General features: G+C 38.1%; 1 protein-coding gene across 3 annotated transcripts; it reads left to right on the top strand.

Annotated features, from left to right (window-relative positions):
• Positions 1 to 34,957: 34,957 nt before the first annotated feature.
• RNF17 (ring finger protein 17) lies at positions 34,958 to 141,504 on the top strand. Of its 3 annotated transcripts, none has more exons than XM_058276356.1 (37): positions 34,958 to 35,075; positions 37,667 to 37,761; positions 41,238 to 41,332; positions 44,068 to 44,179; positions 45,067 to 45,147; positions 47,682 to 47,782; positions 49,406 to 49,577; positions 50,731 to 50,807; positions 51,762 to 51,836; positions 60,978 to 61,282; positions 63,137 to 63,226; positions 64,764 to 64,913; positions 66,199 to 66,388; positions 67,449 to 67,614; positions 69,763 to 69,953; positions 70,611 to 70,749; positions 73,006 to 73,159; positions 77,933 to 78,048; positions 79,034 to 79,154; positions 82,182 to 82,302; positions 93,587 to 93,814; positions 94,447 to 94,597; positions 94,755 to 94,873; positions 110,644 to 110,734; positions 111,729 to 111,844; positions 113,446 to 113,735; positions 116,696 to 116,859; positions 118,745 to 118,864; positions 120,567 to 120,647; positions 122,736 to 122,861; positions 124,440 to 124,496; positions 124,969 to 125,085; positions 131,876 to 132,044; positions 135,533 to 135,668; positions 138,741 to 138,930; positions 140,749 to 140,848; positions 141,330 to 141,504. In XM_058276356.1, exons 1-36 carry the CDS (start codon positions 34,997 to 34,999, stop codon positions 140,845 to 140,847), a joined length of 4,884 nt encoding a protein of 1,627 aa, XP_058132339.1. In that variant the 5' UTR covers positions 34,958 to 34,996; the 3' UTR covers position 140,848; positions 141,330 to 141,504. The 3 variants fall into 3 exon arrangements, with proteins under 3 accessions (XP_058132339.1, XP_058132338.1, XP_058132341.1); XM_058276355.1 differs by having other exon boundaries at positions 34,958 to 35,162; XM_058276358.1 differs by lacking the exon at positions 63,137 to 63,226 and having other exon boundaries at positions 34,958 to 35,162.
• Positions 141,505 to 144,179: the final 2,675 nt, after the last annotated feature.

The following is a 144,179-nucleotide window of genomic DNA, read 5'->3' as shown; positions in this document are numbered from 1 at the left end:
AGCATTCCCCCTAAGATCAGGAACAAGAAAAGGATATCTGGGGAAGCAGGCTTGGCCCAGTGGTTAGGGCGTCCGTCTACCGCATGGGAGGTCTGTGGTTCAAACCCCGGGCCTCCTTGACCCATGTGGAGCTGGCCCACACGCAGTGCTGATGCACACAAGGAGTGCTGTGCCATGCAGGGGTGTCCCCCGCGTAGGGGAGCCCCCACGTGCAAGGAGTGTGCCCCATAAGGAGAGCTGCCCAGCGCGGAAGGAAGTTCAGCCTGCCCAGGAATGGTGCCGCACACACGGAGAGCTGACGCAAGGAGATGACGTGACAAAAAGAAACACAGATTCTCATGCCGCTAACAGCAACAGAAAAGGACAAAGAAGAACACGCAGCAAGTAGACACAGAGAACAGACAACTGCGGGGTGCGGGGGGGAAATAAATAAATAAATAAATCTTTTAAAAAAAGAAAAAAGAAAAGGATGTCTGCTTTCATCACTGCCATACAACATCACACTACAAGTTCTAGCCAGAACAATAAAGCAAGAAAAAGAAATAAGGGGATCCACATTGGAAAAGAAGAAGTAAAACTATCCTTCTGCACAGATCACGTGATCCTGTAAAAAGAAAATCCCAAGGAATCTACAAAAAGCCTATTGATCTGATAAATGAATTCAGCAAAGTTGGAGGGTATAAGATCAACACAAAATCCAAGGAAGTTTCTATATACCATCAATGAATTATACAAAAAGAATACCAAGAAAAAGCAACTAAAAGAATAAAATATCTAGGAATAAATTTCATCAAGGATGTAAAGAAATTGTATAAGGCTACTTCAACTCACTACCAGAAAAAATAAAGACTATCAAAAAGGTTATTCTGTGCTCATGAACTGGATGACAATACTATGAAGATGTCAATACCACCCAAAGAAACATACAGATTCAGTCTCTAAAAAAAATTCAATCTTTCAAAAACATGTTCCTGGGAAAACTGGATATCCACATGCAAAAGAATGAAAGTGGACCCCTCCCTTACAAAATGGATCCACTACCTAAATATAAGAGCTAAAATTATATAGCTTTTAGATGAAAACATAAGGAAATATCAGGACCTTGTACTAGGTAATGGATTTTTAGACTTTACACCAAAGCATGAGCAATAAAAGAAAAAATGGATAAATGGCACTTCATCAAAATTAAAAACTTTTGTGTACCAAAGGATATTATTAAGAAAGTGAAAAAACAACCAATGGAATAGGAGAAAATATTTGGAAACCATATATCTGATAATGGTTTTTATCCAGACTACATAAAGAACTGCTACAACTCAACAACAAAAAGACAAACAACCCAGTTTTTAAAAATGGACCAGAGACATGAATATACATTTCTCCAAAGAAAGTATACAAACAGCCAATAACTACACCAAAAGATACTCAACATCATTAGTCATTAGGGAAATGTTGCTCAAAACCACAAGATACCACTTCACACCCACTAGAATAGCTGTTATTTAAACAATGGAAAATAAGTGTTGTAAGGATGCATAGAAATAGGAATCATCATGCATTGTTTGTGGGAAAGTAAAATGGTGCAGCTGCTAGAGGAAACAGTTTAGCAGTTCCTCAAAAAGTTAAACATAGAGCTATCATATGACCTGGCAATTCCACTTCTAGGCATATACCCCAAAGATTTGAAAGCAAGGACTCCAATCAATACTTGAATGTGAGTGTTCCTTGTCGGAGTCGCGGCCCGAAGGGTATCGGGAATGAAAGACAAAGAGAGATTGGGATCAGGGGATCTGAGAGCATCGAAACCTCAAGCTCATCAGACAACTTTATTGATTACAAGGGGGTCTTATATACCCCCAGTGTACGTGCAAAGAAGCAGGTATAGGTAGCCTACGTGCCACTACACACAAACACCAGCCTACGTGACATTAAGGAGCAACACGTACTAACTACCAGCATTACCCATAGTGTAAGGAATTTCAAAAAATCTTATCTCAAGGTACAAAGTCTAAGTGTTCTATTCATTACAAAAGTTATGTGCTCATCTTTTCTTTCAGCCTTTAACAGCTTCAACCCATTTGCCGGGAATTCCCAATCACCGCATTCCTTAGGTTGCAAGCGTAGCCATGGAGACAGCACGTCTCTCCTTTAGAGGCCACTGTGCCTCAGTTTCCAACAGTTCCTAACAGCATTATTCACAATAGTGAAAAGGTAAAAGCAGCCTAAGTGACTATCAACATATGAATGGATAAACCAATGTGGTATCAACATGTAAAGGAATATTATTTAGCTATAAAAAAAGAATGAAGTTCTGATACATGCTACAACATGGATGAACTTCCAAAACATGATTAGTGAAATAAGCCAGACACAAAAGGACAAATACTGCAAGATTCTACTTATACGAATAAAAGAGGCAAATTCCTAGAGACAGAAAGTAGATCAGGTTACTGGGCCTTAAAGTAGGCAAGGCTGAGGAGGAATGGGAAGTTATTGCTTAATTGGCACAGTGTCTGATTTGGTGACAGAAAGTTTTGGTAATGGATGTTGGTGATGACAGTTCAACATTGTGAATATGATTAATACCACTGAATTGAATATTTGAAAGTAGTTAAAATGAAATTTTTATGTGATATACATGTTACCACAGTAAAAATTTTAAAATAAACAAATGAAAGAAATTTGTAGTTTCTATTTGGGACACCAAAAATACTTTGGTAATGGATGGTGGTGATGGTAGCAGTATATTGCAAACATAATTAACAGCACTGAAATACATATATGAATATGGTTAAGAGGGAAAGTGTTAAATTGTATATAGGGAGGAAGGAAGGGGCCTTAAATCGGAAACACGGAAAAACCTACATTCAGAAGGTGGGAGGAAAGGGAAGAGCACTGAACCTAGAATTTGCCATTTTGTTTGCACTGAAAAGTATCCTGGGCTTTGAAGTCAGATGCAGCTAGGTTTGAAGAGTCTCTGCCATTTGTTTAACATTTCTGAGTCTTCAATTTGTCATCTCTATAATAGGGAGAATAATACCTACCTCACAGACATTAAGAGAACTGTCAAGCACCATGCCTCATTAGGCACCCAACAGCTTTTAGTCCCCACCCTTTTATTTACTATAAGCCGGCAGATGTGGATCTTTTTCCTAATTTCTCCATTAACACTCACATATACCCGCATAAATAATATAGAAGTCATATCATACATGTTTTGTTTTGTTTTTAGGAGGTACCAGAGAATGAATTCGGAACCTCATACATGGGAAGCAGTCCGTCAGCCACTGAGTTACACCCACTCCCCTCATGCACACATTTTTATGCAACCTTTTTTTCTTTTTGGTCTGCTTCCCCTCCTCACTTTCCTCAACCTGCATCATCCCCACCCCAAGTAATCTATATTAACAACTTGGTGTGCAGCCTTCCTCACATTATCTCCATGCTCTTATAATCATAAAGAAATAGAAGTTCCAGGGGTAGTAATAATGCAAATTAACTTGAAAGCACTAAGAATGAAGTAAAAATTAACTATGCAAATAAATTAAAAGTATTTTCTTTTGCATTCACCTAGTTTTGTCTTTGAGTAAAGCATACCACAGACTGCCCCCATTCATTCTTTCAAGAGGATGTGGAAGATGGAAACAATCCAGGTGTCCATCAACCTAAGAATGGATAAACAAAGTGAATATACACGATGGAGTATTATGCAGCTGTAGGAAGAAATGAAGTGAAGCACATGACAACATGGATGAACCTGGAGGACATTTTGTTGAGTGAAGCAAGCCAGACACAAAATGACAAATACTGTATGATTGTGTTATTATGAACTAAATACATTATGTAAACCCACAGAGTTAATAATTAGAATAGAGGTTCAACAGAAAATAGAATGAGCATAGAGAATGGAAAGCTGAGAGTTAATCCATGCAGAATTGGAAAAAAATTATAAATATTTGGAAATGAATAGAAATGGTGAGAATATATCATGGTGTTTGAGACTAGCAGAGCTACTATGTAGGTATGACAGTGGTTGAAAGGGAAAGTCTAAGGATAAGTATATTACCAGAAAGAAAGCTAAAAAATGTAACATGGGACTGTATAAAATAGTGAATATGAAATATGAATATGGATAATATTGCTTATATAAGATTGTTTTTACAAAATGTAGATACAAATAAACTAGAGAGATGGAAACAGAATAGAGCTATGTGTGGCAGGGGAAGCACAGAGAGATTGAGAAGTGACACATTTTTTGTCTGTTTTTTGGTTTTTATTATTATTAATGGAATAATGAAAATGCTCTTTAATGATTGAAATAATAAATACACAACTATGTGATTATTCCAAATACCATTGATTTTATACTGCAGATGGATTTATGCTTTATTAACATGTATCAACAAAATTGATTTGTTATAAAAAAAGAAGAGTCTATGAAACAGAGTAGTAGGGATAGTGTCTTCTAGTTCTTTCAGATTCTTTTTTTTTTAAGATTTAGTTTATTTATTTATTTATTTCTCCCTACCTCTTGTTGTTTGCACTTGCTGTGTGCTTTGTCTTTAGAAGGTACCAGGAACTGAACCTGGGACTCTAATATGGGATGGAGGTGCCTAATCGCTTGAGCCACCTCCATTCCCTGCTTTGTTGTGTTTCTCATTATGTTTTTTATTCTTGTGTCTCCTGTTGCATCATCTTGTTACATCTTGCCACACCTGCCTGTCATGTCAGCTCGCTGTCTTGCTCTCTAGGAGGCACCAGGGACCGCTGCTCCTTGCTTTGTTGTGTCTCTTGTTGCATCATCTTGTTGTGTCAGCTTGCTGAGCCTGCCTGTCACGCCAGGTCACTGTCTTCTTTAGGAGGCACCAGAACCAAACCATGGACCTCCCATGTGGTAGGCAGGAGCTCAGTCGCCTGAGTCACATCCACTTCCCCTTTTAGATTCTTTACGGAACTTAGTATAGTCTTGGACAAAGAATTGGCTCTCAATCAAAAGAAAAGCTATGTCAGGCTGGTGTAGCCATATGACTGGTACATTTATAAGTGGTCACTAATGGCAATTATAGTATGTAGTTTGTGCACATAGAGACACAATCCCTCACCTCTTCAATCTCAAACTTCATTAAAGAGTCATCTCCCTTCCTGCTTCTGCATCCCTGCCCTAAATTCCTTGAGCTCTGACTTTTTTCTCCACTGAGACTACTCTCACCAGGTCTGGTAGCCTCTTCTCATCCTCATCACCCTTGACCTCTTGGCAAAATTTCGCCTCATAGTTTAGAAATTCGCTTCCTTAAGGAAATCTCCCTGACTGAGGTGGGAGAGAGGCAATACTGATGTCGTCGAACATCTGTAACATCTGTAACACATACCTGGGAGTTAGACTAGCATAAGGAAAGACAGTTTATAATAATGGTAACCTATGTGGGGCCTGGAGTCAGATTAATTGGGTTCTGTCAAAGCCCATCAGCCAAAGCCTACCCGGAACACACCTGCCATCAAACAAAATTGTTTATCTAACTTACTGCTTCAAGGGAGAGAACACACCAAGAAAAGCATGGGGCTTTTAATAAGACGGAGATGGCAGGAGGGGGCTTATTATAGGATCTGGCTTTGCCAGGAGATTCTAAGAAGTTTCTAAGGAAGCAAGAGCCAGCTTTGGATTGGGTGTCATCAGAAAGAGGGCAATTTGGTGAGTATCTTGGTCTTGTTTCCAACCAGTTCCACCCTAGTCACAGAGTGGACTTGTTGAGTGTTATTTATAGTCTATGAAAATTGTTCATATTCAGAAGGGAACATTATGGTCTGGTTGCCAGCTGTCAGAGCTGCTTCTTCCTCAGTTTGAATTATTGCTCTCCACTTACTAGCTGTGAAAGGTTTGTACAAATGACTTTATCTCTCTTTGGTCCAGTTTTTTCATCTGTAAAATGGTAATAATAATACTATCCTACCTATTTGAACTGTTATAAGAATTCAAGGAGTTAATACACTTAAAGTGCTAAGTATAGTGCACCACACATAGCAAGCTTTTGATAAAGCTTAGTTACTATTATCTACATCATTCTCATTATGACCATTATCACAACTTTCCACTAGCTTAGGGATGACTTTCCTAGAGCAGAGGCAGTATTTTTTTCAATTCACCTCTCTCAAGAAGGTGCTAAAAAAGCAGTGTTGATTGAGACCTTTAATTTTAAAAAAGACCTTAATCAGCCTTGATAAAAAAGCTCCATTACAGATTCAGTGCAATCTTGAAGCAGTGGGAAGAATATCCAGAGAGGCTTTTCTGCCCTCTGGAAACTTCCTGCCCCTTCGTAAAGCACCAGTCTTCCCAAATTAAATATCATTTGAACCTGATAAGAACAAAAAGCATTAATTCAAATCACTGCAGACTGCTAATCAACTGAAAACGTCCTGGGACCTTCTGAATTAAGAGGGTGATCGTATAACTTATTGCCTAAACTGGGGCACTTTTGAAAATGACAGAAGATACTATTAATAATTACACCAGTATGAGAGGAATGTCTTTGGCCAGCCAAGATGTCTGGGGATCCTGTGGATTAGATAGTGTGACCTGGTAGAAAAAGCATAGGTGTGGGAGCCAGGACTCCCTTTCCAAACCTATCCCTGGACAACTCATCTAACCACTCTGTACCTTAGTTTCCTCTAACATAAGACAGGGATGATAACAAACTCCTTTCATCTCACAAGGATGACTTAAGGACAAAAAAGCACGTAAAAGAACCTTGGAGAGGTAAAAGTCTCCAGACTTTCAGTCTCTAGATTTATTTAAGCCATACCTCATCAAACGTGGGAGGACATGTTTTTAAGATTATTACGTATTATCCATAGAAGTTCTAAGAATCTGGCCTCTTAATAAATTTCTGGGAAAAAAAATGAATTATGCTCCTAACCAGCAAACTCTGTCCTCCTCAGCTGACAGAGTAGAATAAGGAGGGAGCTGTCGGGTGTTCTCAGAAGAAAGGTGCCTCCCCTACCCATCACCTATGAAGCAGCTTCCGGGAAGGGGATCCCAGCAAGCTGCTCAAATCTCCAGACTATCGCAGGACATCTGGGTCCTGAATGTGTGCCTGTGTGGCTCCAAAAAGTGGTAAGATTTTACCACCTAAAAGTCAGGAGGTAACAGAACAAATTTATATTGTCTCCCCCTTGTAATTTATCTGGATTCTCCAGAAGGGAGCAGCCAATCCATTCGTATATCAAAAAGCAGTAACTGGCCATTTCACATAGTGCATTATTTGAAAGGAGGTGTTGTAGCCACCCTAGAAATGTGGGAGGAGTCTCACCAAAAAATGGGTCAGATATCAAAACTGCACACACACCCACCAAGAAGGTATGAAAAGATTTATTAGTCAAATATAGAGGTCTTCTTGGGAGATAGGGCAGATCCCAAGCAGATCTGAAAGTGGCTTGAGAAAGAAGGGATTTTCATGTTGCTTAGGGTGGGGCCAGGCTGAGGGATCCAAAGAAAGAAGGACCAGGCTTTGTAGGTTTGTCTAGATGTGGGGGCAGAAGGGAAGAATGAGGAGTGAAGCTTAAAAGCTGCCAGCGGTTAAACATCAAAAACTGGAGTCAGATTCTTTATTACAGAGGGCATGTTTGAGTCAAGTCAGCTCAGTAGGAAAAGGTGGGCAAGCATAAAGAAACGGTGCAGAAAACTGACACAGTTAGAGAACCCCTATAATGTGCTGAGAACTGTGCTAGGCACTCACTGTAGTGATTTATTTGTGTATATTATTTGCAGACATTTTTCTAAGCAGTTCTATATGTGTCAACTCATTTAATTCTCACAGCAACCCTAACAGGTGGGTACTATTGCTATCATCCCATTTTACACATGGGAAAGACAAGGCATAGAGATTAAGTTGCCTAGGCATATACAGTTTAGCTTTAAGTAGCATAGCCAGGAATCAAACCCAATCAATCTGACTCCAAAGTCTGCACTTTTAGTCACCATGTGATACTGTCTCATAAATGCGAGGTTAGTCAATGCCTATGAAATCCAAAGACATTTCAGTCTCTTCCACTCCAAGAACACTTCTGATGATAGTTCTGGCTGTTTGAGGTTGTGTGTACCCCAGAAAAACTTGTTCTTAGTCTAGTCCATTCCTGTGGATGTGAACCCACTACAGATAGGACCTTTTGATGAGGCTACTTCAGTTAAGGTGTGACCCATGTCATTCAGGATGGCTCTTAATCCTAATTACGGGAGTCTTTTATAAGAGAATTAAATTCAGACAGAGAGAAAGCCATGGAAGCAAGAAACGGAAAGCAATGAAACTTAGAAGAGAAAGGAGAGACCAGGAGATGTCACTGTTTGCCTTGCCATGACACAGAGAAGCCAAGGATCATTTGCAGCTAGTTTTGGGGAAGAAAGCTTTGCCTTGGTGATCATCTTGATGATGACTTGATTTAGACGGTTTTCCAGCCTCAAAACCATGAGTAAATAAATTCCCATTGTTTAACCTGACCCATTTCATGGTAGTTGCTTTCAGCAACCTAGGAAACCAAAACAATGGTTTTCATGTATTAACATGATTAAAAAAAGAAGAACATGAATAGTCTCACAACATTTTTTAATATTCAATTTTATTTTACAACATCAGTGGGAACTAAATGAGGAAACAGGTTGTCTATTACGTTTCCATTTTGTAGGAGGAAAATTATGGATCTGACAAGTTAGGTCTAGCTCACAAGGCCATGAAATCAGACCTTTCCATAATTTCTCTTTATTTCACCTGGACCAACCTCTGGAAGGTAGTTTCAGGTTCAACCAAAGAGCAGTGCCGGCTAAACTGGACTTAATAGAGTGTTAATTTTCCAAGTCTCATAGGTACAATTTGAATGCTAATGCAGTCCAGTCATAGTACTTAGGAAACAAATTCCAATGAGAAGTCTGCTACAGTTTCCACAACACTATTCATTTTCACAAGTATGTGCTGTCCCTGGCCACAACCCCAGATTCTTTCCATTCATTAACATCTCCAGGAACAGGGGAGGCCAAATGTCACTTAAAAACAAAATCAATATCTCATATTTTGTTAACAGTTGACTGTTTCCAAAGCCCTTTCACATTTGATCCAAATAAGAAACCTGAGAAATCATCTGGCATTTTATGGATGAAGAGAATGAATCTCAGATTGATTTCCTTCGAATCATACTGATATTGGTGACAGAATTGAGTTTATCTGACTCCTGGTACAGGGTCTTTTTACGACTCCAGTGAACATCTCACTCAATATTCTTTAAAGACAGAGAGACTAAATCAGAAACTCCGAGCAGGTTGGAGTTGCTGAAATTCCATCAATGTTCATATCCTCCCTGGATGCTTCTAGTGCCAGGCTGGTGGAGTACTCTGCATTATCTCATTAACTGGGCAGTTCTGTGAGGTAGGGGTATCATGATCCCCATTTTGCAGATGAGGAAACAGGCTCAGAGAGGTAACAACTTGCCCCATGGTCACACTGCTTAATAAGTGTCCAGAGAGCAATGTTTGTCCAGCCCTAAGCCTTCCTACTCTGCTGCACTGCAACTTGGCACTTATGCCTCTCTCTCTTCTACCTCTCCTTGGTAAGCCATTTCCCGGGGAGGAGAGACCCAAGCTACGAGGATCTCCTTATCTTGGAGCAAAAAGAAAAACTGAAACTCCTCTACCCATTGCCAACAACTGCTATCCACGGCATAAAAGAGAGAAAAAGCAATTGGGTCATGTCATTGCGCTGCTTAATAAAAGCATGGTCTTAGCATGGTCTACGGGGCTCTACATGGTCTGACCTTTGCCCAGTTTCATTTCACACCACTATCATCCCCCTCACTCACTAACTTCCAGAACCCACCACTCAACAGAACGAGGGTCAACATCATACCGTAAGGAGAACATATGGGATGTTATATTATGGTGGCCATCTTTAGAAAAATGCAATCTGCCTCAAAAAGCAAAACTAAACCATATGAAACAAAGACCAGTAGAAGAGAGAGAATAGCTGAGCGCTACAACAGATGGTGCAGATCTGAAAAGAGTGCTTAGTGCTGGTGAGATTTACCACCTGGGATCAGTGCTGACGGGAAGGGTTAGAAGGAGGCATTGGGTCCAATGTCCACATAGAAGAGGTGGCATTGGATTGGGAAAAGTGGACATGGTGGACGATGGGTATGGGGAAAGGCAGGAAGAGATGAGAGGTGGAGGCGTCTTTGGGACATGGAGCTGTCCTGGATGGTGCTTCAGAGGTAATCACCGGACATTGTAAATCCTCACAGGGCCCACTGGATGGAATGGAGGAGAGTATGGGCCATGATGTGGATCATTGACTATGAGGTGCAGAGGTACCCAAAGAGGTACTTACCAAATCCAATGGATGTGTCATGATGATGGGAACGAGTGTTGTTGGGGGGGGAGAGGGGGGGTGGGGGGTGGGGCTGAATGGGACCTCACATATATATTTTTAATGTAATATTATTACAAAGTCAATAAAAAAAAAAAAAGAAGGAGGCATTGGGGATTTGAGAGCAGCTGTATGTATAAAGCTAGTGGTGCAATATGATATGTAATGTAGTTTTCACTAAAATGAGATAGGCTAGTGAATATAGGAATGGATGTACTGGTTCCCAGAAAACTTCTGTTAATTTAGATGTGAGTTTTATTTGCCTTTTAAGATGAAAACTGAGGCAATAGAAGGAAATAAGAGAGCCTTTGAGAGGGAAAGAAACCCTGAGAATTAAATTCCCATTATGGGGAAACAGATGTTTCTGTTTCCCACCTATCACATGGTAGGTTCCCAGAGCTTCCTAAAGAAGACAGCAAGCTGGCACAATGGGCACACGTGGCAAGCTGATGTAACAAGCTGGTACAATAAGAGATACAAGAAGAAAAACATAATGAGAGACACTACAAAGCAGAGAATGGAGGTGGCTTAAGGGATTAGGTGCCTCCCTCCCACATCGGAGGTCCCAGGTTCCATTCCTGGTGCCTCCTAAAGAAATAAGGAAGATGAATAGACATGGCAAGTGCAAACAACAAGGGGGGATATAAATAAATTAAATAAATCTTTTTTTAAAAAATGTATTAAAAAAATTTCCATTGTGAGAATAATGATCATTTTGTGACTCAGGCTACTCTGGCCCCTCTCTGCCCCACTCCTCCATAATTCTCAAATACCCATTTACTACAGTGAGCTTCAGTGTTCCTTCACTTATTTCTTCATCTTCTTCCCGAGGCCAGCATCAAAATATATGCCATCTCTGTTAGAATCATAGCCAGGGTTCATGAACTGAATTTAATGGCATGTCTGATTAGAGTATGAAGGTAAGGGTGACAGAACAAAGAAAGACAGCAATCAAATGCCACAAAGGGGCAGTGGGTTACCAGAAAGCTCACTCTGCTTCCTAAGCTTTGCACTGAAGTGTTTTAGCCTTCTAAAACACTGGAGGTGAGAGGTGAGAAGTCTTCCTGCCAAGAGGAAATGGACAGTCAACGCTGGGAAAGGTCGAGAGGAGAGAGCTGCAGGGGTGAACCTTCCTGGTTCCCCTGGCCACGTGCCTCATGAACTGCTTTTGAGCCAATGCCAGCAGGCTAGGCTAACAAGCATTTGCAAACAATGACTGCTGTGGAATTATCTCATGGCAGGCTGTATTTTTCTATTGAAAGTCCACCACAAGTATAATTCCCTTCCTCTGTCTCACAAGAGCATGGAGGCACAGCCAGATGCAGAGTCCTGTGTTTTGACTGACCTGTGTAAGGTCTATTTTTTACTTTTCCCCTTTGGGACTTACTCATCATAATAACTTACTTCAATGAAAACAAACAAAATTACTGTGGACATAGGTATTATTGCTCCCTCAATGTCTACCTCTTTATGTCAAAAAAATACCTGGCATAGATAGTAGTGAACTTATGGTCTTAGAACAGAAGGAACCAGAAAAATGTATGTAAACCATTGGAGAGTTAGAAGATGAAACCTCAACTGGGTAAGGCAATATTTCTGTAAGTGTGGTACTAAGGTCAATTACATCGATCACCAGAACAATAGGGACCATTCCTGAGTGTCATTCCAGATGCCCTGAATCAGAACCTCTAAGGCTTGGCCCTGGGATTCTGCCTTTCCATAACATCTCCAAAGGATTCTTAAGCACAGAGAAGTCAGAGAACCACCAGTTAACCTGTGTCTCCTAAGTTTATCCTAGAGGTATCTGGAACTCTGCTACTTACTGCCCACACCTAGCTCAGGAGGGGGGGGAACCACTTGTCCTTGCCCCCATCCTGCCCCTGATATGGCTCCCTCATCTGACTGCTCATTGTTTTTGCTTGTTGTTTTTACTCATTGTTTGCACTCACTCTCTACTCGTTTTTTTGGTGTATGGGGTTGTTTTTGTTTTTTTGTTTTTGTTTTTTTTTGCCTGTTGTCTGCTCATTTGTTTTGCTCATAGTCTGTTTTGTCTTTAGGAGGCACCAGGAACTGAACCTGGGACCTCCCATGTGGGAGACAGGTGCTCAACCACTTGGGCCACATCTTCTCCCTGCTTGCTTTGTTTTTGCTCAGTGTCTGCTCGCTGTTTGTTTGTCTTCTTTAGTAGGCACCAGAAATCGACCTGGGGCCTCCCATGTGGGAGGCAGACACCCAACTATTTGAGCCACATCCGCTCCCTGCCCTAATTTTTGACAGATGCAAGGAGAAAATTCTCCCAGTTAATGAATTGTGAAAGCTATAGGTGAGGACTGGAGTGCTGGACAGTGAGTTTAAGTGTTCCTTCGCTTATTTCTTCATCTTCTTCCTGAGGTCAGCATCAAAATATATGCTGAAGAGAGCATGAGAGGTGCCCTGGATGGGTGCTAAAAACAGCTGCTCTATGGGGAGGCCCACCAGAGGTACATTTCCTCAGGCACTGCAGGTCTCTTTTAGGACCTCAGAGCTCTCCTAGGGGCTATTTCTGAAGAAGGGACACTGCAGCCCCTAATTCTTCATAACAGCAAGGTTGAAGTTTGCTGATCTTTACAAAAGACCCCTGTGGGGACCCAGGCCCCCTCCCTAAGGTCTCAGTACATAGTCTGTGACATAGGTATAAGTTAAAGGTTGACTACCCTCCCCAGAGGGGAGAAAATACATAGATGGTATCATAAACTATAATCTTCCCAAAGCAGTAAGCAGCCTTGATAAATGGGCTTCCTATGGGCATAGTGAAAACATCACCAAACCCCATGTGCACCATCTCAGGACCCATGCAGGAACTCTGTTCTCATACCTATGGAATGTCCTTGCGCTGAGACCCCTTATATCACCCCTCATTTACCCATCTCTTTGCAGAGCGCTAACTTCATTCATTCTTTGACTGGCTGCCATCAGAAGTCTCTCCTGCTTCTAAGTCTCAATAAAGCTTATGCCTGACTAAATGCCAGGTGTGTTCTTTGGTCTCACAGACTCACCAACTTGTGCCCTTCAGGAGTTGGGTTGTAACAACCCCCAAACTAGCCTGAAACAGCAAAGGCATCTCAATTTATTCAACATTTCATGTTCCTGCAGTTCATCTCTGTTATTTCCAGAGTAGAAATTTCTGGAATCGAACATGGAAATTAGTGTAGTAAAGCGCAGGAGCATGGTCTGGAAATCTGTACACCAAGGTTCTAGTTCTACCCCAAGAAATTCAGAGTGGTTCTCAACCTCGGCTTCCTTCTCCTGACTGAAGAGCTGAATTTGGCAATTTCTGAAGGTCCCTTCCTGCTCCAGTGCCCCAGAATCTCTAAGAAAGCTGCCAGGGTCACTCCCTGAAAGAGTTGGTATTCTGGCTCCTCCACAAGGTGAATGGAAAGCAGCTCATACCTTTCCAGTGCACGCCTCTTAGAGTAGTGCTTAAGAACAGAAAGGTTGGAGGCAAAGTAGCAAAGGACCACCAAAAACTAACCAAGGAACCAAACGGAAAATGTTGTTTTGTGTGAGTCTGGCGCCATCTGCTGTATTTTGATACTATATCAGGCTGTTGTTGCATTCTCTGTACCGCCATCTTATGGTTACGTTCCTAAACTGTTATTGAGCACGTGTATGTTGTAATTACCACCTGATACTTCAAGTCTAGACGAAAAATTGTAAATCCATGGTTTTAAAACAAAAGCAGAATCACAGCTAAAATAGACCTATTTCAATTTTTGAAAGACTAATAAAATATCACTGTGGAATATATCATCTATGTAAAGGCATACGTTGTTTTATTGTGCTTTGCAGATACTGCATTTTTTTTACAAATTGAAGGTTTGTGGCAACCCTGCTTCAAGCATCTCTATCAGCATCATTTTTCAAATGGTATGTGCTCACTTCGTGTCTCTGTGACACATTTTGGTAATTCTCACAATATTTCCAATATTTTCATTATTATTGTATCTGTTATGGTGATCTGTGATCTGTTGTCTTCGATATTATTATTGTCATTGTTATGGAGCTTCATGAACTGCACCTACATAAAGTGGCGAATTAAATCGATAAGTGTTACGTTTGTTCTGACTGCTCTACTGACTGGCTGTTCCCCCATCTCTCCCTCTCTTCAGGCCTCCCTATTCCCTGAGCCACAAATATAATGAAAATAGTCCAATTAATAACCCTATAATGGCCTGTGAGTGTTCAAATGAAAGGTGTCTTTAAGTTGAACCTAATATTCACTGACCATTCCAAAAATCCTAGGGCCCTTAAGAATTACATTAAATCTACTCTGCCTATGCTCCATAAACGGAAGAACAAAGTCTAGATGATAGCAAATCTCTTTACATCATTTATTGAATACTTTAAGTCCACTGCTGAGACCTACTGCTCAGAATAAAAAGATTCCTTTTAAAATACTACTGCTCAAGAGAACCAGCAAGATGGCAGCAGAGTAAGGAGCTCCTAAAGTCAGCTCCTGCTACAGGGCAGTTAGTAAACACCCAGAGCTCTCTGGAGCTGGCTGAAGCACCTGTTTGGGGGCTCCAGGAGACCAGAAGAGAATCCTGCAACATACTTGAAGGAATGGAAGGAGGAGACTGCCCATCTGCAGAGAAGACTCATAAGTAGAGTGCTCCACACTCTAGAGGCTGGTGTCCATCCTCCACTGAAGGCACAAGCCACCTTGGGAGCTGTTCCATGGCTGAAATTGAAAGTTCCGCTTCCCAAAAATGGGGGAAAAAGAGACAGTTGGGCACCAACTTCAGCTACTTATGAGTAACTTCAGCAGGCTAAAGTATAACCCTGAGAACAGCTAAAGTTTGAACCTGTCCAAGCCAGAAAGAGACCAGTAGCCACCATCTTAACTCCATGCCTGGCACTTTGGGGAGGCAGGTGAGACTGAAAATCACAGTGTTGGTAAGACCAGTTTCTTTCCATCCAGATAAGATTGCAGCTCTAGCATAAGCCCCAACCCCACCTCCAGCAGGGAGGTAGCTGGGGGGACCTGCACCGGCCACTCTGGGAACTTACTGGCCAAGCTGCAGAGGCTGGTGATCATCCTGCTTTGGCAGAAAAAGCTGCCCCAGGAGCTATTCTGTGGCTGGAATTTGAAGCTCCATTTCCCAAAAACAGGGAGGAGGAGATAGTTGGCCACAGATTTCAGCTGTTGATTGGTGGATTCGGCTGGCTAGATTATAACCCTAAGAACAGCTAAAGTTTGAACTTGTCAATGTCAGAAGGAGGCTGGTGGCCACCATTTTGAATCCACCGCCAGCCTGAGGGGAAGCTGGGGTGACCGAAAATCACAGTCATGGCAGAAACCAGTTTCTTTCACCCAGATCAGCCTGCAGCCCTAGCCTAGGTGTCAGCCCCACCTCTGGCACGGAGGAGGCCAGTGGGCCCTGAGCCAGCCTATCCAGGTATCTGCAGGTACATTTGGCTGGCACAGACTAAATAATCAGAACTCTATCGGGGCAACGACAGTCATCTTGAACCCGCACTGCATAGATTGCTGCCCATACCTGCAGCTCCATCCCTGCCCCAGGCAGGGGAGAAAGAGGCATGAAGCTTCATCAGTCTCTCTGGGCAACTATAGTCTAGGCCTGCACAACTTGGATTATTCCACACAGCTATGACTACCCCAGGCAAAGGAGAAAGTTGGGAGAAGCTTCATTGGTCCCTGGGGTAATGAGGGCAGCTTAAGCCTCCACAGCTTATAGCACTAACTACATCCTTGGTTCCTACTGCAAAACCAGCAAGGGAGAAATGGCAGGAAGCCCTAAACTAAAGAGAAAAACTGCACCCAGAATAAATACTCTACTAAGCTAGGTGCCAAGACACCAACAAAAAACTGCAATCCACACCAAGAAATGGGAAGATATGGCCCAATTAGAGAAAGAAGATATGCCTCCAGATGATATAAAAAAGTTGAGACAACTAATCATAGATGTTCAAACAAACCTCCTTAATAAATTCAATGAGATGGTTAAAGAGATTAATGATATTAAGAAGATATTGGATGAGCACAAAGAAGAATATGAAAGCATATATAGAAAAATAGCAGATCTTATGGGAATGAAAGGCACAATAAGTGAAATTTTAAAAAACGTTGGAATTGTATAATAGATTTGAGGAGGTAGAAGAAAGGATTGGTGAGCTTGAAGAAATGGCCTCTGAAAGTGAACATACAAAAGAACAGATGAAGAAAAGAGTGGAAAAAATTGAACAAGGTTTCAGGGAATTAAACAGCAAAAGATGAGCGAACATACATGTCATGGGTGTCCCAGAAGGGGAAGAGAAGGGAAAAGGGGCAGAAGGAATATTTGAAGAAATAATGGTAGTATATTTCCCAGCCATATTGAAGGACTTAGATATCCATGTCCAAGAAACATGACGTACTCCCATCAAAAAAAAATCTGAATAGACCAACTCCAAGACACATGCTAATCAGAATGTCAAATGCCAAAGACAAAGAGAGAATTCTGAGAACAGCAAGAGAAAAGCAATGCATAACATGAAAGGGATACCCAATAAGATTAAAGGCTGATTTCTCACCAAAACCATGAATTCAAGAAGACAGTGGTGTGATATATTCAAGATGCTACAAGAGAAAAACTTTGAGCCAAGAATCTTATATCCAGCAAGGTTGTCTTTCAAAAATGAGGGTGAGTTTAGAATATTCACAGATAAACAGAAACTGAGAGAATTTCTAACCAAGAGAACAGATTTTCAGGAAATTCTAAAGGGTGTACTAGAGCCTGAAAAAAAAGAAAGAAGAGAAAGGCCTAGAAGAGCATCTAGAAATGAAGATTATATCAATAAAAGTAACTAAAAGTGTCAAAAGAATGGTGAAAATAAAATATGACAGATAAAAATCAAACAGTCAGGAATAAACTTAACCAATGATGTAAAGCCCTTGTATTCAGAAAGCTGCAACTCAATGTTCAAAGAAATCAAAAAAGACCTAAATAACTGGAAGAACATTCCATGCTAAGGCCTGGAAGACTAAATATCATTAAGCGTATAGAGTTCAACAGATAGAGCATCCACCTACCATACAGGAGGCCCAAGGATTCGATACCGAGGGCCTCCTGGCTCGTGTGGTGAACTGGCCCATGCACAGTGCTGCTGTGCACAAGGATTGCCGGTCGACGCAGGGATGCCCCAATGTAAGAGTGCCCCCCACTCAAGGAGTGGCCCCTATGCAAGGAGAGCCGCCCCGCACAAAACCACAGCCCACCCAGGACTGGTGCCATACACAGAGAGAGCTGATACAGCAAGATGACACAGGGAAAGCTGACTTGGCCCAATGGATAGGGTGTCCACCTACCACATGGGAGGTCCATCGTTCAAATTCTGGGCTTCCTTGACCCATGTGGAGCTGGCCCATGTGCAGTGCTAATGAGCGCCCTGTCACGCAGGGGTGTCCCCCGTGTAGGGGAGCCCCACGCACAAAGAATGCGCCCCATAAGGAGAGCCGCCCAGTGCAAAAGAAAATGCAGCCTGCCCAAGAATGTGGCCACATACACAGAGAGTTGACATAGCAAGATGATGCAACAAAAAGAAACACAGATTCCCAGTGCCACTGATAAGGATAGAAGTGGTCACAGAAGAACACACAGTGAATGGACATAGAGAGCAAACAACTGGGGGGCAGGGGTGGGGAAGGGGAGAGAAATAAATAAATAAAATAAATAAATCTTTAAAAAAAAAGAGAGAGAGACACAGATCCCCATTGCTGCCTGATGAGAATACAAGCAGACACACAGCAAATGGACACAGAGAGCAGACAATTGGGGGGGTGGGGGAATAAATAAATAAATCTCCTAAAAAATTAAAAAATAAATATCATTAAAATGTCAATTCTAGGAAAACAGATGTGGCTCAACCAATTGGGCTCCTGTCTACCATATAGGAGATCCAGGGTTCAGTGCCCAGGGCCTCCTGGTGAGGGCAAGCTGGCCCATGTGGAGTGCTGGCCCACTTGGGAATGCAGCCCCATGCAGGAGTGCCTCCCTGCGTGGGAATGTCACAATGCACAGGAAAGCCGCCCCACACAGGAGTGCTGGCCAACACAGAGAGCTGGCACAGCAAGATGACACAACAAGAGACACAGAGGAGAGAAAATAAGAAGACGTAGCAGAACTAGGGAGCTGAGGTGACACAAGAGAGTAATTGCCTCTCTCCTACTCTAGAAGATCCCAGGATCAGATCCTAGAGCCACCTAATGAGAATACAAGTAGACACAGAATAACACCCAGTGAACAGATACAGAGAGCAGACAATGGGGGGAACGGGGCAGGGGGAAATGGGAGGGGGTGGAGAAATAAATAAAATAAATCTTTTAAAAAAAGAGATGTCAATTCTACTCAAATTTATATACAGATCTAATGCAATACCAATAAAAAGTCCACCAGCATTTTTTTAATTGAAAACATGATTAACAAATTTATTTGGAAGGGTAAGTTGTCCTGAATAGCCAGAAACATCTTAAAAAGGAAAAGCAAACTCTCTTCTCAAGACTTTAAATTATATTACCTAGCTATAGTTGTAAAAACAGCATGGTACTGGCATAAAGGCAGACACAGAGACCAATGGAACCAAATTGATGGTTCAGAAACAGACCCTCACATGTATGGCCAAGTGATTCTTTTATTAGTTTGTCAAACCCACACAGCTTGGGCAGAACAGTCCATTCAACAAAGGCATTGAAAGAACTGGATATCCATAGCCTAAAGAAGGAAAGAGGATCTCTATCTCACATCTTATCCAAAAATTAACTCAAAATGGATCAAAAACCTAAAAATAAAAGCAAGAACCATAAAACTTCTAGGAGAAATTTTAGGAAAATATCTTCAAGAACTGGTGGTAGGTGGTGGATTCTTCAAGGAGATAAGAAGAGGACTGAGATGGACTACTGATGTTTAATGTATGTAGCAGTTTTAATTAGCTTTACTGTGAAAGCGTAGAAATGTACAGAGTGGATGGTAACACCTAGGAACTAGTTTACAAATGGGGATGTGGCTAAAAATGGTAGTCTAGGGATGTAAACACCAATTAACAGAATGCTAGAGAATAATCTAGGAACAGAATAGCATAAACCAAGAGGTGAGTGAGAATTGTGGTTGATATTACAAATGCAAGAGTGTCCTTTGTTAGAGCAAATGTACATCACTATTGCAGGGTGGTGGGAATGTGGAGAAGCACAGGAAAGATATACCTGGAGTGACCTATACACTGTCATTGCAGTAATAATATAATATTCTTGCATCTATATCGAAGATGTACTGTGTTTATAACAGGGCAGTGTGGACAATGTGTGCCAAATGTACACTATGGACATGGTAACAATCAGATGATATTATTTGTAACAAATGTTCTACCACAGTGTGGTGTGTTGATAGAGGGGTGTTGTTTGGGAATTCCGCACAAGTGCATGATTGTTTTATAAGTTTACAACTTCTGTCATAAAAAATATATTTAAAAAATAATAATAGGGTGGGTTGGGGAAAAATACACAAAATATAAGATAAGGACTATAATTAGTAGTAAGATTTTGACAACATTCTTTCATAATTTGTAACAAACATCTCATCACAATGCAAGGTGTTGGTGGAGGGTTGATGTATGGGATCCCTGTATGATGTTATGCATGTTTGCTTTGTAAGTTCACAACTTTTACTATACACTTATTATTTATGTATGTTCATATATAAATGGTATAAATAATAATAGGGGAGTTGGGGGAAATACTTTGGTTAGTAGGAATATTTTGACAATGCTCTTTAATCATTAGTTATAAAGGTTTAAAAACAATGCAAGGTATTAGTGGTAGGGTGAGGTGCGAGATCCTGTATGATGTTATATATGCTTGCTTTGTTAAGTTCACAACTATTGCTACACACTTATTGCTTATGTATGTTTACGATGAGTGATATACTTCAATATATATACTACTGCTCATTGACAATGTACCTGAACACCCAAGAACTCTAAAGGAGATATATAAGTAGATGAATGTTGTTTTCATGCCTGATAACACATCATCCATTCTGCAGCCCATGGGTCAAGGAATCATTTTGACTTTCAAGTCTTTGTAGGTAAGAAGCACGTTTCATCAGGCTGTAATTACAGTGATTCCTCAACAGCTCTGAGCAAAGTCAATTGAAAACCTTTTGGAAAAGATTCACCATTCTAGATTGCATTAATGACATTTGTGATTCATGGAAGAAGGTTAAAATATCAACATTAACAGGACTTTGTAAGAAGTTGATTCCAGCCCTCATGGATGACTTTGAGCAGTTCAAGACATCAGTGGAAGAAGTAACTGCAGATGTGGAAATAGCAAGAGAACTAGAATTAGAGGTGGAGCCTGAATTGCAGCAATCACATGATGAAACCTGATCAGATACAAAGATGCTTCTTATGGAGGTACAAAGAAAGTGATTTCTAGAGATGGAATCTACTCCTGGGGTAGATGCTGCGAACATTGTTGAAATGACAACAAAGGATTTAGAATATTACATACACTTAATTGATAAAGCAGCAGCTGGGTATGAGGGGATTGACTACAAATTTTGAAAGAAGTTCTACTGTGGGTAAAATGCTATCCAAATAGCATTGCATGCTACAGAGAAATCTTTCATGAAAGGGAGAGTCAATTGATATGGAAAACTTCATTGTTCTCCTCTTTTAAGAAATTGCCACAACCTTCAGCAACCACCACCCTGATCAGTCAGCAGCCATCCACATCAAGGCAAGAACCTCCACCAGCAAAGAAACTACAACTTGCTGAAGGCTCAGATGATGGATAGCAATTTTTTAGCAATAAAATATTTTTAATTAAGGTATGTACATTGGGTTTTTTTAGATATAATGCTATTGTACACTTTGGAGACTAGAGTACAATGTAAACCTAACTCTTATATGCACTGGTTTGATGGTTAGGCTAATGTGTGAACTTGGCTGGGTAATTGTGCCCATTTGTTTGGTCAAGCAAGCACTAGGCTAATTGTAATATAAGGACATTTATGAAGAATTTTATAAAACATCATACTATTTACAAATATCTCCTGTTGATTCTGTTTCCCTAGAGAACCCTGACTAATACAGTTTGGTACCAGGAGTGGTTCTTGAGGAAGAAAATCTTAAACATGGGATTTCTGAAGTGATTCTGGTAATTTTTCAATTGGCTCTCTAATTGGACTCAAGTTTATAATAACTCCCTTTCCAATAATGAGGAGGCCACTAACAGTCCATGGAGTGAGTTGTCAATGGAGCTACACAAAATATCATCACTGGATCCCCCTACTTCCACACTTATAAGAGGCAAAGATCTAGGTGGGAGTGTTTTTAACACCTTAACAGAGTTTTGTGGAGTCAAAAGATGCAATGATGTTGGCTGGTTCCTCCTAGATACTCTGGATATAGTTACAAAAGAAAGAGATGAGCTAAAGGCTTCAAATTTGCAACTTAAACACCACATGAATGATGTGAAAGTTTCTATGTGCACTCAGAAAGAAAATCCTGTTTCCTGCAGCCACAGGCTTGAGATCTCTGAAAACCAGACTCAGACTCTCATTGTACTAGTAGCAGAGTTACAAAGGAAACTAAAATCTCAACCCCTCAGGGTGTCTGCTGTTAAAGCAAAGGCATTGACTGAAAAGGAGTGGAACCCTGAGGATTGGGATGGAGACATATAGGATGATGATGGTATCAGTAGGAACATTCAAACCCTAAATTCTGCTAAGATTTTGCCAGATAAACCTGTGATGGCCTGCCTTGTGGAGACCACACTTTGTCAACCTTGTATCGCACCCAATCTCCAGCCTGGTCCAGGGAGTCTGGACCTCCTCCTGGCCCTGAAGCTGGTACCAGACACACTTCAGCATGCACTGTCAACCTCCACCCTGCCCTGAGGAATCTGCCTTCCAACACCTGCCTCAAGAAATTAATCCTGTCTCTCCAGATGAAAATGCAAGGGAATGCCCTGAGGTCAGTAGCTTGCAAGGCATTTCTAATCCTTCTCCTAACCCACCCCCACAGCCCCTCTTCACTTCAAGATCTTTTACCAGACTAAAATCACAAGTCCCCAAAGGCAAAATACAAACTGTGACCCATGAGGAAGTATGCTATACTGTAAAAGAAGTGCATGAGTTTTCCAACTTATATAGACAGAAATCAGGGAAATATGAGTGGGAATGGATACTAAGGGTATGGGATAATCGTGGAAGGAATAAAAAGTTGGATCAGGCTGAATTTATTGATATTGTTAGAAAGAACTCTTCTGGACGAAAATAAGGCTCACCCGATTGTGGAGAAGAAAAGAATTTATTCTCAATTTTGCAAGAAGGGGCGCGCAACGAGGAAACGTGGCTGGTGCCCCAAACAAAGAAAAATGACACAATCTATACCCTTAAGCTTAGCACGCAAGCCCTTCCTCTGTTTCTCTATAGATTGGATACTTCAGAGGTTACAGCCTATCCGAGAAGATCTAACTTTCCCACACAAAAGTTTGTGATTAACCACTTCCCCCATCACATTCCAACCATTTTAGTTTTTACCTGCTCCCCTTTGTCAAATAAGGAATGGAATTTAGTGCTGATTTGGTATTGACTTAGCTCTTTCTTGGGCATCTTTTGTATTGCCTATTGGACTGGCTTAAACTGGTTTCCTTTGTTGCTGTTTAACCCGGGAGTGGGAGACTGAGGCAGCACGCTGCTAGGTTACATTAGTCAATATTTTCTTCCTTTATGTGAAAACTGAACTAATCTTTGTTTCTTACAATATGGACCCACTAAGCAGAAATTCTGGATTCAGTGTTATAGCTTGAGGGATTAGAAAGGGCTCTAACAGTTTGTTCGGGTGGCTGACTGAAACATGGACCAAAAGATGGCCTAGCATGTCTGAGGTTGAGATGCCCTATTTGCTGGTATACAGTAAGAGAGGGAATTCAAAGGCTTAGAGAGATTGGAATGCTAGAGTGGATTTACCATTTAAGACCTGCCCCCTCACCCCAGAATGTCCAGAGGACACAACTTTAACCAGGACTGCGAAGAATAAATGTGTAAAACTAACACTATGAGCTAACTCCTGAAGAGCTCTGTCATTGCTTTTCTCTTAGTCCAGATATTACTGTAGGGAGGGCTGTAATGGAATTAGAATCCTTAAACATTACGGGGAGATTGGATGTTGGGCTGGTAAGTCAAGTATCAGCAGTTAATGCCAAAGACAAAGTGGGTGTGGAAAGGCAGGCTCCAAACAGCAATCAAAATAGCTTGAGTCCCATAGAGTTATGGTTTTTAGATGTCAGAGTGAGACAACTGGAACACGGAGAATCAGTGGTTGCAGGCAAGGATTTATTGGGAAGCTCTCCCAGTGGAGGGGGTCTGAAGAATAAACTTTACCTGCCTCTGGCATAGGCAGTTATGAATTTATACAGTACATCTATAGGTGGGATCATGCTTAGTCAGTGGGAGTGGGCTGGCTTGGGTAAGATCCAAGGACCCATAGGGATTGCTAGGGGGTGGTGGGCTAGGGGTAGTGAATTCTAGGTATATAGGAGGGGTTGGTGGTGTCATGTGGCTTCTTTGTCTATTCTTGTGAGGAAATGAACTGGACATCCAGGCTCTGGATGGGGGGGGGGGGGCTGTTCATGGGATGTGGCTCATTTTGAGTAAATGGCTGGTCACCCTTCCACAATAGGGCAGGTTAATAATAAACTTACAACTTCTGCAGTCATGGCTGTTATTAGGGTTGGGGGCTAGGGATGGGGCCTAGTCCTGTCAATGGTGTTGGCTAATAGATCATGGGATATCTAGAAGTCTACTAAATTTCTTCTGGAACTTTATAAGCCGAAGAGTTTGAGGTCGAGTGAACAAAACCTTAATCTGAATTGCAAACACAGAGAATCATAATCCCTCAATCAATTCCCAGACTTGAGTTTACAGATACAGAGCCCCCTGAATGAGGAGGCCAGATCCTCTTGGGGAAGGATCCTGTTAAACTGCCAAAAATTTATACTGTTAATCTTTCTCCCAGCTTTCCCCAAGGAGAACTACAATTTTAACCACAGTAATTGTGCCCTGGGGAAAAGGAAATGATCAGCTATTTTGGGTATTATTAGACACTGGCTCAGAAGCGACATTAATTCCAGGAGACCCAAAATGTCACTGTGGCCCACCAGTCAGAGTAGAGGTTTATGGCAGTCAGGTGATGGATGGAATTTTAACTCAGGTCTGACTCATAGTGGGTCCAATGGGTCCCCAGACCCATTCTGTGGTTATTTCTCCAGTTCCAGAATGCATAATTGGAATAAACATACTCAGTGACTGGCAAAATTCTTACACTGGATCCCTGACTTGTGGAGTGAGGGCTATTAAGGTAGGAAAGGCCAAATGGAAGTCACTAGAACTGCCCCTGCCTAGTAAAATAGTAAATCAAAAGCAATATCAGATTCCTGGAGGGAACGCAGAGATCACTGCCACCATCAAAGATATGAAGGATGAAGTGGTGGTGATTCTGACCACATCCTCATTCAACTCTCGTATTTGTCCTGTGCAGAAAACTGATGGATATTGGAGGATGACAGTAGATTATCATAAACTTAATCAGGTGATGATTCCAATTGAAGGTGCTGTCCAGATATAGTATCATTGCTTGAGCAAATCAACACATCCTGTGGTAACTTGTATGCAGCTATTGATCTGCCAAATGCTTTTTCTCAATTGCCATTAGTAAGGACCACCAGAAACACTTTGCTTTCAGCTGGCAAGGCCAGCAGTATACCTTCACTGTCCTGCTTTAGGGGTATATCGACTTTCAAGTCCTATGTCATAATATTGTCTGCAGGGACCTTGATTGTCTCTCCTTCCACAAGACATCACACTGTTCCATTATATTGATGATATCATGTTGATAGGCCCTAGCAAGTAAGAAGTAGCAAAGACCCTAGAATAATTGGTAAGGCATTTGTGTGAGAGAGGATGGCAAATAAATCCAACAAAAATACAGGGGCCTTCCAATGCTGTGGGGCATGGCGAGATAGCCCATCTAAAGTGAAGGATAAGCTATTGCATCTGGCCCCTCCTACAACCAAAAAGAGACACAACACTTAGTTGGTCTCTTTGGATTTTGGAGACAACACATTTCTCATTTGGGTGTGCTACTCTAGCCCATTTACCAAGTGACCCAAAAAGCTGCTAGTTTTGATTAGAGACTGGAATAAGAGGAGGCTTTGTGACAGGTTCAGACAGCTATACAAGCTGCACTACCACTTGGGCCATAGCATCCAGCAGATCCAATGGTGCTGGAAGTTTCAGTGGCAAATAGAGATGCTGTCTAGAGCCTTTGGCAGGCCCCTATAGGAGAATCACAGTGCAGGCCCATAGGATTTTGGAGCAAAGTCCTGCCATCTTCTGCAGATAACTACTCTCCTTTTGACTTGAAAAACAGCTTTTGGCCTGCTGCTGGCCTTAGAAGAGACTGAATGCTTACGTGGGCCATCAAGTTACCACGAGACCTGAGTAGCCTTTCAGGAGCTGGGTATTGTCTGACTCACCAAACCAAAGTTGGGTGTGCACAGCAGCACTCCATAATTAAGTGGAAGTCATATATATGAGAGAGGGCTCAAGTGGGTCCTGAAGGCACAAGTAAGTTACATGAGAAAGTAACCCAAATGCCTGTGGTCACCACCACTGCCATGTTACCTTCTCTCTCCCAGCCCAGAGATCCTGCCCATCCAAATCAGTGGGCTTTTATGCTTCCATTGCACCCCACTTTCCCCACTCTTAAACAAAATACTACCACCAAGAAAGCTAAAATTTAAAATCATAGGGTAGGTAATGAACCTTATGGAAAATAATGAATAAAATGAATATTTATCTTGGGGAAAGATTTCTTAAACAATACATAAAATCAAAAATCTTAAGAATATTGATAAATCAATCACATTAAAATAACATACCTATGACAAATAAAGATATCATAAACAAAGTACAAAAAACAAATTCCAGGAAAGCGGCTGTGGCTAAATCAGCTGGGCTCCTGTCTACCATATGGGAGGCCCTGGGTTCACATCCCAGGACCTTCTTGTAAAGGCATGCTGGCCTGCGTGCCACAGAGAGCTAAGGCTGCAAGATGACACAACAAAGGGAGACAGGCAGACACAGGAAAACGCTACTAATCCAAGCATTTGCAGAGAGGCTCAGATGCTGCTGGTAGGAGTGAAATTCAGTACAACCACTTTAGAAAGTAGCAATCTGTGGTAAAGTAGAAGTTACACATGCCTTCAACTGGATAATTCCTTCCCTAGGTATATATTCTAAAAAATAATTCTTAAATTTATTTGTTCATCTACCCTTTAAAATAATTTTTTTAGGAGATACTGGGAAGTGAACCCAGGAGCTGGTACATACAAAGCAACCACGGAGCTACACCTGCTCCTAAAAGAATCTTTAAAAGCTATGCACCTAAGTGAAAGAAGCAAGCCATGGGAAGTGGATGTGGATCAAGCGACTGGGCTCCTGTCTACCATATGGGAGGTCCAGGGTTTGATTCCTGGGGCCTCCTGGTGAAGGCAAGCTGGCCCATGCGGCAAGCTGGCCCACACAGAGTGCCACTCCATGTGGCAACCCAGCCTGAGTGGAGAGCTGGCGCGGAACAAAATAGACACAGGAGAGAGAATAAGAGATGCAGCAGACCAGGGAGCTGAGGTGGTGCAAGAGATTGAGCACTTCTCTCCCACTCTGGAAGATCCCAGGATTATTTCCAGTGCTCTCTAAAGAGAAGAGAAGCAGACACAGAAGAATGCACTGCAAACAACAGTGGGGGCGGGGGAATAAATAAAAAATCTTAAAAAAAAGTCAGTCACAAGAGACCACACATTGTATGATTCCATTAATATGAAATGTACAGTAAACAAATCTTTAGAGACATAGGGTAGATTCATGGTTTCCTAGGACTGACAAGATTGGGGGGAAATGGAGACTGTCAGTGAATGAATACAGGCTTTCTTTTTGGGGTGATGAAAATGTTCTAAAACTGATGGCAGTGATGGCTGCACAACTCTGTGAATATACTAAAAACCACTGAATTGTATACTTTAAATTGATGATTTGTATTGTATGTGAATTGTATATCAATAAAGCTGTAAAAAAAAAAGCTACACACTTCCTTGCATTTTCTAGTTAAATCTAAAATTTCTTACAAGTATCTATGAGTTCATTTTTTGCTATTGGAGATAGAAAGATAAATGAAATAAAATAAGGATTCACTGTAACTAGAATTAATATTTCATAAGATGATTTGTATTTTCAATTTTTATTAAATAATGTACACTGAATTTGTAAAAAAAATCACATAATTTTTAGATAGGTTTTAGCCAATGAATATGTGCATGAATAATTTAATATAATCAATTTCTAGATCCTTAACTCCCTTTGAAATCTTTCCTACTATCAATTTACCTTAGAAATCTAAGCTATCTGTCCATCAGTAGGAAAATGTATAAATTATGGCACAGTCATGAAATGGAATGCTATTCAATGGTTAATATGACTGAACTAAAGCTGCATATGTAAGTACAGAAATATAAAAAATATGTGAAAATCAAGTTACAACAATATGTATAGTGTGTAATTTATACAAAGTTCAAAAACATGTGAAATAAGATTGTGGGAAGATGGCAACGGCCTAACAGGCAGAACTGAATGCTCTCACAAAAACAACAATGAAAAAGCCAAAAAGGGATCAGTTTTGGGGGTCAGCAGACTAGGACAGTGCTACACAACATCCAGGAGGGCGAGGGACAGAGAGAGACAAAGAAGCCTGAAAACACAAACATGAGTTTCCAAGCCTGGTGGCAGCAGGTAAGGGCTTCCCTCCCTGATCCCCAAGATATTAAGATGGGGTAAAACCCTGAACTCACTGTAGCTGACTCAGAGGGGAACAGACATCTTCCTCCCTGTCAGCTGTTTCAAGGGAAAAGGGAGGGGAGGTCAGGGTGATTTTCTTCAGTGAATTTGGCTGGCAGAGACCACTGTGAATCTCCAATCCAGAGATTCAACACAGGAACACTGGCAAGCTGAGACTGAAACACCTCCATGGAAAGGTGCACTGACTAATGTCATCTGCTGGCCAGTGTGAAAACTGCATGAACAAAAATTGCTCTCTATTCAATCCCTGGGAGAAAATCTGCTGCCCACTAGTGAATCCCTGGCCCGGAAAAAAACCCTCCCCCTCTCCCTTCCCTGCTATTTTTGCTGTTTGTTTGATCTTCTGTATCTATTTCTCTTTTTGTCTTATCTTCTCACTTTTTCTCCTCTAGGATTCCCTGAGATTTGATCCTGGGGGCTCTGATGTGGAGAGAGGGTCTCTATCACCTGCGCCACCTCAGTTTCTGGTTTCTGCTGCATTTCACCTTGACTCTCCCCTTTTTCTCTCTTTTGTTGCATCATCACCTTGCTGCATGACTCACTTGCATGGGCACTGGCTCACTGCATGGGCACTCAACTCACCATGTGGGCACTGGCTCACTGAGCAGGCACGCTTTCTCTTTTTCTTTTACAAGGAGGCCCCAGGGATCAAACCCGGGTCCTCCCATATGGCAGGTGGAAGCCCTATCACTTGAGTCACATCTGCTTCCCATCTGGCCCGATTTTGAAAACTTAAGCTGGGCAGTTTTAAAGACTGAAAATAAGTTGAGCCAAATATCAAAGAAGAGCTGTGGGAAAAATAAAACAATAGGCAAGAGAGAGAAATTAGCCATCAGAGAAAATACATCAACATATTCAGATACCTAGACATCAGTAAAAAAGTTACAAGTCATACTAGGAAACAGGAAGAGATGGCCCAGCCAAAAGAACAAACCAAATATCCTGAAGGGATACAGGATTTAATACAAAATTAATCAGTGATAATCACACAAATTTCCTAAATCCCTTCAAAGAATTTATAGAAAATATGACTAAAGAAATAAAAGATATTAAGAAGATATTGAGTTTCAAGGGACTGAATGACAATGCAAAACACACAAACATTTGCATTATTGGTGTCCCAGCAGAAAAGAATGGAAAAGGGGCAGAAAGAATATTTGAGGAAATATGAGCAAAAACTTCCCAACACTTATGAAGGACATAAATATCAATATCCAAGAAGAACAATACACCTCAAACAGAATAAATCCGAATAGACCTACCTGGAGACACCTAATAGTCAGAATGACAAATATCAGAGATGAAGAGAGAATTCTGAGAGCAAGAGAAAAGCAAAGCATCACATATAAGGGAAACACAATAAGATTAAGTGCCAACCTCTCATCAGAAACCACGGAGGAGAGAAGAAAGTGGAATGATGTATTTAAGGTACTGAAAGAGAAAAACTTCCAGCCAAGAACTCCGTATCCAGCAAAGCTGGCCTTCAAAAATGAGGGTCAAAGTTCAAAGTCTTCACAGACAAACAAAAACTGATAGAATATGTTGCCAAAAGACCAGATTTGCAAGAGATACTAAAGGGTGTGCTGCAGCCTGAAAGGAAAAAACAAGGGTGAGAGATGTGGAGAAGAGTTTAGAAATGAAGATTATTAGGGTAAACTAAAATATGAGAAGACATACAATAGAACAATATGACAACAGAGAGCCAAAAGACAAAATGGATGAAACAATTCAAAGTTTTCAAGTAGCCCTTTACATCTATCCAATGAACCCTGAAATATAGAAAGAAGACCTTTCTTGGACAAGAACACTCCAGGAGCAGCAGAAGGTAGCAAACAAAATTAAAAAGAGTAAATTGTCAGCAGAAGTAACAGATTTCTCACCAATGTCAATTCCTGACATGATTTTATGACTTTGTAAGTGATGAGTTTGTTGCTGTTTGTGCAGCTATTGCTGAGAAACAGAAGGCGGCTTCAACAAATAAAACAATGGTTACTGTGTTTACCTCTGGGACTGTAGAGACTAAAAGTGGGAAGGCAGATGATGCTCTAACACCAGATGGCTCTGTTTTTGTCAAAGCCCACTGAAGGAAAATGCAGAGCATGAATTATTTGAATCTGTCTTTTTTGATCATCATTTCAAGTTTTAGGCATAGGAACATTTATTCTGGAGAAGCAGGGCAAAACTACCATTTGTAAGATAAGTTTTTCAGATTAAGTCTAAATGGCAGCATTATTGTATAGTGTTTGGACTATGCTTTGATAAATTATGGTTTATACTTAAGATCAGAATTGTGAGCAAAATGTTTTTGATGTATAAATTTAATTTAATCCAAATATATGGATGGATACATTTTAAAGACACAACTTGAAAAGCCATTCTTTTTTTCCCCTCCCCTCTCCCTCTCCCCCCTCCTGCTGTTTTTGTTGTCTGTGGCCATTCACTGTGTGATCTTCTGCATTTATTTCTCTCTCTCCCTCTCTTTTTTTTCCTTCTCTACTTGTCTTTCTCCTCTAGGATTCACCAGGACTTGATTCTGGGGACCTCTAATGTGGAGCAAGGTTCCCTGTCAATTGTGCCACCTCAGTTCTTGGTCTCTGCTGTGCTTCACCTTGACTGTCCCCTTTGTCTCTCTTTTTGTTGTGTCATCATTTTGCTGCATGACTCACTTGCTGTGGGCACTGGCTCACTGTGTGGGCACCTGCACAGGAACTCAGCTTGCCATGCAGGCACTTGGCTTGCCACCCAGGCACTTGTGTGAGCACTCAGCTCACTGTGCAGGCACTGGCTCACCACAGGGGCACTGGCTTGCCACACAGGCACCCACGTGGGCACTCAGCTTGCTGCATGAGTACTCAGCTCGCCGCATGAGCACTCAGCTCACCATGCAGGCATGCTTTCTCTTCTTATTTTTCACCAGGAGGCTCCAGGGATTGAACCCAGATCCTACCATATGGTAGATGGAGGCCTTATCACTTGAGCCACATCCAATTCCCTGAAAACCCATTCTTTTTTTTTAAGTGTTTAATTTTATTTTAATCACTGAGAATTTTTTTTTCTCTCCCCTTCACCCCACCCCAGTTGTCTGTTCTCTTTGCTGCGTGTTCTTCTTTATGTCCACGTCTGTTGTCATCGGTGGCACGGAAATCTGTGTTTCTTTTTGTTGCGTCATCTTGCCGTGTAAGCTCTCCATGTGTGTGGCACCATTTCTGGGCAGACTGCACTTTCTTTTTCACTGGGCAGCTCTCCTTACAGGGCGCACTCCTTGCGCGTGAGGCTCCCCTACATGGGGGACACCCCTGCGTGGCAGGGCACTCTTTGCGTGCATCAGCACTGTGCATGGGCCAGCTCCACACGGGTCAAGAAGGTCCGGGGTTTGAACCACAGACTTCCCATGTGGTAGATGGATGCCCTAACCACTGCGCCAAGTCCACTTCCCTGAAAACCCATTCCTGAATAGCAAATAACTTGGTCAGTGTTATTAAAATGCCAACTCATTGACTTTTGTTTTAGGATAAAGGAAATAAGGGATTGCTTTCTCTCTTATAAATATACTGCTGTTACTATTCACTGTTTTCCTTGCTTCTATAGAGTATGTTTGTCACAAGATTGACATGTTTTCAGTATTCATTTTGAATCAAAGTTTTGGTTTTGTTATATGCAGAATCTTTGAAAGTCCAGCCAAAAATGCATGCAAATGCGAATATTCTGAAGTTTCTCTTAATTTTGATTTGTGCTTCAGATTTCTGCTTTAAAGAAGTTAGTTTAACCATGGTAGTTGCCTCCTTCAGTATTTGTTAGTTGTGTGAAGTACTATAAATGTCATAATGATAGTTTTCTTTTTTTAGATTATTACTGTAGGTAGGTTAATCCTTACCACAAGTGATTCATTTTTTAAATGTGCATTTTTTTTAAGGAGTGGCTTTTATAGAGACATGATAATAAATTGTACTGCTACATTTTTTAAAAATAGGGGATGATGTAAGAGAGGGAGGGGGGGAATATGAGAATCCCTCATATTTACAATGCAACTTTTCAATAATCTAAAATCTCTTTTTTTAAAAGTTTATTGTTTTGGGAAGTGGCTATAGCTCATATCAGTTGGGCTCCCATCTACCATATGGGAGGTCCTGGGTTCTGGGTTCCAGGTGGTCCTGGGTTCATGTTCCAGGGTTCATGTGAAGGCAGGCTCGACCACACGCTGCTGAAAGCCGCTGCCCATGAGTGCTGCAGAGTACCGCCAGCCCACAAGCACCATGGAGAGCCGACTCAGCAAGGTGATGCAACAAAAAAAGGGAGACAAGTAACACAGAAGAGTGTGCAGCGAATGGACACAGAGCAGACAACAAGCAAGCTGCAAGGGAGGGGGAATAAATAAAATTTAAAAAAATACAGACACACAGAAGAACGCACAGTGAATGGACAAAGAGAGCAGACAGCAAGCAAGCTGCAGGGGGGGATAAAAAAAGTTTATTGTATTAAAAAATATGCAAAACACTACTATATAACATGCATGAGAATGATAAACACCAAATTTAGGATTACTTTGGTTACTTTGGGAAAGAAGGGACAGAAATGAGGATAGGGAGGAGTACACAAGTTTTTACCTGGTTCTGTAATGGTTTATTATTTTTCAATCTGAAGAAAATATAATTGGAAAAGTGGTAGGTGAGGTATATGGGTTTTTAATATATTATTTCCAATGTTTTCTTTATGCTTTAAATATTAATTTTTTTAAATGGAGTTAAGGGAGTCCTTCCCCTAGTATTTTTTTTTTTTTACTAAAATATAACTTTCTTGAGGGGAGGGAGAATGTTATGCTCATCTTTGCATCCAGTGTTTGAAATAGATATTTATCAGGGAAAAAGTTAAGAAAATATAATAAAAAAGCAATGGGTAAGGGGACAAATTTTCCTTCTAGTTCTGCCACCAACCTGCAGTGTGGCTTTGTGAAAGTCACTTCAGCTGAGACTCAGGTTTCTTCTCTGTGACATAAATGGATTGATCTGGATGTAGACTTTAAAACCCCCTCTAGTTCTAAATTCTAAGGTTCCCCTACAATTCTATTAACTTCACTCAAGGACTTGTTAAGTGATGACCTTAACATGGACATGGCAACAATTATTTCAAATCTTGACCATTCCCTACCCAGAAATAAAGCCACTAACAACTTATAATTTATTTCTCCCCCACAAATCTCCAAACACAAATAAAAACTCACTATAGTATCCATTTGAAAATTTCCCCCAAATTTAAGACACCATCACCAGATTGAGCAAATTTACATACAAGTCTGGTTTCTGTTATGTGGGAATATTGGCTTGGTTCCACTATGGAGTAGTGATAGAAATGACTGGAAGGGTAGAATGGGCATGGATTAAGCAATTTGTACATTTTCCTGAAGACAAGTATAAAGATTGTTGAGCAGGAGTAAGTCTTTGAAAAGAAAACTTCTGTTTCTATTTCAAAAAACATGTAGAGGAACGAAGAGAAAATAAGGAATATGTACAGCCTTTTATTCTTAGCAGTAGAAGGCATCCTTGCCAGGCTCTTCCTTCGCATTACACCTGCCATTTAGTAGCCAAATTACCTTTACCCTTTACTCAGGAAACTTAACCCACACTACTGCTTAAAGGGTAAAGTCCAAACTCCTTAGCCCAACATTCAAGACTTCGCAAAATCTGGCCTCAACGTACCTCTCCAAAAAGTTCATTTTAAGGAAACCAACATTCTAGACAAATGGTTTATATATTAAATTTTGAAGAGACCACTTTATCTTCCCAACTATGTTCCCTTGTTTATGCTGCCGTATTTTTTCCCTGGGATGACCCATTTCCTCTGTTTAGGCTTAAAAATCCTACCTGGGTTTTAAAGTCTAGCGCAAACCCTATAGAAAATCTTTTCATACCACTGTAGACCATACTGACTTCATCTCTTAAGTACACAACTCTTACTGTCTCTACCACTCCTCTGGCACTTAACACAAGCTACCTTAGCAGATGTTATCTTTTTTGTTAGCACACTCTAAAGGGGAACCAAACAGTTTGTAAAAGTTTAGCCCTCCCAACAGCTCCCCAGCACAGGGCCCTGCATATCCTCACGCTCAACAACGTTTTAATAATGGTGATCGTCCCTTAGGGTGAAATCAATTGACTTTCCCTAAAGGTGGCTAACGGTTGGCTTCTCCACTAAAGCTTGACACAGGTGTAGGGCTGAAAGCGTTGATACAACGAGGGATGGTAATCACATCAGTATAAAGAACTGTTTGCTATTTGTGAAGTCCGCTACGACCTATATGGTAACACACGAAATTAGAACTTGAGCTGGTTAGGTGTGCTTCCGGTAATAACGCCTTGAAAAATAAGTGGCCTTCCACTCCACCACCGCCTCGAGCAAAGTACGCCACAACAAGACCTGAAACACCCTGAAACTCCAGAACGCTTCGCCGGAAGACGACAGACTGAGAGGGCGGGCTTTAGTCACTTTGTCCACTGATTGGTTCTGCAGAACCACTCTCCTGCGCTGATTGGTTCCTGTAGAGAGGGACGCCAGGCAGCACGCGGTTTACCTGCCTCAGCATCAAAGGGCCGTGCCATGGCGGCGGCAGACGCTTCAACGACTCGGCTCCCTCTCTCTTCCTGTCGGCATATGGGGAGGACGAGCCAGCCCTGGTGTGCTGCCAAGATACAGTGCACCCGATGTGGGAAAAGTGTGCCTAAAGCCTCCGGTGAGGAACCCCGAAGTGTCCACCCACGCCTGGGCGTGAGGCAGGGCGTGAAAGGCAGGGAGACGGGCCTGCGAATGGAGCTGCGAGGTGAAGTGAGCGGATGGGTGTGGACGGGCTGGTAGTTGTAAGGCGGGGCAAAACATAAGCCGTGGTGAGCCCCCACACTACCCTCAGAGGGCCAGGGGGCCGCTCCGACGTGGTCCGAGGGCGGCTGCCCTCTTTCCCCGCCCCTCCCAGCCGTTAGGACGAGGCCGCAGGCTGCCCTGGTCCACTCTAAGCGGGCCGCGTGTGGTTCTCGCCCGCGCCGCCCCGCGAGTCTTCCCCGGGCTGGGTTCATGGAAGAGTAGTAGAAGTTTAGCCAGTTACCTTATGCTGAAGAAGCAATGAAACTGGTTTTCTTGCGTAGTTACTGTTAGTAGGAGTAACAAGTACACCACTGTGAAATGTTCCTGAATTAATAAACAGTAGTGTGGGTTTTTGTTTTTATTGTGGTAAGAGACATAAAATTTCCTGCTTTAACCATTTTTAACTGTACAATCAGGTGGCCTTAATTACATTCACAATGTTGACCTACCGTCACCACCAGGCATTCCCAATACTTTTTTCATCACTCCGGACAGAAACTCCAAGCAGTAACTACCATCTCCCCCTCACCCCAGACCCTAGCAAACTGTAATTTGCTTTGTCTCAATGAATCCGCTTATTCTAGATATTTCATATAAGTGGAATCCTGCAGTGTTTGTATTTTTTTAAAAGATTTATTTATTTCTCTCGCCTTCCACCCCCACCCGGGTTGTCTGTTCTGTGTCTGTTTGCTGCGCCGTCTTTGTCGGCTTCTGTTGTTGTCAGCGGCACTGGAATCTGCGTTTCTTTTTGTTGTGTCATCTTGTTGTGTCAGCTCTCTGTGTGTGTGGTGCCATTCCTGGGCAGGCTATGCTTTCTTTCATGCTGGGTGACTCTCCTTACGCATGGGGCTCCCCTACGCAGGGGACACCCCTGCATGTCACGGCACTCCTTGGCCGCATCAGCACTGCGCGTGGGCCAGCTCCACACGGGTCAAGGAGGCCCGGGGTTTGAACCGCGGACCTCCCATGTGGTAGACGGACGCCCTAACCACTGGGCCAAGTCCACTGCCAATGTTTGTATTTTTGTGCCTGACTTCTTCTACTCAGCGTTTTCATTTAAAAGTAAAAAATTTGCATCCCCAATTTGGCTTAAAATACTGTTTAGAAATTAGTCCATTCCTATTATGCATCTAGTGTTGGTCTGTCTGTATACATCAAGGTAGAAAATACACTGCTCTATCTTAGGCTATGCTCAAGTGAAGGCAGGTTCAATCTATTTTAACGTAATTTAAAATAATAGGTTCGAGTGCTGTGTCTCACAGGAGGTTGAGGTGTTTAAGTTCAACTACTGAAACCACAGAAAAGCCTTATTATAGCCCAGTGTGATGTAACTGTTTCAAGTATTAGTTTCCTTCTTTTTGGTGTTTTTTTAACTACTGCTATTACATACAAATCTCCATTGTTTGAATGAAATAAATATTTCAAAATAAAGTTCTAGAACACAGCCTTTTAAGAGGAGTGGTTCTTCCAAGCATTTGTGTACAATGCTTAGAAATAACCAGTTGGAAAGCTGTGTATGCATATAGAATTCTGAAAGCTGTAATGCAGGACAAGTTATTTTTATTTTTACAATATTGGAAATTTTATAAAGATTAAATAGAATAGTTTTTATTTCTTTGAGACCATTATATTTGAAATTTAAAGAGCTTTAAAATTTAGCCTGGTTGTAAGTAAGTTTGCTGTTTCAGTTGGCTAGAAAAAATTTTAAGCATTTTAAAATCAAATTAATGCATAATAACTCAGCATGAACTCTAAAATTTTTTGCTGGTGAGAGATGACCCATTTTTCCCTTTTCTTTTATGAGTTTTCATGCAAAATATCTTTTAAAATGACAGCACTTTGAAGTTACTTAAAACAAATATGCTTATTATGATAAACTTCAGATTCTACCTAGAGCATTAAAATCTTGATATTAGGTTTTCAATCAAGGATATGATATTTCCTTTTTAAATGCTAGGTTTGTGAAAATTATTGGGGTGTGTGTGTGTGTAGCATTTGGCTTCTTTCCTGTAAGAGAAGATCTTGCCAATGTCTTAATTCATTAAAAGAGAGGAGTCTTGTCAGTGTCTCATATGTTGACCCTCCTTGACTCCTTCACAGGACTGTAAGCATGGTTAAATAGGAGGAACACTGGATCAAGTAAAATATGTCAAATGAAATATGTCAAAGCACTTTGTATGATTATAAGATTTGACAGTTTCAAAGTATTATAGGTACTATATAACAATCTTTTTAATGCAAGCAATATTACACTGTTCTGCCTGTTTTTCTCCCTCTGTCTGACCTGTACAGTTTCCCCAAATTCTGTTTAATAACTCATCCATTTCTAACTAAACACGTTATCTTTTCCTATACTGTAGCACTCCCTTTAAATTTCCCCTCTCATCAGTACTGTCCATTCAACATTAACAAACTATGGAACTTAAACCGTGGAATGTTTAATTCACAATGAAATTTCACCAACAGGTCACCACCATGAATTTCAGTGTGGGCATGCTTTTTGTGATTTGTGCTTATTAATAACTGAGGAACACAGCACAATTATATGCCCTGATTGTGAGGTAAGTCTTATTTTTTTAATACTACATGCATTGTAGTTTAGTGTTGAAGTTTAGATAAGTAAAACATACTTCTAGTTAGAAACTAAGCAAAGAAACCTAACAAAATATAAAGCTTTTGCCATCTATTTTGTAATTGTTCAAAGTGATCCAGGAAAAGAAAGGTTAAAGTCATACATTTGTCAAGGCCTGACTCTTTGGAGACCTCTTTGGAAAACTGCAAACTAAAAATTAACTCTTCTCTTCACAGACCTTTTTTCTTTTTCTCATCTGATTTTTTAAATTGTTATTTTAATGAAATATTATTTTTACAACTCTTCTCCCCTTTTCCTCACCAATACTATAAAAGTAAATTTTGAACCCCCCCTTCCTGTCGCTCTTCAACCTCAGTGTATCATCAAATTCAGGTAAGTAGAGATGCCATGGTATAAAAATGAGAAAAAAACAGTATGACCTTATCTTAACTTGATTATACCACTAAGACAGGTACCGGGGGTTAGAAATTGTGTTGGCCTCCGCTGCGGCACTGCAGGCGGGTCACTGCAGGCGAGTCGCTGCCGGGGATCGGGCCTACGCCACGGCCGGACCGGGGCGGCAGCGGGCGGCTCAAGGCTTGGGGGACGCGCGGTTCGATGGAAGAAGAACCACGGAGACGAGGTCTATGCGCAGGTCTGATTTTATTCGGGAAGTACATGGGGTTTTATAGTGTCATGGAGGCGGGGAGGTTGTGGGAGGGGCATGTCCGCGGGGCAGCTGAGGATTGGCTGCAGAGGCAAGGGCGGACCTGCGGTTTATGACGTAAGCCATTGATGGCAGAGGGGGTTGTTTCCGAGGTTGTGCCGGGGCGGATACGGGATGAGGGCGGTTGGAATGAGGCGGGGAGAACAGTGATCGGCTGGGAGGGGGAAGATAACAGTGGCTGGGAGGAGGGGCGGAGGGAGGCAGCAGCATAAGCTGCTGCCGAGAAGGGCCATAATACAGCGAAAAGCAGGGTGGGAGCAGGGGACAAAATTGAATATATCTTTTGGGGTACACAATTCAACCCACAACACAAGCCAAAAGGAATAAACTAGGAATATAGAAATTAAGGTTTTAGGCCAAAATATTTTTGCCAGGGGAGAGGGGCTTAAAAATAACATTTGGTCCAATGTAATTTGTTGAAAGTAACCCTTTTTCCTTAAACTAAAAATACTTGGCTCACTTTGACACATACTTTAAACCTTAAAAGAACACCCTCTTCCCCACCAAAGATGTGTATTTTACAAAAATGGGAGACCATAGCATTTAGTAGTCTGCTTTTTTGACCTATTTTCACAGAAGTCTCCTGAATTACTTTTTTTCATGTTTTTAAAAATATTTTTCCAATAGCATTTATGCAACCTAAAATTTCTTTTTAAGCCACATGCAAATACCTAATTCAGTGCTGTTAGTTATATTCACAGTGTTGTGCTATCATCACCACCATCCATTACCAAAATTTTTCCATTACCCCAAATAGAAACTGTATAATTAAGCTTAATGTTGCCTTCTGTACCCCGACCCCAGCCCTTGGTAACCTTTATTCTAGTTTCCGACACTGAATTTTCTTACTCTAATTTTATCAGTGAGATCATAAAATATTTGTCCTTTTGTGCCTGGCTTATTTTACTCAACATGATTATCTTTAATGTTTTCATACATCCCGCATTACTTTAATGGCTGCATTAAAAGCCATTGTAAGGAAGTACTATTAATTTTCTTAACCATTGCTTTACTGATAGCCATTATAGTATTACAAATTTTTTCACTGTATATATCTTCGCATAGTTTGTCAAACCTACCCCATCCTAGCACTCAAAAAAAAAAAAAATCAAGTGGAGTTTGGATTTGTCATGTACTTTTTAAATATTTGGCAATTTTATGGGCAAAAAAAATGAATTTTTCATTGTTTTAAACTGCAGTTCCCTGACTAGTGACATTGCGTATCATCCCATGTTTTGGAGACTCTTCCAAAGATCCTTTCAGATCCTTCATATATTTTCCTTTTGATTGTCTTTTTCCTTACTTGTAAGAGTTCTTCATGTGATAGTCATATTAATCTTATGTGTACTGTAAATATTTTCTGCCAGTTCTGTCACTGTTGATTTTATTATATTTATCCATTCAGAAACATTTCTTAATTATTTTCCTCCTCCTACATGGCATCTGGTTTTTCTTTTTCTTTTTTTTAAAGATTTTTATTTATTTATTTAATCCCCCCGCGGTTGTCTGTTCTCTGTATCTATTTTGCTGCATCTCGTTTCTTTGTCCGCTTCTGTTGTCGTCAGCGGCAGGGGAAGTGTGGGCGGCGCCATTCCTGGGCAGGCTGCACTTTCTTTCGCACTGGGCGGCTCTCCTTACTGGTGTACTCCTTGCGCGTGGGGCTCCCCTACGTGGGGGACACCCCTGCGTGGGGGGGCACTCCTTGCGCACATCAGCACTGCGCATGGGCCAGCTCCACACGGGTCAAGGAGGCCCGGGGCTCGAACCGAGGGCCTCCCATGTGGTAGACGAATGCCCTAACCACCGGGCCAAGTCCGTTTCCCTGGTTTTTCTCTTTTATTAGGAAGACCTCCCCATCTCAAAGTTATATATATGTTAAAATATTCTGTTTTCTAATACTTAGGTTTTTTTTAAAAAGGTATATATTTAATCCTTCCATAATATGTTTTATACAGTGTGTGGCTGGTGTATAACTTTATTCTTCAGAATAATTAGCTGACTTTCCCACATGATTTATTGAAGCCTTTCTCCATTTAATTGGAATGGCACTTGTATTCTGTATTAAGATTCCACATATATGTGGGTCTCTTTCAAGGCTCTGTTCTTCTAATTTATTATGCCAGTACCACAGCATTTTAATTTCATTAGCTTTTAATAATCTTACTGTCTGGTGGGTTAAGTCTACTGAATGATACTTTAAAACCTTTACCTGTTGTACAATATATTTTTCCATATAACTTTAGAATTATAATATTTTTTATTAGATGTAGTGATATTTTAGGATATTGAATCTTCCTTTCCATGAGCCTGACATGATTCTCTTTTTATTCAGTTCTTGTTTTATGTCCTCTAATATATATTTTTTTAGTTTTTTAACTTGTACCTTATCTTTTCCTTGTTAGATTTATTCTTAATTATTTTAGATTATGAATGTATCTAAAGATATCATTGTAAAAATGTTATAGATAATAAAGTATTGTTGCAAGCATTTCATTTAAAATTGTGGTGGAGTGAAGTGTTTTGATTAATGTTCTGTTTATTTAATAGTTGCCAAATTACCAATTTCTTCCAAAAATTAAAATAAGGTAAGAACATAATATAAGAACAGTTTCCTCTATGTTGTAAAGAAGATTTCAGTATCTTTAAAGTTAACAACTTTTTCTATAAATGGGCACACTTACATAGTTGCTTGGATTCTGGATAAATAGAATTTATTGAATGACTTTCTTTGTCCTAAGGTTGCTACAATTGTAAATACAAGACAAGGAGCATACTACCCAATAGAGGAATGTATTGAAGAAGATTCTTTTATGGAAAAACCGCAGCCTAAAAAGTAAGTTCTTTGTGCACTTAATTTAGTGTGAAAGCTCAACATATTTTTGGAAAAAATTACTTAGATCTATTGATAAAATGTCATTCTGAGGTCTGTGTTTATAGCCCATTATTTATAGAAAGGTATTAAAGTTTATAATTTGTCTTCGCTGTTACCAAAATTGTAGAAATTGAACTCTTAAAAAGCAGCATTAGTTTTTCCTCATTTAAGGTGAAAAAACAATACAAGGATTACCACACCAAGATGAGAAAAGCAAGAATACCAATACTAGCAAAAGTTAATACTGTCAGATGAGAGGAAGGGGTGGAGAAAAAGATATCTTATTTGCTGATTCTTAATAGCAAGAACAGCAATAGTGGAAGATTTTTGGAAAAGTTGATTTGGGAGTGTTCTAAAAGAAAGGGTAATAATTTGGGGATTGTTTGTTTTCCATTCTCCATCAGATTTTTGCATGTATGTATTGATAAATGCTCCTTTTGAATGAGTAGTGCAGATTTTTTTAACATACCACAGCTAAAGTGGTATATTATTACTTTTTATCAAACTTTTTATCTGTCTCGCCCTGCCAGTTTATAAAACCCCTCTAAGAGTATGGACCACATTTTACTCTTCTCTCTATCCCCAGTATTTCATGTAGAGTAAGCATACAGAGTTTGACTTGGTAACTTTTTAGGTATTAAAGAACCTTTTATCAGTGCCCCATTGGTTTATTGGGGTTCTGCTCAGAGATTATATTTATGTATAACTTTTCACTTTTTAAAGCATACTTTACTTAATATGGTGGTTTATTATGTGGGATATAAAAGAAACAGCGGACCCCTTAAGGAACAATCTCATTTGGAATGTAACAATTTTGTAAATGGCACCAAGTATTTATAAATCACCCAGTTCCTCATATCCCATGCATTTTGCCTCCTGCACATGCTAACATTTATATCTCCCGTATCAGTAACCTGTCTTCCACTCACACTTCCTTGTTTCTCTTACTCTCTTTCACTGGTCTTGTTACCACATGCAGTCTCTTCCCTGCTCTATGGTTTCTAGCCAAATAAAATCCAAAGTTCTTTAGACTAGAGTTCTTGACTTTTCATGTTACTGCTGTAGTTTCTCTGTCCAGAGTGCTTAGAGAGAAACCAAAAGAATAGTCCCAGTTTATTCTTTGGTAGGAAAACCACTTAACCAAAGCCTGGCAGCTGGTTATCTACAGAGCCAGAACTAGAACACAGGTTTATAGAATGCCAACACTTCTCCCAACTCTTACCTGTGTTTCACCAGTTACTTCCTGCATTGCATGAACTCTCTATAGGTGATTCAAATCTTTAGGATTCCTTCTGACACAGTGTAAGTCAGTGGTCACAGGTCTTGTCCCCATGGAATAGCCATTGCTGTCAAATTTTGGGGTCCCAAATGCAACACCTACAGAAGTCAAGCAGAAAACTTATTGAGTGAGGTAAAATGAACTTAAACAGTGGTGAGAATTGTGGCAGACAAAGAGTGCCCACCCCCTCCAAAGGAGGCAGCCTGTCCTCACCTCCAACCAGTTTTTGCTATGGGTTAAGGCAAACCCAGTGTTACCAGTTCTTTCATTTTTTCAAAATAAACTGGACATCTGGAATTTTGTGTGAAATATCCTGGCTTTTAAAACACCATACAACTTAAAAGTATCCTTAACAATAATATATTTCGTGATTTATCTTTAACATTTTGAAAGAAGAATTGAATAATGGAATCTACAGAGACTATGGATTCATAAATGTTTTCAAGAATATAATTTTCACTTTTTTTAATCCTCTCCCCCCTTGTGGTTTGCTTGCTGTCTGCTCTCTGTGTCCATATACCGCACATTCTTCTGTGCCTGTTTGTCTCCCTTTGTTGCATCATCTTGCTGCTCCACCTCTCCACAGGCGCAAGCTATCAACTCTCTGCAAGCCCTGGCCAGCTTGCCTTCACAAGGAGGCCCTGGGATGCGAACCCAGGGCCTTCCATGTGGTAGGCAGGAGCCCAATCGATTGAGCCATGGCTCCTTCCCATGAATATTCACCTTGGAAAGTAATCGAATGTTTAAAAGTTATTTGGCCTAATGTTTTTCTCTATAAGAGTAACATACTTAAACATTATAGTTTCTTTTATAAGCTTATTTATTCAGCACACTTACTAAATGCTTACTGAGTGTTAGCCAGTATGGGGATATAAAGATAAAATAGGCAAAAACTCTGGCTTCTAAAGACAGTAGAAATACAGCTAGCTTTTTGTTTTGCAATTAACTTTTGCCTAGTTAAATTCATTACCTTTTTTGTAAGTTATCTAAGCCCCTGTAAATACTTTTTCTAATAACTAGCTTTTTGCTTATAAGTGTTTATTTTAATTGATGAGTTTAAGACATTTCAGTGATTATCAACACCTCTACCAAAGACAATTGGCAAGGAAAGATGAGTAAGAAATTAAAACGTAATAATATATGTTTTAAGCTATTACTTTAAGCTATTTTTACTTATGTAATTTCAGCTATTTTTCAGTGATTTTTTAAGAACATGAATTCTTGAATTAAAATTAAGTTTTATATGAAAGTGTATTTACTCATGGTTTCCCTCTTCTAACTTATCATAGATAATTGAGAACCATTGTATATGTTCTTATAAGTCTTCATATGAGTTATTTTTGATAGAGGGTAAAAATCAGAATAAAAAGTTATTTTCATGTTGGTGTTTAAAATAATGTACTTGACATTTTTTCAGGATAAAGAATTATTCTCAGGATTTTAAAAAGACTGCTGATCAGCTGACTATTGGTTTAGAAAATTCACCCTCCATACGCAGAACTGTTTTGAACCCAGCAGCTGTAAAGGCGGTATGAAAAATGTTCCTGAAATAAGTTGAAGCTAAACATTTTGACTTTATCTCTGATAACTTTTTTCTACTCTCAAGGTTGCTAGAATTATAGATTATCTTGGGATCTTAAAGGTAATGGGGTTAATTCCATTCTCATTACTTGAATCACTTATCTTCATTATAAACTACACTTAATTCTTTTCCCAAGGCTGTCTTTTCTACCTTTGATCAACTGTTAGGAAGTTCTTGATACTTTCCTATAGCTTAGATTCTGTGAAACATATATAAAGTACAAGTTTCTAAAGTCTAAGTATGATTTTCTAGTTAACTTTAATGGAGACTAAAAGGTCTAACTGCGTTTGTTGCTGCTGCTGTTGTTGCTGCTGAAGATTGAATTTTCTCCTAACTTTTAAAAAATGTATAGTTTTAAGTTAAGAGTAGAAAATAAAACAAATACCATAATGTTGAATGAAGTATAAGTCTTATTGTTAAGGAAGTCGTTAGTGGGCTGAGAGAGGGCAGTGAGAACTTAATCTTGCTAACTTTTGCTTTAAGTTTAAATCTTAGTACTGTCAAATTATAATTTTTCTTTATAACTTTATAATTTTTATATGTATAGAAGTACATTTATTTCCATGATAAATTGTTCAAGATATTTTTAAGTTTAAAAATGGTTACAGGGTGATAAGTATTGTTTTTTTTTGAAAGAAGACATCTTTATTTTAGAAAATCTGGAATGTTATAACCAAAGTTCTAAAATGTTAATGATTTTTATCTCTGGTTAAACAGCATAAAAAGTGTTATTTTTGATGCTTGCTTACTGTTTCTGTAGTGGGTCTCTGTTGCTTTTGTAACCAAAATGGTAGTATTTTTATATTTGTATTTGATTCTCCTATCCCTTCCTAGGAGACTAAAACTGCAGAAGAAATTGATGAAGCATTGAAGATAGCAGGTTATAATTTTGAACAATTAAGTATCACTGTGAAAGTAAGCATTTTGAATGATTAAATTCTACTGTAAAAAGTACTTTTTTATTTTTTTTTTTACGTGAAAGAAGGCATGTTCTTTTTAAATGTGTACATTTGGGTGTGTTATCCCTGAGAGTAGCACTGAGTTATTAAGACTTAGTATGATAATGAGAGAGAAACACACAGAAGAATGGAACACTTCCTATGGCCTGCCAGTATTAGTTTGTAGCATGCTGCTCTAGCAAACTAATGCAATTGGAGCTCTCTTAAAGAACCATGATTTCCAGTTGATATGAGCTGAATTTTGTTTCAGAGGCATTACAGAACATCTTTCCAGCATTTGCTCATCATTTGGCTATATCCCTTTACTCTCAGAGACGCTTGTTCTCTTTTCTATTCACCTATCCCCCAGAAAAGAGATTGACTCAATGATGAAAAGACTGAGTTCCTAAGCACCTAGCAACAACAAATACACAATCAAGGAATTAAAAAAGTTATAGCTGGTTATGCTATAGGTACTTTTTTACATGGAAGGACAAGATATTTTTAAATGGCTAAAGCTGACCATAAAATGTCAGGTTTCTCAAGATAAATGAGGAATGTATGTGTAAAAGTAACAAGATAGAAGAGTCATGAAAGAAGAAAAACGTTGAGTGGGAGGGGGAGCAAGAATGTTACCTGTGTTTAAAAGCCGTTATAGGGAAACGGACTTTGGCCCAGTGGTTAGGGCGTCCGTCTACCATATGGGAGGTCCGCGGTTCAAACCCCGGGCCTCCTTGACCCGTGTGGAGCTGGCCATGCGCAGTGCTGATGCGCACAAGGAGTGCCGTGCCACGCAAGGGTGTCCCCCACGTGGGAGAGCCCCACGCGCAAGGAGTGCGCCCATAAGGAGAGCCGCCCAGTGTGAAAAGAAAGAGCAGCTTGCCCAGGAATGGCGCCGCCCACACTTCCCGCGCCGCTGACCACAACAGAAGCGGACAAAAGAAACAAAGAAACAAGACGCAGCAAATAGACACCAAGAACAGACAACCAGGGGAGGGGGGGAAATTAAATAAATAAATAAATCTTTAAAAACAAACAAACAAAAAAAACAAAATAAAAGCCGTTATAAGATATTAAGTAGCAAATATGGTGGAAAAGGCAAATGAATGGTAAGCTAACAAGAAAAAAACTCTGATTTCCGAAGGACTGATGAAGCAAATAGAACTGTTTAGACCTGTACTGTCTTAATATAGTAACCACTAGCTAGCCACATGTGGCTGTTTAAATTAATTAAAATTTAAAATTTAATTCCTTAGTCACACTAGCCATATTTCAAGGCCTCCATAGCTCCACATGGCTAATGGCTACCATTTGGAGAGTACAGAGGACATTTCCATCATTGGATCTTTTGAATAGCACTGGCTTAGATTATATCTTGCAAGAGCATAAATGTGTCAGTAGTTGTAGGACATAACATCTATTGTTAGGCAGTGGTAAAGCTTGTGCTGAGGAAGCCTTGTTAGTGTATTTTACTTTGCCTACTGTTAAGAAGAAGGAGGTTAAAGTATTGAGTGTTACTAGGAAAATCAGTTTTTATATAGTCTTGTGTTTGTTTTGAACTTGAAGATGTAATTCATTATTGTTTGTGTCTTGAATATTTAAAAGAATTTTGAGAAAATCATTTTCTGGTATTTTTACAAAAATGTTGCAGCCTTCTCTGGCAAAGATTTATCAGTATGGGACAAGTTCTCTTCAAAATAGCATTATACCAGTTCTTAAAATGAGATTTCTTTTTATTTCACATTTATGAAAAAAATCCCTGCAATGAGAGAAAACAACATATGCAAACTGACCAGATACCTGTTGCAATAGGGATATCAGGCCTATACTATGTTATTTCTGATCTCTTCAAGGCAGAACAGTGATAAAAGTAAAAAAGTTTTTTCTGGAGGGAGGCAGAAAGCTAGCATCTTATGAGAAAGCCACATTAGCATTTGTGATTGATTTTTCTGAAAGGCATCCATGTTTAAATTGTCCAGAAAATTTCTGCATACATCAGAAAGTACCCTCATAACTGACGGCCCTGATAATGTCACTGAATCTCTCACACACAAAAAAGCCAGCTGTCTTAATTATGTTTTTAGTCCTAATTAAAATACAACTTCTGTTTAAATACAGAAGTATATAGAGTAGTAACGTTTTAATTCAACTATATTTTCTAAGTTTTTTATTTAAGGAATCCTGCCAGAGGAAAATTCATGTATCTAAAATGACTTGTTACTTGTAATAATAAAAAGTGATAGTACAGATTTAGTAAATTTACCAGTGGATTTTTAGGCCTTTCTTCATCAAATTATCAGTACGTAGTGCCAGCAAAGATGTGGTCATGCCAAAAAGTACCAGGATTTAAAATTGAACTGTGTAACTTATTCCATTTATCATCTGATCTCCTCTAGTGTTGTTATTTTGAAATGTCCAAAAAGTACCTTTTATTTTCAGAATTATATTGAGCAATACAACTTCTACAAAATGAAAATACAAATTATCATCTTTGTATTATGTTTTTCTCAGATGCTTGAACACATGCAGAATCAAACAAAAGAAGAGACAGACAGTCTGATAGAGGTTCTTGAGAAACAATTTGATCAACTTTTTACTTCTCTCAATTCCAGGTAATAAAAATATAGATTCAGTGAAACAAGTTTTTAACACTTCTTATCTTATTCCTTTGCTTAGATTAATTTAAGGAGTAACTTTTTGACAGGTTTGGAAGGTAATGGATAGTCTTACAGGCTGATTTTATAAATTCAAAATGAAGAACAGTAGTACATTTTCAAATTTGAACTATCTTCTAGTCTCAAAGCTAACTATTAAACAAGCTGGGAGTGGGTATAGCTCAGTGGTTGAGCACCTGCTTTGCATGTACAAGGTCCCAGATTCAGTCCCCATTTGTTTGATCCTAAAAAAAAAAGTAAACAAGCTTTTTAAAGTAGTCAGCACAGAAAAATATCTCACTCCTTAAATCCCTCTTGTGAAATTAAAAACTTAGGAAACTGCAAGCATACTCGTTGGCATCAGAGCACAAACCTTTCTGACAGTCATCATTCAACAAGTAACACCTTATAGTTATACCTCTCTCACTTTTTAAAAAGCTTTTTCAAATGTGCTTTAAGGCATTAGTCACATGAGGGAGGTAAAGTAGGTATTTCCTCCATACGTCCATTTCAAGAAACAAGTTCGTAAACGTTGCAACATACCCAAAACATTAGGCATAGTAATGGCACATGTCCATTTGACACTTAGACTAGTACTTTTATTTGTACAAATTAAACTTTTTAGGATGCCTAGAATAATAGGCTCAACACATTATATGTGACTTGATTGACAGGCTTTTTTCTTCCATTTGGTATTCTCTCACATTTGGTCTCTAAATCATAACATTTAAGAGCTAGGTCATGTGCATGAGCTTTTAGTAATCATACTAGAACTTAACTGTTGGCCCCTAGCAAAATTCCTTTGAGATTATAAATACAATTACTAGAAGGTTTGCCTGTGCTCTTTGCCTTCAGAGCCTGTGTCACACTTCTGTCACTCTCCTGTGTTGGCAAACTTCTTTTTTGAGGGCAATTTGATTTGGGGAAAATAATGAAAAGATATTTACAGCCAAGGTAAATGAAGAAAATGATTGAATAAATTAGACATTACAAATTTTGGTACAAGTTGCCATAATAACGTCCTTCCACCATAGTTATAGAAGAGGTGAAAATAATGAAGGATAACTATTTGGACTGCCTAAGTGATTACTTTGAAGATCTGTAGTTAATTGGATATGTAAGTTATGATATGGTGATACCTATTTTTAAATTTCATTTTATGTTCATATAGTATGTATATGTTGATGAAAATTTTTAAAAATAAAGGTAAATCTTTGCAAACGTGAATACTGATATGTCTTTTTAAGGGCACAGGTGATTGCAGGACAGATAACCAGGATTTCTCTTACTGAAGGATGGAATGATCTTGTGTCTATTCTAATTCTGTACTTCTGTGACTTCTGTACTTGTGACATAAATAACTATATCCTCCTCTGAGATTTACTTTTTTCTCTGATTGTGCATTCATAGTTTTAAACTGTAGTACATTTCAGTTCAAGTGCCTCCTTAACCATATTATATGTCATTTAAGTTCATCAACTAGTGGAATTACCCTTTCAGATATTGTTCAGTTACTCTAAATACACTTCGATATAAATGTTTATGAAATACTGCAAAATAATTTTGGGGTCTTGAATGAAGGAAAAAGAACCTGTGTGAAGAAATTATAAGAAATACAGATGGTTATTTATCAAATGTAATAATGGCTAAAAGCTACATTGAAGAGAAAAAAAATGATTTGGATGCAGCTATGAAGATAGCCAGAGAGTTAAAATCAGCACCTTCTCTAAGGACATATTGTGATCTGAATCAGGTAAATTTAGTAGCTCATAATGTGAGTCATTTCTTTGGTAGCTCATTTTACATGCTTTGAAATATGATATTTAAGACAACACGAAGACTTTATTCTTCAGATTATCCTAACCTTTAGCAGCAATTTAGAATTCTTAGGTATGTGAATTCTAAGGCAAACATTAACTTTGTTTAGCCTTTATTATGATTTACCAGTGAAGGAAGTGGTACAATAAGAACTTTATAACACATGATCTGAGAACAAATAGAATGACATTGGTTAAAAATTGATGCTTCTAGGACACCTGAATTTAAAATGAGGATAAAAGTAACAAACTAAATGAGACTCCATTTTCTTGTCATAAACAATTTAGGTGTGGCCTAAACAATTTAGGAGTTTAAAATTTCCTACAAAATTCCATTCAGGTTTTTCTTCAACCCCCACCCCTGTCAAATAATCAAGTCAAGAGACAGTATCTTCATCTTCTCCTAATCATATACCAGTGGAGCAGGGGATAGGCAAAAATTGAAGCATGTTTCTTACCAGATAGTTTGGTAGCACAGGATTAGCCACCCATCCTCCCTTGATGATTTCTGCCTTGCCCTCTAAGTGATTGAGTCCTGCTGTATGCACATTCGACTCCTGGGGTCTTGTTTCCCATAGATTAATCCCATAGATTAATTTTTGGACTGAATTGGGATACAGAAAAAAAATCATTGGTTTACCTTCTTCTAAAGTTTATAACTTAAAATGAATGTGACCAGGGACCCCTTTAACTGCAGTTCTAAAAACAATAATAGTCATTTCATATGCATACATGTGAGGCACTCAGAGGTGAAAAAGTGATAGGATTTGGTCTTTACCCTAGTTAACCTGGTTAGGAAGACAGAAAAAAAAAAAAGAAAAATGTTTGAAGATGACAAAGGAAGGTACAAAGTAGATAGTTCTTTTCTCTGATCATGCAGCTGTATCCCATTTATTAACTAGTTATCTGTTAATATATGTGTGCAAAAGATTTTAAGTTCCTTTAGGGGAAAAAATTATACATTTGCATCCTTTTAGTGCCTAAAATTCAGCCTTGAACACAGTAAAATACCTAAAGATTATCATTTTCCTTGTAAAATCTTTCTTTCAAGAAAATTGACACATGAAGGACATTCTTTTTTTATTTTAGATTATCCGGACTTTGAAGTTAACATTTGAGAGTGAATTGTCAGAAGTTAGCTCTCTAAAACTAAGGTGTTCTCCTCGGTAAGTAATTACAATTCAGGAGTGCATAACAATTAAGTATAAAAATGTATTAGGGAAGCAAGATGTAGCTTAACCAGTTGGACACCCACCTACCACATGGGAGGTCTCGGGTTTGGGTCCCTGTGCCGCCTAAAAGATGAGCAGATGTCACACCCTACTGCCTCAATGAGCTAAATGCCACCCCTACTACAATGAGCAGATGCCACAAGCCAGGATATGCCACAGCCTATAGGGAGCAAATGTGACTCAGGCCAGTGGGCACTTGGCTCTCATGTAGGAAGTCCTGGGTTCAGTACCCGGTGCCTCCTGGAGAAGGCAAGCAAACAATGAGCAGACAGATGAGAGAACCATCTGGGGGGAGGAGAGGATAAATAAAAGGAAAATAAAGTAAATAAACCTAAAAAAAAAAACTAAATTTCTTAAAATAGCAAGCAATTATAAATGAAAAATTTGAATCACAGTGTTTCCCAAGTTCAACCAAATTAAAGTAAGTGTGATTTGTAAATTAAAAAGTTATTTAGGGAAGCAAATGTGGCTCAGGCAACTGAGCTCCTGCCTACCACATGGGAGGTTCGTAGTTCAGTTCCTGGTGCCTCCTAAAGAAGAAAGCAAGCAGGTGTGACAGGCAGCTGCGGCATGCTGATACAACAAGATGACACAACAAGAGACAGAAGAAAAACATAATGAGAGACACAGCAAAGCAGGGGACGGAGGTGGCTCAAGCAATTAGGTGCCTCCCTTCCACATTGGAGGTCCCAGATTAAGTTCCTGGTGCCTCCTAAAAGACACAGCAAGTGCAAACAAAAGGGAGTGGGAGAAATACATGTTTTTTAAAAAAGATTAAATGTTTTTTGTCTTTTAAATTAGAGTTATTTTAGTGTCAACAATTCATTTTTATTTAGAAAAAATAATGAACTTTTATCTGAACACTTTTATTCTAATGCTTAATTTTAGGTTGAATATGAATTGCAGTGAGATCATCTGTACATTCAACAGTATGGGAAAGATTGAATTTGAAGATTCAACAGAGTGAGTATTTATAAGAATGGCAACATGCTTGATCAAATAGTGTCTGCTAAGGGCCTGAGTTATTAAATGTATTAGTCAGCCAAGGGGGTGCTGATGCAAAATACCAGAAATTGGTTGGTTTTTATAAAGGGTATTTATTTGGGGTAGGAGCTTACAGATACCAGGCCATAAAGCATAAGTTACTTCCCTCACCAAAGTCTATTTTCACATGTTGGAGCAAGATGGCTGCTGACATCTATAAGGGTTCAGGCTTCCTGGGTTTCTCCCTTCCAGAGTCTTTCTTCTCTCTGGGTTCAGGGTTCCTCTTTTCCCAGGGCTTGCTTCTTCCTGGGCTCAGGGTTCCTCTCTTCCTGGGGCCGGCTTCTCTTTCCTCTGTGAGCTTACTTCCCGGGACTCCAGCTTAAGGCTTTAGCATCAAACTCCAACATCAAAACTCCAACATCAAAAATCCTCAACTCTGTCCTTTGCCATACCTTTTATCTCTTGAGTCCCCACCCCTTGGCGGGTGATGACTCAAAGCAAGCCCTAATGACGTAGCCCATTCAAAGCCCTAGTCAGAACTTAATCATGCCCAGGAACAGACCAGATTGCAAACATAATCCAGTATCTGTTTTTGGAATTCATAACCATATCAGATTGCTACACTAAGAAAAAAAATGCTCTTTAGTGTAGTTTGGTTTACAAACTGAAAAATAGATTAAAGAGCAAAAGAGTAGAAATCAGTTAAATTCTACATAAAATATTTAAGAATTAAGAGACTTAAAAGGGATCAGAATTTGGCAGCATATATGTCACAGTTATCTTTGAGACTGATTCAGTCCCCAAGGTTTGAACACTGTGCTAGGCACTAGTCTCCTATATACTGAAACGTATGTTAGAGAAGGTACAACAATTAGAGGTAGACAGACATTGAAAAATAAAGTGCACAGTTGCTGTGACAGCAAAATTGAGTAAGGGTACACAAAGGGAATGTGGTCGATTCTTCCTGGGAGTTATAGAGGATTTAGAGAAGACTTCATGGAAGAGATTTTATTTTTCCTTATTACTTGAAAATGAGTAGCAATCTGAAGGGAGGAAAAAGGGAGATAGGCATCTTAGCAGAAAGAAATTTACAAGAAGTGAAATAGCATGCTACATTTATGGAACTGCATGTATAACTATATGGCATAATATAGAGAGATCCTAAAGACTTTGTAGCTGTGCAGTGGAGTTTGAATTTTCTAGACCCATGCTGTCCATATGATAGCCACTAGTTACATGTTTCTATTTAAATTTAAGTATAAATTAATGAGATTAAAAATTCAGGTCCTCAGTCACACTAGCCACATTTTCAAGTACTCGATAGCCATGTGTAGCTACCATATTGTACAGTGCAGCACATTTCCATCATTGCAGAAAGCTATATAAATCAACACTGTTCTGGATAATAGAAAACCACTAAATGATTTTAATCATGAAGATTAAAAGAATTAGGTTATGTTTTTAAAAGATAACCCTGGTAACCATATAAAGGATTATTTGGGGAAGTTTAAAGCTTCATGATGAAGAGTTCATTAGGGTAGTATATCAGTAGTCTTTATCAAATGATCAGAACTCAAACTTAGGTCAGGGCACTAGAGAGGGACTGGGAATAGATACAATAAATGCTAAATAGGAAAAAATGCTGAAACTTAGTGATTGGGTGTGACAAATGAGGGAAAAGGAAGTAACTTGAATGATTACAGATCTGGTGTTGGTGATTAAGTTGATGGGTTATAGTATTCGCCAAGATTGGGAATACTAGAGGGGAAGATAGTGGATATCTTGAGTTCCATGTGTTTACCAGCTACCTGGGAGAGATGTCCAGAGAGCAGTTGGCTAAACGTGCTGAATATAAATACTTTAGAAACTGTCAAAAAGAAATGAGGTCACTCACCTGTAGGTGATATGTCTCTGGGGAAATCATCTCCCAAGAACCAGCACATTTATTACTTTAGTGTAGTGATCAGTCTGGCCCACAGTCTTGCAAGCTCAGAAACACACATGAGCAGGTCCCTTTCAGCCAGGAAAACTGATATCAGCCAAATACTTAATGGGTCAGTGTAGCTGTCACAAGGACTGGAATATTTTTGTAAAATAGAATAATCAAACTTACATGTGAAGCCTTATCAGGAGATTGTATTGTTTGCATTCTTGCTTGAATAAAGGAAATTAGATGAGTCAAATAACTTAATAAGGCCAAGATAGCATACTATAACTCTCTGTACCACAGAAAAAATATTGAGAGAGGGCTGGAGTACTAGTCCATTGGCTGAACTGATCTTTCCTCCCCTACAGTGCTTGATAAACACAGCCCTGTGTGACTTGACTTGTGCTTCCATAGATAATCAACAACTTTCTAATCTCTACATTCTTTTAAAATATTTTTATGACTCAAATGTGGTTCCCATCAAGTATTTTAAGACTAAAAGTATTCTGCCTCTCTAAGAGTTACCACTTCAGTCCTTACGTTGATTTGTTTTAAAAATAGATTTTGAAATACCAGAGTGAGTACACACAATAAATAGAAAATAGGAATGCATCGTCCTGGAGCTGTATCAGCCATCTTCATCTATTGAAGACAAAATATGATGCACAATTAGCAATGTTGAAAAAGCAGCCAAAGTACCTGGGAGAGGGTACCAGAACAGCAGCTTAAAGCTCTCGACTACTCACCAAAAAAATATATTCACTCTGTATCTAGAAGCTAACCTCACTAGTACTGAACTCTCTACTACCACTCATAAGAACAAAAAATAGCAAAAGTGCCAGGGGATTTTTATTAACAGTATTTTTAAGTCAAAGTTTTAAAATATTTGATATTACTTAAATATACTAAGCCACAAGGCATGCCCTATAACAAGTTATACAGGATCTGAATTTAATAATTTAAATGTGATATGGTTAATATAATACATACTGCATGAGTATCTAAACTAAGCTCTTTCAAGTAAAATGATAATTAAAAGGTTTAAACTTAGTTTCAATTTCTTCTCAGAAGAGTGATGTCAGTCAGTATTCTAACAATGATGACATTCCCTTATTGTAAATGCAAAATGTTAATGTACAAATTATTTTGAACTTATACTTGATTGAAGAAAATTCTATATACTTTGGTTCTATATTCTATTTGTATATTTTCTTCATTTTACCTTCCCACCAACAATGATTGAGTGTTCCTCTTTCTCTACATCCCCTCCAACACTTGTAATTTTCTGGTTTTTTTTAATAGTAGCCATTCTGATGGGTGTGAAATGGAGTCTCATTTTGGTTTTCTTTTGCATTTCCCTGATAGTTAGTGACATTGAGCATCTTTTCATATGCTTTTTGGCCATTTGTTTATCTTCCCTGGAGAAATGTCTGTTCAAGTCTTTTCCCCATTGTTTGTCTTTTTGTTGTTAAGTTGTAAGGATTTCTTTTTATATTCTGGATATTAAACCCTTATTGGATATGTAGTTTCCAAATATTTTCTCTCATTGTGTAGGTTGTTTTTTCACTTTGATGATTATAGCAGTTTAATATTATTGATGAATTCAAAAAAGAAATATTGGATTATGCTTGTAATCTGATTTGTACCTAAGCATGATTAAGTTATGATTAGGGCATTGAGTGCCCTTGGTGGGTGGGGACTCACAGATAAAAGGCATGGCAAAAAATAGAGTTGAGGATTTCTCATATTGGAATTTTGATGTTGAAGACTGAAGCTGGAGCCCTGGGAAGTAAGCTCACAGAGGATCTAAGAGAAGCCAGCCCCAGGAAGAAAGGAACCATAAACCCAGAAAAAGCAAGCTCCAGGATTGTAGGAACCCAAAAAGCCTGAACCCTGGTAGATGTCAACAGCCATCTTGCTCCAAATAGACTTTGGTGAGGGAAGTAACTTATGCTTTATGGCCTGATATCTATAAACTCCTACCCCAAATAAATACCCTTTATAAAAACCAATTTCTGATATTTTGCATCAGCACCCCTTTGGCTGACTAATACAGAATTTGGTATCAGAAGTGGGGTAGTGCTTTTGCAATTACCAAAATGCTGGAACGGTATTATAAATCAATAAAGGGTATTTTTTGGAGGAATTGTGAGATGCTTGGAAGAAAAGACCTATAGTGATTTGAAGAGACTGTTGATAGCAATATGAATGCTAAAGAGACTTTTTATGATGCCTTAGAAGTAAATGATGAAACTATTATTGGAAACTGGAGGAAAGGCGATCCATGTTTTAAAGTTGCAGAGAACTTATCAAGATTAATTCCTGGTGTTGTATGGAAGGCAAAATTTGAAAATGGTGAGCCTGGGCATTTAGCTGAAAAACTTTCCAAAGTAAACCCAGAGAAAGCAGCTTGGGTTCTGCTTGCAGCTTATAGCAAAATGCTAGATGACAGAGATAAGCTAAGGACTGTACCATTTGGCAAAAAGAAAACAGAAACTGATTCTGGAAATTCCAAGCCTTTGGAAATCAAGCTCCCAGATGAAAGTGCCCCATTTGAGGACTTAATTAAACTTGGAAATGGTAAATCAAGATTGAAGATGCAGTTATCTAGAAAAGACTTGCAGAAAGCCTTACTGTCTGGTGGCTTGGACCCCTGCTTCCTGCATGCTGAACCATCAGAATTTTTGAGAGAGCTGTATGAACAAAACCACTGTTAGCCTGGAATAAAAAGAACATGGAAAGGAGAGATTGAAGGAGAAACAGCTATAAGAGAAAAACCATGGAAGCTGAGATCTGGAATTAGGACATCACCTTGGCCAAGAGAGGAACCTCACCCATGTGTACAGAAGGGGTGAGTTTACCCCAGCAGTTGAAGAGGGTGGATGTTCCCACCTGATGTTCTGGGAGAGTTTTGCAGCCCCAGGGTACAGAGAGAGTAGAGCACATTCCCCAAGAATTAGAGCGGTTAAGGTCAGCACCCCACAGGTCTGAGAGGGGTGGACCTGTCCCCCAAAGGTTAGGGAAGGCGAAGTGGTCAACTTGTTGCTCTGAAAGGGTTGAGCCTGTATGCCAAAGGTTAGGGGGAATGTTGTCTTCACATCGCTGTACTAGGGGGTTAAGACTCTAACCCAAATATTGAGTAAGGTGTGGCAATCACCCCAACACTCTTGGAGGGAATGGTCTGGAGCTTGGTCAACACCTAGATGCCTAATGAGGATGGAACCAAGAAAATGGCTGTTGGGCAAGCCAGTGGAAAGGGTGGGTCCCCATATGGCCCCAAGGAGAAGAGACCATCCTCTTAAGAATGACTCTCAGACTTTGAAATCAAATGGAGGATGCCCTGCAGGTTTACTGAACAGTAGAGGACTCGTGGCTCATGTTTCCCTCCCACTTTTTCCTTATTGTAATGAAAATGTTTTTCCTGTGTCCATTTGTATATTGGAAACAGATAAATTGTTTTGCAAGCTTCAGAGGTCTATAGCAGACAGTACTTTGCCCCAAGACAAACTGTATTTCTTTAAATTGATTGTGATAGGATTTAGTACTTGCATTGTAACTGATTTAAGGTTTTTCTAAAATATCGTAATATGTTTTTGGAATTCAGAGGGTGGAGTGTAGCAGTTTAATATTGATGAATTCCGAAAAGAAATATTGGAGTATGCTTGTAATCTGAACTGTACCTAAGCATGATTGAGTTATGGTTAGGGCATTGAGTCCCCACCCACAAAAGAGCATGGCAAAGAACAGAGTTGAGGGTTTCTGTTGTTGGAGTTTTGATATTGGAGTTTGATGCTGAAGACTGAAGCTGGAGCCCCGGGAAATAAGTTCACAGAGGAAAGAGAAGCCAGCCCCAGGAAGAAGGGAACCTTGAACCCAGAGAAAAGCAAGCCCCGGGAATGTAGGAACCCAAGAAGCCTGAATCCTCATAGATGTCAACAGCCATCTTGCTTTAAATAGACTGGTGAGGAAAGTAACTTATGCTTTATGGCTTGGTATCTGTAAGCTCCTACCCCAAATAAATACCCCTTATAAAAACCAACCAATTTCTGGTATTTTGCATCAACACCCCTTTGGCTGACTAATACAATGATAAAATCCTTTGATGCACAAAAGTTTTCATTTTGATGAGTCCCCTTTTATCTCTTTTTTTTCTTTAGTTGTTTGTGGCTTGGGTGTAAAGTCAAAGAAACTCTTACCTAACACGAGGTCCTGAAGATGCTTCCCTGTGTCATCTTCTAGGAATTTTATTGTCCTGCTTTTTATATTTAGGTCTTTGATCCATTTAGAGTTGATTGGTGTTTTTCTATATTTTTCAAGAAGCTTTACATTACATAAATGTTACATTGAAAATATAGGAGATTCCCATATATCCTATCCCCTCCCCTTCCCACACTTTCTCCCATAAACAGCATCTTTCATTAGTGTGGTACATTTGTTACAACTAATGAACAGATATTGAAGCATTGCTACTAACCGTGGCCTATAGTTTACATTATTGTTTACACTTTCCACCACACAATTTTATAGGTTTTGACAAAATGTATGATGGCTTGTATCCGTCATTGCAAAATCATGCAGAGCAAGTTCAGTGTCCCCAAAATGCCCCATGTTACACCTATTCTTCCCTCTTCCCCCCTCCCCAAACCTCTGGTGACCACTGTCTTAATATCAATGTTACAAGTTCTTCCATTCCAAGAACAGTAAATTTACTTTAGTCTGTGGTTGCATTCCCACCTTACGTTTGTTCATTCCTCAGTCTTGAGGATTTGGGGATGGTGATGCCCACTCTGCTTCCAGTTGAGAGAGGCTTAGATCCCATGAGGCAGATGGATGGAGCTGTCTTGCTTGCATCTTAGATACTGTGTTTTTTTGTGGGGAGGATGTTGTCCATCAACATCCTTTTGTTAGTTGTCCTGGGTGAGTCTGATGAACTGGAGAATAGGTGTTAGCTGCAACTCTGCTGAGATTCAGGACTCAACCAGCTTATGATCAGCCAGAAAATTTAAGTCTCTGGGAAATATATTTAAAGGATATGGGACTAATTATATGTTCAAATAAATAAGCAAAAGAACTGTGTATAGGAAAATTATAAATGAGTCTAACTGGGATACATTGGGGAAATAGGTTATCATATATTCCAAGGTAAGGCCACTGTTAGGGTGCCAATTTCCTGGGGTTGTCTGCCATGTGATTTGATTATTTTTATATGGTATAAGATAGGGGTCCACCTCATTCTTTTGCATATGGACCTCCACTTCTCCCAGCACCATTTGTTGAGTAGCCTGTTCTTTCTCAATTGAATGGACTTGGCACCCATATAAAAAATCAATTGGCCGTAGATGTGAGGGTTGATTTCCAAGCTCCCAATTTGATTCCCTTGGTCTGTATAACTGTCCTTGTGGCAGTACCTTGCTTTTTTGACTACTGTGACTTTGTGATATGTTTTAAGATCATGAAGTATAAGTTTTCCAACTTGTTTTTTTTTTTTCAAGATAATTTGGGTATCATCAGCAAAACCAAAAGTTGGTTCTTTGAAAAGATCAATATCAACACAACTTTAGAAGATAGACCAAGAAAAAGAGAGAATGCAAATAGCTAAAATCAGAAATGAAAGGGGGAGTATCTCACTAGTGACCCTCATGAAATAAAAAGGACTGTTTAAGAGAATACTATGAACAACTGTACACCAACAAATTAGATAACCCAGATGAAATGAATAAATTCCTAGAGACACACAAACACTTTTGCTGATTGAAGAAGAAACAGAAGATTTCAACAAACCAATGACTAGTAAAAGGATTAAGTCAATTATCAGAAACCTCCCAACAAAGAAAAACCCAGGACCAGATAGCTTCACAGGGGAATTTTAGTAAACAAAAATTAACACCAATTCTGCTCAGACTCTTCTGAAAAATTGAAGAGGAGGGAATACTCTCTAACTCATATTCTATGAGGCCTATATCACCCTCATACCAAAGCCAGATAAAAATACAACAAGAAAGAAAATTACAGACCAATATCCTTTATTAATATAGATGCAAAAATCCTCAACAAAATACTAGCAAACCGAAGTCAAACAGCACATAAAACACTTACATACCTTGATGAAGTGGAATCAGTTAGTGTAATACATATAGTAACAGAACAAAGGGAAGAGATAAAAACACACTATCTTAATTGATGCAGAAAAAGCATTTGAAAATATCCAGCATCACTTCTTGATTAAAAAACACTTAGAAAACTAGGAAGAAAATTAACAGGATAAAGGTCATATATGAAAAACCTCCAGCTAACATCCTACTCAGTGGTGAGAGACTAAAAGCTTTCCATCTAAAATCAGGAATAAGACAAGGAACATTGTCACTACTATTATTTAACATTGTCCTGGCAGTTCTAGCTAGAGGAGTTAGGCAAGAGAAAGAAATAAAAGGCATCTAAATTGGAAAGGAAGAGGTGAAACTTGTCCTAATTGCAGATGACATGACCCTGTATAAAGAAAATCCTAAAAAAATCCACAGTAAAGGTACTACATCTAATAAATTTAGCCAGGTGACAGGGTCAAGGTCAACATGCAAAAATCAGTAGTGTTTCTATACACTAATAGTGAGCATTCTGAATAAGAAATCAAGAAAAAAAATTCCATTTACAATAGCCACTAAAATAATCACACATCTAGGAATAAATTTAAACAAGGATATAAAGGATTTATACAAGGAAAAGAGCAAAACATTACTAAAAGAAATCAAAGAAGACCTAAATGGAAGGACATTGCCGTTCATGGATTGGAAGACTAAATATTCACGATATCAGTTCTGCCGAAAGCAATTTACAGATTCAATACAATCCCAGTCAAAATTCCAACAACTTTCTTTGCAGAAATGGTAAAACCAGTCACCTTATTGTTTTTAAAACCCCTGGACTTGCTTGAAGCTGAGAATGGGGAGAGGTTTCTTTTTAGATGATGGAAATGTTCTGAAATCAGATTGTGGTAAGGTTTGCACAACTCTATAAATTTAGTAAAAATATCAGTAAATTTGTTAAAGCTGGGGCATCTAGACAGCTTTAAACTTTTGTATGTGTCACAATATTAACTGTAATGTGGAAAAGAAATGGATCAAAGGTGTATATAAAAATTTATAGATTTAAAATAATCACTTGAAAAGTCCTGAATATGCTCCTATATTTTTAAACAGATTTTGCCCCCAAGGAAATGAAATTGGGCAGAATGTTCAAAAGAAGTATAATAAAACGGAGTTTTCTTGTCATGATGCATACCTATCATTAGAAAAGAAAAAGTTTGACATACCTGCCCTAATTAATGAAGCACCACCAACTTCTTTGCAATGTGAAACTAATGATGTGCATTTAAAAGCAAAAAACTTCCAACCACAGAAAGAAGTTGTTTCAACAACTTCTCCTAAAACCATTGCTGCTCTACCTCAAATAGGATCTAGCCCTGATGTGATAATTGAAGAAATTATTGAAGAAAACCTGGAAGGTGAGTGAAAATAGAGAAGTAGTGAATAAGAAAAAAATTTTGAGTCTGTCATTCAAAGCAGGCAGCTGGCATCTTTTTGTCCCTTTACTTAAAAGAAACATATTGCTGTTGTGATCTCATACCCAATTATGAGTTAACACTGGCTGAGTTCATTCCCCTATTTTTATGATAATTTTTATTTTTAATACAGTGATATACCTACTCTTTGAGGTATAATTTAATTATTTGGGTTATTTAGGGTCTTTGACCTTTGAGTGTTCTACATATAAAGCATATATAAAATATCTGAAAATAAATAACAATATGATTTGTGGAAGCAATTTCATTGCTTTGTCCTTAAATTTAAGAACAACTACTTTAAATCTTTGTTCTGAGTTTCAATCTGTTAAAAAATGAACTATCATGAGTGTCAGCTACAATGTAAAATTTAAGTGCATCATGATTGTTTAGATTTCCAAAGTTGGTATTTCCCCATTAACATGGGAGTGAAATAGGGCTGAATGTAGTTTTTATACTCTAGTCTTCTTAAGGACTGTTTTCAATATTTGGTTTGTTTTGTTTGTTTTTCGGGTTTTTTTATTTTTAAAGTTGCTTTTGATTATATAAATGGTATGTAAAAAAATATATAAGGGATTCCCATATGCCCCACTCCCTCTCCTGCCCACACTTTGCTTCATTAACAACATCCTTTGTTAGGGTGGTATATTCGTTACAATTGATGAGCAGATATTGAAGCATTGCTGCTAACCATGGACTAGAGTTTACGTTATAGTTTACACTTTGCACCACACAATTTTGTAAGTTATGACAGAATTAGGCAATGGCTGGTATCTGCCACTACAGTGTCATGCAGAACAAATCCAGTGTCCCAAAAATTCCCCATATCACACCTATTCTTCCCTCTCCCCAAAACCTCTGGTGGCCACTGCCTTTACATCAATGAGTTCTTGCATTACTAGAATAATAAGTCTATAGTAGAATAGTAATAAGTCTACTTTAGTCTGTTGTTCATTCCTCAATCTTGAGGGTTTGGGGATGGTGATGCCCACTCTGTTTCTAAGTGAGAGGGGGCTTAGATCTCAGGGGGCAGATGGTTGGAATTATCTAGTTTGCAGTTACACTGTATTCCTTGGGATGGGCATTGTCTATTGCCATCTCCTTGTTAGTTGTCCTGGGTGAGTCCAATGATCTGGAGAGTAGGTGTTGCAACTGTGCTGAAATTTAGAGCTCAACTGGCACATGGACAGACCAAAGACTTAAGTCTCTGGGACATATATTTATCAAATACAGTGCTGATTATAGGTTCAAATAAAAGGGGCCGAAGAGGGAAGCAGCTGTGGCTCAAGCAGTTGAACTCCTGTTTACCATATGGATGGGGTTTGATCCCGAGACACCCTGGTTAAAAAGAAAAAGAAAAGGAAAATAAAAAGGTGTCCCAGACCTGAGAGGCACAGGCTCCCATGGGGTGCCTCATGCAGTGAAGCAACACACCAAAAAGTCGAGAATGCAACCAGATAGAGGGGTAAAAGGTGGGAGGCAGGGCAGAGAACCTATAAATGAGTAACTCTGTTACACTGGGGAGCGTAAATTCCAAAGTAAGGCCCATTGATAAGCAGGGCAGACAGCTCAAGATTTGGTTTTGATACTTCCCCAACTTCTTGTCTGTTTTATTGGTTGATTCTCGAGAATGACATTTTGAATATTTTTTTTAAAATATTCTTTCTCTCATTTCCACTGTATCTCAGTGAATTAATGACACAAGATACATTTCAGGTACAACTTTTAAACAATAGTATGTCAATATCTATTTTAACAAAATTAGTACAGTTGCCTTTATTTCTTATTTTGATGAAGCATGCTTCACAGAATATCTTATGGAGACACCTAGATCTCTAAAAAAGCCTCTTCAGAAAACAGCATGTGTTCCTTTTGGATCAAAAGCAGGTACTTTAACAACTGTCTGAACTTGATATAGCAGAGTTTACTGTGTATATAGTAACTATCTAATATGAGGCAGTAAGTGAAATTTTATTGATAACTAAACCTTTTTCCCTTTTAAGACTTAAAATGTCTTAGCAAAAATATTTCTGAAATTTACAACACTTCTCTCAGGTGTCTCCCCAGGTAGTATATATTTATCTTTTTATACCATCCTCAGTGTGGGTATTATTATTTTTAATCTTTACTGGTCTGATAGGATAAAATGATCTGTGCTCAATTTCTGTCATCTGTCTATCCTAGTTTTTTATACTAGCTAGTCTGTTTTTTAAACATTTTTACTAGATAATCACTACATGATTCAAAAATTATGATATGTATAAAGATATCCTGTGAAACATTTTCCCCAAGCCTATTTGTATTCCGTTCAGTTTCTCCCTTCTTTCCAGAGTTATTTTACACATAAATAAATATACACATTATATTTCTAAACCTCTTTTTTTTTTTTAAAGATTTATTTATTTAATTCCCCCCCCCGGTTGTCTGTTCTCTGTGTCTATTTGCTGCATCTTGTTTCTTTGTCCGCTTCTGTTGTCGTCAGCGGCATGGGAAGTGTGGGCGGCGCCATTCCTGAGCAGGCTGCACTTTCCTTCGCGCTGGGCAGCTCTCCTTACGGGGTGCACTCCTTGTGCGTGGGGCTCCCCTACGCGGAGACACCCCTGCGTGGCAGGGCACTCCTTGCGCACATCAGCACTGCGCATGGGCCAGCTCCACACGGGTCAAGGAAGCCCGGGGTTTGAACTGCGGACCTCCCATGTGGTAGACGGACGCCCTAACCACTGGGCCAAGTCCGTTTCCCCTCTAAACCTCTTTTTTGTTTTGTTTTTACATAAAATATAGCCTCTCATAAACACTGTTTTGTTCTTTGCTTTTCTTCCTTAACATTATATTTTGGAAATCTTTTTGTATCAGTATAGACACTTGGCTTAAATTACTTCCAAATACTGAAATTGTCTCATTTTCTCTTCTGTCTTTACCTCTACCCTATCCTTACCTGTACCAAAACAATACTTTAGAATACTTTAGAATAGGGTTATTAAACTTTTTTTTCCATGGATCCCTTACTAAGTCCACACTGTACTGTGTATTATTTAATAAATATATTCCACCTGCACCAATACATCCCCACAAGAATAATTTTTTTTTTAAATTCAAGCTCACAGACCCCTGATTAAGAACCCCTTGCTTTAGAATCTAACTACCACATAAGCTGAAATTCCACCTCTATAACGTAAAGTACGGTACCTTCAGTTCAGGTTGCTAAAGGATTCATTGTTATAAGTGATTGGTTTGTTTTATCAATCTGATCACCATTTTTTGGTTTGGACTCAGTCATGGAACCTAAGTAGTTCAGAGTTTGCAATACCACAAAACTCTCATTATTTGCTTAGGAGATATTGTATTTGTTTATCTTTTGTGAATTCTTTTTAATTAATTGTTTATTCTTGTGGTTTAAATATTGATTCTTATCTTGTTTCTCCAGAGCTAGTTTTTCTAAGCCATGTAATACACCCTTGCCACTTCTACATTCGAAAATATTCACAAAGAAAAGATGCAACACTGTTGGAAAAGAATGTGAATCAATATTGCAACAAGGGTTTGCCCCTCAGTCCTTCAGATACTTTGGAGCTAGGTAATGAAATATTATTCCAAGTTAAAATATCACATATATTTAAATATCATAATATTTGACCAACATATGACTGTTAAGGATAGCATTGAACATTTAAATAAGATTCAGGAGATTTGTGGCATACGTTTGCTAGTGCCTCAACATGATAACTAGTAAACTAAATCTGTCCATTATAACTCTAAGGGTAATTATAACTCTAAGGGTATATGCAATTTATCATGCTTTAGGCTTTTGGTACAAGTATTTTCCTTATTATTGACTGAATTTGATTATAGTCCATAATAAGATGAAGCTATGCTTTAATTTATTAATATTTTTCTCACTGCTAATCAATGTCTATATATAACTAATAACAAAAAGTAATGTTTAGCCTTATATACTATATTTCTTCATATATCTGTCTTACATATATTCTTCTTCAAAAGTATGATTAACTCTCAGGTGATCTGTGTAGCTTTATCATAATATCAGGATTAATTGGGGATTAAATGAATTTAAAATTCAAACATTTAAAATACTTAAAGGGAGGCAGGTGTAGCTCAGTGGTTGAGTGCCTGTTTCCCATGTACAAGGTCCTGGGTTCAATCCCTGGTACCTCCTAAAACGAAATAAATAAATATAAAATAAAATACTTTTAGAACATTGCTGAGCTTATAGTAAGCATTCAAGTTCAGGCCTCTTGCCTGCTTGCTCTTCTTTTTTCTTTATATATTTGTAATCGATCTGTTCCTTCCATAATGCCTTCCTCTGCTGTTTAGTCCTTAGTTCATCAACACTTTCTCTGAACACCACTGTGTATTAATTTTGCCATGTCACATGATATTCATTATTTCTTTATCCTCACTTCGAAAAGGTAATGGTTTCCTCCTTATGATATCAAAGTATATATAAATTTAAGTATGTGTCTATTTGTATATGGCAAGAGATAATCTTTATTGTGACAAGTAAATTTTAATAATTTATTTGCCTATCGCTTTTTCTCTTTGCCTTCTTAATGACAGGATTGTCTGATTCATCTTTGTTAATATAGTTCATGAAACATGGGTCCTCAGTAAGTGACTGCTGACTTAGTATGATTTTTGTTTTTATCTCCCCATTTATCGTGTAAGTTTCTGTATAACAGAAACTATTATAATATACTACCTTATATCCTTTACACTGAACTTGATGCAGTAAGTATATGAATTAAGATTTTTTAAGTGGTGGAACTAATGTACATATTTCTAAATTGTAGCTTATTAGGCATTTTTCTCTATAAACATAGTGTTTTTTCTCCCTCATTTAGGTACAAGAGTATTTGTCAACAGTATTGAAAATGGAATGTGGTGTCGAGGAACTATCACTGAATTAATTCCAATGGAAAGTAAAAGTGCTAGGAAACCGTGTAGTCTAATTAAATACTCAGTCTGTGAAGTTGCTCTAATACAAATATTTATGGTAGATTTTGGAAATTCTGAAGTCCTGATTGTTCCAGGGTATGATATTTTATAACTTTTATGTGTTTTACTGGCTTACTTAGAAACATCTGTAGGGGAAAGACATTAAAGAAGGAAGAAAACTGGGAAGGACTAGAGAACATTCTTCACTTCAAAAATATACACTTTTTATTATTTTGCTCTGTTATTTGTTTTAAAAAACTAGTAAAATAGTATCTTTTTTTAGTGATAATATTGAGTTTAGAAAAGGAACTTTTTAATATACTTCAGACTTAAGTTCTCTTTTTATTTTGCTTCAAAGCAGAAAATAATGCTCAATTACAGTTCTTTTAAAGAGTGTTACAGTTAGATGTAGGATGATTAAGTTTAACTTTTAATCAGATTTCTATAACATTTAATATATATCAAAGTGGCATAGTGGGAATGGATGTGGCTCAAGTGGTTAAGTACCTTCTTCCCACATGGGAGGTCCCAGGTTCAGTCTCTGGAGCCTTCTAAAAACAAAAAAACAAACAAGCAAACAAAACAATCTACTCAGGGGTACTGATGTGGCTCAGTTATTGAGGGCTGTCTTCCCACACACAAAGTCCCAGGTTCAATCCCTAGCCCTGGTAACCTCAAAGAGGAAAAAAAGAGTGCCATAGTGTCCGGCTTACACTAGGTATTCCAAAATGTTTTCCTTGGTCTTCTCAGAGATTGAAATAGGCTGAAAATATTACTGTAGTAAGGACCAGTATTAACTTTAACATGGTTACTTTGTTTAATGGTCATAGCTTTATAAATAAAGAGATTTTTATTGAGAGGTGGGTCATCATCCCTTTTAAGTTTAAACTGAATAGGTAATGAAAGTTCAGCTAAAAGTAGCTGAGTCTTTAAAATTTTTTTTCTCCTCCTTTTAACCATTTTTAAAGTGAGATTTCTATGGATACAAAGTGTCTTGTGGTTACAGAAGCTAGATTAAGGAAGTTTCAATTAGAATATAATTTATTATAAGATTTAATTTAAGAAGAGTATTCTTAGAAATGCATACCTTTTATGTGGAAGGCAAGTTGAGATTTGAAGCATTATTTTGAATAAATATTACTTGAATTGTTCCTAGACTTGGTGATAATTTGAGAAAAGAACACATTGCTGAGCCGCATAGAGTACTAAATGATTTATGTCTGGTTCTAAGAAAGCCTGAATCATATATTGAAGGGCTATTAAAAGACATCCAGCCATTAGCACAGCCATGCTCATTGAAAGACATTGTTCCACAAAATTCAGTAAGTACAACTTAAATTATTTCTTATTTGGAGGCTAAAGATTTCCATTTCAGCTTTGTATTGCCAGATTGCTCAAATCACCAGTTCACCTGGTATATATATTTTGCCTAATTTTATTGGTGCTGATAAAAAGGAGGTAAACTTTACCTTCCACAATTGGATATATTCTTAATGGGAAATTGAATTTAATAAATATGCACATAATTGATGGACAAAATTTCAAGTAAACCACTTAAATTTAGAGTTAAATAAATATATGGCAAGAAACAAAATATGGTGTGCTGTGTGTGTCTATACATTTCTTCCCTATTTCCATGGGACTTTGTTCATTATTTTGTTTATGGTCCATGGGTGCTATTGCATTCTGCCTCATCTTATCTATGAATATCTATTCCTCAGCAGTAACTCCCAGGGGACAGAAGTTGTATATAAGAATATACATGGCGAATAGTCACATTTTTATAAGGTCTATGTAATAGGGAGTCTGCGTCTTTGCTCTTCATAGTATTCCTTAGCAAATCAGCTTGAACACAGGCATTCAGCAAATAATGGAAAAAATGAATAAGTGAACAAATAAAAATTAGAAGGAAACACACAAAAATGTTGACAGTAGTGTTTTTCTCAAGATGTGGTAAGATTAGGACTCGAGTGTTTTTAAATTTGCTCTTATTTTGCATTTTCTATGCTGAATAGGTTTTGCTTTTCAATCACAAAAACATTAGAAAGATATGTTATTTTTTGTTTTTAAGAAGTGCATAGTTTTGGTCCTTGAAGTTTTCCTTTTTTCTCCTTTTTTCTTCTTATTATTTATTTCTCTCCCCATCCCCCCCCACCCGAGTTGTCTGTTCTCTGTGTCTATTTGCTGTGTCTTCTTCTTTGTCTGCTCCTGTTGTTGTCAGCAGCACGGGAATCTGTGTTTCTTTTCGTTGCATATCTTGCTGTGTCAGCTCTCTGTGAGTGCAGCACCATTCCTGGGCAGGCTGCACTTTCTTTTGGCAGCGCTCCTTCCCGGACGCACTCCTTGTGCATGGGGCTCCCCTACACGGGGGACATCCATGCGTGGCAGGGCACTCCTTGTGCGCATCAGCACTGCGCATGGGCCAGCTCCACACGGGTCAAAAGGCCCGGGGTTTGAACCATGGACCTCCTATGTGGTAGACAGATGCCCTAACAATTGGGCCAAGTCCGCCACCACTTGAAGTTTTCTTTGTGTATATGCTTAAAGGTTCAAAGGTCTAATTTTTAAATTATTTTTTTAATTGGCAAATATTTTTCCTTGTTAAAATAGCGTATACTTCATATATTGCTAGTAAAAGAAGCTAGATAAACTGGCGATGATTTCAATACATGGCTTCCATTAATACTTGCAAAATTACTTTTTTTTTTTTAAGATTAATTTTTTATTTCTCCTTCACCGCTCCCCCTCGCCCCCCTGTCTGCTTTCTTTGTCCATTCGCTGTGTGTTCTGTGTCCACTTGCATTCTTGTCAGCAGCACTGGGAATCTGTGTCTCTCTTTGTTGTGTCATCCTGCTGCGTCAGCTCTCTGTGTCGTGTGTGCGGTGCCACTCCTGGACAGGCTGCGTTTTTTTCACACGGGGCAGCTCTGCTTGCGGGGGTGCACTCCTTGCGCATGGGGCTCCCCTACATGGGGGATACCTTTGCATGACATGGCACTCCTTGTGCTCATTAGCACTGCATGTGGGCCAGCTCACTACACAGGTCAGGAGGCCCTGGGTTTGAACCCTGAACCTCCCATATTGTAGGCGGACACTATCAGTTGAGCCAAATCTGCTTCCCCAAAATTACTTTATGCGTTTTATCCTTTATGTGGAAAATTTGTGTGAAATACTTGATTCTTTTATTTTAAAATCTTTCTTTATAATCTTCGTGTTAATATTCTAAAGTAAAACTAAATTCTAAAATGAAACTGCTTTATGGACACCTGGAAGATTTATTTATAAAACCAAAGGGTGATTCACAAATTGTGCATATGTAAAGACTGCCTTGGGTTTATGGCCCCAGCTTTCCTCTTAGTGTCTCTTTGCTTTGTTCAAAGTTTTTAGACCATGGGTGGTATAAAACTAAATCCAGAACATTGTGACATTAGAGTTCATTATAATTACTAAATACTTTTTTTTTTCCAATAGAATGAAGGCTGGGGAGAGGAAGCTAAAGTGGAATTTTTGAAAATGGTAAATAACAAAGCTGTTTTAATGAAAGTTTTTAGAGAAGAAGATGGTGTGCTTATTGTAGATCTGCAGAAGCCACCAACAAATAAAATAAGCAGTGATATGCCTGTGTCTCTTAGAGATGCATTAGTTTTTATGGAACTAGCAAGGTAGGTAATGCATTAGAATTTAAATATCCTTTGATATTATAGCTATAAACTGGGGTAGCAGATTTCAAGAGAATTTAACAGTTCTTGACTTAAATTTCTAGCCTTTGGAATGGGTTTCATGATCAACACTCAATATTTGATTTATGAATCTAGAATAGATACTTAAAGTCTAGTACCCATCCCACATATGTACTCACACCTTGTCTGTGATGGCTAGTTGGTTTGTTTGAGATAGTGGAAGACCCTAATTCTGTCCTGGGTAATTATTTGACTCTGGAAATAAGTAGGTTCTAGTCTAGAAAAATAAAAACTATTTGGAGCTTGAAGGGACCTCAGCTGGCCTAACTGAAAGCTACTATAGGCCATGCCTGTCAGATTCAAAAAGCAGCAGCAGTTTGGAATCTGAGTATGACATATTTGCTCAGTTTTAAAATACCCTAACATAAATTTGAAGGTTAATTATTGGGTTTTGAGACTTGACACCTTATTTAATTGAAGACAGTACCAAGAAACATGGTGAGTTAGAAGAGCAAAATTAGTAAGGGAATACTTTTGGTAGATAAGTCAGTATGTGTTCAAGTCCTTTCTTCACTCAACTTTCTGAGAAGAGAGACTTTAAGAAAATGGCTCTTATGCTTTAATTGTGCTTTCAATTAGGTTTAGGTCACAATCACCAAGAAGTCACTGTGAAAATATGACTTTACACTATCATCCACCTATTTTGCCTAAACAAATGACAGATGTATCAGTTATGGTTTGTCATATAAATAGTCCTGCTGATTTCTATCTTCAGCTGGTAAGTACATAGTGTTCCTTTGAGACAGAGTAACTTTTTTTACATTTTAAATAGTAATGTATAATAGAAATGAGTGCCAAGTATGAATTGTAGCACAAACCACTCTCAACTTCCTGTATACTTTAATTGCTTAGTAGATGTAACATTAAACAAGAAATGCACATAAACATAGTAAATTGAAAGAACTCTATCCATTCAAGTTAGCAAAATATAGGGGGAAAGGACAGTAAAGGATAGCTAATGTATATATGTTTTTCTTACTAAGGAAGATATCTCAAATAAGATGTACTTTCTGAAATCTAGAGAATAAGAAAATGTATAGAGCTGGCAAATCAAAATATAATGATAAACCAGTTTTCCAGTCATGTACATCTGAGAATTTACTGATTATTATTAGGTATTTTTCTGAATTTGAGCACCAAAACAGATACAGGTTAAATCCATTTCGTTTTAAATTTCAGATGTATTTGTTTAGATAGCTAATAACCATAAGGTAATAATCACTATTCTTCATTAACCTCTTTATCTAGGTCAGTGCTTTATATGAATTAACTCATTCTAACGGCTTCCATCCTTCACACGAATTAATCTTCACAACAATCCTATGAGAAATATACTATTATCTCTATTTAGATGTGGGACTTCACCACAGGGATTAAGTTTCTTGCCTAAAGTCACACAGGAAATGATAGAGCTAGGTGTTAACAGAGCATTGTAGCTTCAGAGCCTGTAGTCTTAATCACTATACTGCAAATATTCTGTTTTCCGCATATGATTTGTAGAAATGTGCTTATTTGGCAAGTTTGTTAGTCCTAGCATGTATTTATTCTGTTTAGTTTTTAAATATTCACTTCGGCTAACCTCTTAATGGAAGAATACGAGTAACATCTACTCTAAAGTCAAAGTTTAAAAAGTTGTAAAGGAATTTTTAAAATAATTTAAATGAAATGACAAGAATAGACAGTGATTCAGGAAAACTCTCCATTATTCTCACAAAAAAGTCTCATTTTGCACCATTTGATATGACTTTTTAAATATTTTTAACCTTTAGATATAATATTTGGAGAAATCAAGTATTTATATTGTCTATCTTAGGAACTAAAATATATATAAATTTTTTTTCTTTCAGCTAGGAGGTACTGGGGATCAAACCCAGGACCTCATACATGCAAAGCAAACGCTCAACCACTGAGTTTCACCCACTCTGCAGGAACTATATTTTAAGATAACAGAATAGTCCCATTTAATAAGGGATAGCACTGTTTTACACAAGAATGCAGTCATTTTACAGACACTACTGAAATTATTGATTTAAGGAAAAATTACCTGTTTACTTTAAAACCATTAGACAGTTGACTGGAAACTAGACATTCATTTAATGCCAAAGTAGCACCACACAAATTACTTAGTGGTCATAAGGGGAAAAACATAACTACATTGGAAGGATCAGAATCATCACCCCAATCTAAGATTAAATTTTAGTATATTAATAGTGAGTCATTTAGTATTTTGTCTTCTGATGTGTTGCAACCTGAAGTATACAAAATAGCCTATGATATCTTCTAATCAAAAATGTTTAACTTGAATCTATCAAACTTTTACCTTTTGAGAAATACAGGGCATAGACTGTATTCAACAAAGGAATAAACCAAATGACAGCATAAAGACATAACACATAAATCTAGAAAATGGGGCTTTCTGCAGAAAAATAGTTGGGTCTCTTCAAGATGAGATCATTAAAGAGAAGGACTGTGCCATATTTAAAAAGACTTTTAGAGATAACAGGCAGATACAGTATATCCAGTGTATCCTTGGATTGAATACTTGTTTGAGTCAGGGAAATCTAAATATGGTCTAGAAGTACTAGTAAGAATACTTACTGAAATAGAAAAAATGAGAATTGATAGAAAACAAAGGTTAGTAAATAGTATGGTATGGTCTTGTTTAGGTAAAAACAAAAGTGGTATTTGGGTATGTATATGTATAAACGATCTAGAAGGATATGCACTAAGGTATTACCTGGTGATTTCTGTAGTGGGAATGTTATTTTACTTTTAATTTTTGTTATGCCTATACATTTTAATTTATCTCCTTCTGTAATGTTATTTTAAAAATAAATTATACAGCACACAACTGATAGGTTTATGTCTAATTCCAGTTCTAATGTTTCATAATTTTTATATACACTATCTGTAATACAGCATTTAAATTTTTAAGTTTTTATGAAACTACAGTTCTTTATTCCTTATTTCTTAGATAGAGAGCATGGATTTTTTATTCCTATTAAAGACAATCGAGGAATTCTATAAAAGTGAAAATGGGGAAAATCTGGAAATCCTTTGTCCAGTTCAAGAACAAGCCTGCATAGCTAAATTTGAAGATGGAATTTGGTACCGAGCAAAAGTCATTGGTAGGAAAATGTAATGTTTAAAAACTATTATTTTGATATAATTTGAATTGGTACAGATTAAATCTTGGAAGCGATGTTATTTGATTTAGCCTTAGCATTTTGCTCTTTTTTTTTTTTTTTTTTTTTTAATTTCTCTCCTCTCCCGCCTGCCCCAGTTGTCAGTTCTCTGTGTCCATTTGCTGAGCGTTCTTCTTTTTGTCCGTTTCTGTTGTTGTCAGCAGCACGGGAATCTGTGTTTCTTTCTGTTGCGTCATCTTGCTACGTCAGCTGTCCGTGTGTGTGGCACCATTCCTGGGCAGGCTGCACTTTCTTTCATGCTGGGTGGCTCTCCTTACGGGGTGCACTCCTTGTGCGTGGGGCTCCCCTACGTGGGGACACCCCGGTGTGGCACGGCACTCCTTGCGCGCATCAGCACTGCGCGTGGGCCAGCTCCACACGAGTCAAAGAGGCCCAGGGTTTGAACCACGGACCTCCCATGTGGTAGATGGACGCCCTATCCACTGGGCCAAGTCTGCTTCCCTGCTCTGTCTTTAGAAAGCCAGAGATTTGGGATATGACGCACATGCTCCTTGGAATTTGACTTGACTAAGACTAACTTAGTAGTAGTAAACCATTGGAAATCTAGTTGAAAAACTGATAGTACAAAGCAGCAAAACTTAAATCATCAAAAAATTGGTGACCTCTAGGTTCATATTGACTTCTCATGTTTGTGCGTGCTATTTTGTTGGCAAAGCACAAATTGAAGGTGCAGTCTTTTGTATCCTCAACTTTCCTTCTAACTTAATATTCAGCTTTCTTGGGAATTATTTAACAAACTTAGTTTTCTCAGTATCTTTCTCTACATTTTCTGCATCCCCCTTAAATAATTTAATTCAGCTTTAAAAAATGATGGAGTCATAGGTAAAGCAAATTGGGACTGGAGACAGATTTATGAAAATGGTTGTAGTAGCAACAAAAAAAGAAAAGTATGTCTATTCCCTGCAAGATTTTTCTAATCCCTTGGCATTCACGAAGAACAGTTTGGTACAGGTAATGCATTAATGTAAGAATCTGCTACATCAAGCCTTTATGGGCGGTGAACTTGGTCCAGTGGTTAGGGCGTCCGTCTACCACATGGGAGGTCCGCGGTTCAAACCCTGAGCCTCCTTGACCCGTGTGGAGCTGGCCCACGTGCAGTACTAAGGAGTGCCCTGCCACGCAGGGGTGTCCCCGCATAGGGGAGCCCCACGCGCAAGGAGTGTGCCCGGTAAGGAGAGCTGCCCAGCACAAAAGAAAGTGCAGCCTGCCCAGGAATGGCGCTGCACACATGGAGAGCTGACGCAGCAAGATGACACAACAACCACAAAAAAAAACCACAGATTCCCGTGCCACTGACAACGGAAGCAGACAAAGAAGACGCAGCAAATAGACACAGAGAATAGACAACCGGGGTGGTGGGGAAGGGGAGAGAAATAAATAAATCTTTTTTAAAAAGCCTGTATGGTTTCAGGTATTAGATATATCTTAGGCAGTTTTCTACATCATGTTGTTTTCCTTCTACATCCTTTCTATTTTGTAGATACATACTTTTTTTAATAAAACAAATGAAGCTAAATTTTGTCTTTATTTTGCTTTGAACCTGTTTAAATTTTTTTTTAAAGTAATCTAGGATTTTTACCAGTTATTCTTAATACACAGCCAATTCAGTATCTTGTATCAAATATATAGCCAATTCAATATCTTTTGTCAAAACTATTTAATCTACCTCCTTGGGTTTTTCTGTCCTCCATTGTCATCACTGATCTTAATCTGTTAGTGGTTGGTGACTTGAACTAGTCAAATATTCTTCATATGTGGGTCTTTTGAAGATACCACTTTCTGTTTTGATTTTTTAAAAATCTATGTAGCACACGGGTCAAAGAGGCCTGGGGTTTGAGCTGCGGACCTCGCATGTGGTAGACGGACACCCTAACCACTGGGCCAAGTCCGTTTCTGAGTGCTGTGCCACACAGGGGTGTCCCCCGCGTAGGGGAGCCCCACGTGCAAGGAGTGCGCCCGGAGGGAGAGCCGCCCAGTGTGAAAGAAAGTGCAGCCTGCCCAGGAATGGTGCTGTCCACACTTCTCGTGCTGCTGACAACAACAGAAGCGGACAAAGAAACAAGACACAGCAAATAGACACAGAGAACAGACAACCAGGGGATGGGGGGGAATTAAATAAATAAATAAATCTTTTTTTAAAAAAATCTATGTAGCAAACAAAGGCAATTTTTCATCACTTTAAGGATTTTGCAACTGTTTTTCAAATTAGGACTACTGACCTTAATTAAAACTTTATTATCCATCTGATAGACAGTAAGGCCTCTGAATTATTTGAATAGTAATGCTTGGAGAAGGTGCAGTTTCCATGGTGACTTTTGGGATGCTAATAGAAAAATAACATGTACAATTTAGTCTATTTTTCTATAATTTCCATGGTCCTTTTGAACTCCACCTTGAAGATCACCCTTGATTTTTAAAAAGAAAAAATTTTATGAGTGATTGTAGGTTTACAGAAAATCTTGCAGAAAGTACAGCATTCCTATATACCACTGATCCCCACACACAGTTTTCCCTATTTTTAATGTTTTGCATTAGCATGCTACCTTTATAACAATTGATGAAACATTATTATAATCACAAGAACTTCTTTTATATATATATAATGTCTACCTCACTTAAAAAGTTAAATGGGGAAGCAGATGTGGCTCAAGTGATAGGGCTTCTAACTACATATGGGAGGAGCCGGGTTCAGTCCCTGGGACCTCCTGGTAAAAAAGAAAAAGAGAAAGTGTGCCTGGTCTGTGAGCCAAGTGCCTGCGCAAGTGAGTCACACAGCAAGATGATGTCGCAACAAAAGAAAGAAGGGGAGAGTCAAGGTGAAGTGGAGCAGAGACCAGGAATTGAGGTGGCGCAATTGACAGGGAACCTTTCTCCACATCAGAGGTCCCCAGGATCGAATCTCAGTGAATCCTAGAGGAGAAAAGAAGACAAAAGCAGAAATAGGTACAGAAGATCACACAGTGAATGGACATAGATAGCAAAAAACAGCAGGCGGGGGAGGGGGCGGGGGGAGGAGAAAAAAGTTAAATGATGGTAAAAGACTTACACAGAGGTGAATTTTCAACATGACAGAATGAAGACCTCTGCTGACCTATTCCCCAGTAAATCTGGTGAAAATTAATGTAAAAAGAACTAAAACCTCTGAAACCCTGAGGGCAAACAGCAAATGAAGAAACATCCATTCAAGAAATCTATAAAAATTCAGAAAGAAAGGCTAGAGTCTATAGTATTTGGACCAGGAGGTCACCCTGCTTCTCCCCTCCCAGCTCTTTGAGAGGAGACTCTACTCCAGAGGCCTGCAGCTAAGAACCTAGGGCTTCCTCTTTCCTAGCTGATATCCTAATTCCATGTCTCCTGACTTTACCTCATACTTGACAGTTTTGGTAAAGAAAGTCTTTAAATTCCATCCCATATCTGTTTGTTTTCTTTGTAAATATAAGGGAGCATCTCCGTTTAGAGACTTGAGGAAGGGTAGGAATCTAGTGACATTGGTAGAGTTGTGAACATCCTTCTGGATAGGATATAAGGAATACAGAGGAAGTAGGAAAATGTTCTTCTGCCTTCTGGTCTTATACCCATAACGCGTTTTCTCAATTAAAGATCAAAACCATAGGGCCTAAGATCTTCAGTGCCAGTACTGTTGTACCTGCTTTTTCTTCTGCCAAGGAGCAAATTGAAATTATATATACTGTATTAGTCTTTAAATACAAAAATAATGACAAGGTCAATAGCATAGTATGCTGAGAATGACCATGGCACCTATATTTTGAGTACTGTCAAAATGATCCATGTGCTAGATCTTTATTTAAGCTTCTATGTGGTTGATTTTTCCAGAGGTTTTTTTGCTATCTTTTAAATTGTATGGACTATATTTACATAGAGCTCTGTCTCTGCTATATTCCAAAAATAGTATTTTTTAGAAATTCAACAGTTAAGATGTTATTATATGAATGAGTCTTTAGTTTGATTTTTTTTAAATATAATTTTTTAAAATTTAATTTAAAAATTTTTTAGAAGGTCCTGGGGTTTGAACCTGGGACCTTGTTCATGGGAAGCAGGTGATCAACCACAAGGTTACACCTTCTCACTAGCTTGATTTTTTTATTGCATTTTTTGCCTTGTTTGAGGATCTATGTTGATTAACAGTAAACATTTAGTAAGTGCTTACTTTTGTGCCAGATGTTTTTGCAAATATTTTAAATAGGGGAATCCTTTAAAAATAAATAAATACTTACTAGATTCTATTTACAGATGAAGTAACAGGTTAGATAGAGAAAGTAACTGCTCATGGTACTAAATCTTAGTGATTTTAATTAGCTTGCTTAGGGTCACATACCATTTACTTGATTGAGCTATGGTTCTAAGATGGTCATTCAAGCCTAATTGTTAACTTTTAAGCTATGCCATCTACCATTTGATAGGTATTTGATTTTGGCCATCCTTTGTATTATAGCCAAAGCTGTATTTGGCTGTATTATAAATAGTTATTTTCTCATTCTTCTATGCCTGAACAGCTCTGCAATACAGATTTTTTTGAGGTTCATATATAAGAAATATTTTCTACATTTCAAAAGATAGTATATATTGAACATAAAAGCATTCTAATCTACTTGACTATAGATCAATCTAAATTTTGCTAAATAATTCCCTTTTTCCTTTCAAAGTTTGTGATTTCTAATTTCATAATTTTTAAAGGATTGCCTGGGCATCGAGAAGTTGAAGTTAAATATGTTGACTTTGGTAATACTGCAAAAATAACACTTAAAGAGATGCGTAAAATAAAGGATGAGTTTCTGAATCCTCCAGAGAAGGTAATTGATTTATTATGAATTATAGGCTTAGAACATTAGCAAAAATATGGAAGTATTTTTAGAAGTCATTTTCACCATTGAAATATTCCATTAATCACCATTTTGCTTAGTAGTTTCTGATATACAGATTGCAGATAAATATCGCTAGTTAATATTTAAGAAATAATATGCATATCTTGGCTAATGAGAATTAATTATAAACATTTTAAAAATATATAGATTTTCTTTATAAGGGCTTTCTGGTATGCAGCTTTTGCTATATTATTTTGAGATAGCTATATAATGTGTTAAGAGTTTCGTGTTATTGTAATATATTGTATGAAAAAAAATCTCAGGAATATTTTCTGTGAAGGATTCTGATAGAAGAATAAATGGGGGGTCTCCTTTTTTAAATTTATATGCTCATATATTAATTTGAATTATTTAACAGTTTTCATTTTCAAAAACAGGTCAAGTGGGGAGCAAATGTAGTTCAGGGGTTAAGCACATGCTTCCCATGTATGAGGTCCTAGGTTCAATCCTCAGTACCTCCAAAAAAAAAAAAAATAGGTAAAATGTTATACAAAAAAAAAAACCCTGAAAATAAGGTGAACAAAAAGAGGAAATCACTCAAAATTATAGTTCAGTGTTTTAGTTATATATTTCTAAGACTTAAACTTCTGCATCTTCTATATTTTTACCAATTTGTAGGGTCCTGTAACCTGCTTTTCTTATTTAGCAATATATCAGAAATATCTGCAGTTGTTTTAATAGGTACACAGTATTCCATTATATGAATGTACCATACTTAATTCATCCAAATACTCTGCTGTTCCAATTACTTACATTTATAAAGTAGTGATGAACACTTTGCACAGTTATTTAATACAGATGAAATTCAAATGCTAAGTTTAGTTTTGTACAGACTTATGAAAAATGTTATTTTAATCCTAAAATAACTGGAAATTAAGTTTACTTTCTTAATGATGTAATTTGTTTAATACAGGCAATTAAATGTAAGCTGGCCTATATTGAACCATGTAAAAGGGCAATGCAGTGGTCCAAAGAAGCTAAAGAAAAATTTGAAGAAAGGACTCATGATAAATTTATGACGTGTTCAGTCATTAGTAAGCTATTTACATTTTATTTGTTATGTGCCACACATAATTTTAGATAAGAACTATGATGTAACATTTCTCAGATCTTAGAATAAATGTAGTGTGCCATCAGTAATAGTAGTGAGAAATAACATTTATTGAAAATTAGTTATAGCTTAATCATATTTAGAGTCTAAAGTCAGCACATAAGGCAAAAATTACCATTAAGGATGAAGTCACCCTGGACATGGGCTCTTGAATGCTCAAAAGCCAAGTATTAGCTTCTTTTATTTCTGTTTGCATTTTTGCTGGGGTTCTGTCCCTGACCTTGGTTCAGTAGATGCTAAGATTTAAAGTGAGATGTGAAATGAAATATGACCAGTAAATAATTTTTGTTTGTTGTTTTTTGTTTCATTTGATTAAGTGAATTCAACTGTAGATTCTCACTCAGTACATTTGGGGGAAAATTATTTGTTTTTTTGAACAGTTTGTGCCCAAAACATAGACTGACCATTGATCCACGATTTTGTGATCCAAGAAGTTCTGAAAATCAAAAGTTTAATGGCAACACCTAATCTGAATTGATATAAAGTTATATATAGTTTTGTGTTTTTTTTAGCAGATCAATTTTATTGATACAAATTAATAAAGCATAAATCCATCCAAAGTGAACAATCAGTGGTATTTGGTATAATTACATAATTATGCATTCATCACTTCAAACATTATTAGAGCATTTTCATTATTTCAGTAATAGTAATTTTTAAAAAAATAAAAACTCATCACATCTCAATCTCTCTATGCTTCCCCTGCCATACATAGCTGCTATTCTGTTTCTATCTATAGTTTATATTTATAGTGTTTGTTTCCTTTAAAGTGGACATTCATACATTCCACTTCAGGATAGTAACATTTGGTTGTGAGTATTACAAATACTATACCGAGAGTATTACAAAATATGTGGTATATGTACTTTGTATACATTTCAATCTGAAGAATTCTGAATTCTGAAACATGTCTGGCCCAAGGGAGTTTTGGATTTGGGGATTGGAAAATCTGTTTTTGTTTTTGTTTTGGGTGTTTAGCTAAATACTGTTCTAAAACTATAATAGACATTGGCTATATTATATTGGGCTTAATAAGTACTAGTGCAATATACATAAAACCATGTTTACTTAGCATTGATATATGGGACTTTGAAAGGTAATTATTACCATATCCATTTTCACTTTTATCCTACTTCCTTTAAATAAACCTAACCTAAGATTACTAGCCTGACTTTCAGTGAGGAAACTAGACCTTGGAGAACTGCTCGAGGTCACATAACCTGAACATAAAGTTGTATCTGAGATAATTTTTTCACTTTGTTTGTATAAGAACTTGATCTAAGAAATAGTTCTGTTGAGGAAGAATATGATTATAGAAATTGCATCACTAGTCTATAGAATTTTATATCCTCTGAAATGAACAATAAATTGAAGGGCATCTTAGTCCTTGAGCAACTTGCAAACAGTGATTTTGAACAGAATTTAACCTGGATAATTCTGTTTCCCAACTTTCCTTTTGGTATTTTGGTGTTTGTGTGTTTATTTTGGCTCCCATCTTGAATGTGCTCCAAGACAACCCATCAAGGCATGACTCTCTAGATTTCTTTTTTTTTTTAAGCCCTCTTTTTCATTTCTCAATTATTTATTATGCCAATAACATCCAAAATTAGGCATACCATAGTTATTAGTCTGTGTAATTTGATTTAAGGGATGCCAGAAGGCTCTGCCTGACCAAAAATATCTCCCTATTAATCTGCACACTGATGAGATTGGGAGTTCAAGAAATTTATAGTAAAGGGAGCTACCACAGATGAGAACTGGGAGACTCCTTTTATTATAGACTATCACATTACAGAGCAAAGGGCATTTCCATTTTAATTAGGAAGATGTCAGGGAAGATGGTTAAGATCAGAACACAGGGAAGTTTGCCCACCCCTACCCCACCTCCCCACCGCCGCCCCCCCCGCCCCAGAATAAACAACAACATGCATTGGAAATAGGATGCCAGAACGTGAGATGGGAAGTAGGGAGATCAAAGTTCATGCAACCTCAGCATTGCTTAGCCTTGTTTCTTCAGATAATTTATCTAGTCTATTGAAAAGCATTCAAGAATGATTTTTTCAACTCATGAGAAAAGTGTACCAGTATGTATTCCTATGCCTGAATAACAGATGATTTACTGCTGGTAATGGTTATCTTTCTATTTAGAATCATCCTTCTGACCAGCAGCTATCATCACTTTTATGTAGAAGGCGTAGGCATGTTCTGATCTCTGTGTGTATTTTTGAGGTGTATGTTTCTTAAAGAAATTCCTCCATCATTTATTCAGATACTTATTGAGCAACTTCACTGTACTACATGCTATAAATAAGTAAATAGGCATATGACATTTACATCTACCCTCAGTTATCTCCCAATCTAGTTTAGGAGATGGATCTGATAAGTACCCAGTTCATTTTCTCTCAATGAAATGAAAAGTTAGGTGGTTTGTCCTGAAATGTAGAGAAATGGAAAAAAGTTCCAGTTAAGCGATGGTTCTAAATTGAGTATTTATTGTTTTGAGCTTTGTGCCATTATAATAAAAAGCTGTAAACCTTTTCATTTAACCATTGGTTTGAGTTAACTTCTTTTGTCTTCCTGGAACTTGACTGAATCCCATAAAACAATTTAAAAGCATGACAGAGCACTTCTTCAGTGAGTATATAGTTATATTTTTTTTAATCTAAAAGCTTTTTTTAACTGCTTTTGGTTTCATTTTAGAATAAACAGCATAATAATCTAAAATGACATTTTTATTCATTTGCATATGCTACAGATAACACTGGAAAGTCTTTTATATTAACAAAAGCTACTTTTACTCCTACAGAGATGATGTCACATTATTCAGCAAGAAACCTCATGTATGCAAAATGACAGAAATTAAGGTTCCAAACTTTTAAAAAAAATGCCTCGTTTAGTGTATTTGAACATATATATTTCCTTTCCCAAACTAGTCTTTATGGTTTTACAGAAATTCTGGAAGATAACGTGCTCTTAGTTGAGCTTTTCGATTCTCTTGGGGCTCCTGGAATGACCCCTACTAGTATTAATGACCAGCTAGTTAAAGAGGGCCTAGCATCTTATGAAGTAGGGTAAGTGGACTTGTAAACTTTTCATTTTTATTTCATATGCAACATTTTACTACTGTTTTACTGTAAATGCTTAAAGTTTTTTACCTTTTTTGTTTGAATTGGGTTTTTTTTTTTTAACTCTACCAAATGACTAGCTTATTTTTTGAACTATTAATAGAACAGGACAGTGATCCAAAGAAGCAAAAGAAAATTCCTTAAACCATCCTGCCTTGGGATACTTTCCTAGGCCATCTTTTCTATGCTATCTGATCACTCTAGGCAGTCTCATCTATGCCATGACACACACACCAAATTTATATAAACGTGTATATATATAAATCAAAATTTATACCATCAGTTTCTACCGTTTTTCCTCCATTCTGAGCCTGTAATATGTCCACTTGAATGTGCTTGAATTTCCTGAATTCATGATCTTCCCCTTATAACCTTTTCTTCCTCTCATATAACCAACCACAGTAAATGACCACCACTCTGGTGCTCAAGCCAGAAAACCTGGGTGTCCTCTGAAATGCCTTCTTCATTGTCTGCTACCCTTCTTATTTGGTCAGTCACTAAGTTCTTCTGATTCTACCTACCTAAATATTCTTAAAATTAGACTGCTTTTTCCCTGTCTTTTTTGCTCTAACATAGACTGTCAAATTTTGCTTGTGGACCCAAAGGGTCCTCTGAAAAACACCCACATATAGCCCTAAAAAAGCCACATCTAATATCTGGGTGGCAGCCACAGATAATGCCTGTCAGTATAAACCAAAGAAGCAGGAACCCCTAGCAGAGGATTACAATCACATGCTCAGAATGTGGTCATACTTCCCGTCCCTGTCCTACAGCATGGGAGAAGCTAGAACCAATGTTTTAGGGAGCGTGTTTTACCACTTTAAGTCCTGAGGTAGGGAGGGAAGGAAAGAGATGAGAGTAAGCATTTAAACTATATTGTACTGAGTTTTCTTGTTGTAAAAAGTGAGGTTTATTGAGGTAGAATTTATTTCAGTAAAAATCCACCCTTTTAAGGTGTGCATATGATGTCATATGATAAACACTGACAAACATACATCATGTAGCTGTCATCACAATCAAGATACAGAATATTTCCCTTGGCCCCCTTTGTAGTCGGTTTCCTTCCTCCACACCTAACCACTGACAACCACTGACCTAACTTCTGGCCCTACAGTTTTGACTTTTCCACAAAATCTCATAAATGGAATCATATGGTATGTTGCCTTTTGCCTCTGACTTCTTTCATTTCAGCATGATACTTTTGAGATTAGTCCATGTCACTGTGTCCATCAGTGGTTTGTTTCTTTTTATTGCTGCCTTGTATTCCATTGTATGGATATACCATAATTTTATATGTTCACGAATTGATGGACATTTGGGTTATTTCCATTGTGCAGCTATTCCATGAATAAAGCTGTTGCAAACATTTGCATACAGGTCTTGTTTGTCTGGCTATGTCACTCAACATGATAGCTTCAAGGTTCATCCACGTTGTAGCATGTGTCAGAACTTCTTTCCGTTTTACAGCTGAATGATAGTCCATTGTATATATGTACCACTTTTTGTATATCAATTCATCTCTTTGTAGGCACTTAGGTAGTTTCCATCTTTGGCAGTTGTGAATAATGCCACTATTTATATGTGCAAATATCTCTTAAGAGTTCCTGCTTTCAATTCTTTGGAGTATATACCTAGAAATGGGATGGCTGGATTATATAGTAAGTCTGTATTTCATTTTATGAGCAGTCAACAAATTGTTTTTCACAGAGCTGCACCATTTTACATCCCAACCAACAATAAATGAGTATTTCTATTTCTCTACATGCTGTCCACCATTGGTTATTTTCTGTCATTACAATAGCCATTCTTGTAGTTGAGAAAAGGTATCTCATTGTGGTTCTGATTTGTGTTTCCTTAATGGCTAATGATGTTGAGCATCATTTTATGTGCTTGTTGGTCATTTGTACATCTCTTTAGAGAAATGTCTATTTAGGTCTTTTGACCATTTTTAAATTGTGTTGCTTGTCTTTTTGTTTTTGAGTTGTTCTTTGTTGTTCTGTTGTTGAGTTTGACCAAATTTTAATTGGGTTGTTTGGCTTTTTGTTTTTTTATTTCTTTATATACTCTGGATATTAAACCTTATCAGATATGTGGTTTCCAAATATTATCTCCCATTCTGTAGGTTCTCGTTTTACCGTATTACTGTCCTTTACCTAAACAGTTTTAGTTTTGATGAGGTCCCATTTATCTCCTTTTCCTTTTGTTGCTCAGACTTTTGGTTTAAAGTCTAAGGAACCATTACCTAACAAAAGGTCCTGAAGGTCCTTCCCAAAGTTTTCTTCTAGGAGTTTGAGACCTGGTTCTTGTATTTAGGCCTTTGGTCCATTTTGAAATAATTTGTATATATGGTCTGAGATGGAGGGCCACTGTCATTCTTTTTCCTGTGGACATCCTGTTTTCTTAGCACCATTTGTTGAAAAAGATATTCTTTCCCCATTGTATGGACTTGGCACGTTTGTAAAAAAAAAAAAAAAAAGCAATAGGCAGTAAATGTGAGGATTTACTTCTGACCTCTCAGTTTTATTCCATTGGTCTGTATGCCTGTCCTTAAACTCTAGCTTTCTGGTAAGCTTTAAAATCAGAAAGTGTGAGTCCTTCAACTTCATTCTTTTTTTCCAAGATGTTTTTGGCTACCTGGGGCCCCTTATACTTCTATGCTATTGGATGATTGCTTTTTCCATCTCTGCAAAGAAGGCTTCTAGAATTTTGGTTAGGATTGTGTTGAATTTGTAAAATAGCTTTGGGTAGAATTAATATCTTAACAATAGTCTTCTGACCCATGAAAGCAAAATGTCCTTCCATTGATTTAGGTCTTCCTTAATTTCTTCCAGCAATGTTTTGTAGTTTTCTGTGTAAAAGTCCTTTACATTCTTGGTTAAATTATTCCAGTTGTTCATTTATGGTTTTTAGAAGCACCACTGATTTTTGTGTGTAGATATTCTACCCCACCATTTACTGTATTTATTAGTTCTAGTACCTTTATGGATTTTTCAGGATATTCTATATATATATATCATTTGCAAATAGGGAATGTTTTTCCTTCTTTCCAATTGGTATGTCATTTATTTCTTTATCTCATCTAATTGCTATGGCCAGAACTTTCAGGACAATGTTGAATAACAGTGGGTGACAGTAGGCATCCTTGTCTTGTCTCTGCCCTTAGAGAAAAAGTTTTCAGTCTTTCTGCACTAAGTATGATGTTAGCTGTGAGGGTTTTTGTTTTGTTTTGTTTTGTGGTACCAGGGACTGAACCGAGGACCTCATATGTGGGAAGCCGGCACTCAACCACAGAGACACATCAGCTTCCTTGAGTTGGTTTTTTTTTTTTTCATTTGTTTTGCTTGTTTGTTTTTGTTTTTCAGGAGGCACTGGGAACCAAACCCAGGACCTCCCGTGTGAGAGGCAGGTACTCAACTGCTTGAGTCACATCTGCTCAAGCACATAGGCTCTTTATTATGATGAGGAAGTTTCCTTCCTTCCTAGGTTTCTAGTTGTTCTTATCAAGAAGGGGTGCTGGATTTTGTCAGGCGTCTTTTCTGTGTCAATTGAGATCATCGTGTGTTTTTTTTCCTCTTCATACTGTTAATGTGGTTGATATATTACATTAGTTGATTTTCTTATATTGAATCACCCTTGCATAGTTGGGATAAATCCCACTTCATCCTGGTTTGTAAGTCTTTTAATGTTCAGGTGGATTCGGTTTGCTAGTTGAGGATTTTTGCATCTATATTCTGAGGAAATATTGGTCTGTAATTTTCTTTTCTTGTGGTACCTTTATCTGTCTTTGGTGTGAGGGTGATATTGGCCTTGTACAATGAGTTAAGGAGTGTTCTCTTCAACTTTTTTGAAGACTTTGAGTAGGATTGGTGTTAATTCTTCTAGGAACATTTGATAAAATTCCCCTGTAAAGACATCTGGTCCTAGGCTTTCCTTTTTGGGGGGAGGTTTTTTATCACTAATTCAGTCTCTTACCTACTTATTGATTTGTTGCAATCTTCTCTTTATTATTGAGTTAGTCAGTATAGGCATTTTATATGTTTCTGGGAATTTCTCCATTTCATTTAGATTATCTAATTTATTGGTGTTCAGTTGTCCACAGTATCCTCTTATAGTCCTTTTTATTTCAGTGGGGTCATTAATAATGTCCCCATTTTCATTTCTGATTTTAGTCATTTGCATCTTCTCCTTTTTTCTTTCCTTCACCAGTCTACCTAAAGGTTTGTCAATTTTCTTGATCTTTTCGAAAAACCAACTTTTGGTTTTGTTGATTCTCTTTTTTTTTTTAATTCTCTATTTCATTTATCTCTTTTCTAATCTTTGTTATTTCTTTCCTTCTGCTCTCTCTTGGTTTTTTCTAGCTCTTCCAGTTTTGCAGTTGGGTTTCTGATTTGAAAGCTTTCTTCTCTTCCAGTTAAGCATTTAGAGCTATAAATTTCCTTTCAGTACTACTGAGAAGGAATTTGAATGCCCCCTCTGCTACCCAGGAGACAGACCTTCTCCCTCCCTGGGTGTTTAAAGCAGGTGAGCCTTTGCCCCAGACCTTCTGCCTCAATTGTTTCCTACACTGCTTTCTTTGTCTCAAGTTGTGTTTGCCTGAAGGGAGACCACGCAGGAAAGGAATTTCCCAAGGCAATCTCTCCCAGTCAGAATATGGCCATGGACCTACAGTGGAGCACCAGCCAGCTCCAAACTGCCCTGGAGAGAGAATGACGGGAGGGGCCAGGAAGGGTACCAGGAGCTTCTTCCATGGCTCCCCAAAGTTTCACTTTCTTGACCTGCCCAACAAATGCAACCCTTCAAAGGTGCTCGTTCTGAGAAAGTATATTGTCTTTAATTCTCTTCTGCAACTTTTGTCCAAGGTGGGTTGAAACAGTGGCTGCCCTCAGAGTAGTCCCTCGGCAATCCAAAGTTGCTAATCAAAAGTTGTGATCAGCAGTTGCCCCATGCTTGATCCCTGGATCCTGGGGAAGGTGATTTTTATGTCCCTTTCAGGCACCAACAAGCTACGCCAAGGGCCATACTCCACTACTGCCTGACATGAGAGTAGGGGATGGATGCTGGTAACCACTACAGAGAGAGCAATTTAATGGCATTTACCATAATTACCAGCCCTCTTCCTCCTATTCTTTCCTGGACACAGAACAATATTCTCCAGGATTCCAGAGTTTCAAAGTAGTTGATTTAGACAGTTCCTGCCTGCTTAATAGTTGTTCCAGTGAAGGGGAACTGATTTTTGGAGTTTCCTATGCTGCCATCTTCCCGCAATTCTCTTTCTCTTACCACCTTTTAAAACTGTGTGTTCCTGATTTGGCACTTGCCCAGCTGCTGCAGCCCTTTATAATGTTTTCAGGAGTTCTTTGGAAGGTGGCTCTGCCAGTTTTTGCTGCTTGTTCAGATAATCTGTAGTGAAACAACACCCTGGAGCTTCTTATGTCACCATCTTGGTCCATGGAGACCATGGATTTTTTTTTTAAAGGAGGTACCAGGATGGAACCCAGGACCTCACACATGAAAAGCAGTTGCTCAACCACTGAGCTACATCCACTCCCCAGTGAGAGTTGAATTCTGTTGTTTTGTTTTTAGGAGGTGCTGGGGGTCAAACCTGGAACTTCATACATAGGAAGTAGGTGCTCAGCCACTGAGCTACATCTATTCCCCTCCCCTTGATTTTTAGCAAAGGTTCCAAGGCACTTCATTGGAGAAAAGGTAGTCTAGTCAATAAATGGTATGAAACCAATGGATATCCACATGCAGAAAGATGACCATAGGTAGTTCTTACCTTACACTCTACATAAAAATTAATTCAAAGTGGTTTATAGTCTTAAATGTAAAAGCTAAAAAATAAAACTTTTAGAAGAAAGCATTGGAGAAAATATTCACAACCATGCCTTAGGTAAGATTTCTTAGATACTACACCAAATTCTTAAAAACTGATAAATCGTATCTTATGGTAATTCAAAACTTTTGTGCTTCTAAAGACACCATTAAGAAATGGAGAAGACAAGCAACACACTGGAAAATATTTACAAAGCGTATACCCAATAAAGGATTTATGTCCAGAATTCAAAGAATTCTAACAACTCAATAATAAGGCAAACAATCCCATCAAAAATGGGCAAAAGATGTGAACAGACATTCACCAAAGAAAATATAAAAATGGCTAATAAAAACATGAAAAGTTGCTCAACAATATTAGTTTTTTGGGAAATGCAAATTAAAATCACTGTGAGATACCATTTCACACCCACTGTAATAGCTTTTATAAATATAAAAAGACAGTTTCACATGTTGGCAAGTATAATGGTTAGGTTCATGTGTCAACTTGGCCAGGGGATAGTGTCCAGTTGTTTGATAAAGCAAGAATCTTCAGCTGTAAGATCTAAAGAGAGATGGTCAAGCTTATCTTTCAGTGTGAAATAATACTGTGCTAAGGGTAGTCATAGTGCTATGGGAATCCTGGAAGGTTTGCCACTGGAGGTTTCATCTAAGCTGAATTCTGTAATACAACTATGAGTAAAGGCCCATAGGCAGGAGAAAATAAGGTGTGTTCAGGAATTGCTAGAATACACACACAGAAGCAGGACAAAATAAAAGATAGTGGTGGCAATGGGATAAGAGGAAAGCTGGAGAGAAAGGCAGAGACTAGAAAATTAAAGGACCTTACTTAGTGATAAGCAAATTACAGTATTTTTCATACATTTAAATGTGTTTGACCTTTATTCCCAGAGGAAAAGGGATCTACTAAAGGATTTTAAACAGAACAGAGTGATTAAAAATAAAAAGGGTTAAGGCTAGAAGTGGGTACTAAAGACTATTAAGATTATAGTATTAATAGTTTAGTGGTAGAAAAAATGAATAGATTATGAGATATTAAGATGATGAACATTACCAAACTTTGCTACTTATTGTTTAGAAGTGGTGAGAAAGAGGTCAGAGTTGAGACTGACTTTCAAGATTGCTGATCTAGACCACCAAGTGGGTGGTAATAGAATAGGGAACAAAGGAAGGAGGAGCAGTGTTTGTTGAGCCAAGTGGAGATGACAGTAGCTGTGGACACGTTATATTTGTAGTGCCTCTGGCATATGAAGGGGGAGAAGTCGTTGAGTGACAGAACTCATGCTGTGGTCAGGGGGCCTCTGCATTTGGGTGAGTTTGGGGCTGGTTAAGTTTACATAGGAACCAGAACACATGGTGAAGTCTGAGACATTGCAGCAGCTAAGGAAAATGGATCACACAGGCACAGTCACAAGAAAAGAGTTCAGAGGTATATTTACTCACCTTGAACTGCTTGTACATTTTCTCAGCAGGGGCAAATCCGGGTTTCATGCGTGGGCTAAGTTTATATAATATGGGAGATCCTCTTTAAGAAAAAGAAATACAAAGTTCTAACTATAAGATTAAGTAAGCAGGAGGCGGACTTGGCCCAGTGGTTAGGGCTTTCGTCTACCACATGGGAGGTCTGCGGTTCAAACCCCGGGCCTCCTTGACCCGCGTGGAGCTGGCCCATGCACAGTGCTGATGCGCGCCAGGAGTGCCGGGCCACGCAGGGGTGTCCCCCACGTAGGGAGCCCCACGCACAAGGAATGCGCCCCGTAAGGAGAGCCGCCCAGTGCGAAAGAAAGTGCAGCCTACCCAGGAATGGTGCTGCCAACACAGGAGAGCTCACACAGCCAGATGACGCAACAAAAAGAGACACAGATTCCCGTGCTGCTGACAACAACAGAAGCAGACAAAAAAGATGCAGCAAATAGACACAGAGAACAGACAACCAGGGTGGGGGGGGGGGAAAGGGGAGAGAAATAAATAAATAAATAAAGATTAAATAAGCAAAAGTAATATGTAGACTGAGAAAAGAAATCACAGCAAATAGATTTTCAAAGCTCACACACAATGTAATCTATAAGCATTACAAAGTACAAGTTGATCTTAAAATGCTTTTTATTATTACATTTTTTTAGCTTATACTGATCCCCACTTCAGATGCCAGATTTTGCTATATATTCCCTGTACAGGGAATAGAAAATTAATTCAGTCTTTTCTCTAGCATGGTTGGCTAAAATTTTTTTGTTGATTAGGAGAGTTTTTCTCAGATCTACAATACAATTAATTCAAATTTAATGCTATGTAAATTTTTAAATGAGTCAGTTTTAGGGAAATCATTTTTTTTTCATGTATATGTACATATTACACATATGTACAGGTATACATTATATGCATAAATATGTATGTAAATATACTATTTTAAGACATTTCAAGTTTTCTTGTGTAATTATGAATCTTACAGTTTGAATTTATAATATTTTCTAATAGGGTGACTATAATTTCTTACCCAAACATGTTTAAGAGTGAAAGAAGTGCACTGTTGTGCGAGGACAACAGGCATGAACTGAGTGGTGTGGTCACCCTACTCATTTAACAGCTTATCTCCAGTGTCCTCACTGGGCACTGGTGAATTAGGAGTTTTATGTTGGGCCCTGTATTTTCATGTTGTGACACCAGGAAGATAGGAATATTTCTGAAATGTATGCCTATTTCAGATGGCTAGCAATAGCCAACTCTGTAGGAAAGCAGTTATGAACCACAAAATTATATTCCACTAAACCCAAACTAATTGTAGCCCCAACTCAGCTTCCACTTAGCCAGATCCTCAAAATGCTGTAGCCTGTACCAAGACAAGGACAAATTTGACAGAGGGAAAATGGGACTAGAAAGAGACAATGGTCTTAACCTAATTTCAGTTAAGGATATTTTACTTTTGCACATTTCACAAAAACACATTGCTTTGACCTATCTCAGGACCTATGCAAGAAAGGGATCTCAAATCTTAAACTCAGTTTCACAGTAAATCCTCCTCTAGTATTCTGGTAGCCATGTTAATCTCCTTGTCCTCCCAAACCCGGAATCCTGTTGTCTGACAACTGCAACTATACCCACGTTTTCATTGTATTTAGCCCATCCTCAAAGCAGAATTTGAAGTTCCCTTGTCAGTGCCCACCCTGTTCACCTAAGGAATGAGAAGACAAGAAATGTCAAGTACCACAACCTAGACACTCAACTGCATTATACACAATGCCCACCATCCGTCAGTGTTGTCCATATATCTAACCCCTACCTACCTCAAGTCTTGTGCCATCTGGTTTACTGAGTCAAAGTCACACATTTTCTTTTAGTTCCCGGAATGCGTAAGTAACTACTACTTATCCTTTTTAAATCTCAGCTGAAATATCAGAGAAATTTTACCTAACCCCCAGTCTAGATTAGATTTTGTTGGCCTATGCCCTTATTCTTTTCCTTCCTTTTGTCCATAATTATAATGTATTATTTGTGTAATTATGTAAGTCTCTTTTTTTTTTTAAAGATTTATTTATTTAATCCCCCCCCCCCGTCTGTTCTCTGTGTCTATTTGCTGCATCTTGTTTCTTTGTCCGCTTGTTGTCGCCGCTTTTTTTTTTTTAAGATTTATTTATTTAATTCCCCGCTCCCCCGGTTGTCTGTTCTCTGTGTCTATTTGCTGCGTCTTCTTTCTTTGTCCGCTTCTGTTGTCAGCGGCACAGGCACAGGAAGTGTGGGCAGTGCCATTCCTGGGTAGGCTGCACTTTTTCGAGCTGGGTGGCTCTCCTTACGGGGTGCACTCCTTGTGTGTGGGGCTCCCCTACACAGGGGACACCCCTGCGTGGCACGGCACTCCTGGCGCGCATCAGCACTGTGCATGGGCCAGCTCCACGCGGGTCAAGGAGGCCCGGGGTTTGAACCGCGGACCTCCCATGTCGTAGACGGATGCCCTAACCACTGGGCCATGTCCGTTTCCCTATGTAAGTCTCTCAATCCTCCTCCATGAGGACAGAAACCCTGCCTATTTAGTTCACTGCCATATCTCTAGCATCTCATAGTATATGTCCAGTAAATATTAATTGAATGAAGGATATGAATGTATGGCTCTGGAGCTCAGAAAAGAGATCTGGCTCAGTGGTAGAGATGCAAGTTGGTGCATATACATGGTATATGAGGCGAGGAAATGAATGAAATCATCCTTCTCATCATATATGTCAGTCCCTTGATGAAAATACAACTCTGAAGATTATCACTTATATGAAAGAAAGAGAAGTCCAAAAAGTGGTATTAGAGAAATTGAAGAAAAACTAGGAACCAAAGAAAGACAACATTTCAAGAAGGAAAGAATAGCTAGTCCTGAAAAATAAATTAACAAAGTACTGAAAACTATCCATTAGATTTAGCAACAAAAATTGTTAGTTACCTTGGTTAGCTGAATACTTCGCTTACTGTGAAAAGAAGTTTTCCCTTTACTTTATAGAAATAAAAAATACCTGATTATCTGTGATTAGAGTCTAATCTGGATTCAATAATTTTGCTTCTTAGTAACAGTTTTTTTCACTTACATTTTCATTAGCAAAGAGGCTAATGCTTTTTTAGCCAAGGAGAAATATTGAAGTTATTAAATAAACTGAATAATTCTTCTATCTTTTGTGAGTACATAGTATCAATCAGAAGAAGTGAAATTGTGAACGTAGCTGGTAGTTTAAATTGTGTTTTTGAAATAGAAAACTTAGCTTTCAGTTTAGTTTCCTTTTTTCTTTTTGTGCTTGCTTTGGTTTTGGTTTTAGTTAAGTTTTTTTATTTTTAATTTTATTTTTTTAAATTTTTTAAATTTTATTTCTCTCCCCTTCCCCCCCCACCCCGCCCCCCCCCCTCCCCTGGTTGTCTGTTCTCTGTGTCCATTTGCTGCATGTTCTTCTGTGACTGCTTCTGTTGTCAGCGGCACAGAAATCTGTGTTTCTTTCTGTTGCGTCATCTTGTTGTGTCAGCTCTCCGTGTGTGCGGTGCCATTCCTGGGCAGTCTGCACTTTCTTTCGCACTGGGTGGCTCTCCTTATGGGGCACACTCCTTGCGCGTGGGGCTCCCCTACACGGGGGCACCCCTGCATGGCACAGCACTCCCTGCACACATCAGCACTGCGCATGGGCCAGCTCCACACGGGTCAAGGAGGCCCGGGGTTTGAACTACGGATCTCCCATGTGGTATATGGACGCCCTAACCACTGGGCCAAGTCTGCTTCCCCTTTTTTTTAAAAACATGACTAAAATTGCTAAAACAATTCAAAGCTAGGAAGCAGTAAATCATAGCTAAAACTTGTTTGTCTCTACATCTAAACAAATACAAAAAAATATTTTGCAAGCTATTCTTTTTGCTAATGCATTTTATTATTTTTCAGATATACCCTCAAACATAATTCCAAAAAGCATATTGAAGTATGGGATCCTTCTCCAGAAGAAATTATTGCAAATGAAGTAAACAACTTAAATCCTGTGTCTGCAAAATCTCTACCTGTTGAAAATTTCCAGTCACTTTATAATAAGGAACTGCCTGTGCATATCTGTAATGTAATCTCTCCTGAGAAGATTTATGTTCAGTGGTTATTAACAGAAAACTTACTTAATAGGTATATAAGGAAAACATATATTGAAAACATATATTGCATGTGATCTTAGTCTTCTTTCTATATTTTTTCAAAAATGCAGGAATCTTAAATATAGAGTTTTAAAAGTAGCAAAACTACTTAAATAATGGTTAAAAGTATAAAAATAGTATCTTTATTGTTTGTTTTCACTATATTAGAATTCATTCATCCCACAAATACTTATTGAGCATCTACTGTGTGACAATCAGTATTCTAGGTATTAGGGAAGCTGGCAAAAATCATGGAGCTTAAATCCTCATAGAAAGAAAATAAAATATTTAGTGTGGCAGGTAGTGATAAGTGCATAGAAAAAAAGCAATTGGGGAGAAAGGCAATTTTTAAATGGTCAAGAAAGACCTTACTGAGACAGAAACATTTGATATGGATCCAGAAGGAATAGAGAGAAAGCACGTAGATAACTGAGCAAGTTTATCTCAGACAGAGTTAATGGCTAGAACAAAGATCTTGAGGTGGAAATATGCTTGGAATATTAAATCAAGAACAAGGTGTCCAGTTTGGCTGGGGTAGAATGAGCACGGGAGAACAGTAGAAGACATGTCATGTTACAATATAAGAAAAGATTTAGAAAGTTAATATTTTTTATCTTTACATAGTTTAGAAGAAAAGATGGTAGCTGCTTATGAAAACTCAAAATGGGAACCTATCAAATGGGAAAATGAAATGCACTGTGCTGTTAAGATCCCTGATAAAAATCAGTGGCGAAGAGGCCAGATCATCAAACTGGTTACAGACACATTGGTAGAGGTAAATGCAGTTAAAATTATAATTGAGAAAGTGAATGATTTTACATTTATTTCCCGGAATCTTAATCCAAAATTCTATTATACTTTTTGGTTTGCAGAAAACTGTTTTGAAGTGCAGAAAACTGTTTCCATAGACTTAACTGTTATTGTTTTCATAGGTCTTGCTGTATGACGTTGGTGTTGAACTGGTAGTGAATATTAACTGTCTAAGAGAACTTCAAGAAAATCTAAAGACAATGGGAAGATTATCTTTGGAATGCTCTCTTGTTGATATAAGGTAGTTTTTAGCTGAGTAAATTTTCTCATTTTTGAATGATCATTTTAAGTATTTTTCTCTTTGGATGGGTTCTTGTTAGTTTTTTTATTAGTATGTTCTGAAGTTTTCATAAAATCTAGTTAAGAGTTTTAAAAAGAGGTAAAGATAAAAATTTGGGTGACATATTTTAATGGTATTAAGGAAATAGAGATAGGTCAGGGTGAAAAAATAGATGGAATTTGACTTGCTGAATATAAAAAAACTTACATTGAGGAACAGAAAAAGGCAGGTAGAAATAAAATCTGTTGTATAAGCTTAGGATTGCATAAAAAGCTAAGATATGTAACTTACAAAAAAAAAAAAAGGAATTCAAGAGAATTCTGGGAAAATGGCATAGCAGTTTTTGAGTCTAATAGTATCCCACCATAAAATCTGCAAGTTGGGAAGTGGATGTGGCTCAAGTAGTTGAGCACTCACCTCCCAAATGGGAGGTCCTGAGTTCGGTTCCCAGTGCCTCCTAAAAACAACCAACCAACCAGCAAACAGAAAGCAAAAATGAGCAATGAGCAAAAAAAACAAGTAAACAAGCAAAACAGTGTGCAAACAGCAGACAGATGAGGGGGCCAACTTGGGGGAGGGGGGGAATGCAAGTTGGATAGCAAACAAAGACTATACAGTCAACATCTAAAACAAAATATGTGACAAAATTTTCCCCTAATAAGTCCCCAGATAAAAGCAGATGAGCATACCATGAACCAGGACCCTTACTGTGTCAGCATTTGTACAGGAGAATGTGGAGAGATGGCAATTGAATGTCTGATAGCTCTGATAATAGGAATCAGCAACTGTATTTCATGGAAACTGCAGGCCAATCTGAGAATAGCAACAAAAACTGAGAGGGGGTAATAGAGGATGCAATTTATAGTTGAATGTAAGGGGTCTGAAATGTGCCACAGTTTCATAGTACTACAGACGTTTTACCCAAATAAACTCTTAAAAGTAAACTCAGGCTGCCTTCAGTGACCCCACATTGAAGAGAAACTGCTAGGAGTAGCATCTGATTTTAAATAGGACAGAAATGGTGGGAAAAAGAAAAAAAAAGTCCTGATAAAAATGGAGGGAATATAACTCAACAGTTAAAGGACAAACAAGCCGGGAAGTAGATGTGGCTCAAGTGATAGGGCTTCCGCCTTCAATATGGGAGGACCAGGGTTCAATCCTTACGGCCTCCTGGTAAAAAAGAAAAAGAGAGAGTGTACCTGCGTGGCAAGCCAGTGCCCACATGGCGAGTCAACTGCCTGCATGGCAAGCCGAGTGCCCGCATGAGTACCTGCATGGTGCCTAAACGGTGAGCCAGTGCCCACACAAGTGAGTCACACAGCAAGAGGATGGTGCATCAAAAGAGAGATGAAGGGGAGAGTCAAGGTGAAGTGCAGCAGAGTCCAGGAACTGAGGTGGCACAAATGATAGGGAATCTCTCCATATCAGATCCCCAGGATTGAATCCTGGTGAATCCTAGAGGAGAAAAAAGAGAAGACAAAAAAAGAAATACATACAGAAGATCACACAGCAAATGGACACAGACAGCAAAAACAGCAGGGTGTGGGAGGGGGAGGGGGAAAAAAAGGTCAAACCATTTAAAAACCATGGTTTTTAGACAGTCCTCCAAAGAAGACATACAAATGACCAATAAGCATGTGAAGGCATGCTCCCTATAAGTACGTGAAAAGATGCTCAGCATAATTAGACATTAGGGAAATGCTTGTCAAAACCACAATGAGAGATCACTTCACACACCAGTATAGCTCTTATTTTTAAAATGGAAAATAATAAATGCTGGTGTGGAGAAATTGAAGCCATCATGCATTGTTGGTTGGAATGAAAGATGATGCCTCCCCTGTGGAAAACAGTTTGGTGGTTTTTCAAAAAGTTAAACAGAATTACCATATGACATGGCAATTCTGTTTCTTGGTATATACCCCAAAGAATTGAAAGAAGGACCTTGAATAGATACTTGTACACTAATGTTCATGCAGTATTCACAATAGCCCAGAACTGACAGCATTCCAAGTATCCATCAACAGATGAATGGATAAACAAAACATGGCACATCTGGACAATAGAATACTATGCAGCCATAAAAAGGAATGAAGTTCTGATACATAAGTTGGAAACACTATGCTGAGCAAAATAAGCCAGACACAAAAGGACAAATACTGTATAATCCCATATATATGAACTATCTGGAATAAGAAAATTAATAGAGACAGAAAATACATTAGAAGTTAAGGTTGGGTGGGGAGAAATTGATATAGAGTTTTTGTGGTGATGAAAAAGTTTTGGTAATGGGTAGTGGTGATAGTGCATGTAAGTACATAAATATACTTAATGCCACTGGCTTGTACACTTAAAAATGGTTCAAATGCCAAATTTTATGTTATTTATATGTTACCACAAAATTTTAAAAAGTAGAAGAGGGGAGCACAGGAGCAAGATTTCAAAGAATGAGGTCATATTTTCTGTTACTTTGGGAAAACAAAAGAGAACCCTAGAGTCATGAAGCCTAGAAAAGCAATCATGATCTACTCTTTCTCGTTAAAGCAAAGGAAAATTTATTTGCCTTAAAAAGCAAAATAAAAGATTATAGGCCAACCCCATACCAATTTATTATTACTGAAGAGAGAATGAGCCAAATAATATATTTTGAGGCAATGTAAATCCACCAAAATAGACATGCCCACAAAACAGACTATTATATTTCAAAATGAACTGAGGTTTTAAATGATAGAAGCTATGAAAGAACAACAGAAAACAAAATCAGAAAAACTCAGAAATAAGATAATTATAGAAAGGAGTTAAAAGAGAACAGAACTTGGGAAAGAATTAGCCGTAAAAGAAAATTATTTCAGAAATTTAGAGTAAGCTAGAAGAAGCAGAAGCAGAGAAACATGGGTTATACCTTAAGAGAAATAGAAGAAGTGAGAACTTTAAATTTTTTTTTCCATTGGACAAATATCCAAAGGATTGCATAGAAAGATTTATAACATAGACAAAGAGCAGCCAACATAAGTGTAATAGGAATCCCAAAGAAGAAAATTGTGTTGACTAGTTTGATGTGTCAAGTTGGTTAAGTGATGGTGTTTGGTTGTTTGGTTAAGCGAGCACTGGCTTGATTTTTACTGTGTGTTTCATAGATGGATTTAAATCATTAGTTGATTGCATATATAATGGAGTAAATCTAAGTCAACAAAGAAAAGTGCCTTCTGCAATGAGAGAAATCTTCTTATCCAATCAGTTGGAGACCTTAAAACCAGAACGAGGATTTCAGCAAAGAAGCTCTGCTTCAGCCAACCTGCTTATTCTGAGGAATTTAACCTCACCTTCATTAGAGTTTCCAACTTTCAGGCTTCCCTGTGGAGTTTGCCACAGTCAAATGAGCCAATTCCTATAATACATCTTTTAGTATTTATATATACATACACATACATCTCCAGTTGATTCTGTTTCTCTGGAAAACCCTGACTAATACAAAAATTAAAGCAATGGAAACACATCAAGCTGCAATTCAAGAACGTGTTCCTAAAATAAAAATTATTCAAACCATATGTTGAAAGGACACATGGCATTTCTAAGAGAATAAATTCAGAATGGCCAGCACTAAGAGACAATTTAGTAAAATTACTGACTTAAAAAATTACTTTGTCATCACCAGTGCTTTAGCCAGAAGATAATGGAGTCACATATTTAAAATACTCAGAAAAAAAGTGGAAGAAAATGATGAACTCTGGATTTTATACCTAGATAAAGTGATCTTCAAGTATAAAGAAAAACAAACTATGACCACTTAAGAACTCAGAGCATATTGTTCCTAAGAACCCTTCCTGCGGAGTCTATTAGAGAACAAGGTTCAGACAAGCAAAATAACTTGAGAGATTTTGATTTAAAGACTGGCGGTGAGCATTACATTTATTTTGTCTGTAGAACTTAGATTAAGTGATCATTAGGGAAACCATATAGTAGACAAAGGGTGCTCTGACAAAGTAGATATAGTAAAATTTCCAAAAATGGAGGAGAGAAAGAGTATATATTAAAAGTTGGATATCTTGCCATTTTTTCTTATTGATATTAACTAGGAGTGAAAAAGAGTACTTTAATATGTTGGGGAAAAAGAGAGGGGTAAATCAGATGTTACTATTGATTTAACTTTGTAACTTTGTTAATGTATATTTTTAAATCAGTAAAAATAGTAAAGAAAGTGAAATTAAGGAAATGTAACTGTATATCTAGTGGTAGCGTAGCCACTCAGGAACTTTTTCAAGTGACTTTTAAACACAATGAGTTGGGAGGCAGATTTGACTGAATGGATAGGGCATCTGCCTTCCACATGGGAGGTCCAAGGTTCAAACCCAGGGCCTCCTGAACCATGTGATGAGCTAGCCCACATGCAGCACTGATGCATTCAAGGGGTGCCATGCCACACACGGGTGTCCCCCACGTCCCCCATGTGCAAGGAGTGTGCCCTGTAAGGAGAGCCGCCCAGTGCGAGAAAAGTAAAGCCTGCCCAGGAATGGCACCGCACACACGGAGAGCCGATGCAACAAGATGACACAACAAAACGAGACACAGATTCCGGGTGGACACACAAGTGGACACAAAAGAACACACAGTGAACGGACACAGAGAGCAGACAATTGGGGAGGGGGAGGGGGAAGGGGAGAGAAATAAATCTTTAAAAAAATAAATAGGCGGTGGACTTGGCCCAGTGGTTAGGGCGTCCGTCTACCACATGGAAGGTCTGTGGGAAGGTCTGTGGTTCAAACCCCGGGCCTCCTTGACCCGTGTGGAGCTGGCCCACATGCAGTGCTGATGCGCGCAAGGAGTGCCCTGCCCCGCAGGGGTGTCCTCCGCGTAGGGGAGCCCCACGCGCAAGGAGTGCACCCAGTAAGGACGTAAGGAGAGCCGCCTAGCTCGAAAGAAAGTGCAGCCTGCCCAGGAATGGTGCCGCCCACACAGAGAGCTGACAAGATGATGCAACGAAAAAGAAACACAGATTCCCTTGCTGCTGATGACAACAGAAGTGGACAAAGAAGACGTAGCAAATAGACACAGAAGAACGGACAACCGGGGTGGGGGGGGGAAGGGGAGAGAAATAAATAAATCTTTTAAATAAATAAATAAACACAATAAGTTGTCTGTACATCTTTAATGAAATATATCCTAAGGACAAAAAATAATTGGGTGAAGGGTGGGGGAACTTCAGCTGTTTCAGTAATCCCAAAGTTGGTAACAGTGCTGGTATTGTTGTTCTGAAGCTGTTGTGTGTGTATTGTGGGATAAATCAAAATAGTAATTATATATCATTAAGAACTGATAAAGATGTAAGATTGAAATTAATTTAAAAGTGCTGTAGTCCTAATTTTTAATTGAACATATCAGAACAAACTCATGAGGTATTTTAATTTTCTAAAATATATGTACTTTTTTTAGCTTAACCAGACTAACCTGGTAGCATTGAACTATTCTGATATACAAATTGTGGTTTCCAAATACCATTTCCCATTCAAAGAAATTGTTCTGTGGGAAATTATGTGATTCTAGGTCTTGGGCAGGAAATGTAAAATATGATCCTAAAATATCTTGTCATAGCAAAGAGCAAAAAAGCTCAAGAAAAAGTGATTGGGATCATAACAAAAGGACTCAATAGCCAACCCAAAAAAAATTCTCTGACCAAAGAAAGGACAATTTAAGCATCAACAAGGATGATAATTTTAATGTATTAAAACATTTAATATTTAAACCCATAACTTCATAGTGATTTTTAAAAATCTGATTAATCACTTTTAGAGGATTCCAGAGATCCACTTCATTATTCTGCAGACTAGCAAATAGGAAAACAAGCATTTGTTTTGCTTTTACTGTACAGTATATATTTCAGGATAATCAAATTGTTGATAAGGGAAAGTTCTTTATAGAAGTATTCCAACTATCAAAGAAAGATTGATATCATTAGAATAACACCATTTTTTAACTCCTGATAAACTAAGGAGTCTTGATAATGATTGTCAGTGGCTGCTAACATTACAAAAAGAGAGAACTAGACATTGTTTATTTCCTGATGGAAGTACAGAGCACCATCTATGAAGCAGTAGTACTGAAAAAAGAAAAATACAAACCTGAATCTGATCAAGACTCTAAACCTAACTATGAATTGAAAGGAAATTCAAGGGTCAGAGGAACATTTTAAACAACCTGAGATGCATTCAGGTAAATCTAAATCATGGGAAGCTGCAGAACAAATAACTCAGTTTCTTTAACAGAAAACTGCAGGGGAAAAAGATGGAAGGGGAACTCTAGAGACATATCAACCACTCGTGATGTTTGGACATTACTCACCATTTCAAACAAACATTTAAAACATCAGGGAAATGTGAACACAATTTTTTATATTGAGGAATTAGATTTTTTAGATGTGATAGTGGTACTTGGATTATGTTTATTTTTAAAAGGCTCAAAGTTGTCCTTTGGCAATAAAACTAAAATCTTTAGAAAGGAAATGATGTGATAATTAGATTTGCTTTAAAATAATCAGAGATGGGGATGTGTAGTAAAAGTATATATAAAATAACACTGCTTATGTATTGGTAATTGTCAAAGCTGGGTGATGGAGATATCATTTATAATACTGTTTCTATTTTTAATATATATTTGAAATTTCCCATAATTTTAAAGGTGAATTCATTGGATTTCTAATAAAATATTCAGGGAGCTGATGTGGCTCAGTGATTAAGTTCCACATACAAGGACCCAGGTTCAATCCTGGGCCCTGGTACCTCAAAAAAAAAAAAAAGACCTATAATAAAATATTCAAATAATCATCAAATATTAAAATCTGCGAACAGGGAAGCAGATGTGGCTCAAGTGATGGGGCCTCTGCCTGCCATTTGGGAGGACCTGGGTTCGATCCCTGGGGCCTCCTAGTGAAAAAGAAGAGAAGCATGCCTGCACGGTGAACCAGTGCCCTCTTGGCGAGCCGAGTGCCTGCGTGGTAAGCCAAGTACCCGCATGGTGAGCCAAGTGCCCACATGGTGAGCCAGTGCCCTCATGGCAAGCCAAGTACCTGCACAGCAAGCCAAGCATCCATACAGTGAGCCAGTGCCCATGCAAGTGAGTCACACAGCAAGATGATGACGCATCAAAAGAGAGAAGGGGGAGAGTCAAGGTGAAGTGCAGCAGATACCAGGAACTGAGGTTGCGCAATTGACAGGAACCTCTCTCCACATCAGAGTCCCCAGGATCAAATCCCAGTGAATCCTAGAGGAGAAAGACAAGAAGAGAAGGAAAAAAAAAAAAAAAAAAGAAGAAATAGGGAAGCAGACTTGGCCCAATGGATAGGGCGTCTGCCTACCACATGGGAGGTCTGTGGTTCAAACCCCGGGCCTCCTTGACCCGTGTGGAGCTGGCCCACGTGTTGTGCTGATGTGTGCAAGGAGTGCCGTGCCACACAGGGGTGTCCCCTGCATAGGGGAGCCCCACGCGCAAGGAGTGCACCCCATAAGGAGAGCCGCCCAGTGCAAAAGAAAGTGCAGCCTACCCAAGAATGGTGCCGCACACACAGCTGACACAAGATGATTCAACAAAAAGAAACACAGATTCCTGGTGCCACTGATAAGGATAGAAGCGGTCACAGAAGAACTCACAGTGAATGGACACAGAGAGCAGACAACTGGCGGGGGAGGGAAGGGGAGAGAAAAAAAAAGATACAGAGGATCACACAGCGAATGGACACAGAGACAGCAAAAACAGGAGGGGCAGGGCAGGGAGTGAAAAAGTATATTTCTAAATAAATAAACCTGGAAACAAGATGTAGCTTAAAGGAATATAAGTGCTTGAGTTTCTTTGGCTATGCAACAAATACCATGCGGTGGGTTGGCTTAAACAGTGGAAATATATTGGCTCAGTTTTGAGGCTAGGAAAAGCCCAAATCAAGGACTCATCAAGGCAATGCTTTCTGCTCACAGATTCTCATAGTTGGGCTGGCTTTGATGTTCCTTTTCTTGGCATTGCGCATAGTATTCTCTCCTGGCCTCTCCCTTCTCTCCTGAGTTCTGTTGACTTTCATGCTCCATCTGTGGCTTTTTCTCTATCTGTCAGAATTTCATTCTGCCTATAAAGGATTAAGAGCCATTCTGATTGCGTTGGGCTGTACCTTAACTGAAGTAACCTCATTAAAAGGTCCTACTTAGAGTGGGTTCACAGGAATGGATTAAGTTTAAGAACATGTTTTTCTGGTGTACATAGCTCCAAGCCATCACAGTAGGAAAACATAATCTGCTTGGTTCTGAATAGATCATTTAGGAGAAAAATGTTGCAATTTTGATAAATCCCACCATGGTTCTTCACAGATTTGAAGGTTGACCTTCATTTTATGGTTAAAAAATATAGAAATGGCAAATTCATGCTTTTTGGGACTTACATTCATTGATAATTGCATGTCAGTAAAGCCATAGTGTCTTTTTTTTTTTTAAGATTTTTTTATGTATTCCCCCCTTTCCCTCCTCCTCCCCCCTCCCTGTTGTTTTTGCTGTCAGTATCCATTCACTGTGTGATCCTCTGTATCTATCTGGCTTGCCGCACAGGCACTGGCTCGCCACATGGGCATTGGCTTGCAGTTCAGCCATGCTTTCTCTTCTTTTTCACCAGGAGGTCCCAGGGATTGAACTTGGGTCCTCCCATATGGTAGGTAGAAGCCCTATCACTTGAGCCACGTTGCCTCCCACCATAGTGTCTTTTTTTTTTTTTTTTAAAGATTTATTTATTTATTTAATTTCCCCCCCTCCCCTGGTTGTCTGTTCTTGGTGTCTATTTGCTGCATCTTGTTTCTTTGTCCGCTTCTGTTGTCGTCAGCGGCACGGGAAGTGTGGGCGGCGCCATTCCTGGGCAGGCTGCACTTTCTTTTCACGCTGGGCGGCTTTCCTCACGGGCGTACTCCTTGCGCGTGGGGCTCCCGCACGCGGGGGACACCCTTGTGTGGCACGGCACTCCTTGCGCGCATCAGCACTGCGCATGGCCAGCTCCACACGGGTCAAGGAGGCCCGGGGTTTGAACCGCGGACCTCCCATATGGTAGACGGACGCCCTAACCACTGGGCCAAAGTCCATTTCCCCATAGTGTCTTAATAACAAGAATCATAGATTCTTAAAATTGAAATCCAAAAAGCTTAGAGGCATCACAATTATAATTTTATTTTAGCTCTAATAAATGAGCATTCAAGACTTGCTTGAAAACCTCCAGTGCTACGGAGCATACTCCTAAAGAGAGCTTATTTGAGTCTTTGTTAATATCCCTTTATATTGCATTAAAATTGGCCTCCCCATATTTTCCACACATCCTAATTTTGCCTGAAGCACAATCCTCTTGACTCTTCCAACCATCAGATTTCTTTTCTTAAGGTGGTACCAGGGAATGAACCCAGGACCTTGTTTGTGCAGAGCAGGAGCTCAACCACTGAGCTACACCTGCTCCCCTCTAACCATCACATATTAAAAGGTAGATATTATGTTCTACTAAGACATTTTTATTCCTCCCAGGCTGCCTTCTCTAAATGTTTTCTAATTTAAGTTGGAAGAAATAGTTCAGGTAGATTTTGAGTAAATCTTACCAAATCTATAAATATATTAAGCTCTGGTTAATGTAGCCTGTTCAAATTTGTAGTTTGGAGGGTGAGTTGCATTGGATCTCTTAAGCAGTTTTCACTGAACTCAACCCTGAGCTTGTGAATATTAAGGAACAAGTCAGAATCTTGGTGGTCTGAGCTGTAACTCTAATAGAGTTTCAATTTTACCAAAATGAAAAAAAATTCCAAAACAGCCAATTCCAAAAAAGACCTCAAGCACTCAGGGTTTACCCATTCCTTGACTGAACCAGGATTATTACACCCTACTCCAAAGGAAAAGATATTATCATCTGAAACAGAGATGAGATTTTATAAACAAAAACGCAGCCACTGACCTGGAGGAACAGGACATGCTTTAATGTCCTCACAACTTTATACTTGGATGGACTTCCGTAGTGATGGGATTGCTCTTCACCCAATCCTATTTTGAGGCTATATTTCTTAATATACTTTAAGTTTTGTCACCTAAATATAGAATTTTATACTTATTCCTATGAAATTTCTAATTGGTTTTGAAATTTAATTGGTTTTGAAATTGTTCTGTTGTTCAGCATCTAGGTGATCCTTTCTAATGCTGTATTATCTGTAAATTAGCATACATCCATATTAGAGGTCACAATTTATAGTTTGCAGGTCAGATCCACCTAATGTGCCATATATTTGACCTACAAAATACTTTTAAAATGTTGAACTATTTATCAATATTAAAAAAAAAAGATTTCACATAAAAATCTGAACTTCTGGCTTCTGTAGACAGAAATCAGAATATGTAGTCACTGAAGCAATGATGTTGTCAAAAATTAATTGCCCTTCCCTCCAAAGGTGTAGAACAGTCCTTAACTATTGTCTGATAAATCTTAGCTGCTATTCATCATGAATTACCAGATATAATTTCACATACGGGAAGCAGCTTTGTCATTATTCAGTCTACACCCTTGCTGGAGAATAATTTCCTATTGCTTTGATGTGCTGCCCACAGTTATACAGAGTTATGCAGGACAGCTTGAGGTTTGTATGGTCGCAAATTCGTTTCCTAATTTGAAGCAAATCCATCTAACTGGTTGCTTGTTTTTTAGCTAAAAGATTAAACTTACTGAATAGACATTTCTCCAAAGAAGATACACAAATCGCTAGTAAACACAAGAAAAAAAATGTTCAATAGCCATTAAGGAAATGCAGATTAAAACCACGATGATATACCACTTCACACCACAAGGATGGCTGTTTTTAAAAAACAAAAAATAAGTGTTAGGATGCAGAGAAATTGGAACTTTGGTGCATTACTGGTGGAAATGATGCAGCCACCATGGAAAGCAATATGGCAGATCCTCAGAAAGTTAAATATAGAATTACAATTAGACCTGACATTCCCACTCTCAGGTATATACCCAAAGAATGAAACGGGGTCACCAACAGATACTTACACACTATGTTTGTAGCAGCATTACTCACAATAGCCAAAAGCTGGAAACAACCTAAGTGTCCATCAACAAATGAATGGATAAACAAAATGTGGAATATTATTCATCATAAGAAAAAATGAAGCTCTCCGACATGCTGCAACTTTGGAACAACCTTGAAAACATGCCCAGTGAAATAAGCAAAACACAAAAGGACAAATATTGTGTGATATCACTTACATGACTAAAAATAGCAAATTTGCAGAGATAAAAAGCAGATTGGAGGTTCCCAGGAGAGGAAGATGGGGAAAAAGGGAGAATGTTTGTAAAAAGAATGTATATATATAACTGGATTATTTATCTTTTTATGAAAGCACACAACCCCCAGAATGTGTTTTTGCCATAAATCAAATATCAAGGAAATGAAGGGCACCAAAATAATATATTTAAAGTGTTACAGTACTTAATACTGTAATTAGCAAAATCTAGGAAACTCTACAGGACAAATAGCCTTGTTTCTCTAACAAATAATTAAAATAAGAAAAAAAACAGTCTGATCCTAATAAAGATCCGTAAGAGACCTATCGACCAAGTGTAAGGATTGACCACGTTTGGAACCTAATTTGATCATCTTTAAAAAAAAAACAGACTCAAAGTTAAATACTGACTAGGTAGATAATGATATTTAGGTGTCCGTTTTTGGGGTATGTTAATTTTGTTGTTTTTGTCTTATAAAAGATCCTTATCTTTTAGAGGTGCATCCTGAAATATTTATGAGCACAGTAAGTGCGCTGGGATTTACTTCAGTGTGTGTGTGGTGAGGGAGAGATGGGAGTAGGGAAATAGAGGTGTGATTGCAGATGAAATAATATTGACCATGAGTAGATCATTGTTGAAGGTAGATGATAGGTTTGTTATTATGGTCTCTCTCTCTCATATATGTTTGAAATATCCCATTATAAAAAGGTTTAAATATATGAAGGACATTTTACCATGTCATTAAATATTTTTCTACAACATAAAGTTTTTAATGTAACATTCCATTGTATGAATATTTCATAATTTGTTGATAGTTTTCCATTGTCAGGCTTTTAAGTGGTTTATTTATTTTTTTTGTTTTTAAAGATAGGTAAATTATATTTTTACATACAATTTATTTTTTAGAATAGATAACCTAGAAATGAAACTCTTGGACCCAAAGGCAAGCATGTATTTAGGTTTTGGTTCCATGTTGTCAAAATGTCCTCCATCAGTAACAGCCTTATTTCTCTCCTTTAATACTTCAATCCTGGTTCCTTTCCTACTTTTCCCCAGTTAGATTTGGAGGACTTAAATGCCAGATTACAGACATCATCCTGCTCGAGGACCATCCGAAAGCATTTCTTGAGAGTGCCCTGAAAATCATCCCCTTGAAAAAAGATATTTGATACATATTTATATGCATTTGTGTGTATATAAATGTATAAGTTTATATATGTGAGATTATCACAAATGGTTGCAAATGGCATTATTAAAAATTTGTTTTTAATAAAGCTAAAAGATCCCCAAAACTTTTCAGTATTATAGTAACTTTAATGAACATGTAGGTGAATTTTTTTTAACAGATATACTATACTGGTTTATCCAACCTATTTTTATCTTACCCTTAAGGATTTCATGAGAGAACTCCAATACATTATGCAATAAACACCTAATATTAATGAGTGCTTACTATGGTAAATGTACGAAGTGCTTTACATGTATTAGTTTAATCCTCACAACACTGACATGAAAACTGTTATTATCCTCATATTACAATTGATGAACCTTGACATAATTAAGTCCCTTGCCCAAAGTTAGCTATATAAATCTGACATTGTTTTGATTTGTCAGCTTTGAAAAATGTTATTTTTTAAAAGTAGTTTATTTTGGGGGAGGGGTGACCGGGGATTGAACCCAGAACCTCCTATGTCAGAAGCCAGCACTCAACCACAGAGCCACATTGGCTTCCCTGAATTAGTTTTTTGTTTGTTTGCCTCTTGTTTTTGTTTTTTTTCTGGAGGAACAGGAACCAAACCCAGGACCTCCATGTGAGAGGTGGGCACTCAGCTGCTTAAGCCACATCCACTCCTCAAAAACTGTTATTTTTTAAATGAGCTTAGAAAATGATACCTTGTTCTTAGTGACCCCTTTCTAACTGCTCATATTTTGTTTAATCATTTCCATAATTCACATGTTTGCATGGAATATTTCTCCAGTCTTATAGATACCTGTCCCATTGTCTGTGATTGCTGGTAGTGACTTTGGGACCATATCTGTAAATTATTTCAGTATTCTGAAATGGAGCTCTCAAACCCACATATTACGTTAATCCTTTGGTGGTTTTCTCTTCCACCTTAAACAGTTAATCAAAATAATTGAACAGAATTTTATCAATCCCTTAACTATACCTAATGTTTTAGAGAATGTATTCCTATGCACACCTTGAGTTATAATTTGAACTGATATGGAATACCATCATTTTAAGAGTCTAATAATAATGGAAGCTAAATTTTAGCACTCTTGGACGAAAGAAAGTACCATGCAGGCAATTATTTTACTTAGTCTTCACAACAAACCTTTAAGCTATAAATATTATTTGTAAATAAGGAAATTGAGCCTTCAAGAGATTATTTTATTGCCCATGAAATACACCTGCTAGCTTTTTTTGTTTTTAAAGATTTAAAACCCCACCCCCACCCCATTGTCTGCTCTCTGTCCATTCGCTGCATGTTCTTCTATGTCTGCTTGCATTCTTGTCAGCAGCACCGAAAATCTGACTCTCTTTGTTGCATCATCTTGCTGTGTCAGCTCTCCGTGTGTGTGATGCCACTCCTGGGCAGGCTGCGCTTTTGTCACACAGGGCAACTCTCCTTGTGGGGGTGCACTCCTTGCACGTGGGGCTCCCCTACACGGGGGACACCCTTGTGTGGCACACCCTTGCATGGCACAGCATTCCTTTTGCACACATCAGCACTGTGCATGGGGCAGCTCACCACACCGGTCAGGAGGCCCTGGGTTTGAACCTTGGCCTCCCATGTGGTAGGCGGACACTCTCTCAGTTGAGCCAAATCCACTTCCCAACCAGCTAACTTTTGAGCTAGGATTATAAACAAGATCTGAATCCAGAATTAGAGCTCTACCATTATGTTAAGATATACCGAGAAATCCTTTTCGTAGATTTTTTTAAATGTTATGAATACCTTCAGATGTTCAAAAATTACTATTAATAGTAAGCATATCCATAATAAACCATAGGAAAATCTTAGTGTTATTATTATCATAATAAATACTAAACCATGCCTAATTCTAGGAGTTACTAATAATTTAAGCTGCTCAGCTCGTAAGAATACTGTTTGGACTTCTCAGTAATTAGTGTAGTGTATTTACCAAATCCTATTTGGTCAAGCTACATGCCCAGTTTATTTGGTTAGTTCACACATATATAAATCACTTAATATGAAAAGATTGGCCAGGTAACTTATTGACTTAGCTGGTGGGTCGATTCAAATCGAACTCTGAATCTAGAAGCAATATTTAGAGAGCCTTCAGGGCCTGAATTATGTTACCTGAAATCTCTTCAATGGTACTAGTACTTTATTCTTTGGGGTAAATTTGATGTTTAGAAACATCCAAGGTCATTTAGTTTCACCTCTGCAAACAAGATGAATATGATAGTAGGTAGTTTTCATTTCATTGATGTCAATAAATATTGAGCACTTTTTACTTTTTTTTTTAATATTTATTTATTTCTCTCCCCTTCCCCCCCACCCCCGCCCCAGTTGTCTGTTCTCTTTGTGTTTGTTTGTTGCATGTTGTTTTTTGTCCACTTCTGTTGTTGTCAGCAGCATGGGAATCTGTGTTTCTTTTTGTTGCCTCATCTTGTTGTGTCAGCTCTCCATGTATGTGGCGCCATTCCTGGGCAGGCTGCACTTTCTTTCGCGCTGGGCAGCTCTCCTTACGGAGCACGCTCCTAGCGCGTGGGGCTCCCCTACTTGGGGGACACCCCTGCGTGGCAGGGCACTCCTCGCACACATCAGCACTGCGCATGGGCCAGCTCCACACAGGTCATGGAGGCCCAGGGTTTGAACCACGGACCTCCCATGTGGTAGATGGACTCCCTAACCACTGGGCCAAATCTTCTTCCCAAACACTTTTTACTATGCATATTAAAAAGTAAAATTTCTGTAAATTATTGAAGCTGATTAATATAGGTTGCAATTAAAATGAGATATGAATTCTAGAAAAAACTTCCAAAAATGTGTGGGGAGTAGAGTCATTTGCAAAGAGACTTGTTCTGTCTTATTTCATTAAATATTTTTGAAGTGCCTTCTGTATGCCAGGCATTAGAGACATAATGATGGATATAATACATCATCCCTGCTCTCAAATATAGTCTAGTTCACATATATAAAACATATAATGGCTAAAGAAACACTTAAAATTTACCTGCTTCATAGGGGTTTTTCAATTAGCTGTAGAACAGATATGTGTAAATAAGTTACCATGTCATATGTGTCATAAAGAGAATAGAGGGATGAACAAAATGCTATGTATGAAAGAAGGGAAGGAAATTGTGAAGTTAATACCAAGCCATGTATAAATTGATTTATTACGTATTTAGTTTGTTCAAATATGTATATATTTAATATTCAAAGATGTTTGTTCTAAAACAAGGTGTCATTTTTTTTGTCTTTTAGACCAACTGGTGGTAGTGACAAATGGACAGCAACAGCCTGTGACTGTCTTTCATTGTATCTAACTGGAGCTGTAGCAACTATAATCTTACAGGTGTGTAGTGGGATTAACAGTTGCAATTGATATGTACTAATTATTTCAGTTATGTTTTAATCAATTCCATTTATTTCTCTTACTGAGAAAATAAATTATTTGGATTTTTTGCAACTTTTGTTAGTCTTATCTCAAAGTAAATGCTATTTTTTTCTTATTTGTTTTATTCTTATATATAATGCCTTTTTGATAATAGATGTACCATAAATGATTATATGAATGAATAAAAACATTTCTAATATTTTTGAGTTGATAACTTGCATGTTAAAAAACATAATGTGTGTTGTTACCACAATATGGATTTTTTAAAAATAGCATGTGTGTGCTTGAGTGCATTCTGAAACTTAAGCCTTTTGATAATCTTTTACCTGTTAAACTTCTAGTTAAATCATATTAAACTGTCATAAAAGGATGTGGGGGTGGGGGTGGTATGAGAATGAATTTGACAAGAGCACTTAAATATTTCAAAATACTCTTTGCCTGCTTTACTCTTTTCCAAATTAAATATATTTTATTGCATTATTGATTACATTTTCTTATAGAAGTTGCTTTTCCATGTTATATTTTTCTTTCTATATGTGGTTTCTCCATTTTTATAATTTCTTCCATATGAAGTAGAATATGTGCTTTGTAGTTCTTTTGATTTTGTGGGGAAAAAAGAGGCATGCTTTGTAAAATATATTTTGCATTCTGTAATTTGCAGAGAGTTTGGGAGAATAGAAAAACTTGTAACTGGTGTTTTGTTTTCTTTTTTCTTTTTTTTTTTTTTATGTAAGTTTCATCTTGGAATGAGGTCTTCATAAAACAACCGTCCTGATTGACTCTCTTCTATGCTATTTTCTCTCTCATATATTTAAGTGTCAAAATAATTTTATTTGGTTACAAAACTTCTTTCTTGCTTAGATTGTGGAGGAAGTGCCTATGAAAAGTGTATTATATATAAGAAGATTTCATTTTTGCATCTCGTATTTACTCTGCTCTTAAATTACTCCAGGAAAACAACACAACGTGGCCATTGCCTGTGAAAATTTTCTGCAGAGATGAAAAAGGAGAGCGTGTTGATGTTTCCAAATATTTGATTAAAAAGGGCTTGGCTTTGAAAGAAAGGAGGTATAATCTTTTTTTTGACATGACTTTGTGATGAACAGTTCTTCTCTGTTTAAATCTTCATATCTCTCTGTGTGCTTTCAAATCCGAATCACAACTTGTTTGCCCTAAAAGTTGATTTATAAACTAACTCACAGGCACAGTTACAGAAAAAAATCCTTCTGGATTTATTTATTTGGGTCCATCAACTCTTGTATACTTCAAGACTTACTGACATATTTGCTTTTATACTTTCACCTTTCCTTTGACATTTTCACTCTAAACCACAGGAACAGAGAATAATATAATGGATTTTAGTTCTGTGTTTCTTGGCATCCTGTGCTTAGAGGAAAATGTCTAAGCTTTATGTTGGAAATTCTAGTAGGTATATACCAAAATGTATTTATATAAAACAAATGAATATGGAAAAAGTATTTGGACAATATTTACACTTAATGATCTTTTTTGGTACTAAGCTTGGAGTTTATGTACCTTTGGCCCAAAACGAGGACCAGAATACTGCTGTAGCCCTAGCTTACTCTTTTTTTATCTCTCCTTCTAGATATAGAAGTATATTGTATTTGGAAACACATATTCTTCATAGCCACTTGTGCCATGCAAGGCCCAATCTACTTACATGTGCTGGCTTAAATTTTATCTTACCTTATTTGAAATAGTGCCCCAGCCCTGCAGAACTGGAAAGACTATAAGAAATCAGAAATAAAGTAGACCGGAAGATAGTAAGCTAGGTATAGTAGATGCTGGCTCCATTGCCTGGGCAATGGTGTACGGCTAGGCTCTGCATCTCTTTTAGGATTCATTGGCTTTTGGTTAAAGCAGTTTCTTGTCAAAAGAAATAAAGTGAAAAATATATGGAAAGCTAATTACTTCTGACATTATCTGCTACCAGTTTTGATACATTTTAATGCTTTGATAGCATTTGATCTTAAGGCTGGGTATAAGGGGTTAGTTGAGGAATGATGTAGCTATTCCATTAATGTTGATTTCCTTTTAAAGGAAGAAAACAGGAAATTAGAAGAAACGAAAATCTACTCTAATTCTGCTAAAACACAACCAATGTTAATATTTCCTTCTAGATTATGTTTTATTTTGTCATTACAATAAGCATACCTTTTCCTTTTTCTAATTGATAGGAATAACATGAAATTTTTAAAAATTTTCAATGAACATAACATACTAACATTTGATATTTACATTTAAATAACACCGTATTTTTAAGCTCTCATTATCTTTGTATTATTTTATGAATGTCAATAACTTGCCATAGGTATGTGTTTATGGACTAAATTAGAATCAACTTGGATGGTACATTTCATTACATGTACTTATTTATATTTTGGTTGTATTTAGACTTTAAGAGAAAATAGCATGGAAATATGAGATAGAAACTTAAAGCATTTAAGTGAAATTATATTGGTTTTTTATCATTGTCATTCATAATTTAAAACTATTCATTTTAACTTAAATTATGCTCATTTTCATGTAACAGATTATTATACCTTACACTGGAGCAAACATTTTCTTTAAATTTCAAGTATATTTGAAGGATTCTTTGTATATTGTTTTCCCCAGAATTAAATATTTTCTCTTTTTGGATGTTACAGAATTAATAAATTAGATAACAGCGGTTCATTCTCTGAGAAGTCTCTCAAAATCCCCCTGGAACAAGAAAGTTCAATAGTTAGTAAATGTATTGAAGTTAACTTTGACCCTGACCAAAAAGCTGCTGATATTATCAGTGAACATAAAGTGTCTGAATTTAAGGAGAAAATACTAGAACCAAGAACAACTGGATGCTATAAACCACCAGCTATTCCTAACATGAAAATATTTGAGGCAACAATCAGCTGCATTGGTCATGATGGAACTATATTTGTAGTGCCTAAATTATCAGGTAAGATCTTTTATGCTGGTTAGGATTAGTAAAAGCCCTAGGCTAGCAGCTCCAGTCTTTAGTTAAGACAGAGATGGATTACAATACTCTGGGCAAGTATGTAACCTCTTTGAAAGTCAGTATCACAGAGTTATTGTGAGGGTTAAAAGAAATAACACATGCAAAGTGCTTTTCACAATGCCTGGCACATAAAAATCATTATTTGAGCTTTTGAATTAATACCATTATGTATTTTAATTATGTGAGTGCTACTCTTGGTGTAAGAAGAAAGGAATTGGTAATTTCCATTTCTAGCGTTATGGTAGATTAAATACCTTGAACAACTCTCCAAGATGAGTCAGGTAAAACGCTGGGGGGAAAAAAAAAATATATATATATATATATATATTTCTTAATATATATGAATATATAAATTAAATTTTACTGAATTGGCATGACAGTAAAGAATTTACCAACACCCAAAACAAAAAGAAACTAGGAACACTTAAAAGAATGCCTTCATCCTAATGGTTGATTTAGAACTATAGAACCTTGAACTTTCTCTTTAATAACTGCATAAAGTACAAAAAAAAAGGAAGTAGAGCCCAAGCCCCACTTAAAATGGGAAATCTTATAGTAAGCCCTCGCATGAAGGTGAAGTCCCAAAGGATTACTCCTTCAGCCACATTATTAAAAGCCAATGTGCTGATCAGATTAAAAATGACTAAAAGTAGATACCTAGACTAACTTTTAAAAAGCTATTGTAAAATGTAACTACGATATCACAACAAATAGTCATGTGCACATTACCCAAGATAAGAAAAAGTACATTACCAGTCCGTACTTTCCCTACCGATCTGCAGTGCCACTTTTGTCAAAAATCAAGTTTCTACTTATTCATACATTGTTTCTGAGCTCTGTATGGCTTTACTGCTCTTTGTCTATCCCTGCACCAGTACCTTAGTATAGCTACACTATTTTGTAATATTTTTACAGTTTATTTATTCTGTATTCCATGAAACTTAAAGTCTCCTGGGGCCAGTCCTTGTTCTTGGCTTTTTAATTCTTGTACTGTCTTCACCATACAAGTGTTGTTTCTGCATGCTACACTGGTTGCAAAGTGGTGCAAGATCAAAAAGCACAGAAGAAGTTAGGCTAAACAGGAAGCAAAACTTTTTAGAATATCCTGAACCCCACCGGTTTTGGAAATGTAGGTAGATATAGGTTGGACAAAAAGTGATATACCTTTTTAGAATTAGGAACTTTGGGAAAGGATAGGCAAAGAACTCATACAAAGATAGCCGTATTTAAGATGAAGGAATCCAGCATGGCTGAAAGTGATGAAATTTAATAAAAATTAGGAAGTTTGAATGTGATCAAATAGTTGATAGAAAGCCATTATAAGTCACTCAGTATTTTAGTATAATGGCATATCAGGGCTGCCAGCCATCTGTGATTTTTTTTTTCCCCTTCCTTTCCAATGGTTAAGATATTTTTGTGACTCTATAAGCCTTGAGATTCTTGAGAATGTAAAAATTCTGGAGCCCCACTTTTTTGCCTACCACAGAGCAGCAGTGATACGTGTGGTTGGTGGAACTTAGGACCTAGTAACACCATTATGGAATACTTCATGTTCCTTATTTTTACTGAGACACTAACTCCACCGTGGAAACATCCTAAGTACTCTCCCAGGATGGAAGAGGAGCAATATGGGGCTGACTTTTAAAACCTTAGAACAACTCTCAGATCAGTACTAGCAGAAACTAATAAAAGGGTGAGAGTGGTTCCAGGTTTGTAAATCCTGCACTTGTACAATTTTGGAAGCTGGAAGCTCAAAAAGAGAAAGAACACAAAAATTTATTTAGAACGAAAAAAGAAATGACAATAAATTACTGGAGATTCAATTTCCTTTGGAATATTTGGGTCCTTTCTGAGATCTCTTTAGGCTTCTGTACAAATGCTTCCTAACTACAATCTGGGCTTATCCAGAATTTAACTCACAGCAACTCTCACACTCACAGAGCTTAAACTTCATTCGCTTCGTGGACATGGTAACTATCAATTTGCTGAAGTTCTTATCTCCATTTATTGAACTTCCTAAATACCGGGTTGTTTTTTTTTAATTTGAAAAGGGAATAAATCTTGCAGTTGGCTATCCTGGGAAAAAATTGAACAATTTGAGACCTCTAGCAATAATGCTTAATTCAGAAGCTTTGCTTGATATGTATAAATAATTATAGCGAAAATTTATTAGCTGTTATGTGCCTTACCACAGTATTGAATCCTTACCGCAATATTGAAAATACAGGTAGGTATCATTATATCTGATTTACAGAAGAGTAAACTCAGGCTTGTGGAGGTAAAGAAACTATCCAAAATCACACAAAGTGGTAGAACTAGGATGGGAACTGACTCTAGAGCTTGCCTTCTGGATATCAATTTTGGGGATATATATTTACTGTGTAAATAATGGACCAAAAAAGCAGTAAATAGCAAAATTAGAATTTTAAATTCATATCCCCAGCATTATGCTATAAATAGCAGTAAATAGCAAAATTAGAATTTTAAATTTATATCCCCAGTATTATGCTATGGCTAAGTATCAAGTAATACATAACTTCTGTTGTATTTTATTTAGATGTGCTATCAAACTACATTGTCTTAAATCAGTAATTCTTTTATATTAGGCCATCTGGTATGTGTTTAGAGTTTTTCAGGCTTGTTCTCTCAAAATAGTGCTTGCATTTTTCATAAAAAATAATAATTATTTACATGCTTCTAGTCAATAGTAGATTTTGAAACAAATAGAAGCTACTGACTTGAATTAGATACTTATTAAACCTCTTATTTGGGGAGCTAAATTCTTTAATTCCTTAAAATAGTATCTAAGTTATGAAGTTACTAAAGATTTGTGATACTTAATATTGAAAAGTAGAAGAGAATTTTTTCTAAATGCTTTATATTTTTAATAATTTCTTCAGAATTTGAGCTAATAAAAATGATGAATGAAATTCAAAGTAATTTAAAATGCCTTGGTCTTTTGGAGCCTTATTTCTGGAAAAAAGGAGAAGCCTGTGCAGTAAGAGGGTCAGATACTATGTGGTATCGAGGCAAGGTAATAGAAGTTGTTGGTGGCTCTATCAGGGTGAGTCTGATACTTTTTTGTGACTTTTCTAAGGCTAAATGCTATCACATTATGTGGTCTTCTGATTCTAAACACATGAAAATTTGACTAAAACACCTTTTAATGAGCTCATTAGCTTTACAGATGCTGACTGTAAACTGAATAAAACCCCCCCAAAATTTGTAGATAGAAATTTGGCCACTGGTACATTAATGGCTGGACCACGTATTTGTAGTGAATAACCCTATTTGATATAGGGTTTTAAAAACAACTTGTTTTCCAGTAAGATAATATCTCCTAAGCAAATTTGTTTAAGGCCCAGCTATTCCTCTAAGGAAAAGGGCTAATTTACCATTTCAGATTACTGAGATATGCATTCAAAATCTTTAGAAATAGCTGCGTACTTTGAAAATGTACACGTTAAAATATAAATGAAATTACCTCCATTTACAATGTATCCTCAATACAAAAATTTTTAAAAAGAAATAAAATCACTAAGTAAAACAATAAAATTGATAAAGTAATTTATCAATTATTCAGCACTTGGAAATTTTAGTTTTAATAAGGCAGAAAAAGAAAAAAAAGTCTTTTTTTTTTTTTACTTTTTTTTTTTTTAACCTTGTTCAGTAGTTTATTTTCTCTCCGGTGATGATACCTAACATTTATAAAGCAGTCGAGGTTTTTCAGTTCCTTTCACGTATGTGTATTCATATTTTATAATTTGTTTACAGCCATCATAGATGTAGATTATTATACCCATTTTACTAAGAAAATTGAGATTTAGATTCAGTAACCTGCCCAGGGTTCCCAGTTAATGCATAGTGATGCTGGAGTTCATATCCAAACATCTGATTTTGCTTTTTGGTTGGACTACAAGCTTTAATTGTTCTACTAGAAGCAGAGTGATTTCTATTTAGGTGAGTACGTAAGCATCAGGATACTTATAGATGCATATGTTTATATGCAGAAGGGTCAATTTTCATATACATTTAAATTATTCAGATAACTCGGGCCCTTTTCTTCTTTAATACAAAGGTAAAATGAAATAAGATTTTCATTAAATTATCTTGTTATAAACTTTACATAAGTGAAATCCAAAATTGTATATTTTAACTCATTTTAAAGTACTTTGATATTTTAGTCACTACATTTTATTTTTTCCTATAGTTATTTTTATATTTCAAGTTTAGAGAGTAAGTTTTTCATTCCTTAACCTGGTATCTTTCAAAGTTTATCTGTGAATCGCATTAAGAAATAACTTTTTTATTATGACCTATGCAGATATTTATATAAATAAATATATAGCTGAAACAAACAGTTCATGAAATTCTACTCGCCCTAACCCCCCATGTTTACTCGTATTTTTTTCAATTCTATTTCACTTTTTTGTTTTTAGGAGATACTGGGAATTGAACCTGGGAACTTGTCCATGGGAAGCAGGTGCTCAATCACTGAGCTACATCCACTCCCCTCTGTTTCACTTTATAAAATGCTGATTGCCAAGCCAACCCAATTAAGTAGAGATACATTAATTTCATTAAGTTGGGGCAGAAGAAATAATTTATTAGTATTCCTTATTCCTAACACAAGTTAGCACTATTTAGAAATTGAATTATCAAAACTAAATTTCAAAAGCATTCCAAAGAAGGATTGCTTTTGAGGAATAAGACCCAGTTCAAAAAAAAAAAAGCTTTGATTTGTATAGCTGTATGTCAGGAAGCCTTTGACAATGAGGTTTGATATACCATGGGATGAGAAAATACAATGTTTTTTCTTCTGGAAAATTTTTAAATCCAAATTTAGTTTCTTTCCAGGGTATCTTTTTTCTTTTTTTAATGGAGAATTCTTTCTGTCCCTTAGCTTTTAGTAATAAATTTTAATTATAAATTTTATGGGTATGTTTCAGGTACAGTATTTAGATCATGGATTCACTGAGAAGATTCCACAGTGTCATCTTTATCCCATTTTGCTGTATCCTGATACACCCCAGTTTTGTATTCCATGTCAGCTCCATAATACCATACCTGTGAGTAAGCACTAATTTGTGGAATTATTAATTTTAAATATTTTCTATTTTAGGAATTAGAATGTATAATAGAATCCCTTTCAATTACAACAAAAAAGATAAAATTCCTAAAATTAAGTTTAATAAGACAGAGGACCTATATGAAGAAAACTTCAAACTTATACTGAAGTATATTTTTTAATCTGAATAAACAAACATTATATGTTCATATATTGGAAGATGTAAACTTGTAAATATTTAGTTATTTCAAATGAAATTACAACAAATTTGAAGATGAAAAGCAGATAAAGGAGTGGTATATTAAATATCTCTTGCTGCATAACAAATTACCCCAAAACATAATGAGGTTTTAGATAAATAGCAATAAATATTATCTCATACAGTTTCTGTGGCTCAGGAATTGGCAGTGAGTTGGCTGGGGAATTCTGGCTCCGCATCTGTCATGATACATGTAGTTAAGATGTCACGGGAAACGGACTTTGGCCCAGTGGTTAGGGCGTCCGTCTACCATATGGGAGGTCCGCGGTTCAAACCCCGGGCCTCCTTGACCCGTGTGGAGCTGGCCATGCGCAGCACTGATGCACGCAAGGAGTGCCGTGCCACGCAAGGGTGTCCCCCGCGTGGGGGAGCCCCACGCGCAAGGAGTGCGCCCGTGAGGAAAGCCGCCCAGCGTGAAAAGAAAGAGCAGCCTGCCCAGGAATGGCGCCGCCCACACTTCCCGTGCCGCTGACGACAACAGAAGCGGACAAAGAAACAAGACGCAGCAAATAGACACCAAGAACAGACAACCGGGGGAGGGGGGGGAAATTAAATAAATAAATAAATCTTTAAAAAAAAAAAAAAAAAAAAAAAAAAAAAAAAAAAGATGTCAGCTGGAAGCATAGTTGCCACTTGGCTCACCCACGTGGCTCTTAGCAGGAAGTCTACCTTTTCCCTGGCTTTTGGCAGGGATCTCAATTCCTTACCAAACAAACCTCTTAACTCACAAAAACATAACAATTATTACTCCTTAATAAATACCTATTGTACGCATTGTACAAGCAACCTGTTGGCAAATTTGGTCTCTTTTTAAAGTTTTGAATATGATGTTTTTATTTTAATGTAGGGTTATATTTTTAAAGCATAAAATATTTCATGCATGTGTCATAGGGGAAAACTCAAACTATTAGTTTCTTTTTTAATTCCCCCCCTCCCCCGGTTGGCTGTTCTCTTTGCTGAGTCTTGTTTCTTTGTCCCCTTCTGTTGTCGTCAGTGGCACGGGAAGTGGGGCGGCGCGCCATTCCTGGGCAGGCTGCACTTTCTTTCGTGCTGGGCGGCTCTCCTTACGGGCGCACTCCTTGCGCGTGGGGCTCCCCTACGTGGGGGACACCCCTGCGTGGGGGACACCCCTGCGTGGCAGGGCACTCCTCACGCGCATCAGCACTGCGCATGGGCCAGCTCCCCACGGGTCAAGGAGGCCCGGGTTTGAACTGCGGACCTCCCATGTGGTAGACGGACGCCCTAACCACTGGGCCAAGTCTGTTTCCCTAGTTTCTTAAGATCATTTTTATCATATACTGATGGTAGTCTGAAAACTTTTTATATTTTGCTCTACTGTCTAATATTATTTGTTTATAGCAACTTGTATGTATCATGATTTGCTTCCTGCTCTGTCTTATTTTGTGAAAGAGTAAAAGAACCTGAGTTTATTAATCCCAAATAGGTTGGGAATGTCTGGCAACCAGATGCTATCGAACTCCTTCAGGAACTGCTTTCAAAGAGAGAGGTGGAAATTCACATCATGGTAATTTGTATTTAAAACATATATAGTTGGTTTAAATTATTTTCCATATTGCATGATAGCTAACATGGATTGAGGGGTATTTTTGATGACAAGAATGTTATATGTATTCATGTACGAGTGTAAATTATCCATTATCATAAAAGGAGTTACCACTTTGTAATCCTGGGTAAACAATCCAAGGATTGTTTCACATAAACCTAAATTTGAGAGTTCCTGAGAACTTTCCTTAAGCATTAAAGTCAGTAACTTGAAAGATGGAGATGTTTCTAAATATATGTAGTGGTTTTCTGGATGTAGCACTATGTTAGATGCAGGTAATTCAGAGAGTCCATTATGATTGCTGTCCTCAAAGACCTTATCTATTTAGTGAAACAAGACATAAACCTAAAAAATTCATACTGCAAAGAAACTTGTGAGAGCTAAGTTCCTAAAAAATGAGTGCAATAGGAATCTAGAGGTGGTGAGAACTGAGGTGGCCTTTAAGGAAAAGATGGTAAAGTTCCCCAGCTGAAATGAAATACACAGAGGCAGAGAGAGACAGGCATGGGCATGGCATGTTTTTAGAAAATAGTATAACTGTTTGGATAGAATAATAGAGGTTTTTGTAGGTGGTAGTGGTGATGAATAGGATTCAAGGGAGAGGGGTCAGCCAGTAGTGGGGTACCATTGGAAATTTCTGAGCCATGAGATAAAATTAACCTGCTGTCATGTTAGATGATTCAAGTGCAAAAGATGCAAAAACTGTAAGGATAGCATCTGTGTTAAAAATGTGATGATGGGGTGATAAAGATGTGAAAAGAACCATTTAAAGAAGAAAATGGAAAAGATTTAATATTGCTTACTTAGTATGAAGCGCCCCTGCCTAGTTACTCAGAGCTTCCTTGTGTTATCGGAGCCGCTATCTAGGTTCTTGGCTTCATCACAAGAAATAATTCAAGGATAAGCTACGAATTAATCAGGCAAGCAGAGAATTTATTGGGGAAAGCAAGAGAAAGAAAGTGCATCTTCAGGGATGAAGATGGCATTCTCAAGAGAAGTGTAAAGTTCTGCCCTTGGGACCTCTGTTTTATGGTGGTACAGGACCCCAGCATCTGTGTTGATTGGCTTATTTGAGACAAAGCAGGGGAACTCTGTTGGATAATTTGATTCTTTTAGCGGGTTAGGGGTTGCTGTCCTGTGATAATTGGCTCTGGCTGCTGTCCACGAGCTCTGCAGGGCATGTTGACTTGGTGGTGATTGGTCTATGGTCACTGTCCGTGCGTGAAATGTGAGGTAACCTGAAAGTGGGTAGGGGTGGTAGTGGAGCCCATCCTGCCCCTTCCCTCTTCCCTGCTATGTAATGATATTTCCGGCTGCCTTCTGATAATGCATCCCTTGGGGGGGGGGGGTGCTGGTAAGCTGTCCCTTCCTAACTTGCTTGTGTGAGTCAGCAGGCTGATGTAAGTTAGCAGGCCATTTGCCTCAGCCTGTGTAAGTTAGTAGACCATTGCCTCAGTTTCTGTTCATGTGGCTTATTAGTTTTTCTGTCCCCTTCCTCCTTAGGTCCCTATTCTATCCTGCCTCACTTGGAAGGTCACTGAAGTAAGGTAGAGATAGAAATTTTTTAGTTCATCAGGTGGCTCTTTTTGCTTAGTTTAACATAGTCAGGAAAGCAAGTTCTCTTGACTATGTACACCAAAGGCTGCTCAGTTTATTGAAGAAAACTAAAGCAGGAAGTGCAGATAGGGAGAGGTGGGGCACAGGAGGAGGTTCAATTTTAAATATTAGAGTTATGGAAGACATTACTACTAAGGTGACATTTGAGTACAGATCTTAAATGGCAAGAGAACAGACCATGCAGGTATCTGGGAAAAAGTGCCCAGGGCTTCCAGATAGAGCACCTGGCAGGTCCAAGTGGGGGAGGAGGCTGCAGAAGTAGTACCTTATAACCTGTTGAAATACCAAGAAGACAAGTTATAAACTGAGTTATTAGTCAAACTCTCTGGTAATCTTTTAAGTGTCAGAAGCCTAATTTCATATTTTCTGGCCAAAAAAGTCATCAAATAGACTTTATTTTTTTAATTAACCTTCTTTATTGAATTTAAATAGGAATTACCCGAAAATGCGTGGGGGAAGTTATCCGTTCATCTCTATTTTGGTGGAATGTCACTTTCTTATTTTATGGCACACCATAAATACTGCACTTTTGAACATTCTGAGGAAATAGTGAAAGAAGTGAGTGAAATATTTTTCTATAAAAATCTCAACTATACAAAAAATAAATTTTGATTTAACTGTCACTATAAAATCTTACTAATTTTGTCTTTCACCTCAAGTCTTAAATCTGACCATATCTGATACGCTGAGAGTCTGGAGAACTTGTATGTTCTTTACTGAGAAAGCAATATACTGTATCTCATTTTTTAAATGCTCTGCAGAAAGATTCAGTTAATATTTCTGTACTTTACAAACCTCGTCAGGAGTCCATTATGTAGTCTGATGTTGTTTGAGTATAGGATTGTACATTATAAGATCCTTATAGAATTTACTGCCAGAAAGGTCTCTCTCTCTGATGACTTGTTTTTCCTTTTACTTGACATGAGCCATACATTATAACACATCTCCTTTTTTTGCCTTCTCATAGGAAACTCAGAACAAGATTTAGAGCTCAGCTTTTTTTTTATTACATTTTTTTTAGATTTATTTATTTTATTTCTCTCCCCTCCCCACCCCATCCCACCCCACCCCTCTTGTCTGTTCTCTGTGTCTATTTGCTGCCTTGTCTTCTTCGTCCGCTTCTGTTGTCAGCAGCATGGGAATCTGTGTTTCTTTTTGTTGCGTCATCTTGCTGTGTCAGCTCTCCATGTGGGCAGCACCATTCCTGGGCAGGCTGCACTTTCTTTTGCACTGGGCAGCTCTCCTTATGGGGCACACTCCTTGCGCATGGGGCTCCCCTGCATGGGGACACTCCTGCGTGGCAGGGCACTCCTTGCGTGCATCAGCACTGTGCATGGGCCAGCTCCACACGGGTCAGGGAGGCCCGGGGTTTGAACCGCGGACCTCCCATGTGGTAGATGGATGCCCTAACCATGGGACCAAGTCTGCTTCCTGTGAGCTTAGCTTTAATAAATAGCCCATTGGTGTCCTGGTGTTTCTGTTTTTAATATTTTCAAAAACATTAGCCTGTTTAAGATAAGATTTCATATCGCAAGCTGCTATAAATCTTTTATAGAAACAGGGTATGCAACATAAATAATATTTTATATGGAAAGATATTTTTATTTCTAGAGTTACAGTTTACTTGCTAAATTTTTTTTAAATATTCATTTTATTGGTAGTACACAGCCAAACATTGGGTATTCTGCCAAATATAGAAAACTACTTTCTTCTCTCGAACAGAAAGCTATGATATTACTTTATACATGTAATCCTTACTACCAGCTTTTCCTTTTAAGCCAAGGCGTGCACACATGCATGTATGTGTGTGTAAAAGCTGTTCCATCTTTTAAATTGGCTTTATAAAGATGTCTCTCTTTTTCCGTTGTACTTTTCAGTGGGAATATTTTAAAAGGAAAGATCAAGAACTCTCATTCTCTTATAATAAACTATTTGCCATTGACATGTCTTTAGTATATTTTAGAAAATTCTCATTTTTGAAATATTAAGACTATCTAAAACATTAGATTTTCCTTTAATCTGAAATAACTAAATGGTTGCCAATAAGGACATATATCCAGTTTTTGTGGGGATAAAATATGAAAAATGCTTTAAAACACTAAATGTGATTTATTAATTAATAATATATTATTTCAGAAACCAACAGATTACAATAAAAAATATGAAGAGGAAACATGGGAGATAAGGTTTGAGGTAAGTTTCATCCCAAATACTTTGAAAACTTTGGATACTTCATAATTAAAGAGGATTTGATAGAAGATAAAGGAGTAAGAAGTGTTTTGGTTATTGTTTTTTTTAAGTAAAACAGCTTTATCAAGATATAATTTACATACCACAAAACTTACCTTTTTTAAGTGTACAGCTCACTGGTGTTTAGTATATTTACAGAATTGTGCAAATGTAAATATAAATACATAGGTAAATGTTCATGTTTTTTTTTTTACACAAACCTTTTTTTTAAACTGAAGTACAGGAGAATACTAAATGTTTTCTGTTTAGCTATCACATTTTCGTCCTACTACAACAAAATCATGTTGTGATAATCAGTAGCTACAAGAACTTGCTTTCTGCTAAGAATGTAAATTGGTGCCATGATGAAATTTCATAGTGTAGTGGATTTTTGTAATTTTTATTCTAAACTTTGAATTTATTTGTGGTGTTTTAGGAATTACTTTTGTCTGAAACAGAGACTCCTATTTTACCACCATATTTGTCTTCTTCTCTACCACCCCCAGAAGAACTGTATGCTGTTCAAGTTAAGCACGTTGTCTCACCTAATGAAGTATGTAATCTAAATGATCAGTTGGTGGTTAAAAATATAACAAGCAATCTTTGTCTTAAATTCTAGGATTGATTCTTTACTCCTCTATCTTCCTACTTTTTAAATAATTGAAAATTGGTAACCTCTAGTTTGCCCCACCCTGTTATTTCCTTTTCAGCACTTGTTTGTACTTAATAAGGCATGTGTTGTTTTATCAGTATTTCTTCAGCATCTGCTGTGTTTCTGTGTTGTGTTGTTATACTCATTGTTACGTTTAGATCACATATTTAAATTTTAGTCCAGAACTGTTTTCACTTGTGAAATCTTAAATATCTCACTCCCCTTCTTTCTCCCTGCACCGAACTCTAGAATGTTCTTTACTCTGTTTTTTCATACGTTTCACCTTCTGAAACATTATGCCACTTACTAATTTATCTGCCTCCTCCCCACTAGAATGTAACTTCATGAAGACACAGATCTTCTTTTAATTTACCTTTTATGGTGATAACATATAAGCCATAAAATTTGCCATTTTAATCTCTTTAAAGTGTACAGTTCATTGGCATTAATTATATTTACAGTGTTTGCAACCATCAACACCATCCATTTTCATCATTTTTTCATCACCCCAAACAGAAACTTTGTACCATTAGGCAATAATCATCCCTGCCACTTCTCCTACTTAGTAACCTCTAATCTACTTTCTGTTTCTATGGGTTTACTTTAGATATTTATTATAAGTGGAATTATACAATATTTGTCCTTTTGTGTCTGGCTTATTTCACTTAAATGTTCTCAGAGTTCATTCATGTTAAAGCATGTCTCAGAATTTCATTCTTTTTACAGCTGAATAATATTCCTTTGTTTATACCACATTTTGTTTATGTATTCATCTGTTGATGAAATGGCAGGAATATCTGTTTCTTGGTGTATTAGTTGGTGCAAAAAGAATTGCGGTTTTGGATTGTGAATTTTAAATCATTATAACTAAGCTCAAACACATCTTTATTAATCAGAGTAGGAACCATTACAATCAACACATTTTTGCCAATGAGAGATAAGTTTGTTTATTCCTGTAGTGTAAAATCTGTGCTTCAGGATTCAGCAAACTCTTGGAAGGTATTTTCTTTTTTTTTTTAAACTAACTTTATTTATTAATTTATTTTTAAAGATTTTTTTTTTTAATTTCTCTCCCCTTCTCCCTCCCCATCCCCACCATTGTCTGCTCTCTGCGTCCATCCGCCATGCAGTTCTCTGTGTCTGCTTACATTCCTGTCAGCAGCACCGAAAATCTCTTTCTCTCTTGTTGCATCTTCTTGCTGCATCAGCTCTCCGTGTGTGCGGCACCACCCCTGGGCAGGCTAAGACCGTCTCGCGTGGGGCGGCCCTCCTGGTGGGGCACACTCCTTGCACATGGGGCTCCCCTATGCGGGGGACACCCCTGCATGGCACGGCACTCTCCACACATGAGCCAGCTCACCACATGGGTGAGGAGGCCCTGGGTTGGAAACCCAGACTTCTCACATGGTAGGCGGAAGCCCTATCAGCCGAGCCAAATGCGCCTCCTGGCATTTTCTGCTTTCTGCTGGTTGTGGAAGAAGAGTCGAAACACTTGAAGAAGTGGTAATTGGTTGGTGAGAGGTCAGGTGAATATGGAGAATGAGACAAAACTTTGTAGCCCAATTCGTTCAACTTGTGGAACATTGGTTGTACAACGTGTGGTCCAGCATTGTCGTGGAGAAGAATTGGGCCATTTCAGTTGATCAGTGTCAGCTGCAGGCGTTTCAGTTTTTGGTGCATCTCATTGATTTGCTGAGCATACTTCTTAGATGTTAATGGTTTTCTCCAGGATTCAGAAAGCTGTAGAGGATCAGATTGGCAGCAGACCACCAAACAGTGACCATGACCTTTTTTTGGTGCAAGTTTGGCTCTGGGAAGTGCTTTGGAGCTTCTTCTTATTCAAACCACTGAGCTGGTCATTGCTGGTTGTATAAAATCCAGTTTTTGTCGTGTGACAATCTGATCAAGAAATGGTTCATCGTCGTTGCATAGAATAAAAGAAGATGAGGCGGCAGACTTGCCCCAGTGGTTAGGACATCCGTCTACCACATGGGAGGTCCGCAGTTCAAACCCCGAGCCTCCTTGACCCGTGTGGAGCTGGCCCGTGCGCAGTGCTGATGTGTGCAAGGAGTGCCGTGCCATGCAGGGGTGTCCCTCGTGTAGGGGAGCCCCACGCGCAAGGAGTGCGCCCCCTAAGGAGAGCCGCCCAGTGCAAAAGAAAGTGCAGCCTGCCCAGAAATGGGACCGCCCACACGGAGAGCTGACACAGCAAGATGACACAACAAAAAAAGAAACACAGATCCCCGTGCCGCTGACAACAACAGAAGCGGACAAAGAAGACATAGCAAATGGACACAGAGAACAGACAACCGGGGTGGGGGGGAAGGGGAGAGAAATAAATAAATAAAATCTTAAAAAAAAAAAAGATGACACTTCAGAATGACTTTTTTGATTTTTGGTCATCTTATGAGGCACCCACTTACCGAGCTTTTTCACATTTCCAATTTGCTTCAAGTGCCAAATGACCATAGATAGAATGATCGACATTGAGTTATTCAGCAACTTCTCTAGTAGTTTAAGATGTTCAGCTTTGATGATTGCTCTCAATCGATCATTGTCAACTTCCGATGGCCAACCACTACACTCCTCATTTTCAAGGCTCTTGTCTCCTTTGCAAAACTTCTTGAACCACCACTGCATAGTATGTTTGTTAGCAATTCTGGCCAGATGCGTTGCTGATGTTGTGAGTTGTCTCCACTGTTTTACAATGCATTTTGAACTCAAATAAAATCACTCAAATTTGCTTTCCATCTAACATCATTTCCATAGTCTAAAATAAATATAAAATAAACAGCAAGTAATATGTCATTAGCAAAAAAACAAACCGAGAAATGCACTTTAAAATGATGTATAAAATAACCACATTTAGTTAAGAATGTATTCCCAAATCACATGGCAAATTTCAACAATGCAAAACCACAATTATTTTGTACCAACCTAATATTCCCAGAACTGGAATAGTGCCTAATATAGAGTAGGTACTCAATAAATAATGATTGAATAAATAAATGCAATAAAGAAAACTCAGTTGTATGTCTTTGGCTAACAAGAAAAAGAAGGTATGACTAAGTATTCCAGGCAGTGCCTTCAGCTATTCTACACAGTAAATGTTTCTCTTGTAGCCAAGGGAAGGATTTGCTCTGTAATTTCATCAGAGAGCATAGAAGTGTATTTTTTTTGTGCATTTGTTACAATTGATGAACAAATATTGAAGTATTGCTCTAACCATGGTCTATAGCTTACATTATGCTTTAAATTTTGTACCATGCAATTTTATAGATTTTGCTAAAATGTGTAATGGCCTGTATCCATCATTGCAATATCATGCAGATCAATTCCAGTGTCCCAGAAATGCCTCATGTTCCTTATTCTTCCCTTCCCCTCCCCCTCAGAACCTCTGGTAACCACTGTCTTTATATCAGTATTACAAGTTTTTCCATTACTAGAATAATTACAAGTCTATTTTGGTCCATAGTTGCATTCCCACCTTATGTTGGTTCATTCCTCAATCTTGAGGATTCAGTGATGATGATGCCCACTCTGCTTCCAATTGAGGATGGCCCTTAGATCCCAGTAGACAGAAGGATGGAACTGTCTTGTTTGCAGTTGTAGATAGTCTGTGTTCTGGGGAATGGGCATTGTCCATCATCATCCTTTTGTTAGTTGTCCTGGGCAAGTCTGATGAACATAGAGAGTAGGTGATGGCTACTGAGATACAGGGCTTAACAGCATATGAACAGACAGAAGATATAAGTCTCTGGGACATATATTTAATGGGTATAGTACTAATTATAGGTTCAAATAGAAGGAACAGAAGAACCTTGTGTAGGGAAAATATAAATGAGTCTAATTCTGTTACATTGGGGAAATAGGTTAACATCTATTACAAGGTAAGGCTCACTGATGGGTTGCCAATTTCCTGGGGTTATCTGCCTGCATATAGTGTCCACATGTCTCTAGAGTCCACAGGAGTACCTTTTCTTGAGACTTTGTTTACCGTGGCAGTCAGAGAGATCCTCCTGAGACATGCATAAATATAACCTCCGGAACGATCTCCCAACTCACTTTGAAACCTCTTAACCATAAAAACTCCTGTATTCAATATTTCCCCCTTTTGGTCAAGGTCTTTTTCCAAATGTATCACTAGTTGGCACTAGGTAATAATCCCTTGGTGCCAGGGAGGCACCCTGGAGAGTCATGGCCCACACTGAGGGAGGGGGTAGGCAGTAAGCTTATAAGCTGAGTTTGTTTTAGAGAGAGGCCACATTTGAGTAACAAGGAGGTTTTCAGGAGATGACACTTAGACAATATAGATGATTAGGCTAAGTTTCAATTTTATAGGAATAAGGTTCATAAGTACAAACATTAATATCAAAGGGGGAAGTGGACTTGGCCCAATGGATAGGGTGTCCACTTACCACATGGGAGGTCCACAGTTCAAACCCCGGGCCTCCTTGACCTGTGTGGAGCTGGCCCACGTGCTGTGCCGACATGTGCAAGGAGTGCCATGCCACGCAGGGGTGTCCCCCGCGTAGGGGAGCCCCACGTGCAAGGAGTGCGCCCCATAAGGAGAGCCACCCAGCGCGAAAGAAAGTGCTGCCTGCCCAGGAATGGCGCCACACACACGGAGAGCTGAAACAGCAAGATGACGCAACAAAAAGAAACACAGGGATGCGGACTTGGCCCAGTGGATAGAGCATCCGTCTACCATGTAGTAGGTCTGCAGTTCAAACCCCAGGCCTCCTTGACCCATGTGGAGCTGGCCCAAGTGCAGTGCTGATGCGCGCAAGGAGTGTCGTGCCACGCAGGGGTATCCCCGCGTAGGGGAGCCCCACACGGAAGGAGTGCGCCCCATAAGGAGAGCCGCCCAGCACGAAAGAAAGTGCAACCTGCCCAGGAATGGCGCCATACACACGGAGAGCTGACACAACAAGATGACGCAACAAAAAAAACACACAGATTCCCATGCTGCTGACAACAACAGAAGGGGACAAAGAAGAACACGCAGCAAATAGACACAGAGAACAGACAACTGGGGTGGGGGGGGAAGGGAATAGAAATAAATAAATAAATAAATCTTTTTTAAAAAAGTAACAGATTCCCGGTGCTGCTGATAAGGGTAGAAGCGGTCACAGAAGAACACACACCGAATGGACACAGAGAGCAGACAATGGGGGGGGGGGGGGGCGGGGGAGGCGGGTTGGAGGGAGGAGGGGAGAGAAATAAATAAATAAATCTTTTTAAAAAAAGAAAAGTCACAACTATGGTAGGAGATGATCCCTGGTGCAGGATGTCAGTGGTGGGGTGTGTGGAGAAGGATGTACCTGGGGCATGCTTCTACAGAACATGAGTATGCTCATGTGGTCATGAGGTGTTATCTCAGGGGGCAGAAACCCACATAATAACCAACAAAATATTAAATTTCCATCCTGGGGAGTCCTGTTATATTCTCTAAGAGAGTGTAAGAATCTCTGGAGTACACAGACAATGCCTAATGAAACAGGACAGACCAATATGCCAGGCCTTTGATATTAAGATTTATTTTTTTATTTATTTCTCTCCCCTTCCCCCTCCCACCCCCAGTTGTCTGCTCTCTCTGTCCATTTGCTGTGTGTTCTTCTGTGACTGCTTCTATCCTTATCAGTGGCACCGGGAATCTGTGTTTCTTTTTGTTGCAGCATCTTGTTGTGTCAGCTCTCCGTGTGTGCGGTGCCATTCTTGGGCAGGCTGCACTTTCTCTCGTACTGGGCGGCTCTCCTTATGGGGTGCACTCCTTGCGCATGGGGCTCCCCTACGCGGGGGACACCCCTGCGTGGCACAGCACTCCTTGCGTGCATCAGCACTGCGCATGGACCAGCTCTACGTAGGTCAAGAAGGCCCGGGGTTTGAACCGCGGACCTCCCATGTGGTAGGCGGATGCCCTATCCATTGGGCCAAGTCTGCTTCCTCTGACTTTTCTTTAATCAAAAACCTTCCGAAAACAAAGCCAAAAAATTTTCTTGCATTGTGCCCTTCACTATCTTAAGATCTGTTATCTTTTATGTATGTTTACACTTTCTTCTGTATGTTCCCTTAGAAGTGTATGTTGACTGTTGATTTTTATAATACTTTTTGGATCTATTTATTACCGTATAACAAATTATCCCAAACTCAGCAGTTTAAAACAGCAAGTATAAGAGTTAGAAAACTGAGACCAGCTTAAGTTAGAGGATTAAGAAACCAAGGGCAGCTTACTTTAGTCTAGCACAGTACTTCAAGGTGCAAATTGCAATCAAGATGTTGCTGAAGCTACAGGGTCCACTTGAAAGACTCTTCACCTGGCTGTTGGCAGGAAGCATTAGTTCCTTACTGTATGAGCCTCTCTGATGGACATGACTACGTACTTCCCTGAGAGCAAGCATTCTGAGAGTGCCACTAAGAAGGAAGCCAGAATGTTTTTATAATCTAATCTCATCAATGACAAACCATCACTTCTGGCATGTTCTATTGGTTACAAAGATCAGTTTTGGTATAACAGATCAATTCTGGTATATGGATATTTATGTCCATATAATAAACATGAATGTAAATATCAGGTGGCAGGGATCATTGGATATCATATGAAGGCATTATATTTAATTTTATCCACATAAATGAATCTTGGAAATTACAGAATTTGAAAGTTTTTTTTTCTTTCCCTCCCACTACTTAGGTGTATATTTGCCTTGACTCTGTAGAAAATTTCAATCAGTTTAACCAGCATAGTGACACAGATGATAGTGGAGTCAGCTGGGAGTCTGAATCTGAGAGCCTCGATGAAGCACTACGAAAGTGTAATAAGAATGTAGAGACATTTCTTCCTCTGACAGATTTCAGAACAGGTATAGTTATTTATTGAGTGAAATGGGATTTTTAATAAAACTTGGCTTGGTTTTGTTGGGCTGACAAGTTTGTGTTCTTTCTAATATTAGCTGATATTTTTATCATGCTCAGTTTTACACACAATCTCTGAATCCTCAAGAAACACCCTAGAGATAACTTTCTGATTTTATTAGTAAGGAAAGTGAATTAAGAAAACCATTTTCCATAAAATCAGGCTGCATTAGAAAGCTGCATAAAAATGATTCTCTATACTTGAAGTTTTAGCAGTAGCTCAAATTGTGAGAGTTGCCATTCACCCCTTAACAATCATTTTAATTATAAGCCACATACACTGATCATTTTAGGGGGAGTCCTGGGGACAGATCAAATCCTATGATCTTTTCTCTTTCCAGCCCATTCTTCCCATTTTTATTCCATATACATGGTTATCCTATATGAAAAATACATCTAGTTAGTGGTGTTGACAATGCCTGAATACAAAGAATGGTTTCTATACATTTTTTTCAGTATCTTATTTTTGATATTTTATTTTTTTGTCTTTATTTATTTAGTCTTTATTTTTTTAATGTTACATTCAAAAAATATGAGGTCCCCATATACCCCCCACCCCCTTCACCCCACTCCTTCCCCCATAACAACAACCTCCTCCATCATCATGAGACATTCATTGCACTTGGTGAATACATCTCTGAGCACCACTGCACCTCATGGTCAATGGTCTACACCATAGCCCACACTCTCCCACAGTCCACCCAGTGGGCCATGGGAGGACATGCAATGTCCAGTAACTGTCCCTGCATCACAACCCAGGACAACTCCAACCCCCGAAAATGCCCCCACATCACATCTCTTCCTCCCACTCCCTACCCCAGCAACCATCATGGCCACTTTCTCCACACCAATGCCACATTTTCTTCGATTATTAATCACAATAGTTCATGAATAGAATATTGGTAAGTCCACTCTAACCCACACTCTATTCCTCCATCCTGTGGACCCTAGAATGGCCATGTCCACTCCACATCTATATCAAGAGGGGCTTAGATTCCACATGGATGCTGGATGCAATTCTCCTGCTTTCAGTTGTAGGCACTCTTGGCTCCCTGGTGTGGTGGTTGACCTTCTTCACCTCCCTGTTAGCTGAGTGGGGTAAGTCCAATAAATCAGAGTATAGGAGTTGCAAGTCTGTTGAGGCTCAGGGCCTGGCTATCACATGGTCAGTCCCGAGATTCAGGTCCCCTGGGTATACACTAAACCCCAGCACCAACTACAGTTCCAGTAAAAGTAACAGGAGAGGCTTGTGGACAAAGATCACATCTGAGTTCAGCTCCATCACACAGAAACACAAACTCCAATGTGGGGCCAACTGAGATGGCAGTGAACTCCATCTGCCATGACCATAGAACCTGTGGGTCTCTGTAGCCCTCAGAAGAACCAATACCTGGGGTTGTATCTACTTTTTCTCTCTCTAGGACTCTGCTGAGGTGTGCATAAGAGAAAACACATGAGCCCAATATCTGATTTTACTCAGTGAGATTTTTTATGGTTGTAGACCACTTTGGGGCAGTAAACAGCACTTGCTCTTCTTTTTCCGTGGAATATTTTTCCCCCAGACTGTCTTGTAGTAATTTAGGTCTCTTGTCAACAATCCCCATTTTGAGTCTTCCCTGAACTCTCCATGCAAAGTAGTATCTCCTTCTCTCCCTACCCCCACCTGCATTATTCTCCATCCCTTCTACTTTTTTAAATAGCCCTTTGAGTAAGGATTCTTTGTACTCGTGTCACCAGCGAGTAGAAGGGCACCTGGCACAAGTAGGTGCTCATAAATATTTGTTGAATGAGTGAAAGAATGAGCTCATTATTTTAATGTAAACTCAGATTGATAGTCTAGATGAGACAATTTCTTGCTTTGTGAACTTTTCTCGAGGGAAATCACACAGTTTGTGCATAATGTGATTATTTGTGGAAGTCATTTTTCTGTAGATATTTTATTCAATAAAAATTTTTTAAAGGTTTTCACATGTATATGTACAAATTGAATTCATGCACAAGTGTGTATTAAGTCTTTATCTTAGAATAAGGAATTTATATTGGTGGAGTTTTGTGGGTTAAGTGAAAATGACACAAGTTTTTTGTGTGTTTGTATTATTTTTTTTAAGTTCTGCTTTGAAGAGATGAAACTTCTGGAACAGTGATTTAATCAATTATATACTATGCAGAACAGCTCTGTTAGATGAGATTCTCTGCTCTGTGACTGATGACCTCTATTTACTGAAAAAATTAATTTTTATATCTTTAATAAGTATTTGAACAGGAACTATTAAGAATCATGTCGTTTTTAAATGCCACTTACCCACCACTAAATTTTTCTTCATGGAAACCACATAGATGAGAACGTGATGACATAAGGAGAGGGAGGAGTGGAAGTAGAACAGGATAGAAAACTGAGGTGTATAGTCCATCTACTTTGAAATCCAAAAGTGTATGAAGAGAAGGGAAGTACATACTCTACATTTTTCTACAACTTTACTCAAACTTAGCATTCATTAGCACACTTTCTTTTTTTTTAGCACTTACCTGTGCCAGGTACCATGTTAGAAATACAGACTGTCGAGAAATTAGTGGCCTAACAGAGAAGAGACATGTAGACCAAGTGCGGTATGAAAAGAAGAGCTAATAGTAAAGGTGTGTGCATAATACCAAAGGATCACAAGGGAAGTAATGACTAGATCAGGAGTAGTCAGGGCTCTGAAAGAAGAGTTTATCATTAATAGATGGGCTCAAGGAGAACATTCTAGAAAGGGGAACAACCATGGGCTAAGTAGAAATAATAAAGTTTCAAGAAATTCTATTTAGGTAATACACTGAGAATATGTGGTGTAGGGGTCAGTGGAGAATAGATTATGAAGGACCCTGTAAATTGCAGGGCTAAGGACTTTATATTGCAGGTGTTTTAGAAGTCATTGAATTTCAAACAAAGGAGCACTGAATTTTTTTGTTTTTCATTCTGGTGGTCTTAAAGAAAATGAGTTAAAAGAGGGAAAAAGTGAAGACAGGAACAGCAAGAACTATTCTTGTTTGCAAAAGATTATGGTCTAAATTAAGAGATTTGGGGAATTTTTAAGCAGCAAGGACAGTGGAAGGATGATCTAAGCCATGGGAAGTAGAAGAAATAGGAACTCTGAGAATGAGAGAAGTACTGTTCTTCAAAACTTAATTATTAGAAATCAATAAAAGGTTTATAAAAGCATACATATAGGGAAGAAAGCAAAGCCAACATATTGGCCAACTCTTGAGGTGTTTTATTTTTTCATTTTTAGTTTTAGTTTTTGTGGGTTTTTTTTGTTTGTTTGTTTTTGTTGTTGAGCATTTTAATTCAGGATGATAGGCATATGGTTGTTATCTTCTTTATTCTTTTCTCTATTTAAATATTTATTTGTTAAGAAAATAAAAGGTAATCTTATGATTTTTCTTTTTGTCTTTACAGAAATGCCTTGCCTTGCAGAATATGATGATGGCTTATGGTATAGAGCGAAGATTGTTTCCCTTAAAGAATTTAATCCTCTAGCTGTCCTGGTACAGTTTGTTGATTATGGATCAACTGAAAAGCTGGCCATAAACAGGTTAACAAAAAAAAAAAAAAAAAAACTTCATTGAATTAGAGGATTCTTAGGTTTAGTTTTGTTTTGTGCTCTTTTTTATAATTCTTTATTGGGAAGGTTTTACTTATTTTTTTTTTTAAGACAATTTTAAAGATGTTTATATTTTTAAATTCTAGAGAATTTTTATTGATATAATTCATATAGCATAAATTCACCCATTTAAGTAAGTATGCAGTTCATTGGTTTTTGGTTTATTCACAAAATTGTACAGCCATCACAATGGTTTAATTCCAGAACACTTTCATCACCTCCAAAAAGAAACTCCATATCCATTCTTCCCCCTGCCGTGCTCCCATTCACCCAGAAAACCACTATCTATTTTCTGTTTTATGGATTTGCGTATGCTGTACATTTCATATGAATGGAATCATACAATCAGTGTTCTTTAACTTAGCAAAATGTTTTCAGGGTTCTTTAATGTATCATTTATCATTCATTTTTACCCATTCATCAGTTGTTGGATATTTGGATTGTTTTCACATTTTGGCTATTTTGACTACTGCTGCTGTGAAAATGTGTGTACAAGTTTTTGTGTGGACATGTTTTTCATTCTCTTGGGTACGTACCATGGTGTGAAATTGCTGAGTCAAATGTTCTCTATGTTTAATATTTTGAGGAACTTCTAAACTGTTTTCCAAAGTAGCTGAACCATTTTACACTCCCAGCATCATTGTACAGTTTCTAATTTTTCTACATCTTCAACATTTTCCATTTTTTTTATTATAGCCATCCTTTTGAGTGTTAAGTGGTATATCATTGTGGTTTTGATTTGCGTTTCCTATTGACTAATAATGTTGAGTGTCTTTATACATGGTTATTGATCATTCGTATATCTTCTTTGAAGAACAATTTATTCAGACCATCTAGCTTTTTTTAATTGGGTTGTTTGCCTTTTTACTGTTGAGTTGTAAGGGTTCTTTATATATTTTGTATACAAGTTCTTTATCAAATATATGGTTTGTAAATATTTTCTCCCACTCGGTAGGCTGTCTTTTCACTTTCTTGATAAGTGCCCTTTGAAGCACAAAAGTTTAATTTTGATGAAATCCAATTAACCTTTTTTTTTTTTTAAAGATTTATTTATTTATTTAATCCCCCGCCCCCGGGTGTCTTGTTCTCTGTGTCTATTTGCTGCGTCTTGTTTCTTTGTCCACTTCTGTTGTCGTCAGACAAGTGTGGGCGGCGCCATTCCTGGGCAGGCTGCACTTTCTTTTGCGCTGGGCGGCTCTCCTTGTGGGGCGCACTCCTTGCGCGTGGGGCTCCCCTTCATGGGGGACACCCCTGCGTGGCAGGGCACTCCTTGCGTGCATCAGCACTGCGCCTGAGCCACCTCCACATGGGTCAGAGAGGCCCGGGGTTTGAACTGCAGACCTCCCATGTGGTAGACGGATGCCCTAACCACTGGGCCAAGTCCGTTTCCCTTTTTTTGTTGCTTGTGCTTTTGGTGTTCTATCTAAGAATATATTGTCTAAGAATATATTGTCTAATATAGGGTCTTGAAGATTTACTTCCAAGTTTTCTTCTAAGATGTTATGGTCTTAGCTCTTATATTTAGGTAATTACATTCTGAGTTAATTACACATATACATACATATATATAAATCCTACCCCCCCCCCCCACCCCGCAAGATGGCTTCCTTGTCTGTTTTGCTCATTGTTTATGCTCCTTATCTGTGCTCATTGTTTGCGCTCGTAATCTGCTCATTGTCTGTTTTTTCCTCTAGGAGGTACCAGGAACCAAACCCAGGACCTCCCATGAGGGAGGCGAATGCCCAATTGCTTGAGCCTCATCTACTCCCTGTTCATTTTTTGTTTTTGCTCATTGCTTGCCTTTTTTCCTCATATGCTCATTGTTTTTGCTCAATGTCTGCTCGTTTGTCTTCTTTAGGAGGTACCAGGAACCAAACCCAGGACTGCCCATGCAGGAGGTGGAAGCGCAATTGCTTGAGCCACATCAGTTTCCCTTGAGTTAATTTTATAAATCACATGAGGAAAGGATCCAATTTCATTGTTTTGTGGATATCCTGTTTCCCCAGAACCATTTATTGAAAGACTTTTGTTTCCCCATTGAATTGTCTTGGCACCTTTGTCAAAAGTTGAGCCTATAGATGTAAAAGATTTATTTCTAGACACTCAGTTGTATTCCCTTGGTCTGTCCTTGTGCTGGTACCAGTTTGATTATTGTACCTTCATAGTAAGTTTTGGAATTGGGAAGCCTGAATTCTCAAGCTTTGCTCTTTTTCACAATCATTTTGGCTATTTTGAGTCACTGATATTTCCATATGAATTTTAGGATTTGCTTCTCAATTTCTGTAAAAAAGCAAATCTGAGATTTCGATAGGGATTATACTGAATCTATAGATTGGTGGATGTACCATCTTTTTTTTTTAAAGAGTTATTTCTCTCCCTTCCCCGCCATTGTCTGCCCTCTGTGTCCATTTGCTGTGTGTTCTTGTGTGTCTGCTTGCATTCTTGTCACGCAGCACTGGGAAACTGTGTCACTTTTTTTCATTGTGTCATCTTGCTGCATCAGCTCTCCATGTGTGCAGCACCACTCCTGGGCATGCTGTGCTTTTTTCACGCAGGGTGGCTCTCCTTGCAGGGCGCATTCCTTGCATGTAGGGCACCCTTATGCAGGGAACACCCCTGCATGGCATGGCACTCCCTGTGTGCAGCAGCACTGTGCATGGACCAGCTCATCACATGGATCAGGAGGCCCTGGGTGCTGAACCCTGGACCTCCTATATGGTAGGCAGATGCTCCATCAGTTGAGCCACAACCACTTCCCGAGTATTGCCACCTTTATCTTACCAATATTATGTGCTAATCCTTGAAAGTGGGATTTCTTTCCATTAATTTAGGTCTTCTTTGATTTTTTCAATGGTTAAGTTTTCAGTGTACAAGTGGTACACTTTTGTTGAATTTGTTCTAGTATTTTATTCTTTTAGATAGTATTATAAATGGAACTTTCTATAAGAGAATTTTAACTGTGACAATCTGAGTGTTTTAACTTAAGAATTTTTTTTGTGACAGACTGCGTCAAATTCCTCTTCACCTTATGCAGTATCCAGCCCGAGCCATAAAAGTTCTCTTGGCAGGGTTTAAACCTCCCTTAAGAGATTCAGGAAAGACAAGAATACCATACTGTCCAAAATGGAGCATGGAAGCATTGTGGACTATGATAGACTGTCTTCAGGGAAAACAACTTTATGCTTCTTCCATGGTAAATAACTGTCTTAAATAGCCAAATATATTTTTGAAGCTATTACTAGGATACAGGCTTTGTATCTGTGCAGCTCTAGATGCAAAAATGTAATAGTTATGCTTCTTCTGTGGTAAATATCTGCCTTAATTAGCCAAATATACTTTTGAAGCTATTACTGGGATACAGTGCTTTGTTACTGTACACCTCCAGATGCAAAAATGTAATAGTTAAGGCATATACTATATATCCTATAGGTTTAATTTTAAGGTTTGTTAAAATGATGTCTTCATTTATATTTAACAAACTTTTGATTAGCCCTACAGTGATATAAAATTACATAATTGATGTAATGAAGAAGATAATAAGCTAGAAAAGCATCTTATAATCAATTCATTTATAAGCCAGTGAGGAAAGCAGACATGTAAGCAACTAATGAATAAGAGGTAGAATGAAATAAGTACTGTAATTGAGGTATAGGCAACTTTCCAGGGAAGGGAGATCAAGAAGGAATGAGAGATATCAGGAAATGGCTTTTGAGCTACTTCTTATCATGCACTCAAGTATTTACTGCATAAGTAATTAGGACAGGTAAGTGGCATTCAAGCTGCTTATTGAAAGATGAATAGAAAAAGATGGAATTCTGGTCAAAATCATAGAAAGGCATGAATTGTACTAATTTCATAAGTGTACTAATTATGACTTTTTAATGTAGAACTTGTATCAGCAGCTTCAAATAAGAAACTCCAGATTGTTGTTTTTGGGGGTTTTTTTGGGTTTTTTTTTTTTTTGAGGTACTGGGGTGAGGGATTGAGCCTGGGATCTCATATGTGGGAAGCTGGCACTAACCACTGAGCCATACTGGCACCCCGAAGTTGTTTTTTTGTTTGTTTTGTTTCGTTTTTTTTTTTTCAGGAGGCTCCATAAACCGAACCCAGGCTCTCCCATGTGGGAGGCAGGTGCTCAACTTCTCAAGCCACATCCATTCCCCATATTGTTTTGAATAGAAGTATGCTTTCTTCTTTAAATAGAGGCTTAGTATGTCACAAAGGGGTAGCCCACAGGATCTGGCCTGCAACTGTATAATGCCAGTGTCTTAAAACTGGAAGATTTTACCCAAAAAGGCTGTATTTCTGGCTGCTTATTAAATATTATAGGAGCCCTAAGTCAATACCTGCTCCAGGTGGGGAACTTACTCTTTACCTCCCACAGCCCTCCCCAAAGCAGGTTCCACCACGGTTTTTTGTTTTGTTTTGTTTTTTACTCCCTTTTGATGCCTGCCTAGTCCCTGTAAGGCACATGATTTTGGGCATGACAAGAATAAGTTCATAGTGAAGCAAGGCTTATTAGAAAGTGCTTTTTTAGAATCCTAGTACATATTGTGCTGTGTTCACAGAAAAGAGTTAAGGAGCTTATGTAGGATTTCTCTAAAGAACCCAGTGAAAATGCACACAGGGCAAGTAAGTGTCCATATAGATATATATTTATTTATATCTTTGAATAACATTCAAAATGTGAGTTTACACATAAGAAATACAATGCTTTATGTGTAGAATGTACATTAATCTTAACAGCGATGGTAGTGTTAAATCCTTTGGGTTCAGTCTAAGAAAATCTTGAGGGTGGGGGACCAGGACTTAATCTAAACAGAGCAGAAGAATTAGAAGGATGTGATTTAGCAGGGAACCACCACAAATGCCTTTCAGAAGTACAAAGCGTAAATTATAAACAAGCCCAGAAAATGCCTTTTTCCTCTTGTGTAATGGCCAGCTGTAGGAGGGAGGAGGCAACAAGGACATCATAGTGTTTTCTTGATAACAAGTTATCTTTTAATTTTAGGCTCAGGCACCAGAACAAATAGTAACATTATATGAGGATGAACAGTATCCAGTTCATATGTCATTAGTAGAAATGGGGCTTGCAGACAGAGATGAATGATGTAAGTATTCTTGTTCTCTCATAACCAGCATGAGGCATGTGACCAATATAGCAGACATTAACGCTAAATTGCCCAAAAGCACGCCCTTGGGTTTTCCTTGATTTTGCAAAGGAATGACAACTAAGCTAACTCAACAAGAAGCTCCTTTAAGCTCTCTTCATAGACCTTCTCACCTATTCAGCACCCCTAACAGAGGTCCCATATCTGTAGAATGCTTGGAAAGGCTATTATGGGACCAGATAAGTATGAGGTTAACGCAGAGAGTGGGCTGCCACAAATAATTAAAGCACACAAACTTAAGTATACACACAGCATTATTGAACCATCAGTCTCCTGAAAACAAATTTATTAAAGTACTTGGGTAACCAAGTAACTCTTTATCTTAATTCCCTCACATAAATGTAACGGGTGCTTCAACAAATAGGTTTGAATATTAACCCTAAGCAAAAGTTTAAAAAGTAACATAGATTTTGTTTTTCAGGTATATTGTATACAGTGCAGAGCATCTCTAGTAACCCAGAAGAAAGTTTTCTGTTATATTTAGACCATTTCAGGCTTTTCTTCACTTCTTATGCAAAACAGTTTTTTATTTCTTATGTTAACTATTAGGAATTGTTTGGAAAAATCTGAAAATATGGTTAATAAATATTTACTTTCAAAAATTTTCTTGTTTTATTTTACTATAGTTTTAAAACGTAATATTTGAGGCACATAGAAAAAAAGTTCATTTTATAACTCCTGTATGTCCAGCTTAAGAAATAAAATGCAGTTGACGGCCCCTGTGGTAGCTTCCCTCCCCTCCTCCCATTTAGAGACCACTATTGTGAATTTGGTGTTCATCATTCTAATTACAGGGCTGAATAATTTTACTACAGATGAATATATCCATAAGCAATATATAGTTTTGCTCTGTATATTTTTAAAGGTATGTGGTATCACAGTTATCTTTTATTCTTTATTTGCAGTTTTATCTCTGTTGGTATGTTAATTTTACTCACTTTCACTGAATATATACCATGTGCCTACACCATAATTTATTCTATGGTTAGATATTTAGGTTGTTTGCAGGATTTTTTCTCTCACAGATATTATGCCTTGAGTATGTGAGAGACGTTTTTAGTGTATATACACAATAGTGGAATTTTCTGGATCTAGGGGTATACATAAAATGGTTTTACCGGTTTACATTGACTTTAGTAGTCTGAGTTTCTTACCAACATTTGGTGTTGCCAAACCATTATTTGCCACTATGATACTGGGATAAAAAGGGATCTCGTTTTAATATGCATTCACTGGTTTAGTGGAGTTGGTGAGTTTAGGCATTTTTTCATTTGTTTATTGTTCATGTCCTTTGTCCCTTTTTCTATTTCTAGGAATTCTTTATATTTTCTGGATTTTAATCCTTTGTCAGATACACTTGTTGACGATATCACCTAGACTGTGGCTTGTCTTTTCCCTTTCTTTTGTGGTGTCTTTTGATAAATACACTTTCATTCATCAGTCTTTTCCTTTAAGGTCTGTGCTTTCTGTATCTTGTTTAAAAATACTTCCCTATCCTGAGATAATAATTTAAGTCCTTATTTTCTTCTAAAAGTTTTATTTTTCATATTCCGTTCTTAAATCACCTGGAATTGGTACTTTAATCTGAAAATCATTTCAATACTTAAGTTAAAGTCTGTCCACACCAATCTGTAATCATTATATGATATACATACATGCAGGTGACCTGCTGTTCAGAAAAATCATTTTCTTTAACCTGCCATCTTATTGGTTATAACAGCCAGGTGGCTGTGAGAGTAGATCAGTTAGCACTGGCTAATTATTTTCATATCCCCTTTCCTTCTCATGTGTCCCACTTTTTTTTTCTTAAAGATTTATTTATTTCTCTCCCCTCCCCCCCCACCCCAGTTGTCTGTTCTCTGTGTCTCTTTGCCGCCTGTTCTTCTTTGTCCGCTTCCATTGTTGTAAGCAGCACAGGAATCTATGTTTCTTTTTGTTGCCTCCTCTTGTGTCAGCTCTCCGTGTGTGTGGAGCCATTCTTGGGTAGCCTGCACTTTCTTTCGCACTGGGTGGCTCTCCTTATGGGGCACACTCCTTGTGCATGTGGGGCTCCCCTATGCAGGGACATCCCTGCATGGCATGGCACTCCTTGGGTGCATGAGCACTGCGCGTGGGCCAGCTCCACACGGGTTAAGGAGGCACAGGGTTTGAACCGCGGACCTCCCATGTGGTAGACGGATGCCCTAACCACTGGGCCAAGTCCGCTTCCCATGTGTCCCACTTTTGATAAGTTTATATAGTTACTCTAGTTATAACTGCTTTATACTATGACATCATCTCTACTCGAGAATGGCCTTATGACCTGTTTGTTTGACCTATTTTGTATTCATTCACTGTTTTAACCTTTCTATTTTATTACAATTTAAAAAAACCTTTGTAGTTAGAGCATATGCCTTAAAACTGAGCACAGTATTATTTTGGCCAGAGAAAAATTCACTTAATCCTTGAGTAAACTTTCTGTGCCAGTTCATGTTCTATAGTTGATATGCCTTGTGGGATATATATGTGTTATATATTTTTTTTAAAGATTTATTTTTACTTATTTTCCCCCCCTCCCCCCACCCCCATCCCCCCAGTTCTCTGCTCTGCGTTGATTTGCTGTGTGTTCTCTGTTTCTGCTTGCATTACCCAGCAGCACTGGGAAACCGTCTCTTTTTTGTTGCATCATCTTGCTGCATCAGCTCTGTGTATGCAGTGCCATTCCTGGGCGGTCTGCGTTTTTTTCACATGGGGCGGCTCTCCTTGCAGGGCATGGGGCACCCCTATGTGGGGATGCCCCTATGTGGCATGGCACTCTTTGCACGCCTCATCACTGAAGATGGGCCAGCTTACCACATGGGTCAAGAGGTCCTGGGGATTGAACCCTGAACTCTCCGTATGGTAGACAGATGCTCTATCATTTGAGCCATGTCCGCTCCCTGTTTTATTTCTTATAATACCGTGTTTTAATAACCATCTCTAACCAATAAAAGCACCTCTTTAATTTTTTTTTTTTAAACCTAGACACAATTTATGATAAAGAATGTTTTCCTTAGTCATGAGTTTTACTGTGGAAAGGCAGGGTAGGTGAATTATAAATGAAACCTATCCTTCTGCTTTGCAAAGAATTTAAAAACGAAGAAGTGGGAAGCAGATGTGGCTCAAGTGACAGAGCTTCCACCTACCGTATGGGAGGACCTGGGTTCAATCTTTGGAGCCTCCTGGTGAAAAAGAAGAGAAAGCATGCCCTCATGGTGCCCCATGCAAGTGAGTCATACAGCAAGATGATGAC

Source organism: Dasypus novemcinctus, chromosome 15, assembly GCF_030445035.2.
Source record: "Dasypus novemcinctus isolate mDasNov1 chromosome 15, mDasNov1.1.hap2, whole genome shotgun sequence".
NCBI lineage: Eukaryota > Metazoa > Chordata > Mammalia > Cingulata > Dasypodidae > Dasypus > Dasypus novemcinctus.
The sequence above is the reverse complement of the archived record's forward strand: the minus strand, read 5'-3'. Positions and strand labels throughout refer to the sequence as shown.

Coding starts and splice junctions, on each gene's coding strand:
- RNF17 (XM_058276355.1), top strand. CDS start 34,997: ATGGGGAGGACGAGCCAGCCCTGGTGTGCTGCCAAGATACAGTGCACC. Junction 67,615..69,762: donor ACATTGTTCCACAAAATTCA/GTAAGTACAACT, acceptor TTTTTCCAATAG/AATGAAGGCTGGGGAGAGGA. Junction 110,735..111,728: donor TAGCAACTATAATCTTACAG/GTGTGTAGTGGG, acceptor AAATTACTCCAG/GAAAACAACACAACGTGGCC.